The sequence below is a fragment of the Triturus cristatus genome, chromosome 1_1 (genome assembly GCF_964204655.1).
Source record: "Triturus cristatus chromosome 1_1, aTriCri1.1, whole genome shotgun sequence".
Lineage (NCBI taxonomy): Eukaryota > Metazoa > Chordata > Amphibia > Caudata > Salamandridae > Triturus > Triturus cristatus.
The window spans coordinates 470,226,365-470,370,543 of NC_140579.1; positions in this window are offsets into that span (position 1 = coordinate 470,226,365).

Sequence of the window (144,179 nt, forward strand, 5' to 3'; positions counted from 1 at the left end):
CCTCCTGTGTAAGGTGGGGAAGAAGGATGGGAACAACGGCATCGTGGGTTTCGCGCCTTCGCAGGGAAGACGGAAAGGAAGGCCGCGCCATCGCACGGAAGGCAGAAAGTAAGGCCGGGGAAGCCAACCCGACCGGAGAAGAGGACGCAAGGACGCTACGTGGCATTTCGCGCCTTTTTGTCGGAAGGGAAAGAATGCGGCGATCACCCCCGCCCCATCTGTCGTCGAGGGACGGGCAGGGTCCACCACAGATTCAGGACTCACGGGCACTTGGAGCCAATACGGCGGTGCCCGGAACAACAGGAGCAACGACTGGCGACTTCGAGCGAGCAACTGGCAAAAAATCACGGCAGGACACGAACCACGCGAGGGTCGGTGCGGGCGGCGGTGCCCCCGAAAGGCGGAAGACTGGTGCGGGCGGCGGTGCCCCCATGGCGAGCCCGGAAGCAAAATTAAGCGAAAAAGGTAAGAAGCGGGCTGCGCCAAGCTAGGGCTAGCCAAAGTAACCCCTTTTGTTTTTTTGGAACAGTAAGGAAGGTTCTAATAATGTATATTTTGCGGGTTACATGCAGTTCCGGAATGAAAGTTAAGAGCTCACTATTCTATAGTGGAACGCTAAGTTATAAATTCCAAGGAGCAAATGATGTCTCTGTTGAACGCAGTAGTCTGCGGTTCGTTTTACGTCATAGGCAGGCGGTAATCTACTGGGTACACGTTCTTGGCGGCAGGCATAGTAACCCTCTGCACTAACTTCGCCTAAGTCACACGAGTTTTCGAGACAATTGCTCGTTAAACTATAAAACCCAAGCATATGCAGTCTGTAATATACTCGGGACACGTCTTTGCAGCAGGCATAGTAAACCCCTGCACTAACTTCACCTGAGTCGAAACCTCAACTTTAGAAAGCAGTGAGCTCTCTCCATGAGGATAATTAATCAAACGAGTTTTCTTGACAATTATGTGCGGCCTGGTAATTGCCGGCGGGACGAAACGCCGCGGCAGATGCTTCAAAGAGCTGCGGAAACTTTCAAACACGGCGCCTTAGGGAAGCCATCACCCGGTGCGGTAGCACCTGTCGCACCGCTCTTCCCATCGCACACGTCCTATGAGGAATGGAGATGTGGTAGCAGTTGGGAAGAAAACAGGGCCGGCTTTTAGTGCTGGGGCGCCCTGTGCAACAATGTTGGGGGCCGCACACGCCCCAACTCCACCACGCACTCGCGTACTAGCACCCTCAACAGCGACCAAGCGACCATAACCACACGCTCGCAGGGGCATTGAATTAGTTATATAGGGCCTCCACATCAGTGTGGGGGTCCGGGCACCTGGCATCACACACGCATGACGCAGAGTCAATCAAGCGTAGGTGTAAATCCGTGTATAGGAAATGATAATAAGCCAAAGGACGGAAAGTGTAGAAGTCACAGGTCATTCAGACTGGTAGGCAGTATAGGGTACGGAGTGCTTGGTGTGGCGAAGCACGCACGCGGAGTCGAAAGGAAACAGCTTAGTTGGGAGTTTTTCCGTGAAATTAAGACTTAATGTATAGCCAAATTAACCCCTTTTGCAACATTGATGGATGTTCTAATAATGTATATTTAGCGGTGTATATGCAGTTCGGGGAGGGGATGATAGCTCACTGTAGTGGGATTTTAAGTTATAAATTGCAAGTAACATAAGGATGCCTCTTTCGGAAGTAGTAGTCTTCTGTGCGGTTTACATCATAGGCAGTCTGTACTCCGCTTGGTACACGTTCTTTGCAGCAGGCATAGTATAACCGCTGCACTAACTTCACTAAGTCAGAACCTCAACCATACAAACACCGAGCTCCCTCCAGGGAGATAATTAATCGCACGAGTTTCTGGACAGTTATGCGAGGCCGGGGAATGGCCGGCGGGAAGAAACACTGCAGCAGGTGCGGTAAAGGCTTAATAGACATTCAAAAACGGCGCAAACACGGTCCCTCTGAAATGTAAATTTCGCGGCTTAATGAGGGGTTTACAATCAAGGTGAAAGACCGAGGACGTCGCCCGGTTCTGAGGATTGCAATTGTCAGAGTGTTTGCATGGCGGCACTAAAATCACTGGGTGAAAGTGTTGCATTATCTCATTCGAGGCCAGTCACGGTTCGGAGCATGAAGCGAAGACAACGCCGCCTCCCATGTAGTACAATTTTTCGTAGGAAGGATATTTCCCCGACAGGCTGGCTGCTGATATCGAAATAAAATAATTTCCACCAGGTCAGATGGAATGATTCACACAACAACCAAGAACAGGCTGCTTCAATAGGGACAAGCACCATACATGAGTGCAGGAGAAAAGCTACCTAATGTTTGCTGAAAGACAGGAGTTGTTGTTGCAATGCAAATGTGGTAAAACCACCGCAAAATATTTCGTGAATATCCATGGGGTTATTCTGTTCCCCGAAGGGTAGCAATTCGAGCTAGTAGTGATTTGAACTAGTAGTGATGTTCAATTACCGCAAACTCGAGGTACTGGTAATGTGCTGTACAGAAAGTAAGGCAGAAGTAGGTGTCCTTGAGCTAGAGAGCCACCATGTTATTCCCAAGGCGCAGCACGGGAATAGGCGACTTGTAGAGTAGTCATCTTTAAAAGGTCTGTAGAAGGTCTGAAAAAATGGATCTGTTAAAAGACCCGAGAGGGCGTGGATTGGTCTGAGTGTGCTGTTCTTTTTGGGAGTTTGAAAGAACAGGGAGTACACCCCCTGTCATATTTGGTGCGGAGGAATCAGGGTAGGGCCGTCGAATCTCCCCGTGCACTGGCGCGCGTGAGTCACGGAGACAGCGGCAGCCCCCTCACAGTTAGAAAGATCCGCGCTTAAGGCGATAAACGCGCACATGGCGATTTCGAGGGCAGGGAATTGACTTTGAGGCCAAATATAGGTCGAACCATGAGGGGGGTCTCCTACGCCCCCTCAGCAGTACACAGGCGCACAAAGGGTGCACGGGGCGCAAGGGAAGAGTTAAAAAAAAAAAAAGCCCCGGGTTAGCACACTGGGAGGGCAATTACCCAGAGAGCAAGGCAGCGCCAGGAGTGTGATCGTAAACCAAAAGCTGTGTCTGGCTTGTGTTTATGTCGGAAGGTGCCCACGCTGCTGTGCTCCACCAGAGGCGCAATGCCAAACCAATCCGTCTACCTCCAGTAGAAAAATAGCAGGGTTCAAAGGGCGGCCGGCTTATCAAGGCCAGCCTTAAGCATCTGAGATGGGAAGCGTGACAACAAATCTCATGCCGGGTTAGCACAGCCATGACAAATGACCCAATTACCTCACAAGTCCCAGTACCTTACAAAGTACCATTGAGAAAAGACTCAACCTGTACCACCATATTAGGTTGCCCAACTAGCAGCGATAAACGCAATTACATGGAGTTCACAGGGAGATTTAGCCCTGGAGAGACCTTCCCTAGCTGGAACAAACCAGATGTATAGTGTGCAACTGCACTTTCTATACGAAACGAAAATCTGCGAGTTGCAGGTCCCTGAAGTTAAAAGATGAGTTGGTAAGACAAAACTGAGCAAAAAAAAAAAAAAAAAAAAGAAAAAGCACAGCGGTGGCACCATTAATACCGGGGCATACACGAACTGATAATTATGTGTCCCTGAGGTGTGTAGGACATCCCAATTGTGGTTGTCATATTAAATATTATAATTTTCGAAAGGAGCTAACCCGGACAGGGCAGTGCAAAACCTACCCGTGGTCAGGGCGATGGTCAAGTTAAGAACCTGGGGTATCCGCGTTTCGGCCACCCCCCCCCCAATTTCCTCAATGTCAATTACGAAAATTTAGCCCAGCATACCTGCGCCACGCAGCAAGCATAGCTAGAGGAGGCGAAGCTAGAAGGTTTTAAAAAAAAAAAAAAAAAAATCCTGAAGAGAGCTGAACACCACCAGGGACAAAGCTTACAAGGCCCAGGGGTGGATGTCAAGCAGCGCGGGTGCATAAACTGTAGTAGTCAGGGCATACCACACGGGGACAGGAAGAGACAAGTTCATGCGGTACATCGTGGGCATATTCGAGCTAGGAGGTGGCGAGTAGGTAGCGAGGTTAGGCCGAGCTAAGGGGGGAGCTCCCTCCGATCGAAAAACCGTAGAGAGCGTGGCGGAGCTGACACGAGGAACCTAGTAGAGAACGAAAGTACTAGGAGATAGATGAAAGGCTCACACAGTGTCCTTGGATGCCTCACGCCAGGGGCACTGGGGGAGCCATTGGGCGGCGTTTCGCCAGAGAAAGAACAGAGATGACACTCCTGCAGGACCCCGGGGATGCCTCACGGCAGGGGTACAGACGGAGAAGATGACAAGGACCCAGCCGCAAGAAAATAGAGTAGATGCTCAAGTAAGGTCCTTGGGATGCCAAACGGCAGAGACCCCTGGGAGAAGGGAGGGCCCCGAAAGGATACAGGACGAGCGGGACGGCACTTGCAGCCCGGGCATGCCCAGGAAGGGACACCCTCCAAATCGGTAGCAAGTTGAAGCCTAGACCCGCGAATCGAAACACAGGGATTGGGGCCCCTCCCTCCTCTCCCAGGCAATTGGGGCGGCTGGGCCCAGTATGGGAATAGAGAAAATAATGAACAATAGATAAAAATGAAACATGGTCACTGAAGGACTATAGTAAGACCATGAATGTTGAAATTGAAATATGAAGATTTCATGTTACACAAATGTTTGTTGTAAAAATAAAACTGCGACCTTTTCAGGCACCAAGAAGTGGTCAAGTGGTAATTAAGGGAAAAGCGCGCAGTGATGGCAACAACCAGGGGGGAGCGGGGAGGGAGTGCTCGCTGCCTGGACGGGGTTAGGACCCAGGCCGGGGAAGGCAAAGCCGGACCCGATAGAGGCCTAGGGTAAAACGCCGGCCGGCGGCGGGACCCCTCCACGCCACGCCCCCGCAATTAGAAAAACCCGGCTAGGCCAGGGAGGGCATGATAGGCCCACAAACAAAGGAAGCTCCCCCCCCCATCAGGGGGCGAGAGAGGTAGGCAAGGGGGAGGCTAAAAGGGGCCAACGGCCCAGGGAATTCAATTCCAAGGCTCCCCCTCGCGCAAGAAGAAGAAGAAAAAGCCACCCACCCACACCTATGGATACGGGCGTCGCAGCCGCAGGGGGGGAAGGGTGGCGGAGCTGACACGAGGAACCTAGTAGAGAACGAAAGTACTAGGAGATAGATGAAAGGCTCACACAGTGTCCTTGGATGCCTCACGCCAGGGGCACTGGGGGAGCCATTGGGCGGCGTGCCGCCAGAGAAAGAACAGAGATGACACTCCTGCAGGACCCCGGAGATGCCTCACGGCAGGGGTACAGACGGAGAAGATGACAAGGACCCAGCCGCAAGAAAATAGAGTAGATGCTCAAGTAAGGTCCTTGGGATGCCAAACGGCAGAGACCCCTGGGAGAAGGGAGGGCCCCGAAAGGATACAGGATGAGCGGGACGGCACTTGCAGCCCGGGCATGCCCAGGAAGGGACACCCTCCAAATCGGTAGCAAGTTGAAGCCTAGACCCGCGAATCGAAACACAGGGATTGGGGCCCCTCCCTCCTCTCCCAGGCAATTGGGGCTGCTGGGCCCAGTATGGGAATAGAGAAAATAATGAACAATAGATAAAAATGAAACATGGTCACTGAAGGACTATAGTAAGACCATGAATGTTGAAATTAAAATATGAAGATTTCATGTTACACAAATGTTTGTTGTAAAAATAAAACTGCGACCTTTTCAGGCACCAAGAAGTGGTCAAGTGGTAATTAAGGGAAAAGCGCGCAGGGGGTTTACAATCAAGGTGAAAGACCGAGGACGTCGCCCGGTTCTGAGGATTGCAATTGTCAGAGTGTTTGCATGGCGACACTAAAATCACTGGGTGAAAGTGTTGCATTATCTCATTCGAGGCCAGTCACGGTTCGGAGCATGAAGCGAAGACAACGCCGCCTCCCATGTAGTACAATTTTTCGTAGGAAGGATATTTCCCCGACAGGCTGGCTGCTGATATCGAAATAAAATAATTTCCACCAGGTCAGATGGAATGATTCACACAACAACCAAGAACAGGCTGCTTCAATAGTGACAAGCAGCATACATGAGTGCAGGAGAAAAGCTACCTAATGTTTGCTGAAAGACAGGAGTTGTTGTTGCAATGCAAATGTGGTAAAACCACCGCAAAATATTTCGTGAATATCCATGGGGTTATTCTGTTCCCCGAAGGGTAGCAATTCGAGCTAGTAGTGATTCGAACTAGTAGTGATGTTCAATTACCGCAAACTCGAGGTACTGGTAATGTGCTGTACAGAAAGTAAGGCAGAAGTAGGTGTCCTTGAGCTAGAGAGCCACCATGTTATTCCCAAGGCGCAGCACGGGAATAGGCGACTTGTAGAGTAGTCATCTTTAAAAGGTCTGTAGAAGGTCTGAAAAAATGGATCTGTTAAAAGACCCGAGAGGGCGTGGATTGGTCTGAGTGTGCTGTTCTTTTTGGGAGTTTGAAAGAACAGGGAGTACACCCCCTGTCGTATTTGGTGCGGAGGAATCAGGGTAGGGCCGTCGAATCTCCCCGTGCACTGGCGCGCGTGAGTCACGGAGACAGCGGCAGCCCCCTCACAGTTAGAAAGATCCGCGCTTAAGGCGATAAACGCGCACATGGCGATTTCGAGGGCAGGGAATTGACTTTGAGGCCAAATATAGGTCGAACCATGAGGGCGGGTCTCCTACGCCCCCTCAGCAGTACACAGGCGCACAAAGGGTGCACGGGGCGCAAGGGAAGAGTTAAAAAAAAAAAAAAAAAAAAAAAAAAAAGCCCCGGGTTAGCACACTGGGAGGGCAATTACCCAGAGAGCAAGGCAGCGCCAGGAGTGCGATCGTAAACCAAAAGCTGTGTCTGGCTTGTGTTTATGTCGGCACTATGCCGCAAGGTGCCCACGCTGCTGTGCTCCACCAGAGGCGCAATGCCAAACCAATCCGTCTACCTCCAGTAGAAAAATAGCAGGCTTCAAAGGGCGGCCGGCTTATCAAGGCCAGCCTTAAGCATCTGAGATGGGAAGCGTGACAACAAATCCCATGCCGGGTTAGCACAGCCATGACAAATGACCCAATTACCTCACAAGTCCCAGTACCTTACAAAGTACCATTGAGAAAAGACTCAACCTGTACCACCATATTAGGTTGCCCAACTAGCAGCGATAAACGCAATTACATGGAGTTCACAGGGAGATTTAGCCCTGGAGAGACCTTCCCTAGCTGGAACAAACCAGATGTATAGTGTGCAACTGCACTTTCTATACGAAACGAAAATCTGCGAGTTGCAGGTCCCTGAAGTTAAAAGACGAGTTGGTAAGACAAAACTGAGCAAAAAAAAAAAAAAAAAAAAAGAAAAAGCACAGCGGTGGCACCATTAATACCGGGGCATACACGAACTGATAATTATGTGTCCCTGAGGTGTGTAGGACATCCCAATTGTGGTTGTCATATTAAATATTATAATTTTCGAAAGGAGCTAACCCGGACAGGGCAGTGCAAAACCTACCCGTGGTCAGGGCGATGGTCAAGTTAAGAACCTGGGGTATCCGCGTTTCGGCCACCCCCCCCCCCCAATTTCCTCAATGTCAATTACGAAAATTTAGCCCAGCATACCTGCGCCACGCAGCAAGCATAGCTAGAGGAGGCGAAGCTAGAAGGTTTTAAAAAAAAAAAAAAAAAAATCCTGAAGAGAGCTGAACACCACCAGGGACAAAGCTTACAAGGCCCAGGGGTGGATGTCAAGCAGCGCGGGTGCATAAACTGTAGTAGTCAGGGCATACCACACGGGGACAGGAAGAGACAAGTTCATGCGGTACATCGTGGGCATATTCGAGCTAGGAGGTGGCGAGTAGGTAGCGAGGTTAGGCCGAGCTAAGGGGGGAGCTCCCTCCGATCGAAAAACCGTAGAGAGCGTGGCGGAGCTGACACGAGGAACCTAGTAGAGAACGAAAGTACTAGGAGATAGATGAAAGGCTCACACAGTGTCCTTGGATGCCTCACGCCAGGGGCACTGGGGGAGCCATTGGGCGGCGTGCCGCCAGAGAAAGAACAGAGATGACACTCCTGCAGGACCCCGGGGATGCCTCACGGCAGGGGTACAGACGGAGAAGATGACAAGGACCCAGCCGCAAGAAAATAGAGTAGATGCTCAAGTAAGGTCCTTGGGATGCCAAACGGCAGAGACCCCTGGGAGAAGGGAGGGCCCCGAAAGGATACAGGACGAGCGGGACGGCACTTGCAGCCCGGGCATGCCCAGGAAGGGACACCCTCCAAATCGGTAGCAAGTTGAAGCCTAGACCCGCGAATCGAAACACAGGGATTGGGGCCCCTCCCTCCTCTCCCAGGCAATTGGGGCGGCTGGGCCCAGTATGGGAATAGAGAAAATAATGAACAATAGATAAAAATGAAACATGGTCACTGAAGGACTATAGTACGACCATGAATGTTAAAATTGAAATATGAAGATTTCATGTTACACAAATGTTTGTTGTAAAAATAAAACTGCGACCTTTTCAGGCACCAAGAAGTGGTCAAGTGGTAATTAAGGGAAAAGCGCGCAGCGATGGCAACAACCAGGGGGGAGCGGGGAGGGAGTGCTCGCTGCCTGGACGGGGTTAGGACCCAGGCCGGGGAAGGCAAAGCCGGACCCGATAGAGGCCTAGGGTAAAACGCCGGCCGGCGGCGGGACCCCTCCACGCCACGCCCCCGCAATTAGAAAAACCCGGCTAGGCCAGGGAGGGCATGATAGGCCCACAAACAAAGGAAGCTCCCCCCCCCAATCAGGGGGCGAGAGAGGTAGGCAAGGGGGAGGCTAAAAGGGGCCAACGGCCCAGGGAATTCAATTCCAAGGCTCCCCCTCGCACAAGAAGAAGAAGAAAAAGCCACCCACCCACACCTATGGATACGGGCGTCGCAGCCGCAGGGGGGGAAGGGTGGCGGAGCTGACACGAGGAACCTAGTAGAGAACGAAAGTACTAGGAGATAGATGAAAGGCTCACACAGTGTCCTTGGATGCCTCACGCCAGGGGCACTGGGGGAGCCATTGGGCGGCGTGCCGCCAGAGAAAGAACAGAGATGACACTCCTGCAGGACCCCGGGGATGCCTCACGGCAGGGGTACAGACGGAGAAGATGACAAGGACCCAGCCGCAAGAAAATAGAGTAGATGCTCAAGTAAGGTCCTTGGGATGCCAAACGGCAGAGACCCCTGGGAGAAGGGAGGGCCCCGAAAGGATACAGGACGAGCGGGACGGCACTTGCAGCCCGGGCATGCCCAGGAAGGGACACCCTCCAAATCGGTATTAAGTTGAAGCCTAGACCCGCGAATCGAAACACAGGGATTGGGGCCCCTCCCTCCTCTCCCAGGCAATTGGGGCGGCTGGGCCCAGTATGGGAATAGAGAAAATAATGAACAATAGATAAAAATGAAACATGGTCACTGAAGGACTATAGTAAGACCATGAATGTTGAAATTGAAATATGAAGATTTCATGTTACACAAATGTTTGTTGTAAAAATAAAACTGCGACCTTTTCAGGCACCAAGAAGTGGTCAAGTGGTAATTAAGGGAAAAGCGCGCAGCGATGGCAACAACCAGGGGGGAGCGGGGAGGGAGTGCTCGCTGCCTGGACGGGGTTAAAGCTATAGGAAGTGCACTCTATGGAGCAGATCTGTGAGGGCACACTGCAACAAACAAACTCACATCAATAGAAAATACATTTTTGAGGATTCTTGTTAATTTGTCACAGAGCTCTTCGATGCTACTATTATTTATGGATCTGGGTGTAAAAACTATCTCAACAAGGGCAAGCATTAGACTCCTGCTTTACTGGCGCAGATTAAGGTGCACTCAGGAATTAACACAATATCAACTCCCTCTTGAAGAGATATGTTAGAAATGGGTGTCTCTAGTTGGCAGAGGTAGGTACCTTTGATCAAATAGTGACCCTTGCTTCTAGTCATGGTAAGGGGGAAACACACTGTAGATAACCCCTGCTCACCCCTTTGGTAGCTTGGCACGAGCAGACAGGCTTTTCCCCAAGGCAATGTGTAAAGTATTTTCACCAACACCCACAGTAACACAGTGAAACACCACAAATGAACACCACACAGGTTGTTATAAAAATATATATCTTCATCTAACTTAGGCACGACGAAAACGACAAAAATTCCAACATACACAAATAGTCTCTTCTCTTTATTGTTCTTAGTAAGGTTCTTGTGACCAAAAATAACATGTAGGGGTAGTAGTCTTTTTAGGCCAATAGTGTGTGACCAACAAACAAATTCCAATGAAATTAGCACCAGTCAGTTACCCTAAGCACATGCACACTGTGCTCTTATAATTGGGACACTCACCCCCAAGAACCTGCTAGCTCTACGATATTTGATGGTGAAAGTATGCCCCTAAATGCAGTTTCCGGCATCAAACACAATGAATTAGACTTTTGTTTTGGAACACAATGAATTAGACTTTTGTTTTGGCAAGAAATCACATTAACGCCCGGCACCGGTACCGCAACTACCAGTTGTACGAGTACGGCTGCAAATGTTACTCGGAGTGGGCGGGGACCACGCTCTGCAGAGGCAGATCACCACGATCCCCAACAGGCGCCGGTAACCAGGCTCAGGCTCTGGGCAGCCCTCTGACTCCCCATCTGCTCAAGGTAACATCACGCGCAGCTGGCGGATCATCGTGTTACCTGGAGCGCCGGTCTTGTGTTACGGTCCACGTCCAACAGGAGTCTCTCTTCTTCCAAGGCACTTCACGGGGGAACTCAAAAGCACCCGTCACACGTGGGGCACGACTTCCTTTCTCCGCAGCCGGGCGACTTGCTGGGCAGGGCGCGACGAACGCCGGCTTCCTTTGTTGCTAGGTGACGCCTCTCCATCTCTGATCACAGCGCAGCTTCCTCCGGTGATGAGCCCCTCGTTGCTAGGCAATGCCTCACAACTTCTCACTCTCGCGGCTCTTCCTCCCGACTCGGGCCGTGGCGGTGAAAGCTCACAATACTTCTAGTGCGAGTGGAGGCCCGGGCCAGCGGCGGTGAAAGGCTAAAAGCTCCTTGTTGAGGACGGCTCGGGCCGATGGCAATTGCAGCGCTAATTTGGTCACGCTGCTAATCATAAAGGTGGGGGCTAGGCTGTCTCCAGTCACATAGCCACAGCATACGCCCCATGGCCGTTTCAGGCGGCAGATAGCACATGCAGCTATCTTTTTGAGGCAGTAAAAAGCGAAGCACTGTTCAGCAAGTGCAAGTCCCACAAACTTGGGAAACATTTTGTATCCCTGTGCTTCAGCAACAGGAGGCCAGCTCTCATCAGGCCCTTGGAGATTTGTTCTTCTTTCAGGACACAGCACACAGCAAAGTCCTTCTTGCAAGCAGGGGGGGACACAGCACACAGCAAAGTCCCTTGTCCTCTCATCAGTTGAATCAGCAGACTGCAGGCCAACCCCAGAGCACACAGCAAGGGCAGTACTTCTCAGTTTCTTCAGCTGTTCTTCTTTGGCAGAGATTCCTTTCGATCACGAAGTAGTCTTGGAAACATTTATATCCCTGTGTTTCCACAACAGGAGGCCAGCTCTTCTCAGGCCCTTGGAGACTTTCTTTTCAGGACACAGCACAAAACAACGTCCTTTCTTCAAGCAGGGGGGGCACAGCACACAGCAAAGTCCTTCTCCTTCCTTTGACAGAAATATCAACTGCAGGCCAACCCCAGACACACTAGGGCAGTCCTTCTCCTTCAGCTCTTTAGCTTTTCTCCCCAGCAAAGGTTCCTCCTTGATTCCAAAGTAGTCTAAAGTTCAGGGGTTTCAGCTCTCATATTTATACCTCAAAAGTCTTTGTTCTCTAGGTGTGAGGGGTCCTGGACGCAGTCCAAACCAGTTCTGGGTGTACTCTGCCAGTGCACATCTTCTTCCTTTTTGAGTGTGGACCAGGGCAATCAGACACACCACAGGAGGTGGAGCCAGCATTGTGGAAGGCAGGCACAGCCCTATTCAGGCCTAGGTGCTACTACTCCCACCACTCCAAATGCAGATAGGTCTATTTAGCCTAGTGCTGACTCACCCAGACTCCTGGAGCCACCCCAGCCCCTGTCACTCTCAAACCAGAGAGTCAATCCACAAACAGGCAGAGGCACACAGAAAGGTTGAACAAGAAAATAGCCACTTTCTAAAAGTGCTATTTTCAAACACAGAATTTAAAAGCCATCCTTCCTAAAAGTTGTGTTATTAAATTCTGAGTTCAGGGATACCAGACTCCAATTTTCTATCTTGCTCCTATGGGAAGATATGCAGGTAAACATGTTACACAGCATTCCCCATTCTTCCCTATGGGCAAGATAGCCTTTCAATAGTGAAAAACGAAATTGGCAGTATTTCACTATCAGGACATGTTACCCACACTAGTACATGTCCTACCTTTCACATACAATGCACCCTGCCCAGGGGTGTACGTTGGGCCTACCATAGGGGTGTCCAATGTGTAAGAAAAGGGAAGGGTCAGGCCTGGCAAGTGGGTACACTGGCCAGGTCAACATGGCAGTTAACAAACTGCGCACAGGCACTACAGTGGCAGGCCTGAGACATCTTTTTAGGGCTACTCATGTGAGTGGCACAGCCAGCGCTGCAAGCCCACTAGTAGCACTTGATTTACCAACCCTGGCACACTCAGTACACTTTACTAGGGACCGACTAGTAAGACAAGTATGCTAATTAGGGCTAACCAATTCACAATACCAATTTACACAGAGAACATATGCACTTTAGCACTGATCAGCAGTGGTAAAGTACCCAGTGTCCTATAGTCAACAACCACAGGTCAGGAAAAAAAGGAGGAAGAAGCAAAAAGTTTGGGCATAGCCCTGCAAAAATGGCCATTTCCAATAAGATCATTTCTAGATAATCAACTGTTGGCCTGGAAAACTGTGGAACATAGGATGCACTGATATAGCTTCCCAAAGAGCAGATAAAAGATGCAAATTGAGTATATGTGTCTACAGTGCAAATTGCAAATTCTAGGTACAGGCCTTTAAGTGTACCTTTTCTGGATTTCAACTCTGTCCTCTTGTTTGAATATTTCTTTAATATCACCTCGCTCCTTACTGCTAAGAAACTATGGGGCATGATTGCAAGAGAATGTGGAAGTATCACGTTAAGCACAAAATGCTAACACCATGCTCCGCCTTTCCGAAAACACAGGTATGAGCAGTATTTACAAAGAGATTGCACATCCCTGCATTTTCCCTACCGCAGGCAGTAAATTGAGCTGCCTAACATTAACACAGGCACCCTTGCACTTAGTGCAAGGGTGCCTGCATTGAAGGAATAATTGTTTATGTGCAAGAAGGTGACACTTCCTGCACATAAACAGTAACAAATGGCGATTTGGAACTTCTATGTGTGCTGCATTGTGCAGCATACACAGATAAAAACGCCTTCTTCCTTTCTCTACTACACACACCCCATTTCCTCACCCCCACCGCAGACCGTCCCTTACATATTTAGGGGCTTATTTACATGAAATTGAAGCATCTATATAGATGCGTCAATTTCCCTGCGTCTGCGTGCAAAACCCTTGCGCAAGCATAGATGCGCTGCATTTACAATATGGTGCACTATGGCGCAAGGATTGACAGATGCGTCAGAAATTTAGACTCATCTGTCAATACAAAAATCCCGCATTGCTGGAGTTGCGTCGCAAGCACGACGCAACACCAGCAATGCATACTAATACACTGCATCACTTCTTATGCCTGCTTCAAGCAGTCATAGGGTTTTGGCGCAGTGGCATCCTAGAAGTGGCACAGTGAAATCTTGTAGATTTCACTGTGTCACTTCTATAAGGCTTTCCCGCATGGGAACGCCCACCCTGCATACATTGTACCGGACACAGGTATCATGTGGCGAAGGGCTTTACAAGGTGACGCATCTCCCTAGATGCGTCACGTGGTAAATGGGCTGCAAGGCGGTGCATTGTTTATGACGTCGCTGTGTCACAAAAAGTGATGCAACGGCGACACAAAAGTGTTGCAAGGGGCTTGTAAATCTGCCCCTTACTACCTGATCAGAGAATGTATTTATTTATTTTATTTTTCAGATTTGTAGCGCGCATAGCTGCCCCAGCAATGGGGGGTCCCAGCGCGATCAGAGACACGAGAGAGTAGAGGGACAGGAGGCGATTAAACAACGGCGGGGAAGAGTCAGGTCTTGATTGCCTTGCGGAAGGTGAAATGAGTCTGTATTTGTCTGATGGAGAGAGGGAGTCGATTCCACAGTACCGCTGCAAGACGGCGGAATGAACGCCCCCCGGCTTTTGCTCTCACCGTCCGGGGTACAATAGCCAGCAGCTGATTGGATGATCTAAGAGATCGCTGAGGTATATAAGGTTGAAGTAGCTTAGATAGACCCAATGGAGCCTGTCGAGAGAGAATTCTATGAGCAACACATAAGGTTTTAAATTGAATTATTTTCTCGACAGGCAACCAATGCAGCTTGGGGAGGATGTGGGCAACCGATGCGGATCTCGGAAGTGCCACTAGCAAACGCGCTGCGGCATTCTGAGCTCTCTGTAAGTGCATGATACAGGATTTGTTTGCCCCAAGATACAATCCATTGCCATAATCCAGTCTCGATAGTATAGTCGCCTGGATGATGGTCTGGCGATCTCTAGGGGGAAAAAAGCCCAGTACTGGCTTCAAACCTCGCAGTAGGCCAAAACATGACCCAGCCACAGCCTTGGCTTGCACGTCAAAAGTCAGTCCACTATCAATCCAGAAACCCAAGTTTTTAACCGCTTCTTTGGGCACAGGGCCTGGCTTAAGATTGTCAGGCCAGCAATGATCAGACCATAGGTCCCGATCTTTTCCAAATACTAATTTCCCGGTGTTAAGTTGCAGGTAATTGCAGGCCATCCAGTCTGCCACCCCGACCAGATCTTCCCTCCCGAGCCACTAGAGCGTAGCCTGCTGTTACCCCCAAGATGGCGGACGCAATTCCACAAACCCTGCTCAGAGCAGCTTCTTTCCTGCCAGCACCCCTGCGCAAGCGGAAGCAGCCCCTCGGCACCTCCGGACAGAACACGGGAAGATTACCGGTAAATTACAGTTTCCTTTTAAAATGCTTTTAGTATTTACCCAAAATACAATGCAGGTTAATAAAACGTTTGAGCTACGGCGCAATTTTAAAAATACAGCTTGAATACACAGGTCTGACAGTAATTGCACGTTTCAGGCAGACACACTACCTGACTCCCGGCTCACACCTCAGGAGTCTCTAAATGCGCGGTCGCGTCCTTGCCCCCTGAAATATCATTCCCTCCCGAGCCACTAGAGCGTAGCCTGCTGTTACCCCCAAGATGGCGGACGCAATTCCACAAACCCTGCTCAGAGCAGCTTCTTTCCTGCCAGCACCCCTGCGCAAGCGGAAGCAGCCCCTCGGCACCTCCGGACAGAACACGGGAAGATTACCAGTAAATTACAGTTTCTTTTTAAAATGCTTTCAGTATTTACCCAAAATACAATGCAGGTTAATAAAACTTTTGAGCTACGGCGCAATTTTAAAAATACAGCTTGAATACACAGGTCTGACAGTAATTGCACGTTTCAGGCAGACACACTACCTGACTCCCGGCTCACACCTCAGGAGTCTCTACATGGGAAATATATGCGGAAAACCGTACAGAATGGCGTATTGTGGGTGGTTTACATGCGGAAAGACTTGCCCCACATGCTAATTCCCCATTTCCTGCGTTTTAACTCGTAATTCCATAGCACTGAGTGGATTTCCTACACGGTAGCAGTAAACTCACATCTCGTAATTAGGGCCACACTGTTTGTCTTTAGGCTCCCAGGTGTAGTGATGTCGCAGTGACATCCCATGACGGTGCTCTTTGATTGAGGATTATCTTCTAAACACGCTTCAGAGCTGTAATTATATATCACCGGAGACCTCGACGCTTCCTGATTGACTGGTCCAATACAAGGTAAGTATGTAGATGGATAGTTCTCGCACCATCAAAATGAAAGGCGGAGTCACAGCTCCTGCTGCACAGATAAAGCTGGGTTCAAAAGGGTCTCAGATTTGTTGTCAGTGGCTCTGTGCTATAACCTGAATTTTAGTGGCAATCATTTGCACATTAGAAGAACTGTATGTTGTGTTACGGGCCCTAGGCCCACATGCTGGATGAATGACCACACTGGCCACAAGCATGTGCACCCGACCCCTTTTTTGGCAGGGTCACGTCACTCGTGACGCTTGTGATGGATGGGTGTGGGGAACAGGTGTGCCCACTACCACAAGGGAGTGGCTGACTAACCAACTGTCTGCTGAGACAGTACATGTCCAGCACAACACTACATTCCTCCTAAACTTTATTCAAAATAAAGCAAAGTCCAACTTCTGGAAACAAACTATTCACATTGGACACCACACAGCCTCTTATAACAGAGAGGTAGTCAGCAGGACAATAGTGGACAGGTGCAGCTGGTTGCACCCAAGCATCTCAGCACGTATCCATAATTTAAACAGTCGAATGGGCACAAACGATGTGTCGATGCATTCCTTGACAGCCTGTCCATCAAATCAATGTCTTCTTGCACACTGCTGGATGAACTTTTGTGCTCTGGCGAAGATGCTGCTGGTGTCTGTCAACTAAACTATGGTGCATCAGGAGCGTCGGTGGAGTCCTGCTGCAAAGTCGTCGCTTGAGGTATCTGGGCACTACAATGACCAATTGGCCATGGCTGGAATGGCGATGATGTTCAGGACGTTATCCTCTGAGGTTTGCGCTGCCTCCCGGTACCATGTTGGTGGAGCTGCTCGTCGACCATCTCTCGTGCAAGAATCCCTGGGTGCAGGAATGTTCTTGAGGCCCTTTTGTGGGGCTGCCCTGATACTGCATGGGCTGTGTAGGGCTGCTTGTCGGCTGTCTGACAGGATCCGACAACGTTGTTCGGGCAGCTGTCGGGTGTGTGACTTATTGGTTGGTGAGCTTGCCAACAGGACACAGGGGCACATGGACTGTCGGGTAGCTCTTGGACACTTGCTCTCTCATTTTGATGGAGGTGCCTCGGTCTCTTGGTTCTTCTGCAGGTGCAAGGCTCTACCCCGGTGATGAAGTCACTCCTGGATGGAGTGATGCACATGGCAGTGATGTTGTGGTTGCCATTAAACCTGGACGACAGGTGGTGTCAACTTGCTGGGAGAGAAGATGTCTGGAGGGACTTCACAACCACGTATCTTCAACTTGCTGAGGCTGTTCTTCACCTGTGCCATCTGCGGTCAGGAGTAGGGATGCCGTCCGACTTAGACTGCCAACGCTTTTGACTGGACAGTCGCACTGGGAAGCGTTGGAGGGAGACACGGTTCGCGCTAGCTGCGGTTTACATTTGGTTCTCCCATTGAGCTATCTCCACGGTGTCTTCTTCACGGTGACGGGATTGTCACTCTTCGTTGCACAGACCTCTTGCAGATCTGTCCTGTCAGCAGGACTTGCTTCTACTCCTTGTGGACCTCTCGTAGGTCCTATCCCCACCTCAGGGATTTTAGCGGTGCCTCTTTACCCGGGATGGCAGGTCACCTTCTTCACTCGAGGGCGTCATGCTGGTTCCTCGACCCTGCAGCGTCGTGGTGCCTGCCTCTGTTTAGGCATGCTTTGCGGGGTCGGTCGCTTTGTGTTATGTGACATCCAGCCACGTGTTGCATGTCTTTGGAGCACATGTTGTGGTGGCCACTTGCCATGGGAGTGTGCGACTCTCCTCCTTCCTGTCTTGGGTCACTTGCGATTCTGTCTTGAAGCAGTGTGAGGGATGACACTCTGTGTTGTCTTTGGCCCACAGCGGGGTGGCGTTGGTGGAGTGGAGATGCAGAGGCTCTCCCTGCTGCCTTCAGCATTGCTTCTTCTATATGGAGAGATCTCTCTCTCTTGGGCGCCTGCCTGTGCTGTCAGGTTTTCGAGTGCAGCTCGCTGCGCACCTCTGACCTCTTCATGGGTGCCCCCTTCTGGCACTTGGCGTGCTTGCTCTTCTTTCTTGCAGTGGTAGCCATTCACCACCAGGGTGGGTGGGGCAATTACTTTGCTTGCAGTGGCATCAGACAGCCACAGGGGGTTGCACGCTATGTGCACGTTCTTCAATTGGGGCTTGCTGTCTTCTTGTTTATTTGACGCATGTCTGGACTGGTGCAGCTTTGGGCTTCTAAAGGCTCTTGGTGTGGCGTGTTGCGCTCTTTCTCCATCCAAAGGAGAGGCAGCCAATTGTGGACATGTGGTGCACTCAGTGAAACTGCTGGAGGGATTGTTTGAGACTCTTGGTTGCAGCCTAGCTGGGCTGTGCCTGTCCTGAACTTCCTGCTTTTCAGTGACTGTCTGCCCGGATTGATGCCTATACTGCTGGGCGTGGATGATTCTTTGCCTTCCTCACTGCAGGCCACGGGCAGGATGAGGGTCTCTTCTGGTGCCTTGCTAGGGGACATCGAGCAGCTCAGCAGGAGTCCATACGCACCTGTTCCTCACAGTGGCAGCACTGTCAGTGGGAACTTGCAGGTTTCAACAGTCTCTGTTGAAATGCTGTTGCCTCCTGTTTGCTGACATTGTGGGGTATGTTGCTCCTTTTCCTCTTGAGCATTCCTTTGTGCGTGAAGTTACAGTCTCTTGACCTGCAACAGGTAGGCAACTCACTTGAGTGTGAATGGCACTCTTTTGGTCAGTCTCTACTTTCCTTTGTGATAGGACAGACTTCACAGTGCTGCTGGCCGTTTCCTTGTAAGGTGTTCCCATTAAGCTGGTGCAGTAACCACCAGTAGTCACTAGGTGGAAAATACCTATTCATAAGCCCCGGTAGCTTTCCTAACCTGCGGGCCCAGCAGCTTGTGGCACTGAGCAGGAAGGTGCTGAGTCTGGAGATGCAGGTGCAGGCTTTTCTGGGCTGGGGCAGTCCTTTTTCTCCCAGGCTGTGGCACTCATTCTTCTTTCTTCTGGACTTGCGGAGATGGCACCTCACCACCCGGGAGCGCATGGCATCTGGCAGCCGGTTGCACAGCAGGATAACGTATGCTGGGGACACTGCAGGCCATTACTTGGTGCGTGGGGCTGACTTTGTAGGGGGGTGGATTATGCCAGTCTCCTTACTTTCCCATTGTGTCGGTGGCCCACGCGGTGCAGCAAGATGCTGGAGACACAGATGCAGGGGCATACACGTTCTCCAGGACGGATGACGGCAGGCAGCACCGGCGACAGGCACCTCAGCAGGTGGGGGGGCACTTCGTGTGGCATGGCGGCATGTGTGTGTGCGGCTTACTCTGCTCATGAACAGCAGCTTAGCAGCCTCAGTACACTCAGAGCTGGTATGGGCGCCATTCTCTTGCTAATGAAATGTCACACATGACAGCTTGCCGGTCGCCTGGATGACGTATCGTCACTCACTAGGCCGCTTACAGCAGGCCAGGGAGGTGTCACACTTGAACTGCAGCTATACAACTAGGTCACAGGGGCACACCTCCGTTGTGGCAGTGACTGCCAAAAGCTTGGATGCCGCATGGGATTCTTTGCCTCATGCAGTGAGTGTCGGCAGTGCTGAGATGCCTCAAGCGTGGTACGTATTGCAACTCTTCTCCCTCTTTCTACAGCTGCTGGCAACAGATGCAGGGAATGCCTCAGACATGGGTTACTCTTCCACACACGATGAAACACCAAGCGGTCAACGGTTCACACGGGGATCAGTCCCCTCGTCGCCATTGTTCTGTTGCGAGCCCTAGGCCCACATGCTGGATGAATGACCACACGGACATATGATCTGCGGTACTAGAACTGGCCACGAGCATGTACACCTGGGCAATTTTATTGGCAGGATCACGTCACTTGTGATGCCTGTGATGAATGGGTGTGGGGTGCAGGTGTGTCCACTCCCATGAGGGAGTGGCTGACTAACCAATTGTCTGCTGAGATCAATCAATCAATCAATCAAGAAATTTGTATAGCGCGCTACTCACCCGGAGGGTCTCAAGGCGCTGGGGGGGGGGTCCGCTACTGCTCGAACAGCCAGGTCTTGAGTTGCTTCCTGAAGGAGAGGTGGTCTTGGGTGAGTCGGAGGTGGATGGGGAGGGAATTCCAGGTCTTGGCTGCCAGGTAGGAGAAGGATCTTCCTCCCATGGTGGCTCTTCGGATGCGTGGAACGGCGGCGAGGGCGTGGTTGGTCGATCGTAGTTGGCGGGTGGGAGTGTAGAAGGTCAGGCGGTTGTTGAGGTACCTGGGGCCTAGGTCATGGAGGGCTTTGTGTGCGTGGGTGAGGAGGCGAAACGTGATTCTTTTGCTGTCGGGGAGCCAGTGCAGGTCTCTCAGGTGTCCGGAGATGTGGCTGTGGCGGGGGGTGTCCAGGATGAGTCGTGCGGAGGCATTCTGGATGCGTTGGAGTCTTTTCTGCAGTTTGGCTGTGGTTCCGGTGTAGAGGGTGTTTCCGTAGTCTAGTCGGCTGGTGACAAGTGCCTGGGTGACCATCTTCCTGGTTTCGGTGGGGATCCATCTGAAGATCTTTTGGAGCAAGCGTAGGATGTTGAAGCATGAAGACGAGACGGCGTTGACTTGTCTGGTCATCGACAGGGAGGAGTCCAGGATGAAGCCCAGGTTGCGCGCGTCGTCCATTGGTTTGGGTGCGCTGCCTAGGTCCGGGGGCCACCAGGAATCGCCCCAGGCTGATGGTGTTGATCCAAGGATGAGGACTTCCGTCTTGTCTGAGTTCAGTTTCAGGTGGCTGTTCTTCATCCACTCGGCTACTTCTTTCATCCCTTCATGAAGGTTAGTTCTGGCGGTGGCGGGGTCGTTGGTGAGGGAGAGGATCAGCTGGGTGTCGTCGGCGTAGGAGATGATGTTGAGCCACTACTATGTGTCCAGCATGCCACTACACTGTATATTAGGTAATATCAGGCTCTCTTTAACTGCACTGTTGTCCTCAGAGATGACAGTGCAGCTGCACCTGTTCATCCATTTGCTTTATCATGTTTTTCTAGTAAATGTTTATAGTATGGGTTGCTGCTAAACAAAATGGTTGCTTGATTTGAACTTCAGCTCAAGCTTTAACCCCTAAAATGTCACTACATCTGGTGAACAATCAATTGCAAAAAGCACATCGCAGATATTGGGGCTGGGCGCTCAGTGATCACTTTCAGCTCTTTCTCACATGTTTTGAGATCAGTCAATCATATTTTCAGCATCATTTGAGCACCCGTACTCACTCTTTATTGATCATTTGAAACATTGCATTCCATTATCACAAATACATCAATAAAAGCCTGTTAAAAAACACAAATCTTAAAAAGAGTTACAAGCAATAAAAACAGTAAATAATCTAAAACTTGCATGAGGATTACATCACACAATTACAATAATCTAGAGTGAAGAATCGTCTAGGACTTTGTTTTTCACACTAGCTGACATTTAACACCTGATCACCCAAGCTGCATATAAGAATTTGGAAATAGCCAAAGCCACAATTGGGGAAGTGTGACTTTTACAAATTCTATTTGCTTCTTGCCTTGCTGATAGACTAAGGGCTCTACACATAGGCACAATCCACATAGACCTTGGTTTTGAAGTGAAATGAAAACAACTGCAGATCCCTGGTTAGACCTCCTCCAACTAACAGTAAAAGCTGCAACTGGAATGGACCCATATCGGAATTGGAGGAACAGTGACAAACATGTGCTGGGTGGATAAAATCCATAAATTCCTCAGGCTTGCACAGCAATTTGTGTACGAGAAATACAATTGTTAAGGTCTTAAGCGAAGGTGAGTGGTCCCTACGCCTAATGGCTCACTCATTCACACTTTTTTTTTTAACTAGGTCAACATCCCATCTCAGGATGGACTGTGGCTCACTCCAAAATGTTCCCAGGCCCAGTTTGATCCATACCATCTTGAGAGCCCCACACAATTCAATGGTGCTCCATATTCACATCCAGAACAGTGAAGGTCTCAGGGCTAGCTCATGAATACCAAGATGCAGATGGAGTGGCACCAATGGCTTTCATTTCCCTAGGTCCAAGAGACTTCTTATGAAATTGCTTTCTGCTATGCACAGGGAGCTGATGTTTAGTAGCCCCATAGTTCTGCCCCTTACAAAGCAAACCCCATAGACGCAGATGTATAGATTTTTACTGCTGGGTGTTAGAAATCGGATTTCTGGCTGGCTAGGGCGGGCGCCTAAGCCATGCAGAAACCACCACTCTAGTCAGGGTAAGGGAGTTACTCACTGAAGATAACCCCTGCTCACCCCCTTGGTAGCTTGGCAGAGCAGTCAAGCTTATCCCAGAGGCAATGTGTAAAGCGTTTGCAAAACGCAATCACACAGCAGTGACACACAAGGCAAACCACACAAAAAAACTCCACACAAGGTTATATGAAAATAGCCTTTTTCTTATCCATAAAAACATATTAGAACACAATCACATATAGTACACTGTGCCAATAGGCACTTTTCATGACTTCACAGAGACTACATAAATCACTTAGGCCAATCGGGCCACTGTCACAAACAGTGCATAAATCACAGTTAGTTAGGGCAACCAGTAACTACTGGTAAAAATGCACTTAGCATAGCACATTATGCATATATATAATTAGCAGTGCACCAGTGAAAACATTTGGGGCACGGCACACAGCATAAATATGTCTTGCCCATCATAGGCCTATGCCAATCATGAGTACAATACCTAGGGTACCAACCTTGGTCACATAACACCACAAACATCTGAGCCTCAGGGCATACACTGCACAGTATGACACCACATCACCTCAGACAGTAGGCGTAAACCTACTCATCACTGAACCTAATCAGTCATAAGCGGTATTAAGCCTTCTACATACACACCAGCAATGATCATAGCCCACAGTATGCCAAAATGCTGTTGTCCCAATGTCTTCAGAAGGCATAAGCACTACAGTCTCCTCTAGGTGATGGGGCACCTCCCTCATGCGCCTTATCCCAAAGGAATGCCCCCAAAGGCAGACAGACCTCACTCTGTCCTCCTCCACCTGAGAGAGGGTCAAAGAAAGCCCTGCAGACCCGAGGTGCAGCTACTGATCACAAAGGCACCAGGAGGCTCACCACATGGGGGACCTTTCCTGCACATGCGAATAGCAACCAGCAGCCAGGAAAAAGAGAGCCGAGTGGGAGATCCGTCGGAGGTTCCTTTCCCCACTAAGCTAACTGACCTGGGTTTACCGGCAAAGGGGCCTCGTCGACAGGATGCTTCCTTGGGCTTCCCCTTTCCTGCTTCCGCTGCCCGTGAGTCTCTGTCCAATTATGGGCGGGGCTTGGTCTGGTCGGTGCTTGGGTGGAGGTTGATTCCCTCTTCGGCTGCCAACGGTCTGCGGCCAGCCACGCCTCCTTTCACCCGTGGGGGCTTCCACTCGCTCCCTTCCAGGTCTGGTGACCTACAAGGTCAGAGCTCACCACGTGCTCCCGACCTGGCATTTGGGCAGCCCTCTTTGCCAGTACCGCAGGGGATCGGCCACGTGCTGATCCCTCTGCCATATGCAGTGCTCACTATGCGCTGACAGCCTTTACACGCACCAAAGGTGAGTGCCATCCACGCACTTCCCAGTAGAACATAAAGAGCTCTAGGAGACGAAGGGAAAAGTGTCCTTCCAACTGTGGACAGTGTGCCAAATCAGTAATCAGGTAACACGGTACTTCGCCTGCACTTCACCACAAAGCGAAGGTAGGACACGGGCAGCGGTAGGGTTCCTCTAGCAGAGGGCCAGAAACAGGGCACAGGAAGGCCAGCATGCAGGGTCACTTAGTGGAGGGCAGTCCCTCTGACCACCCAGCAGGCATTCAATGATTCCCACGGTTCCTTCTGGTACACTGCAGCCCAAGCAGTGTCTCCTCTTCTGTTCCAAGTCAGCACAGTTTCCAGACATGAGGTCACAGCCCCAGTACTTATAGTACTACAGTCTTTGTTCTCCTCCGGCACAGGCTCTGAGCCCAGTCCTAAACAGTTCTGGGGGGCACTTTGCAAGTGCACAACAACCTCCTTTGAAACTGTAAGGCTTTGCTCCAGACACACCACAGGGGGGCAGAGCCATCATTGTGGAATGCAGGCACAGCCCTGTTCGGGTGTAGGTGCTACTCCTCACACCACTCCACATGCAGACGAGGCCTATTCAGCCTAGCACTGACTCATCCAGACTCTCTGGAGCCACTGCACCTCACCGGCCCCTGTCACTCCAAAGCCAGACAATCAGTACACATCCTGGCAGAGGACAAAAGACACGTAGCACACAGAAATGCCTACTTCTAAAAGTTCCCATGAGGCACAGGGTTAAGACTGATTTGCAGATAGCTGGGTCTAACCTGAGGTGGCGAAGTGAGCTAAAGAATGATGATGGATTCAACCCAGATCTGTGACTGGGGTGAGTGTCTGAAAAGTTTCTGCGCTCCATCCATATAAATATATGGAGCAGTATATCTCCATGTCCTCCGGGATAGTCCTTCGTGTCGGTGGGTTATCGATAGAAACCATCCCGGAGGACTATCCCCGAAGGACGTGGGGTAAAAGGAGCTATTAAGCCTACCCGAGAGTACTCCAGGTGAAAGGAGGATAATCTAAGAGATATACTGCTCCATATATTTAAGGTTCCATCTCCCATTTTTAAATAAATGGACTTCATAGTGACCATAAGACACACCGAGACATATAGGGATCTGCAATGCCCATGCTCATGTGAAGTTGTGAGTTAAGGCCGCAACATATTGAGTTTGAGGGAGACCTAACAACTGATACATCTACCATTGAAGAAAGTAGTCTCTGCCCTCAATAAAAACTGCTATATAACTGAAGGTTCATTTATTGAATTTGAATGAGGAAGGAAAATTATTGTTGGTCCTGAAGAAGGTGGCCTTATCTGTTTATAACCACCGAACCGCGTCGACACAGAGACCTCTGTTAAATTTGATATGAGACAGGAGCCAAAGAAGCCAGGGAAAGTTGGTCTCTGCTAAGTACTGTCTACACAAGTTATAAATTAACACTTAAAGGCATACTTTGGTTGCCTTTTCATTTCCCTTCCATGTGTTGATTCTTCTTAGAGATTATACATTTATTGTATTAGTCATGAATTTTTTTATGTGTTTTCAATAGCCCATTTGGGTACAATGTCACTTTTTGATGTGCTTTTTATTATGAATTTTTTATACTGTGACTTATTTCTGTGATTTTCACAAATGATGTATTAAACTTTGATTATAAGTACTTCCATATATTGAGTTAAGTGGTTCCAATTGTGTGTGAAATTTGGTTGATTGGTGTGAAACTGGATGCCTGATCAAAAGAAATTTTCTTAGGAAAGTCAGAATGATTTTGTAGTACAGGTTCAAAGGAAATCTTTACAACTATACAGTTATTGTGGTGCTCTGTCCCTTTGGACTCATTGAGCCCCTCTCCTTGTTTACAAGGTAAAAGGAGAGTCACAGATGTGGCAACCACTTTATGTGCCACGTCACAGAGGCAGTAAACTGTGCACCAGGCCCTGCAGTTGCAGAAGCCTGAGATCGGTTTGAAAGGCTACTTTGGTAGGTGGCGCAAGCAGTGCTGCAAGCCCACCAGGCGCATTTAATGTACTGGCCCTGGGTATATCAAATACCACCATACAAGGGACTGATAGGTAAATTATGCAGGCCAAACAGGTGTAGACCAATCTTATCAAGTTTACCATGGACAGCACATGCACTTTAGCACTGAACAGCAGTGATAAAGTGCCCAGAGTCCTAAAATCACCAACAACATGTCATAAAAATTACAGTAGGAAGGCAAAAAGTCCTGGGATGACCCAGCAAAAAGGGCCAAGTCCAGGACTGGTTATACAGGTGACCAGGCTGCTTTTTTAGCAAACATTATTATGGCTCCATCCACTGCTTTAGAGTTAGGTTGCTCTTTAAAATCTGTGGGTCCCAAGATCTGGACTCCCCTACCCTAATCCCTAAGAAGTCTTTCCAGTACTTTGAATCACACCTTAATAAGTTCCCTCACCTTCCTCCTCTTGGTGAAAGTCAAGTATTTGATCTTGGAGATGTTGACTTCAAGAAAAAAAACCAGAGTAAAACCTGTTGAAACTGTTAACCTGGTTTTGAAGCCGCCTCCTATTTTTGAACAACAAAAGTGTGTCATCCCAAAAGAGGAGGGCAGGTATTTTAACTCCTTCAAGCTAGAGCTATCATTAACACAGTTGGATAAAAACTCAATACAGTTGTTAATGTATAAAAGGAAAAGAGGTGGGGCGAGAACACCCCCCCCCCCCCCACGCACACCATGGTCTAAATGAAAGGCCCCAGTTCTCCCTTAACATTACTTTGGAAAAGTTCCCTCTCTGGAGTAATCTCATCAAATCATGAAGGTCAGGTGGGGTTCCCATCCCCTTGAGGACGTCCCACAATTTCCCTCTTGGTACCAAATTAAGTGCAGTGCGCAAATCGATGAATGCCACATGAAGGTCACCTTTGGTGGCAAGTGCCTGGGTGACCGTCTTCCTGGTTTCGGTGGGGATCCATCTGAAGATCTTTTGGAGCAAGCGTAGGATGTTGAAGCATGAAGACGAGACGGCATTGACTTGTCTGGTCATCGACAGGGAGGAGTCCAGGATGAAGCCCAGGTTGCGCGCGTGGTCCGTTGGTTTGGGTGCGCTGCCTAGGGCCGGGGGCCACCAGGAGTCGCCCCAGGCTGATGGTGTTGATCCAAGGATGAGGACTTCCGTCTTGTCTGAGTTCAGTTTCAGGCGGCTGTTCTTCATCCACTTGGCTACTTCTTTCATCCCTTCGTGAAGGTTAGTTCTGGCGGGGTCGTTGGTGAGGGAGAGGATCAGCTGGGTGTCGTTGGCGTAGGAGATGATGTTGAGCCACTACTATGTGTCCAGCACGCCACTACACTGCATATTAGGTAATATCAGGCTCTCTTTAACTGCACTGTTGTCCTCAGAGATGACAGTGCAACTGCACCTGTTCATCCATTTGCTTTATCATGTTTTTCTAGTAAATGTTTATAGTATGGGTCGCTGCTAAACAAAATGGTTGCTTGATTTGAACTTCAGCTCAAGCTTTAACCCCTAAAATGTCACTACATCTGGTGAACAATCAATTGCAAAAAGCACATCGCAGATATTGGGGCTGGGCGCTCAGTGATCACTTTCAGCTCTTTCTCACATGTTTTGAGATCAGTCAATCATATTTTCAGCATCATTTGAGCACCCGTACTCACTCTTTATTGATCATTTGAAACATTGCATTCCATTATCATAAATACATCAATAAAAGCCTGTTAAAAAACACAAATCTTAAAAAGAGTTACAAGCAATAAAAACAGTAAATAATCTAAAACTTGCATGAGGATTACATCACACAATTACAATATTCTAGAGTGAAGAATCGTCTAGGACTTTGTTTTTCACACTAGCTGACATTTAACACCTGATCACCCAAGCTGCATATAAGAATTTGGAAATAGCCAAAGCCACAATTGCGGAAGTGTGACTTTTACAAATTCTATTTGCTTCTTGCCTTGCTGATAGACTAAGGGCTCTACACATAGGCACAATCCACATAGACCTTGGTTTTGAAGTGAAATGAAAACAACTGCAGATCCCTGGTTAGACCTCCTCCAACTAACAGTAAAAGCTGCAACTGGAATGGACCCATATCGGAATTGGAGGAACAGTGACAAACATGTGCTGGGTGGATAAAATCCATAAATTCCTCAGGCTTGCACAGCAATTTGTGTACGAGAAATACAATTGTTAAGGTCTTAAGCGAAGGTGAGTGGTCCCTACGCCTAATGGCTCACTCATTCACACTTTTTTTTTTAACTAGGTCAACATCCCATCTCAGGATGGACTGTGGCTCACTCCAAAATGTTCCCAGGCCCAGTTTGATCCATACCATCTTGAGAGCCCCACACAATTCAATGGTGCTCCATATTCACATACAGAACAGTGAAGGTCTCAGGGCTAGCTCATGAATACCAAGATGCAGATGGAGTGGCACCAATGGCTTTCATTTCCCTAGGTCCAAGAGACTTCTTATGAAATTGCTTTCTGCTATGCACAGGGAGCTGATGTTTAGTAGCCCCATAGTTCTGCCCCTTACAAAGCAAACCCCATAGACGCAGATGTATAGATTTTTACTGCTGGGTGTTAGAAATGGTATTTCTGCCTGGCTAGGGCGGGCACCTAAGCAATGCAGAAACCACCACTCTAGTCAGGGTAAGGGAGTTACTCACTGAAGATAACCCCTGCTCACCCCCTTGGTAGCTTGGCAGAGCAGTCAAGCTTATCCCAGAGGCAATGTGTAAAGCGTTTGCAAAACGCAATCACACAGCAGTGACACACAAGGCAAACCAAAAAAGAAACTCCACACAAGGTTATATGAAAATAGCCTTTTTCTTATCCATAAAAACATATTAGAACACAATCACATATAGTACACTGTGCCAATAGGCACTTTTCATGACTTCACAGAGACTACATAAATCACTTAGGCCAATCGGGCCACTGTCACAAACAGTGCATAAATCACAGTTAGTTAGGGCAACCAGTAACTACTGGTAAAAATGCACTTAGCATAGCACATTATGCATATATATAATTAGCAGTGCACCAGTGAAAACATTTGGGGCACGGCACACAGCATAAATATGTCTTGCCCATCATAGGCCTATGCCAATCATGAGTACAGTACCTAGGGTACCAACCTTGGTCACATAACACCGCAAACATCTGAGCCTCAGGGCATACACTGCACAGTATGACACCACATCACCTCAGACAGTAGGCGTAAACCTACTCATCACTGAACCTAATCAGTCATAAGCGGTATTAAGCCTTCTACATACACACCAGCAATGATCATAGCCCACAGTATGCCAAAATGCTGTTGTCCCAATGTCTTCAGAAGGCATAAGCACTACAGTCTCCTCTAGGTGATGGGGCACCTCCCTCATGCACCTTATCCCAAAGGAATGCCCCCAAAGGCAGACAGACCTCACTCTGTCCTCCTCCACCTGAGAGAGGGTCAAAGGAAGCCCTGCAGACCAGAGGTGCAGCTACTGATCACAAAGGCACCAGGAGGCTCACCACATGGGGGACCTTTCCTGCACATGCGAATCGCAACCAGCAGCCAGGAAAAAGAGAGCCGAGTGGGAGATCCGTCGGAGGTTCCTTTCCCCACTAAGCTAACTGACCTGGGTTTACCGGCAAAGGGGCCTCGTCGACAGGATGCTTCCTTGGGCTTCCCCTTTCCTGCTTCCGCTGCCCGTGAGTCTCTGTCCAATTATGGGCGGGGCTTGGTCTGGTCGGTGCTTGGGTGGAGGTTGATTCCCTCTTCGGCTGCCAACGGTCTGCGGCCAGCCACGCCTCCTTTCACCCGTGGGGGCTTCCACTCGCTCCCTTCCGGATCTGGTGACCTACAAGGTCAGAGCTCACCACGTGCTCCCGACCTGGCATTTGGGAAGCCCTCCTTGCCAGTACCGCAGGGGATCGGCCACGTGCTGATCCCTCTGCCATATGCAGCGCTCACTATGCGCTGACAGCCTTTACACGCACCAAAGGTGAGTGCCATCCACGCACTTCCCAGTAGAACATAAAGAGCTCTAGGAGACGAAGGGAAAAGTGTCCTTCCAACTGTGGACAGTGTGCCAAATCAGTAATCAGGTAACACGGTACTTCGCCTGCACTTCACCACAAAGCGAAGGTAGGACACGGGCAGCGGTAGGGTTCCTCTAGCAGAGGGCCAGAAACAGGGCACAGGAAGGCCAGCATGCAGGGTCACTTAGTGGAGGGCAGTCCCTCTGACCACCCAGCAGGCATTCAATGATTCCCACGGTTCCTTCTGGTACACTGCAGCCCAAGCAGTGTCTCCTCTTCTGTTCCAAGTCAGCACAGTTTCCAGACATGAGGTCACAGCCCCAGTACTTATAGTACTACAGTCTTTGTTCTCCCCCGGCACAGGCTCTGAGCCCAGTCCTAAACAGCTCTGGGGGGCACTTTGCAAGTGCACAACAACCTCCTTTGAAACTGTAAGGCTTTGCTCCAGACACACCACAGGGGGGCAGAGCCATCATTGTGGAATGCAGGCACAGCCCTGTTCGGGTGTAGGTGCTACTCCTCACACCACTCCACATGCAGACGAGGCCTATTCAGCCTAGCACTGACTCATCCAGACTCTCTGGAGCCACTGCACCTCACCGGCCCCTGTCACTCCAAAGCCAGACAATCAGTACACATCCTGGCAGAGGACAAAAGACACGTAGCACACAGAAATGCCTACTTCTAAAAGTTCCCATGAGGCACAGGGTTAAGACTGATTTGCAGATAGCTGGGTCTGACCTGAGGTGGCGAAGTGAGCTAAAGAATGATGATGGATTCAACCCAGATCTGTGACTGGGGTGAGTGTCTGAAAAGTTTCTGCGCTCCATCAATATAAATATATGGAGCAGTATATCTCTTAGATTATCATCCTTTCACCCGGAGTACTCTCGGGTAGGCTTAATAGCTCCTTTTACCCCATGTCCTCCGGGGATAGTCCTTCGTGTCTGTGGGTTATCGATAGAAACCGTCCCGGAGGACTATCCCCGAAGGACGTGGGGTAAAAGGAGCTATTAAGCCTACCCAGGAGTACTCCGGGTGAAAGGAGGATAATCTAAGAGATATACTGCTCCATATATTTAAGGTTCCATCTCCCATTTTTAAATAAATGGACTTCATAGTGACCATAAGACACACCGAGACATATAGGGATCTGCAATGCCCATGCTCATGTGAAGTTGTGAGTTAAGGCCGCAACATATTGAGTTTGAGGGAGACCTAACAACTGATACATCTACCATTGAAGAAAGTAGTCTCTGCCCTCAATAAAAACTGCTATATAACTGAAGGTTCATTTATTGAATTTGAATGAGGAAGGAAAATTATTGTTGGTCCTGAAGAAGGTGGCCTTATCTGTTTATAACCACCGAACCGCGTCGACACAGAGACCTCTGTTAAATTTGATATGAGACAGGAGCCAAAGAAGCCAGGGAAAGTTGGTCTCTGCTAAGTACTGTCTACACAAGTTATAAATTAACACTTAAAGGCATACTTTGGTTGCCTTTTCATTTCGCTTCCATGTGTTGATTCTTCTTAGAGATTATACATTTATTGTATTAGTCATGAATTTTTTTATGTGTTTTCAATAGCCCATTTGGGTACAATGTCACTTTTTGATGTGCTTTTTATTATGAATTTTTTATACTGTGACTTATTTCTGTGATTTTCACAATTGATGTATTAAACTTTGATTATAAGTACTTCCATATATTGAGTTAAGTGGTTCCAATTGTGTGTGAAATTTGGTTGATTGGTGTGAAACTGGATGCCTGATCAAAAGAAATTTTCTTAGGAAAGTCAGAATGATTTTGTAGTACAGGTTCAAAGGAAATCTTTACAACTATACAGTTATTGTGGTGCTCTGTCCCTTTGGACTCATTGAGCCCCTCTCCTTGTTTACAAGGTAAAAGGAGAGTCACAGATGTGGCAACTACTTTATGTGCCACGTCACAGAGGCAGTAAACTGTGCGCCAGGCCCTGCAGTTGCAGAAGCCTGAGATCGGTTTGAAAGGCTACTTTGGTAGGTGGCGCAAGCAGTGCTGCAAGCCCACCAGGCGCATTTAATGTACTGGCCCTGGGTATATCAAATACCACCATACAAGGGACTGATAGGTAAATTATGCAGGCCAAACAGGTGTAGACCAATCTTATCAAGTTTAGCATGGACAGCATATGCACTTTAGCACTGAACAGCAGTGATAAAGTGACCAGAGTCCTAAAATCACCAACAACATGTCATAAAAATTACAGGAGGAAGGCAAAAAGTCCTGGGATGACCCAGCAAAAAGGGCCAAGTCCAGGACTGGTTATACAGGTGACCAGGCTGCTTTTTAGGCAAACATTATTATGGCTCCATCTGCTGCTTTAGAGTTAGGTTGCTCTTTAAAATCTGTGGGTCCCAAGATCTGGACTCCCCTACCCTAATCCCTAAGAAGTCTTTCCAGTACTTTGAATCACACCTTAATAAGTTCCCTCACCTTCCTCCTCTTGGTGAAAGTCAAGTATTTGATCTTGGAGATGTTGACTTCAAGAAAAAAAACCAGAGTAAAACCTGTTGAAACTGTTAACCTGGTTTTGAAGCCGCCTCCTATTTTTGGACAACAAAAGTGTGTCATCCCAAAAGAGGAGGGCAGGTATTTTAACTCCTTCAAGCTAGAGCTATCATTAACACAGTTGGATAAAAACTCAATACAGTTGTTAATGTATAAAAGGAAAAGAGGTGGGGCGAGAACACCCCCCCCCACGCACACCATGGTCTAAATGAAAGGCCCCAGTTCTCCCTTAACATTACTTTGGAAAAGTTCCCTTTCTGGAGTAATCTCATCAAATCATGAAGGTCAGGTGGGGTTCCCATCCCCTTGAGGACGTCCCACAATTTCCCTCTTGGTACCAAATTAAGTGCAGTGCGCAAATCGATGAATGCCACATGGAGGTCACCTTTGGCAAGGTCAACCAGCCTCCATTTGACCAGGAGGAACGGAAGGCCTGGTCCACAGCACAAACTTTATGCCTGACTTTAGGCCTGAGATTATCTGCTTGTCCTCAACCCAATCCAGCAGGTGCTCAAGGACCATGTTTGCAGAAGATTTTTTGGAGGTTGTCAAGTAAACTTATGGGGCGGTAGTTAAAGGGCACACTAGAGTCCCCTTTTTTGAAAATTGGAACAATTTCTGCCCCTTTCCAAGATGGAGGAATTACCCCTCCTGCTGCTCTGGTGTTGGAGACCACGTTGATGTAAGGTATTCAAATCTTGGGGTCTGCTTTAAAGACATCTGCAGAGACTCTATCAAGCCCCAGGGATTTCCAGAGATGGAACGATACCACCGCCCAATCAGTTTCCTAGAGAGTGAAAATTATTGGGTCAATATTTTCACTCTTTGTGCTCAGGGGATCACCATGTACAATACATCCCTCTACTACAGGGGCATGGGAATACAAGTACCTAATATGCACATCCCAGTCATAGGGTAAAATAGATGTTTCTTCAGGATTACATCACCTCCCTTCCTGCCTGCTGACCACAGTCCAGAACTTCTGGTTGCTGGTTGCAGTTGCTTCTAACAGGTCAGCCCACATCTTGTCCCCACATGCTGCTTTGGCTGTTATAATGCAAGCCCAGTAGTCTGCCCTGTGTACCCTTATGACTATAGTGTCCCTTCCTTTTGGGGCTTGGTTAGAAATGGGGTTTCTGGTTGGCTAGGGTATACAGCTAAGCCAGGCAGAATCCACTGTTCTAGTCAGGGCAAGGGAGTTACATGCCAAAGATAACCCCTGCTCACCCCCTTTGTAGCTTGGCAGAAGAGTCAGGTTTATCCCAGAGGCAATGTGTGAAGTATTTATGCAACACCCCAAACACCAGGCACACCACAAAAAGAGACTCCACACAAGGCCATATAAAAATATCCTTTGTATTGTTCATAAAACACATTAGACTACAATCACATTTATCTTTGTGCCACTAGGCACTTGTCATGATGTCACATAGATTTATAAAATCACTTTGCCACTAGGGAATGGTCACAACAGTATAGATAGTGCAATCAAGTTATTACTCATAGTCTGCAAACGTTATAAAACCACCCTTACTGCACATAAAGGCAACTGCTGAAATAATGCCCACTATCTTGTCAATGCAAGGATTAAAGTAACATACCAAGACATTCAGGTTATGACATACTGCAGGAAATTATTAAAACACATTGTTCTCCCTAATCATAGTGAAAACCTACGGGAAAGCACTCCTGCGCTTAAATCAGGTTTGTCTGTGGTAAATTTCACAATACTTGGGTGGCAGGAACATTTTGCACACCTCCCATAGGATTTACAATAATCCTGTTGAGAAAACACTTGAGTACGTTTTAGTCCTGGCCCCTCGGGACCGGGGAGGCAATGCAACGAATGTGGCACAAAATGTATGCAAGTACGGCCCCCATGGGTCTAGGGAGGTAAGTCCAGCATCCACAGGTATGTACCTACACAGGTGGCACACACTGCCTACTCCTGGGTCATCCGTGTCAATCAACAGCACAGCAACAGCCAGCGACCCTGGGGTGCAGCTGCTCTCACAAGGGCAGTGTTGCTTGCTGGTTTCTGGGCCGGTCTCCTCCTCTGCTGGAGGGGCCTTGCTGAAAGACGATGGAGCTCAGGCTTAGCCAGTCTGTGCGGCACGCACTAACTGGAGAGGTGGGGCCAGGTGAACAACCCTCAGAGGCCTGGCCCACCACTGGTAACAAGGCAGGGACGATGAGTCTATTCTTTGGCAATCTTGGGAAATGAAAGACATGCCGGTGCGGCGGTCCCGCTCTCAGCAGAGTGATCCACGGTCTCACCAGCTCTATGGGCGGCCAATCGGCTCCTTATTTGTTGTTGTTGCTTTCTCTCCACGGTTGTTCACGGTGCAATAGTGCCTCAGGCAGTGGTCGAAGTGGGGAAACAAAAGTAGGGGAACTGTGGGCGGAGAATCAGAGGGCGGGAATAACCAGAGGATGGGGTCAGTGGGCGGAGTTAGAGGTGTGGCCAGGATTGGCAAAACATCCCAATTTTTAGTATTTATTTGGCATTTCACTGACCAGTTACAGCTTATTATGTTATGTAATACAACAAATGGATACACATGATTATTTAACTATTAATATGAGTTATTGACATTAAAATAAATTCACAAAGTGGGATATGTTTTTAACCACAGAATGTCCCAAATATGCTTAAAAGTGGAAGCACAAGCCATTTGTTTCCGAGCCATGGAGTTTCTGTCGTCAGCAATATACACAGGGACAATCAATTTTACATGTGTAAATCACTGTTTAGGAAATGTTACATAAGACAAAGGAATACAAGGTGTAGGAGTCACATGACAACCATATTAGTAGGCAGCATAGTCTAATAGTGATTGATCTGGAGAAACACAAACTCAGAATTTACAACTTAATACCATGATTGGGGTTCTCTTTAATAATTATTATTATCTATCCAAATGAACACTTTTTGCAACATTAGGATAATCAAAGGCTTAGGGAAAAAAACATAAAGCTCTAGTTTATACCTTGCAGTTTGCTTGCAGCTCTTAGATGAAAGTTAATAGCTCATTGTTCTTTGTTAGGATTTTAACTTATAAACTGCAAGTAGCAAAAGGATCTTACTGACAAAAGCAGTAACCCACTGACCTATTTTAAATATGTGCACTTTGTGATGGGCATGGTACATTTTCTTTGCAGCAGGAACATTAACCTTCTGCGCTATCTTTCCATGAGTCAAAACTTCCACTAGACAAAACTCTGATCTCGCTCTAGGAAGAAGTTTATTCACCGGAGTTATCATGACATTTTTATTATTGCCGAAAATTGCTGTAGGCCAGGAAGGAGGCAGCAAGTGCTTTTAAAACCATAATTTACAACGCCCCCCCCCCCTCAAAGTCAGCCCCGTTGCAGTCACACCGATCGCATCGCCATAGAGCCGGCTCTTCTCAGGGGTCCTGTGACCTCAGTGTCACTGTTGATCTAGGGTCTGCTACTTCGTAGGCCTGCCCGCAAGACTGGAGGTGAACTTCAGTATGGATTGTGGTGGGCAAGCCTTCAAGGTGAACCTGCTAAGGTCCACCTGCTGGTGCTAAGACACCAGGGCTTTTCCGGTTTTGCGGGGCCTTCTAAGGTCTAGCATGGGAATGTGCTCCCTCAGGAGAGTGGTCTGGAGGATTGTTCATGAAGGCTGAACCTGGTTCCCTAGTTCTAAATTTGTCAGCTCTGCCCTCAGTGCTACATCAGCTCCCTCACTGAACACCATACTGACCCACTGAGAGAAATTCACACTGCCATCAACTACAATCCAATTTGACCTGCTATAAACAACTGGATGCGACTCAATTCAAATTACGCACTAGGCAAGAGCAATATGCTGCCTAAAGGAAAAAGTAACATTATCCTGGAAAAAGCAAACACTCATAGGGAATGAAAGATTAAATAAAGCATGTGAAATGTAAGCAGGAACAACATGGTGAACTTAACGCTTTTACACTCACTATTCAGAAATCAGTGAGTGCTTCTGCCTGAAAACTACAGGGCCCAGAAAGGAAACATTTCAATGTCCACTGCTTATATGCTTACAGAATGTAAGCAGTATGGTTTAAAAAGACCACATTTGTGAACACAAAGCCGCCGTACACATTTTGTTTTCCAATCCACCCATCAACCAGGTATGGCAAACTCGGTAAAGTGACGCTAATATTTTTGGGGTTTGAATAAAACCAATCTAGCCACTTTAAGAACACTCCATCTTGCTTTATTTAGTTATTGATTTTTCATATTATGAACCCTTTTATTTCCGAGGCTGCACTTTGGAATATAAAAATGTCAAAAGGGCATTTCCAGCAAAAGTTGTTTTCTTTTTTGCATCCATTTCACAGGGGAACAAATGACCGACAGGAAGAAAGAGAGGGTGAGAACCATTTCTTCAGTCACGGTAAGTGAGGAGGAGTTAGACAGACAGAGAGGAAATAAGGGTAAGAAAGAGGATGGGGGGGCATCTGCCAGAGGCAGGGCAGAAGCGGACACCTTCCTTGTCTTGTCTGGGCAGGAAGCAAGAGACGGAGACCTTTTCTTTCCCTGCTCACCGTCCGTCCCCGAACAGCCACTAATGACAGCCTTCTCTGCAGGCCTTGGATATTTCTTATGTCCAGGGACGCATGTTGAAAATAAAAAAGTAGGGAAACGGAATCTATAGAATTAAAGAAGTAGGGGCACGCCGTACCCTGCCGTTCCCGCCCACTTCGACCACTGGCCTCAGGGCACAGTTAACCAAGGATTTTCCTGCTGCGCAGTTCACGGCAAGGATGCTGCCAAAACGGGAGTGAAGTTTGCACCCAAGAGCACTCTTCCTTACAATATGCATCAAAGGGAATTATCCACATGCTGATGGCAAAACAGGGAGGGCTTCGCTACCCAGTCCCATGGAGAACCACACGTGGGGCACAACACAGGGAACCAGCAGCAGGCCGGCACATCAGGGTACTTACAGTATAAAGTGGCTGTCCTTCTTGTACCCCCACAGGCTGCTGGTCAGCACAACAAGCAAGGTAGTCCTATAGCGGTTCCTCCTGGCAGCATAACAGCCCCTTCTGGTCAGGTGCAGTCTGTAGAGCCAGCAGTGGCTGGTTACAAGTCCCATGCGGTGTCTACTTTCATGGGGTTACAGCCCCTGTACTTATCATTCAAATGCCTATGTTCTGAGGACCCTTCACACATTCGCCAGAAGTGCACGACATCCCTATTCACAACCCAAGCCCAGGTCCCAGACACACTGCAAGGGGGCGGAGACAGCATTGTAGAAGGCAGACAGCCCTATTCAGGTGCAGGTGCAACCCCTCCCACCACTCTAAATGCAGACCAGGCCTATTCAGGTGCAGGGAAATCTCCTCCCACTACTCTAAATGCAGCCAAGGTCTATTCAGCCTAGCGCTGAGTCCCCAGGAAAGGCAGGACACACCTGAACCCCCTTGTGTCAAGTCGTTCTTTCCCCGGTTGGCACCCATGTGCCATATGGGAGCCATAATGGAATATAGGGCCTGAAGTCCCCCTAGGGATGAGGAGACTACTTCCCATCTCAGGTTTCTCCTGTTGTTTGTGGCTACAGGCTGCCTATGGGCATAGTCTGAGGGGGCTGAGCATGTAATGGTCACTGAAACTCCTAGCTTTAGTGACAAGGGATAATGGTCAGCTTCTCTTTCTATTACAACCATTTCTTCCAGTTTGGGCCTCAATCCTACATCCAATAGGATGAAATCAATTGTACTACAATAGATACCTCTTCTCAAAGTCAAGGCATTCAATTTATCCGAGGGAGTAGGACAATTATATGCCTGAATGCCATAAGTGATGATAAGATCAACAACCTGTTGGGCTGCTCTTGAGAAGACCCTTTTTTGGATGGCATTAGATCCGGTATACCCCATTTCAGGTTCTCTTCTCTAGACAGATCATTACCAAGGCCGTTCGGAACAAAGGCTAGGTTGAAATATCCTGCTACAAGCACATGGTGTCTGGTTACGTATTCCCCTAGTACTCTGTCCAATATTTGCAACGTTTTGGATTCTTGTCTAAAGGAACCGGCACTTTTGTAGATGTTGACAATCAAAAGGGGGTGAAGGTTGGTCCCTGAAAAAAATCAATCCCTGGACATCAGGAAAGTCACAGTATAAGGGTATAATAGAACAAGACAAAGTGGTTCTAACCAAGGCTATTAGACTACTAGAGGAGCTCACAGCACTAGATTTAGTTGCTGGGACATTTTAGCTTCTGCAACCACACCTATTCACCTGCTCCAGGGCCCAGGTTTCCTGGAACATTGTGGCCATTGGCAAAAGTACCCCAGTCAGGATCACCTAAAAAACTCCTCATTAACTGCAATGTTCCAGCTTAGCAGGTGGGTCTTCAGTAATGAGTAAGGCTGGTGGATTGAAGGGGCCTTAGACCCCTCCATCTGGGTGTGGTCTGGTTGGGTAGAGGGAGGTAATGGACAGTCTTGCCCCATGTTAGTCGAAGGATCTATGGTGCCAGTAGCACCCAGGCGGGCTCCATGTATAGCATCTAAGGACCCTATGCTACCTGCGCTGGGGCTATCACTTACACTTTCCAGGTCCACCGTCTCATTGCCAGAGGGACCTTCTGCCTGTGGGCAAGTCTTACTGGGCCGAAGTTTCTTAGCTGGGCTAGTCCGTCATACAATTTAGCTGTCTCTCCAAGAGCTGCCAAGCTGGCCCACCCCTTTCCTTCAAGTGGTAATAGAAGGATCCTAATAGTAGAAGTGACATATTTGACCCTTTCATGTTTTGGTGAGGGCAAAGGGTGAGTAGGTGCTAGACAGTGGATGGATCCCTAAAATGTATGATTACACATGATCGCCCATGTGGAGTTTCGGGAGGGACAATCCCAAGTGACTCTCCTAACCATTAGAATGTGCCATGCATCTCTATATGAGAGGCCTGTGTAGGTATGCAAAATTTCTTTTTCAGTTGTGCAAGGGTTTCCTCTTCTCCCTTTGCTAAGCAGAGAACATTTGACAGGATGACGACATTGGGGAAGGCAGCCGGGGGCAAATTCAAAGTATCAGAAACATGCCTCTGCACTGGGACCCTGCTTAGACATGGTGCCTCTCTGGTCTTCCACCCACCTCTCCAACAATCGCCCCTTGCACTCTTATTGGAGGGTTACTATGTTTGTCCACTGCTAGAGCAACACTTCCCCTTTGGGGATTTAGTCTTGGAGGAAGTGGGGGTCGTGGAGGGTCAGGTGTTGCTCGATTGGTAGTTAGCACCCACTTCAAACTCCTGATTTCTAACTCAATTGCACCCAACCACTGGTAGATGGGCTCCAGGCTCTCCCTTACCATCGCTACAAGCCTTTCACACAAGTCCTGAGAGCTTTCGTGGGGCATTGCCAGGGACCCACCCACTTGAGTGCCAACCGCCATCTGGCACAGGGGACACAGTCTCTTTCCTGTAGAGTTTGTGGCTGCCTTTTGCCTTTTTCCCACTTCTCCTTTGGCTACAATCGGGAGAGTACAGGGCTTACAGGGTGAGCTAGATCCTCCTCTCGGTACTATAATCGGTCCATAGGCACACTACTGGTAGAACATAACTCAGGGCCTGATTCACAGAACTAATCTGAGACAAAATCCTAAACTTACTACTTTTGGTATTCACAGAAGACATTTAGTAGGAGTAGTAGCAGATTGTTTTTTCTCACGGGGAGCTGCATCTTATCAGCTCCCCGTGTGGAAAAGCAATGCCGGCTCCCGCAGGACACGGGGAGCCGGCGTGACCGTGTGGGGATTGGGGACCCCCCCACGGTCCCCAACAGATAGGGCTGGCCCCGGGGGATGGGGTCCCCGGGGCCAGAAGTAGCCTGAGGAGGGGGGCAACGCAGCCCCCCTCCAGATAAATAAAGAAAAAAAAAATGGCCATGCCCCAGGGTATGGGGTCCCTGGGACCAATTATGGCCTCGGGAAGGGGGCCACGCGGCCCCCTTCCAATTTATTTATTTTTTAAAACAAAATTGGGGTCAGACCCTGGGGGATGGGGTCCCCAGGGCCAGTAAAATAGGAAAAGAAGGGGGGGCCACACAGCCCCCCTTCTTAAAAAAATAAATAATGAAAAAATGACCGGCATAGTGCCGGAGGCCCCGCCCCCTTCCTGGAGCACTCTGCAAACGTGCCCCCTGGCGCGTTTGCAGATGGGGAACTAATTCCCCATGAATACTGGGGGTCCCTGGGGGCCAACTAGCCCACCAGGAACCTCCAGTGTGTGCCAGGGAGCTGCGTTGCAGAGAGGTGTTCAGAGACCACAACCCTTTTTACACCTCTCTGCAACACAGCTCTGTGGTGCTTAATGGAGGTACCTGGTGGGCTAGTTGCACCCCAGGGACCCTCAGGATTCAAGGGTAGTTAATCCTCCAACTTAAAACGTGCCACGGGGCACGTTTGCACAGTAGTGAAGGGAAGGGGTGGGGCCTGAGGTGACGTGTGCAAACACGCCCTGTGGCGTGTGTTAAGTTGGGGAATTAATTCCTCTTCAATCCTGAGGTCCCCTGGGGGCCAACTAGCCCACCAGGTACTTCCAGTAAGCGCCACGGAGCTGCGTTGCAGTGTTGCAAAAAGGGACGTGGCCTCAGAACACTTGTCTGCAACGCAGCTCCCTGGCGCATACTGGAGGTACCTGGTGGGCTAGTTGGCTTCCAGGGACCCTCAGGATTGAAGAGGAATTAATTCCCCAACTTAAAACTAACCCTGGGCGTAGCTTCGCGTAGTCGTGCTACGCGAGCTACGCGAAGATGTCATTGCACTACGCGAGCTATGCGTAGCTACGCAAGCATGCGTAGTTGCTTGGCGTGCCCGTTCGCAATGCGTTTTTCTTGTTCGGGAGCGCGTTGTGCGTGTTCAGGGCGCTGTTTGCGTGCTCAGGGGATACTATCTTGCGATCTTACCCATGCGGTCACCTATGGGCACGGCCATCTTGTTTTTCAAATGTCCCGCCCACTTGCGATGCTTTATTTCCTGTTCCAGGTTGTGTATAGCTTGTTCGCGATGCGCATGGCATGTTCGGGAACGCGTTTTACTTGTTTGCGATGATTATTGCGTGTTCGCGGGGAAATATTGCGCGAACTTACCCACGCGGTCGCGATGAGCGCAGCCATCTTGTTTTTCACTCTATGCTATGGTTCTGGGCCTACTTTTCTATCCTCCCTCAATCTTTACAATCCTTAGTTTTTTACACTATTTTTCCGACTTTTTTTATTTATCATTTATCTCTCTCTGTCCCTAAGTTTATATTTTGCATTTTATTTCTAATTTTACTGTGTTTTTTGTACTTTTCTACTGTTTTATATTATATCTTTCTTTAAGCTCCTACTTCTTCCCCCTAACTTTATTTTTTCCTTCTAACTTTTCTTTTCCGCCTCCCACACACCCCAGAACCATGGCCAAGCGTAGCAGCACTACCGACTCCAAGGGCAAGGCGCCTGTGCCCAAGAGCCGCCTGCCTTGCGGCAGAATGTGCCCTGCAGGGGTGCAGGCCCGGCTGCTTTTTGGCGAGGAGGAGGTGGCCGCCCTTGTTTTTTTTATCCAGCACCACCTCCCCTTGACCTTGGCAGCAGGCGGCAGGCCAGGCTCCGGGTACCCTACCCAGGAGCGTCACCGTCGGTGGGTGAAGGTGCGCCAGGCAGTGTTTCACTGCTCAGGGGTCCAGCGCACCCATAACTAGCTAGCTGGCCCACCGGTGGTCAGACATCCTGGACCGGGAGCAGGACCTGTTGGACCTGCTAGGTGTCGAGGTCGTGGGGCTTGGTGAGTAGCTAATATATAGTAGTATAAGTATTGTGTATAATTTTTTGATGAATAACAAGATTACTGCTGCTCACATTGCGGGTAAATTACGTTTCAAAATCTTCTGTGATTGTAGGACACAGGTGCTCGGTGCTACTCCTACTTGTTTGCAACTTTGCGCTAGCTTTGGCTGATTAATGTAAGAATTTACTTTAGAGAACTGAAGTTAGGTAATGCTATTACTAGAGAGACTCTAGTCCTTCCATTGTCCTCCTGTGAAATAGTGATGGATGGATACTAGGTTTACTTAGTATTAGTTCCTAATTTTTTTACGGTCTGCATGACGCCTCCTCTGTCACTGAGTGCTGCTTACCCTAGTCCTCCGTAGAACCTTTTGTAGTTTGTTTAGTGAATGGTAGGCTTAGCAATGTCAGTCAGTTGCAGAACAACATCAGAAGCAACCAACCAACAATTTGGTGTATGCACAAATTTATGCATGTGTCCTCCATCTCATCTATGCATTATTGAAGGCTAAAAAAAATGGAAATGCAGATTTAGTGAACAATTGGCCCGTCTGGAATAGGTGGTCTAGGTCAGGTGGTACTTAGGCTTCGTTAGTATTCTGGAATCAGAATGATTATGGAACACTGGATTAGTGTTCATAAATAAGTAGACGGTCCGTGAATCCCGCAAGCCAGTAGTCGATCTGATTAGATAGGTCAATTTTATTGCAATTGTTGTTTCCTAAAATGTTTTTTGAGCGTTTTTTTAAATGATTTATTTGTTTCACAGCACTCCTTAATGTTTGTCTCTTTCTTTATTATAACTTACATGATCAGCACCACCCAGGGGCAAGAAGACGGGGTCTGAGTCGGCGGGACAACCAGAGGACTGCTCCTCTACCGAGGGCCCTGCTGCTGGCCCCGGTAAGTCCTCCAGTGGTTAAGATTAACAATTATATTTCCCTAACTTTTACTGCACCTTATTTTTTCCAAACTATTAATTATGGTTCCACTTCCTATTTCTATTTTTTACAAAAGCTTCTTTAACCTTGACTATCTGTTTCCAAATTCTGGTTATTCCTGCCTCTAAGTTCCTTCTAACTGCCTCTGCTATGACTCTCTGTACTACTACTATTAGTCTGTCTGTAGCTAAGCTTGCCCAGTTGGCCACTCTTGTTTTAACGTTTTCTTTTGAATAAAACTTAGATTGACCAATAGCTCTAGCCACTGGGTCCTGTCCTTTGGGTTGTCCTCTTCTAGTCTTCTTAATCTTGAGGCTTTGACAATTCCCACCAACAAAATGCCCAACCAGATATTTGACTAGTACTTTTAATAGGATAGTACATACTACTACTGTTGTGGGGATTCTGCACAGCCACATACAGAACAATGCACAAGAAAATAGGATGTTGGTGATGGGAGGTTGGACCTTACTCACACCTCAGTCAGAACCCACAATCCCCTGACCGACTAGCTATAGTGTCTCATTAGGTCCCGAACCCCCACACAAAGGTACCCAATGATCACACAACCCAGAACATAACACCCTTTTGCTCACTCACTCGTGTAAGTCCACCCCACCACACCAAATACCACAGAGTCTATGTGTAAGTTCAAAAGGTTTATTTTCAAATAACAAGCTCTGTACGCTGTTCTATGAAATAACTACAGCCAGCTCCAACAGCAAAAATGCATAAGATTAAAACAGTAAACATTTACAAGTGCATGATAGAAGACAAAAGATCTGTGTTAATTCTGGGAGACCCCTCTTTGTAGAACGTAGAAATACTGGTTACATGCATCATAAGCTCTGCAAATCTCTGGTTTGTAGACGGGAATCTTCCGCCTATTATGAGAAAAATGGTGTGCGTTAGATAGTATAATGCAATTATGCAAGCATTTCGCAGTCATGCCAAAAAGTGTAACATGTTATGGCTAAGCAATATGGACTAACCGAACTCCATAACAAAGTGGCTTGTTTTTCGACCTCTTCACTTGTACGCAACACTCATGTGGCCTCAAAGGTGTCTACTGCACAAAAAGCTGAGAGGTAACATGCGCAAAAGAGTAGACGTGAATCTAAAATGGTTACATGGCTCAGGCTAACTTTCCAAAGAGTAGAGTAGGACTAGATGACCCTAGGGACCATAACACTACTAGTGTCTGTCTCCTGACTCTACTCTAGTACCCGATTTGGACTAGTGATGATATATGTTGTATTAACTTTTTTTTCAATCTTCCTGGTTAAAACGGATAAAATAGGGGGAGGTGTACAGGCATCTAAAAATGTGTAATGTTTTTTCTAGGCGTACTACCAACCACCAGTGCCGGCGGGGCCAGCGGTGATGGTGATGCGGCCATTCCGGAGGGAACAGGAGAAGATGCGGCACCTGCAGGAGCTACAGGGGGGGAGCCAGCAGCAGTGGCTGGCGGTGGTAAGTTATATTCATTAATTATTGACATTACTACTAGCTGGAAGGTTGTTCACTTCACTCACTGTACTGTGAGACTCATTAAGTATTAAGTTGTAGCGAACATTATACAACGGTTGAAGAAGACACCCTTTACTTAGCATTAGCAATAGCATTAGCAGCGTGAGTTGAGTAACCAATGGCCTCTTCTATCTGACTCCAAATCAGCTGTGAAAGTTTTATGGAGAAGACTAAAAGTCAGATCAGATGACCTTGATGGATGTGTTGAATAAAGAGGGAAAGAAGGGTGGAAGGAGGAAGGACGGGCGAGATGTAATATGACTGGCAGAGAAGGATACGTTGGAAGCATGCATAGGTGGCTGATAGGAATCAGATCAGATGCATGGGTTGTTGAAGGATGGGTGGAAGGTGAAAGAAGATGCCTGTCTTGGTGGGCGACACAGTATGGGTGGATACTAGATAGCAAGAATCATCAGCGGTGTTTGGGTCAAACTCAAAGCCAAGGCAAGCAAGGAAGGAGCGGACACATGGGTGGTTGTTGGTGAAACCAACTAAGGTTTGTTGAGAGATATATAAAAAAGAATGATAGACATTTACTTTTAATGGATGGATGCCTGGATGTATTCATCATAGACAGCATAGGTGGAGACTGTCACTGGATGCAGAGTCTTACTTTAAAAAGAATGTAAAAGAAATTGCACCAGAGTAGCAAAGCGGAGGGGAATATAAGTAGTATTTTCAAAATACAGTTGACTCACAGTAGTTTGCAAGCACATCATATATCTATATAATCAAGCGCCTTCCTCCGACTCCGAAGACCACTCCCTACCTATGTTAATTTATTTTTGATTGTGTCAGCCAGCCTGCAAAGAGTGGCCTATCTGTTGGTTACACAATCAATTAAATTTGTTTTCATTGTGCGCACTGCACAGCCAAATGCGATGCAGTGCGCGCAACGAAATTTGTTTTATTTATTTATATGTTTACTTACCTGTAATTGGCCGTAATCCATGGTTTACAACCCCCCACCCTGCCACTCCTCCTCCCCACGTCACCTCCCGGCAGAACTCCCACCACCGACCGCTATTGACCTTATGTTGTGTTCTAATATATAAGCAATGATCATTGGATCAGATAAATAATCTGCCTTTTTGTAGTACCCAGGGCAGGGTGAAAGTGAAATTGAGCAATTGCCCTCATGTAACAGAGAGAGTATGGCCAGTGCTACCCGTAATAGAAAAATATGAGCTTCCCCACCTGCAGACAGTAGTAGTAAATAAAACTAACGTGAGTCTGCGTCATGACTCGTATGTTTGTCTTGGGTGCAAGCTTAGCTGACTGAGCTGGCATGCCGGCTACAACAAGGTTATGTAATTTCGCTAAACTAGAGATAAGAAGAAGACGACTGGTGTGTACTGGAGTCCATAGTGCTAGTATAATGCCTGAAACTCCCACAAATGTTAGAGGCCAAGGAAGTGGGAGGATAGATATTTACCACAAATGTTATGTACTGTGATTGCTAGTGCTACTGTGCCACTATGTGTTGAATTAATTTTGTGTTACTGTTTTGCTAAGATTATTGGTTACAATATTATTTTTCTTTCTTGATATAGATACTCCTTCCCAAGAAAGACCAACACGGAAGGAGTTGGCAGCCAGGGCTCGGCGCCGGAAACTGGAGGCCATCTGCGAAGAGTATCGGTGGCTGGTGGCTCAGGCGGAGGAGGCGGCTGCAGCTGCAGCCTCCTCCAAGGCCCCGGGCCCCAGCCAAGCCCCACATCCAGTGTTACGGCACCGCGGTCAGGCAGCCACCCGCAATCGCGCATCTATAACATCTACCACTGCTGTCCCCCACCCTGGATGCAACTGCAGGGCATTTCGCCACCAGATGCTCCTCCGGATGGCACGCTTGGAGGAGCACCTAGAGGAGCGGGTCAAGATCCTCGTTGATAAACACCTCAAAACCCGCCGAATTTAGGACCACGTTGGATTGCCCCTTTTTATTTCCTTTTGTTGGTGGGTGGGTATTGGGCGTTGGGGTTTATGGACATTGTTTGGACTTTTTGGTTTTGGACATTGGTTGGGGTTAGGGAGAGGGGTGGGTCAGGTCACAGTGTGATAGTTTATTTTTGTTAGGGTAATAAATTATATTTATAATTAAACATACGATGTTAATGTTTTGTGGGTGGGTTACTGTTTTACGAATTTATGTCACATGGTTTCCTTGCTGCTGCAGGCCCGCAGCCAGTGTTTGATTGAAAATATCTGCCGATTTTGTAACACACAAACAGATAGATGCGCTACCCCTCACTGAGTTATTTGTTCTACTAGTACTGTCAGTCTCTCCTCCTAGTCCATTATACCTCCCACCAAACTTATCTTACCTGTGACTGATGATGATTAAGTTCAGCACAGCGATGGCTGCATGGTTTCCCAAGAGAATGGAGAAGATGCCATGGTTGTGGTGGTAGTAGTAGACTGCCAAACAAACAATATTGCAACTGCTAAAGTAAAATAAAACATAATGGTGGAGGGGACAGCCTAGTACAGAAGTTACAAACTGTAGTTGTGTCGAGTGAGTCACTTAACACAATCGTAATTCGTAACCTTTACTGCTGTGTGGTAGGATGTTGATGATGAATCCAAACAATGCCGGCAATTAATTATGATGTATTAGGTGGGTCCCTTTGGAAAAAAAATTGGCTTGTACATAGACTGAGCATGGGTGGGCAAGCAGAAGAAGATCCTCGCCCTGCCTTGAAATTTAATTAGTGTTGCATTCACCACATCTACCCCAGCAAGCGTGTGATCAATTGTTGGTGTACATTTAATGTAGTCACATCACCCCGATATATAAATCACACAGCCCGGGGGAAGAGGGTTAGGGTTTGATGAATGGATGGGAAGGGGGGTTTGGGGAAAGGTTTGACAAAGAAAAACAGTACACATGGGCACAACAATAAGTAAAACACAATCTTGGAAGACGACCATGATCCATTATCCAATAAATCTATAAAGGGAGAAAAAGGAAATGCATGCATGATGATGAAGACAACTTGATGGTTAATGAGTAGTACTTACTAACTACTACTACACAATTAGACAGTACAGGGCAGCAGTATATTAATATGAAATTTGCCTTGCCTGTATGACCTCAGAGAGACCCAAATGACATGCTGTACCGGGCTTACTTTTAAAAGCTGGCAAAGAAAATAAAAAAATAGTTGTAGGGATCAATTACCAAACAAACAACAACACAACACACAGTTGTAATGATTGAAGAGAAAAAAGGAATCAAATTAATTAAAAGACAAATGATGAATGATACTAAAGTTACTGTATTATCCTGGTCCAATTGTGGAGTTGCATCTCGTCATTCATCTTGGTCCTCCCTTCCATGGACACTCCGCACATCAATCTTGGGTGCCACTGCCTGCCTGATGTGGATTGGTAAGGTAAGTGTGAGTTGTTTCTCCCAGTATAGCACAGGGTAAAGGCCGGCCTGTAAGTGTAGATGGAAAAACAAAAGGGGTATTGAAAAATAACTGAATAAAAAAAAGCATCAATTACGGTGGAGTGCAAGAAGAGAAGACAAGACTCTTGAGAGAACACTTTCAGACTGAGGTGACTTGGATACATTGTGTCTACTCTATTTACAGCATTAAGCTACAACAACAACAGGACAGGAGCCAGCACAGAACAGGCCCACGGCACCGGGCCGTGACCCAACCTCCATTTACCTTAAATTTTGACAGAGCCAGACAAAAGGCATATACAGCAATCTAGCATTTTCCAAATCAAGTGACTAAATCAATGCGCCACTGTCAGTCATACCACTACATGGACATGTAGCCTAGGTCTGCTGTGGTTTTTGTTGAATTACCTTTTATGCCAGTTCATGAAAAGCAGTTATTCCATCAATCATCTCCGATCCAACTGACTGACTGCGTGCAAAGATGGTATGGTCATCATCATGACCGTGTGATACGTGTTGTCCACCACTAACTCAGTCTGTAGTGACTCTGATTAAGTTTATATTCGATACTAAAAAATTGCAACGCATATTGGCCTGCACCTGCAGTAGTAGAAGTACAATGTGGTTATTAAACAACAAGGAAACATTGACTGTCATTTGAGTCACTTGTACTTTGTAGATTAACTAGTATAGTTCGACTTCATGCACATTCGCTCTGAGTCAGCAAGCATCCAATGCAATGCATACCATCATTCATTAATCATTACCTGTCTTTCTCTTCTCTTTGGCTGTCAGATCAGATGCCTAGCCTTCTGACAGTGATGAGTTTCGGCTCATAAACAAAACGGAAGATAGCTATAGTCAAGTTTCACTTCTTATGGAGGGACTGTTAGAGGCAACATTTATTGTACTATTCTCCATCTCCATCCAATGTCTGGCTTGCTAGAAATGTATTTAGGGTGAGTCAGGAAGATGGTGCAGGATTCTGAGGAGTGGAGTGGACAGTTAAATGCACAGACGTGCAACTCCAATAGGGAAATAAAAAGAGGAGACGGTGGTGATGGATTTGTTGTGATTTGAACCAGAAAGACAGATACACAGACAAATAAAGGAAGGAAGAAAGTAACAATTTGAAAGCCTAGTTGTCAGGGAAGAGGAGCTCGTCCTCAAACTCTGGTGGTGCGGACAGAAGTAGGTCATGTAACCCACTACTTATGTCATCGAAGTCGCTCTCCTCTTCCTGCTGTGATTCACGTATTTTGTACTCCGGTGGTATAAAGTGCTGATTCGTTTTAATCATGGTTAACCTCTCCACGCTGAGCACTGGCCATTGGCTTCTTTTCCCATACCAATACACCAATGGGCTTTGCTCCATGAAGACCTCTGTTGTGTCATCCAGAAAGGCCTGGACTATCCGCTCAATGTTCAGGGTGCTCCGATTTGCTTGGCCTCTTTTGCCTTTGCATCAGCAATGGACTTACAAAACCCTTTCCGTAGAAACCAATCAGTTGCTGTTTTTTTGATGTGGCTGATGATCCTGTTGGTGCTGTTGTTGATGTTATTGCTGGTAGTGTTGGTGACTGCTGGGAGGCAAACGCACTGCTCTCAGGCTCTGAAGTAGAACTTGACTCTGGGTGCCCTGTAGTACTTGTTCTGGCCTGGGGTGGCGGGCCTCTAATTAAGAGCTGTTCGTTTTCGAAGTCAGTGGCTTCCTCAGCTATCAAAGTTTTGCACTTGGCAACATCCACTTCTGAAAAAGGAATTACTGCATTACTGTTCAGAAATAATTTGTACCGTGGATCCAATATTATGGCAGTAATGTAATGTCGATGTGACACAATGTTATTTTGAATCCTTGTATTTTCAGATAAGCGAACGGCTAAGGTGTGCGCCAAATAATATGCATCTACTTTGTCATCCACACCTACGTACGTTTCAGACACCTCTTTCAGCTCTTGCTCTAGCATGTACAACAATGGGATAGCTTGGCCCATTGTACAGTCCTCCCTGCTGACTTCACGTGTGAAGACCTCAAAAGGAAGTAGCATCTCTGTCAGGCATTTAACGAGGCCCCATTGGGCCATCTCAACGGTCATGCCTTTCACAGTAGGATCCCATGATCTTTTAATGACATAAGCATTGAGTGGTATGTACTACTCAAACAGACGATCAAGCATGTAATAAGTTGAGTTCCAACGTGTTGGCACCTCCAGGATGAGTGCTTTGACTGGCATTTTATGCTCACGTTGAATGACCCTCAGCTGCTTCCGGGCTTTAAAAGAATGGGTGAAATGTGTGAATATCCTTCTGTAGGTGGTCAGTAAGTTTCTGACTTTGCTTTCATTTTTCAGAAAGTCTCATGTTAATGCAGTGTGCCAAACACGGGACCCTGAAATAGCCACCATCTTTCATGGCCCTAACCTCATTATTGCCATTGTCCGTGGCAACAAAACCAATGTTAATCCCTCTTGGTCGCAGCCCCTCAAAGACCTTGCTGTTAAACTCATCCAAAATGTTTGCAGCAGTATGAGATTTCTCCATAGCAAACATGTTTGCAGTGTCATTAAAAATCTCAGCAGTGTCAACACCTGCAGATATCTTTTCTTTAACACCCGAAAAAAAGATCCAGTGTGCAGTGATGCATATGTAATCAGTGGCTTGGCAACTGGTCCACATGTCTGTTGTCAGGTGGATACTCTGAACAGCACTCTGTTTAAAGGCTTTTCCAAGCAATTCCAGCACGTTGTGATGTAGTGCTGGAACAGCAACTCTGGCAAAATAGTAGCAGCTGGGAACCTTCCATTTTGGGCAGATGGTTGTCACAAATTCCAGCAAACCCACCCCTTCAACAAAAGAAAAAGGGAGAAGGTCCAGTGCTAACATTTTAGCCAGCTTCGCATTGTACAAACGTGCTATTGGGTGGTTGCGTTCGTACTGCCCCTCCGGCCTAGTAAACATGCTAAGAATGGTAGGCTGCGTGGTATTCCTTTCTGTTAGGCTCAACACCGCACTTTTTTTCATTGCAGTACTCCTTGGTGTCTCAGGCTGACTCTTACTCTTGTGCCACTGAGATGTTGCTGAGGATGTGGGCGGTACCACTGCAGTGCTGGGGACAGGGCTACTTTGTGTACCACTACCAGAGAGAACATCTCCCTCTTCTTCTTCTTCCTGGTCCACCGTGAGTGGACCTTCTACTCGTTTATCCCCACCAACAGCAATGGTTCCAGTTTTTATGCAACAAAGGTGGTCCTCCCAGTTGATTGCATGGTGTTTTTTCAGATGGGTCATTTGGCATCCGGTACCATAGTTTGTACCAAGCTTACCCTGACTAACAGGGGTATGACAAATGGAGCATATAGCAATGTTCTCCTGCTTTTCGCTAACCGTAAAGAAGTCCCACACTGGGGAGCTTAACTTTTGTCTCCTTCTCGAGGTGCCACTTCCAATGCCGGATGAACTGGAGGGTGTGCGTTGAATTTGACTCTGTGCAGTACCACTACCTACTTCTGCTGAGGTGGTGCTTGTGCTGGATGTAGGACGCTGCCGGCCCTTTGCTAATGTAAATATGGAAGCTGGAGGCCGTGTTGGTGTCACCTGTGTTGGAGGTATGCATGCTACATCCCTCGCAGCCATTTTGGATAAGGTAATAATGTTCGTCTCAATCTCCTCGGGCCGGGAGTGATGTTCGTGATGACTGGCTCATCATCATTATCCTGCTGTTCTACATCGACCTCCATAAGTCTAAGGCTTTCTGGAACCTTCCTTTTCCCTAGCCTGGTCTTGTCTCCCTCTCATGCTCAGGTTGTTGTGGCTCCCAAGTGACATCTAGATCAACAGAAGGGATGCTTGGCGAAGAACTCGATGTACTAAGCCTCGTTTTCCTGGCTGGGGGTCTGGAAGACAATGGATTTCCTGAATGAGTGGCTTCCTCTTCTTCTTCCTCTGCATGAGGATCAATTTCCTGAACTGCCCCTACTTCGGGAGGAACAACAACTACTATTGCGGGCGGTGGTTGCGGCTGTTGTTGTTGACCACTTATCTGCTGTGTTCCCTCCTGCGTTGATTGTGTGCTACTTTGAGATAGCAAAAAGATGAGGTCAGGCTCAGCATCACTGTTTTCCTCCATTAGGTTGGCTACCTCTTCCACACTCATCTGCTTGGGCCTGGGTTGGTGGGTTGGGCACACTGATGGGGAGGTGCTGCCCCCAGCTTGTCCTGCGTCATTTTTGGTGTCCCAAAAAAGGTTTTGGGGTGGCACACCAGACTTAAGTGACACTTCCTTCTTCTTCTGTTCCTTCTTCTCAATAGCAACTTTCTTGGTACTGGAGGACCTGGTACCTGCTTTCTTTGGGGGCATCTTCTTTAGATGTCAGCAACACTCAGTTGCACAAGTTGCAGAGATGGCTGGTCAGGTCACTCACACATCACGTCGTGTACAGCAGCAGGACGTCTGTTTGGCACCACAACGGGCGATGATGACACACCTCCTCCTCAGTCTTTTGTGCACCTAAAAGCAAAAAAGCAAAAAAGCCAGAAGAACATCAGTCAAACGATAGTACAATCAAACTAATATAATATATAACTTCTTAGTGTGTGGTTGGTGGTCACAATTATTACATTTTAGTAAGTCAGTGAACAACAACAGTGTAGCCATTTATGAGACTTTGACAACATGGCCCGGGCTTTCCTGGTGTACTGTACTGTGTACACTCAGGAAGAAGAAGAATAGCAAAGAACAAAAACATAAATGTAGTGGAGCCTGTTTGCCCTAAATTTGTGCATCACATGGGATGGATGCAGCATCGGGGAGCAACAACAACACATACACGAAAAAAAGGAATTTATTTAACACACCCAAAAAGTGAAATATACCCCAGAAAAAAACCCACATTTTGCAATTCAATCCAAAGCCATCCATACCATACCTGATGTTAAAATTCAACTGGCAACACAAAAACAGTTGTTTAACTTTCATGCAAAATAAACAAAATCATCATTTTCGAGAAGGTTTTATGTTGCTCGCGAGATATTGTTCGCCAGATTGCAAACTCTGCGTGTTTCGCATCGCGAACTGTACAAAAAGTCGTTATTGCGTGCGCAAACATGCATATTGAGCGCACGAAGAAGACAAAAACTGTCCGCGTTGTCGCGCTGTGCAGAGTTGACAAAACTACGCGAGCTGAACACCTAGGGTTACCTACTGGCTGAAAAGCCCTATTTATTTAACACACACCCAAAAACTGAAATTCTACCCCAAAAACTACATTTTGCAATTCAATCCGAAGCCATCCATGCCATACATGATGTTAAAATTCAACAGACAACACAAAAACAGTTGTTTAACTTTCATGCACCCATGATTATTGATGAGTAGTACCCCTGGTCCTACTTGCAGACTAGGCCACAAGCTTGGAGGCCTATGGCAAAAGCACAGTGGCTGGTCCCACAAAATGGCCCCCACCACATGGCCAGGCCACTCACAAAAACAAGAAAAGGAATACAAGACAGACAATGCAGGCTTATGGCAAAAGCACAATGCCTGGCTTCACAAAATGGCCGCCACCCACATGGTCAGGCCACCCACCACAATAACAAGAAAGTGAATACAAAGAACAGGAACAGGAAGTTGGAGTCTCTGGGGAACTTCCTTCCTCTTTTAAAAAATTGTAAAAAAAAATAAAAATGACTCCATGCTCCAAAAACTACAGCCAAATGACAACCTGAGGAGTTTTTTTTAGCAAACTGAACAAAATCATCATTTTCGAGAAGGTTTTATGTTGCTCGCGATATATTGTTCGCCAGATTGCAAATTCTGAGTGTTCGGCATCCTGAACTGTACAAAAAGTCGTTATCGCATGCGCGAACACGCATATTGAACACACGAAGATGACAAAAACTGTAAGTCCGCATTGTCGCGCTGTGCAGAGTTGGCAACACTACGCGAGATGAACTCCTAGGGTTACCTACTGGCTGAAAAGCCCTATTTAATTAACACACACCCAAAAACTTACATTCCACTACAAAAACCACATTTTGCAATTCAAGCCAATGCCATCCATGATGTTAAAATTCAAAAGACAACACAGAAACAGTTTTTATGCACCCATGAATGATGATGACTACCTCTGGGCCTACTGGCAGACTAGGCCACAAGCTTGGAACTGAAGCCTATGGAAAAAGCAAGCACACTGCCTGGATGGCTCCACAAAATGGCCGCTAGCCACCCACAACAAAAAGGAATGGAAGACAGACAATGCAAGTCTATGCCAAAAGCACACTGCCTGTCTTCACAAAATGGCCGCCAGCCACATGGCCAGGCCACAACAACAACAAGCATAGGCCAAGGGGAACAAAGAAAAGACATGCAAGCCTATATAGAAAAAGAAGCACATTACTAAATTACCACCACAAAATGGCCCCAAGCCACATGGTCACTCACAGTCACAACAGGCCATGGAAAACAATGAACTGAAGCAGGCCTATATATGACCAGACAAAGGAGGCCTGCTAAACAACACAGCTTTAATACAAAAATGCAAAAACGAAAATCAACAGGGCTACGAAAAGATTGGAAACTTACACATCAAGAACACACACACATCCAACAAAGGTATTTAACACACACACCCAAACAGTGAAATACACCACAACCACATTTAGCAATTCAATCCTATGCCATTCATGCCCTACATGATGTTTAAATTCAACAGACACCACAGAAACATGGACCCATGGGTACCTCTGGGCCTACTGGCTGAAATTTCAAAGAAAAACAACAAGGCCCCTACTGAAAGTACAGGCCAACCACAACAATAATTTTTAAAAACGATGAAAATCCCAGAAAACTTTAGGTACAAACAAGCCCCAATCAAACAAACATGTACATCAATTCTCCAACTTACTTTTAAATGAAATCTCAAATCCAAAAGTCCTCAAATAAATCCAATCCAATGATATGATGCAGCAGACAGACACAAAAAGTGATCCTTCCAGCTCCAAATCCAAATGAAAGTGAACAGCACATGGAAAAAGCACTGGGAGGAGCCTGATGGACAAGAACAGGAAGTTAGAGACTCAGGGGCACTTCCCTCTTGAAAAATAGAGTAAAAATAAAAAAAGACTACAGCCAAATCACAATCTGGGGAGTTTTTCTGAGCAAAATTATCATTTTTTAGAAGGTTTTATCATGTGCGAGAGATATTCTTTGCCAGATTGTAGTTTCTGCGTGTTCGGGAATGCGATCTTACCAACACTGCCGCCGGAAGGAAGATAGCGCGTCCGAATGACGTGTTCACGTTCGCACAGTCTCGCGGTATCATGCGGCCAGATTCCAAACCTCGTGGCGCACGCGAACGGATAGAAAATCGAGTCGGTGAATGCAGAATCACGGTAAGTCATTATCACGCCTGCGAGAACGCATATTGAGTGCACGAGGAAGAAAAACAACCACACTACGCTGTAGATTGCATAGTATTTGGCAACTTCACGCTCTACGTGAACCGCGAAGTTACTGAAACTTCGCAAACTCCACGAGCGGAGCGTAGTTCGCTGCCCAGGCTTACTTAAAACGTGCCACAGGGTGTGTTTGCAGACATGTCACCTCAGGCCCGCCCCCTTCCTTCACCATTGTGCAACCTATGATTTTTTCAGTGAATTTCTATGGTTTTTTAAATGCTAATTTCTAACAATAACGTGTCTGAAACCTATGGTTTTTTCAGTGAATTTAAAAGGTTTTTTAAATGCTAATTCCTAACTATAACGCCCCTGAAACCTATGTTTTTTTCAGTGAATATATATATATTATATATATATATATATATTCACTGAAAAAACCATAGGATTCAGGAATGTTGTAGTTAGTTGGACATTTCACTCGTACAAAACCATAGAAATTCCGGCGTTATAGTTAGTTCAGCTAACTATAACTTGCGCCCCCGTAATGCACTGCTGATGACGTCACATTTTACATCATTCATGATATGGTCAGTGACATCACTGATGACATCACTGATGACATGTCAAATGACATCACTGATGACATCATCCAGTGACTGTGTGTTTCTGTAAAGTTTAAATTTGTTTTATATATATGCCAAGCTGTATTGAGGAATGAGTGGGTATATAAGTGTCTGTATGGAGGATTTAGTAGGTACGTGACTGACTGTATAAGTGAGTGATTAAATGTGTCTTACTGAATGCATGGGTTAGTGACTACACTGTGTGAAAGTCTGTATCATTCTGTCTGTTGTTGTGTAAGCTGCTGCATGGGTTGGTGAGTAGCTGCATGAGTGTCTATATGGGTTATTGATTGCTTGCCTGAGTATTTGTATGGCTGGCTGAGTGAGTGTGTGGGTGGGTGGGAGATGTGTGACATCTGTGCATAGATGTGTGAGTGGTTGATTCACTGGGTGTATGGGTTCAAGAGTGCATGTGGAAACAGCTGTATGGGTGGGTGAGTGTGTGTAAGGGTGTGTTGGTGAGTGAATGGATGTCTCAGTGGTACATGTGCAAGTAACTACACATGTAAAAGGCAGTATATGTGAGTGATGGTGTGTATAAATAACTGTATGTGAGAGTCAGTAATTGTGAGAGTGGCAGCATGGGTGAGTGTGTATTTGTATCAGTGATCCTATAAGAGAGTAATTCTGTGTTAGTATCTATATGAATAAGTGAGGTGGTGTATGTATAACTATCTAGGTGAGTAAATGGAAGTATGATTGATTCTTTGAAGACTGACTAAGTGTGTGAGTAACTCTGGATATGTGGCAGTGTGTGAGTGTCTGTATAGGTGTATGAGTGCATATGATAGTGTTGTATTGATGAGTGACTGTATGTATGAGTGACTGTATGGGTGAATGAGTGGATGTGTGTGTAAACTTAGGAATCAGTCAGTGCGTATTTAGTAACTGGTATTGATGTGTCTATTTTTTTGAAAATGGTAGTCTGTATTTTAGAGTGGGTGTATCAAAGGTTATATTCAGGTGTGAGGAGGTGCATCAGATTTTCACATGGATGATGTCAGCAGTGATGTCATCAGTGATGTCATTTGAGGTGTCATCAGTGATGTCACTGACCATGTCATGAATGATGTAATATGTGACGTCATCAGCAGTGTATTGCGGGGGCGCGAGTTATAGTTAGCTGAACTAACTATAACGCCAGAATTTCTATGGTTTTGTACGAGTGAAATGTCCAACTAACTATAACGTTCCAGAAACCTATGGTTTTTTCAGTTAATTTCTATGGTTTTTTAAATGCTAATTTCTAACTATAACGTGCCTGAAACTTTTCAGTGAATATATATGTATATATACATATATATATATTTTAAAAAATTGTGAATAATTTTTAGTTAGGAAAACTATATTCATTCTTTTTTCTTTTTTTTATATTATACAGAAGTCGCGCATGCTTCGCGCACCCTACACGATGACTGCGCGCATTCTGGTAGCCATTTTGAAAAGTCGCGCTGGGGTCACGACTTCAGCGTAATTTGTAAAGTATGAAATATTTTTAAATTAAGTATAAATAAAAGTTTTCCTTTAAGTGTTTGTCTAAATTTATTAATAAAAGTATTTTTAAAGTATTATTTTCAATAAAATTTCGACAAAAAATTATTCGATTATTATTGGATTCGGAGGTTAGGAGGGATGGCCATTTTGCTCAATCTGTATTGCAAGATTTTTTGGTCTAGTCAGGTGGACACCCTCCTCCGGGTGAGGTACGGCTTGAGGGTTCTATTCAAAAGGTGGGGAATGAACAGGCAGAAGTATCCATCAGAAGAGCAAGTTACTTACCTTCGGTAATGCTTTTTCTGGTGGATACTGTATCTGCCTGTGGATTCCTCACTGTCCCACCCGCCTCCCCGTTCTCTACCTGTTTCTACCAAAAACATGCTTTTACTGTTTGGCATGAATGTTTTTAATATGTCTTAATCATGCTTATGTTTTAATAGTGAGAAATGCTTGAGATCGAGAATTTGAGATGTCATCGGTGATGTCATCAGTGATGTCACTGACCATATCATGAGTGATGTAATATGTGACATCATCAGCAGTGCATTGCGGGCGCGCAAGTTATAGTTAGCTCAAATAACTATAACAGGTGAATTTCTCTGGTTTTATATGAGTCAAATGTCCAACTAACTATAACGTCCCAGAAACCTATGGTTTTTTCAGTGAATTTCTAAGGTTTTTTAAATGCTAGTTCCTAACTATAATGTCTGAAAAACCTACGTTTTTTTCAGTGAATTCTGAAGGTTTTTTTAAATGCTAATTTCTAAGTATAACATCTCTGAAACCTATGGTTTTTTCAATGAATTTCAAAGGTTTTTTAAATATCGAACTACTATTGTGTATTTGTCATTAATACTATTTTTTCTAACTTTACACTACATAAAATAAACTGCAAAAGTACTATGTAACGTAATACATTTCACAAATTACAATGAGTTTTTAAATAATACAAAACAATTTAACATACAGATAACAATTTTTCTCCCTTTTTTTCCTGTCATCAGCTACTACTTAACTTCACTGTTCACAGTGATGCCAGTGTAGTTTCATCATAAACAGCAGGGGAAAAAAGAACAATCAACTACATTGTTAAAAAAAACAACCGAATTCTCTCAAATATAATACAAAATCAACACAAATAACACATCCAATAGCACTTCAAATGTTCAAAGCTTACCTTTACTTCGTAGATTTACCCAATACGCCAGATATTGTATCAAAAATTTCGCTTTGAAAGCATCCAGTATGAATTCCTTCAAGATCTTACGTAGTTTCTCTCCACAATTTTTCCAATACACCACATAATGTATCAAAACTTTTGCTTTGAAAGCATCCAGTATGAATTCCTTAGAGATCTTATGTAGTTTCTCTGCACATTTTCCCAATATGCCAGATAATGTATCAAAAATTTTACTTTGAAAGCATCCAGTATGAATTCCTTAAAGATCTATATACCTTCCCATTAAATTCATAAGGCAATCTCGGTTTCATTTCCAAGTTTGTATCATTACAGTGACTCCAACCATTATTACACTTTAAATAAACTGTATAATGTCCACTTGTAGTAGTACTTCCAGCATGGAAAACAATAGAAACTGTTGCAAAAGTTCTTCCAGAAATTGATACTTGATTAGCATCAACATTTTTAATTTTGGTCTCCACTTTTCTTCCATTTGGTTGACAGCGTTGCAGCATTATAATCAAATTTTTTCCATATCTTTGTAGGCATAATGCAGATAGCATTCTTGATTTACAACGAGAACACATCATCTCATGATCAGCTTCTTTTACTAATTTGGAAAATGGTACAGATTTGCAGTCAGGTATTGTTAAATATAAAAATCGTTCTCTGTCAACTATAGTCCTTGAAGATAATAAACACTCTTCACATTTATGTTCCCATTTGTAACTGAGTCCAAACAAACTCTCATTCTGAATTCCTTCATCTTCTAGTACTCCAAGCATAACCATCAGAAATTCTTGTGCATCTTGCTGTATATTAGCACTGAACGTTAAAGATCCAGTACATGTATCCAACAGTTGGCGAATACCAGAAGCAGAATGAATCTTACTTCTATCAGTTCTCAATTCTTGAAATAAAGTGTAGAGTGCAGAACATAAAGTTTTTCCTGACTTTCCATAATTTCACCACAAACATCTTCAAGATACAATATAACACTTAGAATGACATTACCATAGCAGTTGACACCAGAAGCATTTTCTAATTGGTATCCAGCATCATCACTTGTTTGTATTTTCTGCTTCTTTACATCTTTTCTTTTCTGTTGATTTTCTTTCTGCTTTTCAACCATAGTTAACTCTTCAACATATTTGCGTTTTGAACACACAACACGTTTCTCATAAATAGGATATTCACCTAAATGGGGAGCATAAAGCCTTCTCAAACGATTATATTAACATCAGCATTAACCTTGTTCTCATCAAAATCAATTAAATACAAACCAGACAATGTTCTAACTCGAGATAATGCAACATATACCATTCCCTCTTTAAACACAGTTTTTCCAACATTTACCAAAGCATTATCTACACTTAAACATTGTGATTTGTGAATAGTTATTGCATATGCTAAACAGAAGGGAAACTGTTTTCTACGAACATACAAGTCTTTTACAAGCAAAAAACGTGCAGCAGAACGTGCAATCTGTCTTACCTCTGCAATCTGATCAAATTTAACTTTCAAAAATTCAATTCCATTTATATTTTGATATTTCACAAAATAAACAACTTTTCCCATTGCTCCATTCACTAAACCTTCTTCTACATTCAGATTAGACTTCAAAATTACCCCACAGTTTAAACATGCATGTACATTTTTTTCTAAGCCAGCAGTTTTTGATACAGATTTTTCCAAAGAATCCAATTTAGTCTGTAGTTTTTCTGAAAGAACAATTGTTATTCCTTGATGCTCTATTTTATCAATAGCTTGAATGTGAACTATTTCTTAATTTTCCAATTTCATAAGCTCTCAATTAAATGTATAACACTCTTCCACTGTAGGCATTAAGCAAACTATAGACTTTGTTTCTTTCATTTTCTTGTACATTACTTCTGCTGGTGTGTTTTCATTTGTAAACAAGTTCTTTAGTAGACGACTTTGAAATGCTTGTTTACCATGTTTCCTTAGAACACCAATTCTTACATCTTTTAGAATATTTCCATAATCTTCATCTCTTGCTTGTCGCATATTCTGAGTGAGTTCTTTATATTCAAAATGTAACCAAAGATACACATTTCCAATACTTCCCAAAGATTTCTTAGTGTCTTCATGTAGAAGAGTTTTAAACACTGGTTCTCCTTTTACAGGGGTTAGTTGTAGCAGATCTCCAAATACAATTAAATGTTTTCCCCCAAAGAGAACGTCACAATCTGTTTTTAATACCTGTTGCATTCTTAAGTGTACAAAAGCAAGCAGTTTGAGTCCATGCTCACCTCATCAATAATTAAAAGTTTCATTTTCTTCAGCACTCTTGACACTTCATAAGAAGCGTCTCCAGACAACTTCTGATATTCTAATTTATTATCATGCTCCACTGGTAACATCAATAATCTATGCAAAGTAACTCCTTTAACATTGTGTGCAGCTAATCCAGTTGAAGCTGTTACCACACAACATAAATGTGAACCAGTAGTTTTTTTAAGATAACCGGTCAAACTTTAATTAAAAAACTTTTACCTGCCCCAGCTTGACCACTGATGTACATCAGAAGAGTTTTAAAAGATGAACACAGACATTCTGTTTTTTTCATGCAACAAACCATGTTCTATCCGTTCTCTCACTTGCACATATATTTCTTTCTGTTCAACATTTACTTCTTCTTCTAACTTTTCCAATGTTATTTCTCCTCGTCTGCTTGTTGCATTGCAATTTCGACTTCATGCATAGCAATCGCTGCTTCATTTCCTAGCATTGGATGTCCAAGAGGATCTTGACTACATGGACCACTACTTTGACTATCTTGAGAACTTTCATGAGCTATTTCAGCTCGAATAGTCTTTTCCTGTTCAACTTCATCATTTAACATTTTTAAATATGTAGGGAAAATTGGACATTGAATGCTATCTTTACAAGCATTAAAAGAATCTTCGTAGCAGTCAAACTCTCCAGGTAATTCACTTTCGCTATGCCATGGTTTAAACAGCTGCAGAAGTGCTAAATAGTAAAATTCTCGCTTGTCTGGAGTTTCACAACTAAGGGGCAGATTTACAATACCTGGCGCATTCCTGCATATCAGCAGGGATGCGCCAGTTATTGTGCGTCACGGCTCCACCACCATGGATGCGCCGCATTTACAATGTGGTGCACCATGGGACAAAAATGGACAGATGCGTGACGCATCTGCTGCCGTAAAGGTGGCGCATTGCTGGAGCTGCGTCGCAAGCACGACGCAGCTCCAGCAAGGCTCGGGGGTGCCCTAGCTTTAAAATGCTGCGTCAATCCTTACGCCTGCTTCAAGCAGGCACAGGGTTTTGACGCAGCATGGCCTTAAAAGTGGCTGAGTGAAATCTTGTAGATTTCACTCAGCCACTTTTAGGAGGCATTCCTATGCCGGAATGCCCCCCCTGCGCCGGAACGCCTGCATGTAGCACAGGGCTTTACAACATGACGCATCTCCCAGATGTGTCACGTTGTAAGTACCCCGCACCATGGCGCTGGCTTTGCGCCGCCGCTGTGTCACAAAAGTGACGCAACGGTGGCGTAAAAGAGGCGCAAGGGGCTTGTAAATCTGCCCCTAAGTTTCTTGTGGTTTATAAGATTACCCATTGCATGTTTTACTAAACAACCATGATATCCAACTATTGTACCCTTTCCTTCTTTTAAATTCTCTTTAACATTTCTTTTGAAGCTGTAATGTTTAAGTACTTCACACAGACATAGCTGTTCCAGATGTTGGTTCCTTTTCGGATAGTATGTGTCCAACATATTAGTTTTAAGAATGTCTGTACTATCTGGCTCATTTGCTGCTAATTGCTCAATTTCTTCCAATGATTTCAACACTCTATTTCGTTTGCATTCAATTTCTTCTAATGATTTCAACACTCTATTTCGTTTGCAGGCAAGACCTAAACTTACCAAATGATTCCACGTGCCTTTGAATATAAACGTGAAGAACACAAGCGGTCTGAACACTCATACGATCCAATTTCTCGGTGGGAAAGCATTTTCAAAGTAAAGCTGTACAATATTTTGCTAAGACTATTCTCTTGTGCAATTTCATCCCACATTTGTTTCATCTCTGTTTTTTCAGATTTTGTTATGCACAATGTAACATAACGTGCAACAGCAATTGAGTAATCCGCAACATACTGGATGTCCATGTTCGCATTCCACATTTTTAAAATGACTTGATTGTAGTCATTGATATACTTTGACACTTCTGTCATTTTAAGTTGTAGGTATTCTTTGGAGATTTACGCGTTATTGTGTGCCTCACAGAAGAAAAAAAAGAATGTACTCTTCCTTTACAAATGACTGGATGGGGAAAACCAAACCAACATTTGGTCTTAAATTTTCCGTTAGACTTGTATTTTCTTCTGCAATACTTTCCACAAAAGTGACTTTGGAAACGTAACTCTTGCTGTCTCTAGCTTCTATCTCCTTCTTCTCTTGGAATCTCACATGTCCCATTCTGTTCGATGAAAGACAATACTGTTTCATCAGAATAATTTTCAAATTTAGGTGCATCCTTGATCCATACTAGCATATGTATATGAGGTTCACCTCTTGCTCGATACTCCTTTCTCCAAAAGAAATCGGTTTCTCCAAGAGGTGGATTCTTTTTATTACAGGTAAAAGACATCATACCTTGAAACTTATGATTAAAATATCTGCACACATTTACAGGATCCAATGAACACAGTTCATCAGGAGTCTTTATTTCAACATTTTTTATAATAGAATTTGCTTCTCTTAAAAACTCAAGCAAATCTTCCCATGCATACTCTGCACAGCTAAGTGTGACAAACCATGTTGGTGTACCTAAGTTCCGTAACATACACTTGAGTTCTCCATGACGACGATACCAATACTCATTTGTTCCATGTTGACATGACATCAAAGTGATTAACTGTGCTTCTAAATTTTCATCTGTTTCTTGAACTTTCTCCACAAAATCTTTCGCAGAAAGAAGTGATTCATGAACTCCAGTTTTAAGTATATGATTCACTGCATACGAGAGAGAAGACAGATCACTTTCAAACAAAAAGTGAAATATGTATGGAATGCACTGTCGAAATCTAGGATCTTCAGAATATAATCTTGTTGACAGATATTCTGAAGCTGGAATCCGTACAGGTTGGTCATCATATCGTCCACCTTCTCCAGTAGGAAACAACTGTGGAAAACAACGAGCTTCCAAGCTTTTCTCCCATATGCTCATTGGAGTTCCCTATGCTTTTTTCATTTGAAATAACTCAATGCTACTTCCTATCACTTCTTTTGAATGCAAAGGACATATTGTATAATGTTCATAAATCTCTTCAGTCCTTGACTTGTCCACTTTCTCTATTTGATCACTTGAAATTTCAAAATCATCTTCTAAACGTATTACCTGTTCATCCACATTTACATTTTTGTAATAAATATTATTCTCTATAAGATATAAGGTAGCCTTTTAAACTTTATTAACATCCACAAATTCTTGCCATATTTTCCGACTCTTTGTGGGTACACCATTTACTAAAATACCTACTGCCTCATCTTCCTCTTTCGCTCCAGAAATAGTTTCAATTATTTTTTTTAAATCCAAAGGTAAGTACACCCCTCTTCCTTTCAGCCCTCTTTGCAAGTCTGTTGGTGGCAGTTTACCTGTTTTAGGCTCCATTCGAGTTATAGTTTGAAAAGGATGAACAGATTGAATTAGAACTGACTCATATGTATTCTATTTGGCCAGCTCCTGCGGAATAGCTACTAACTCCAACTTCTTGTGCACTGCTCTAGCAGGCATTTTGTTCTCTTCTAATTTGTTGTAACAAGATTTACATATACGTTAAGGACTACCTAACTCAAATCGACCTTCAACAAACAAGTACGTTCCAAATTCTTCCCACTTACCATTGTTCTCCTTTTCACTTTTCAAATACAAATCAACATTCCTACTTTGACTTTTATAATGAGTACGTCGACAACAAACATAGTTTGGTATTTCAGAGCACACTACATTAAACTTTCCAATTTCTTATTCAAACTGATCAGTGCTAATCACTTTCTCATCTCCTCCAACATCTGTAATTGTCAAACTTTCACTTTCTATGAACTGCTCTTCTGAACCAAAATATCGCATTTCAATATCATCACACTTTTTTTGAACATCTGATAAAGAACCATATAAAAGACTTCCATTCAGTTCATTTAAACTTAATGCAGGACTTTTTACATAGTAGTTTCTTTACAAAGTTCCGCATTTTTGAATGGTGTACTGCTAACATCCTCAAATGATGAAAAACACTTTTACAAACTTTTCTTGAAAGACAAGCCAGAGAATGCCCATACTTCTCAGTATATTTTCTTACATTACACGGATCTATTCCTTGTAACAACTTCTGTTTTATACTTTTCTGAGTACATTCTCGTAGCAAATTTTGCATTATATCAATGGATTCCTGTCGAATACTACAAATGCTACTACAACTCCACTTATACACAGGAGCTCGTGGACGTTTCCCTTGCACTTCTTCAGCTATTAACTCTTTTCTGCACTTTTACCAACCATTTCCTCCTTTGGAAGAGGAACGCCATCCTGAACTTCGTAGAAACGACCTCCAGTATCAACTGCAAATGATAAACTATTTTCCTGGAAGTAACTTTCCTCATTAAAAAAAGGCTCAGTACTAGAAGTATGTCTCCAATGTCCTCTAAAGACTTTACAAAAGTTGGTTCTGTTCACAAGTCTTTTTTTCTACTTTTGTCTTTCAATATTTTATCCAATACGTTCATTCTCTTTAAAATCAAAATGAACAACTTCTGTTTCAAATTGAAAGCAGTATCCACTATACTTTCAATACGCTGCTTCTCTTTGAATTGGAACATTCTTCTTTTATATTTGCAGCATGTTTTCAATAATTTCTGAGTCACTCTAGATCAAAAAAGTCTCTGACGAATTTCTTGAAATTGTTTTTGTCTCCGAGTACCAGATACTATTTCTTTATCATCTTTCCTTTTCCTCGTATTTGAAATTGAACTCTGCTTCACCTTACTTGAAAAATTCTTCTTTTTGCTTTGTGTGATGTTTTTCTCATTAAATGTTCATAATATTTTCAAAAATTGTCTTTTGCTTTTACTCAAACAGTTTCTCTACTAGTCGCATTTTTTCCTACTTCAAGATCTTTCCTTTGCGTCAAATATATATTTTTCTTCTCTTTTCTTTTTTCACTTCTTCTAGGCATTTTCAAATTTCAATCTAAACGAAAATATTTTCTGAAAAACAAAAAATAGATTCAATTATTTTTCACATTTCTTCACTATGTTAAAATAATAACATACAATTGCAAAACTTCCACTAACAACTTCCAGACCCAGTGCTACAACGTGATGGAGCACGACAGATGAGTATTTATTTAATTATTTACATACTCCTTTACAATTTATATATAACTGCACTACCTCATACTTTTCACCTCTCCGCCACACCCCTCCACCCCACACCACTTTCTCTGCAACCCACCACACACAACTTTATAAATAGTATTTTTAAAAATGTTATTCTATGTCCATTATTACCTAACAATTTTACCAACACCTTCGCAAACATAACACTGCACCCAGGGCTTTAACTGGAGGGGGTGTCTGTGGGGATGTGACCACCAGCACTTTATTATTGGGAGCCTCGAAACGGGTCTTTATAGGGCTCTATTTTCCAACCTCACAAACGAAATCCGTTTAATCCGTTTTATTTTTCTTTATTGCACTGCATTGACACTGTGAGAGCATGCACATTGCTCACTACTTAGAAGTGCAGACATCATGCCAAGTGACTCGCATTGTAGGAGAAGGGAAATCCTTTAAAGAAAGCCATTTTCTCTTCTTGCAACGCACCAGCAACATCATCGTGGGGTGATTAGCAGACAGACCATCAGGCACGCAACACCCATTGCCCCGGACTCTCTGTCACAGCTTCCCGAGTGCACACACAGAGCGGCACCCGAGTACTTCACCGGTCTTCAAAACATCATTTTTTTGTAAAGGAGACTCTGTTCTTTTTCACCCCTTTTTACAACCCCTACATGCCCACTTTGCCTATTGCTGAAAGAATTAGGCTCTCCCGAAAATTCCCTCTGTTTGAGCCTCTGCAAACGACCACAACAAGGCAACTCCAGCACGAACCTGCTCCCACCTTACACACGGTCTTGTTTTAGTGCTACGAAAACACACACTTTAACTGCCTCACTAAGTTCTCACACCCCCTCTTTAATATGAACATAAAAGCTTTCCAATTACTTTTCTATTCCTATACTGTACTTCACATGGAAATATAGAACTCAAGGTTCTCACCACCCCAAATTAGATCTCCGGTATACTTTCTCAAATATAAGAAGTACAAGTATTCAGTATCTGTCAGTCACGGCCACTTTAAAACAGTGTACCTGTAAACAACTCGACAAAATGTTATGTTTCTAAATTAACGTCTTACACTTGAAAGCTCCGTTACATTTCTTTCGCTAGATGTACCTTTGTTTAAAACACCACCAGAGAAGGGTGTTGAAGTATGCTCCACAAAGAGTAACTCAAAGCTTTGTTATTCTTTATTAAAAAATCTACCTATCAATGCTTTTCGCAAGCCTTTTCAACGCCTTAAGAGGGTAGCTGGATGAGTATAATACATCGTATTTAAGATCGGGGCAGACAATGCACGGAAATAAGAACGTATAGTTGAATAAAGGGCGAGTGGATGCATGGCCAGATGCATCAATGGATAGATACATAGATCAATGTATCAATGTATGGATGGATGGAAGGATGAATGAATGCAAAGACCAGTACTTCCGATAGACGGGTGGGCTGATAAATGCTTAGGATTGATTATGGGACAGATATATCTATGCATATATAGGCGTATTGCTGCATGAATGGCACAGTGCTTACTCTAGGAGAGTGCGCCTATAGATGCTTAAGATATGCGGACAAACAGATTTATGTACACATATAAATAGGAATATATGCATCAATTAAAAGATGGTTGAATGGCGCAGTGCTAAGGATTCATGGATACTGCGCTTTAATTGGGCCGGGTCTGGGGACCTGCACTTATTTTAAGGCAGCCAGGCTCTATTTTTGGCCCTCTCAAAGATAGTCAATTTTTTTTTTTAATATTACACTGCAGTGACTGCATGCACATCGATGTATGCATGCTTATTTTGCTCACTACTGAGAACTGTAGACATCACACTAGGTTACCCACATTGTAGAAGAAAGGGAAATCCTTTAAACAATGTTTTTTCCCGAACCTAGAGGATTTTCTAAAGAACACAATGATACTTATCTTGATTTAGACCACGCCCCAACTTGCATAGCCTTCACCCCTTTAAGAGCTTTGCCCCCCCCTTTTAGAGCACCCCCACTTTTTTCTCCCACTTAGAACCCTAACTACACCATAGTAACAAACAAACAGTGTAACATTAAAATCTACAATGGCACCAAGTTTCATAATTTTCCATCAACACTATCAGCCTTCTACCACAGTACAAGAGTGTCTATCAGCACGAAGATATCTTATCCACAGAAATGTTGTGTAATTCCTGTACCTGTCTGCTGGAACACTCATCACCAAAATGTATTAAAACATGTAATTTGCCAGAAAAACATATACCATACCATAAACCGATTCATAAATAGGCACACTGCCACTGCACCACCCTCTTCCCCATTCTTCCTTAACTTCACAAAATTAAAGAAAGAGCCACACCAAACCTAGTAAACACACTATACTAATACAAGAACTTAATTTCAACAACCGTCTACCGGAACGCTCATGAGCAAAGCGTATTAAAACATACAAATTTGCGGGTAAAACATATACCATGCCATAGGGCACTTTATAAGTGCTTCCAGTGGTACTACATCACCGTCAGTAGTTCGACATCTGCACGTTACTAAATTCTGTGTTTTAATCAGAAAAATACCCACCCCCGCCCTTCCTTAACAGTAAAAAATCAAACAGAAACCCCCACCATTCCTAGTAGCGCCACTATACCCATACATAGGCTTAATTTTAACAGGTGTGTGCCGGAACACTTATGAACAAAAAGTATTCAAACATGCAAATTCGCGTGAAAAACATAAACGATACCATAGCATGGCTAATAAATAGTCCCACTCAAACTACATTACCTTTACTAACTATACATGCCCATGTTACAAATGTCCGTCTTTTAATCAGCAACATACGCACATCCCCCACCCCCACCCATGCCCATGCTTAACCTTACGAAATCAAACAACGAGCCCCTGCACTCCCGTTACCGCCACTATAGCCATAGATAGACTTAATGTCAACAGGTGTCTGCCGGAACGCTAATCAGCAAAAGCGATTAAAACTTACAATTTTGCAACTCAAACATACACCATACCATAAGACGGTTTATAAATAGTCACAGTACCACTACACCACCTCAACACCTGCCCTTGCTTAACTTTGCGCAATTAAAGAAAGAGCCCAAGCAAACGTAGAAGCGCCACTATAGCCATACACAGCCTTAACTTCAACAGATGTCTCCTGAAAAGCTCATCAGTAAACTGTATTAAAACATGCAAATTTGCGGGTAAAACATATACCATGCCATAGGGCGCTTTATAAGTGCTCCCAGTGGTACTACATCACCTTTAGTAGCTCCACATCTCCATGTTACTATATTCTGTATTTCAAACAGCAACATAACTACCTCCCCCACACCCACCCCCGCCCTTGGTTAACAGTACGAAATCAAACGGAAACCCCCCATTCCTAGTAGCACCACTATACCCATACACAGGCTTAATTTTAACATGTGTCTACCGGAACACTTATCAGCAAAAACTATTCAAACATGCAAATTGGTGGGTAAAACATAAACCATCCCATAGCACTGTTTGTAAATGGGCCCAGTAAAACTACATTACCTTTAATAACTACACATGCCCACGTTACAAATATCCGTCTTATAATCAGCAACATACGCACCTCCCCCACCCCCACCCATCCCTTGCTTAACCTTACGAAATCAAAGAATGAGCCACAGGACTCCCGTTACCGCCACTATAGCCATACAAGACTTAATGTCAACAGGTGTCTACCGGAACGCTCATCAGAAAACCTATTAAAACCTGCAATTTTGCAACTCAAACATACACCATACTATAAGACGGTTTATAAATAGTCACAGTACCACTACACCACCTCAACACCCGCCCTTGATTAACTTTACACAATAAAAGAAAGAGCCCCAGCAAACGTAGAAGCACCACTGTAGCCAAACAGAGGCTTAATTTCAACAGATGTCTCCCAAAACACTCATCAGCAAAACGTATTAAAACATACAAATTTGCGACTAAAACATATCACATGCCACAGGGCGCTTTATAAGTGCTCCCAGTGGTACTAGATCACCTTTAGTAGCTCGACATCTGCATGTTACTATATTTTGTGTTTCAATCAGCAACATAACCACCTCCCCCACACCCACCCCCACCCTTACTTAACCGTACAAAATCAAACAGAAACCCCCACCATTCCCAATAGCGCCACTATACCCATATACAACGTTAATTTTATCAGGTGTCTGCTGGAACACTTATCAGCAAAAAGTATTCAAACATGCAAATTGGCGGGTAAAACATAAACCATCCCATAGCACAGTTTATAAATGGGCCCAGTCAGACTACACCACCTTTGCTAGCTAGACATCTATATGTTACGAAAGTCGTTTAAACACTCTGTAGAGTGTATAGCAGGGCATGGGGAGAGTATAGAAAGTTCTAATTCCCAAACTTCTGATATACAGTCCCTTTACTGTATCTATATTAAAGATATTAAATGGAATGAATACATTGACGAGTGTCTCAAAAGGGATAGTGAAGCTCACCATCAGTAAAACACAAACCACTTCAACACCTACATATATCCGCCACAGCGACACAGCCTGACAAATAGTATCACTTATAATCACATGTAGTTCTCTATTGTCAACAGTCATACAGAAAATATACCGCCCATTTACATTTTTTTTATCTCTCACACATTTATAAAACATCTCTTCTAAAGAAGCACTCCCCAACTACATCTATTCCATAAAAACAGACAATAATTACGGCACGGTATAAGTCAGAAACTGTAATTCAGCAAAGGAGTTATATAAAATAGTTAAAGAACTCAGTAAACCAGCCAGCATGTCCCAAATTCTACCCTCTTCAGCAGAAGCCTGTGAAAAAATTAGCAAATTCTTCTCGGATAAAATAAGCAAAATATACTCCATTTTCAGTCCTATTACGAAAATAGACATAATTAGAAATTCCAGACCCCACACCCAGAAGCTTCATCAGAGATGTGCAATTTCGCCCCCCTCACAGAGACCGAGGACTTAAAGGCAATGGGCAAAGTGAAGTCAGGATCCCCCCTAGACCCCTGTACCCATTTTATTTTTGCTCAGACTGCCTCAATCCTCTGCCCATATGTCACTCAGCTCTTCAATAACTCTCTTCACACTGCCACCTTCCCTGATATTTGGAAACAGGCAGTAGTAATCCCTACAGAAAAAGGCAGGAACAGATGTCCTCAACCCTGAAAACTATCACCCAATCTCCCAACATCCATACCTCTCTAAAGTTTTGGAGAGGCTAATAAACAGACAATTATCAAACTACCTAGAAAATAACGATCTATTAGACCCCTCTCAGACTGGTTTCAGGGCTACCAACAGCACGGAGGCAACGCTACTGGCAGTACTGGATAACATCAGATCGCGTACTGACCAGGGAGGAGCCGTAGCTCTGATACTTTTAGACCTGTCGGCAGCGTTCAACACGGTCTCACATAACAGAATGCTGGAAACCCTTCATGAAAAGGGAATCCACTCTAAAGCTCTGAAATGGTTCAGTTAGTTTTTTAGCAACCAAACACAAACGGTTAAACTAGGTCATTTCAAATCTAAATCTAGCGCCATCAGCTGTGGTGTCCCGCAGGGGGCATCGCTAAGCCCCACCTTATTCAACGCCTATGTTTCAACTCCAGCGAAAATCAGTAGAAAATGGGGAATTGATATTTGCTCCTTTGCAGACGACACACAGCTGATGGTGGCCATTGAGGAAAGACCTGAAGCCACCAAAATATAGTTACATAACTGCCTTTCAGAGATGGCACAATGGATGCAGGAGCATTGTTTGAAAATAAATGCAGAGAAATCAGAAATCCTGCTCTTTGGAGGGGCCAATATAATTTGGGACACCACATGGTGGCCACAAACACTTGGTGTTGCTCCAATCCCTAAGCAAAGCGCAAGAAACCTGGGCATCCTTATTGACGACACCCTATCCTTGAAGGACCATGTGCGGGCCCTTTGTGGTAAGGGCTTTGCCACCTTGAAACTGTTAATTAGAATCTTCCCCTGGATCCCGTTGGACTACAGAAGAACAGTCATGCAAGCCCTGCTTATAAGTCAACTCGACTATGGAAACGCCTTATTCGTGGGCATTACCAAGCTACTCTTCACGCGGCTACAGGTGCTTCAAAACGCCGCAGCCAAACTAGTGTGCAATAAAAGCAGACTAAGCTCAGCATCAATGTGCATGAAAAACCTGCACTGGCTACCTATGCGTCAAAGAGCAGTATTTAAACTGCTCAGTCACGCACATAAAGTACTGTATCAAAGAGGCCCCAAAATACTTCAGGGGAAAATTGAGTTCTATGTCCCCACAAGGAGCCTGCGGTCACTACATCAAGCATTGGCCAGAACAAAGCGCAGTGAGGACTGGAGGGCGCTCCTTCTCATATCTGGCAGCTAAGAAATGGAATGAACTCCCCCTAAACTTACGGCTCACATTTAATTACCTGGTGTTCCGAAAAAAACTGAAAACCCATCTGTCCCCTAAAAATTAATATCCACTTGTTTTACCCTCACCAACAGCTTAGCCCTCTTTTTCGCTACTAGCGCCTTGATATCCCCTGGGATGAATGCTGCGCTCTATAAATAAATGTATACGTTTACTACCATATATTTTAGTATATCTACCTTTTTATTATTCACAAGTCAGAAACTACAAAAACTATTCACTATACCCAAATGCAAACCAGAAACTATATTCATATTTATCTCAGCTTAGGATCACATGATTCAAACTATGCGTACAAATAAAAGGAACGTATCACTTTTCCTATCTCCTCCCCATGTAATCTCCAAACACTGTACACGGCCTCACTGTACAACAACCTACCCTGACTTACATTCAAACCTACCTCTCAGTGTCAAAAATAAGATTTCAACCTGCCCACATAACATTTCTGCATTTCTTTTTTATCGCTTTTAACTTAATAACACATACGTCTCCTACCACCACCACCCACCCCACTATTTCCACAAAAAGTATCAGTTGTAAATGTGCAACATTTTCTTTATCTCCCCAAATACATTACAAACTCAAATTAACGCTGTGCCTCATTTTCAAAACAATACAGTCCTATAAAGATGACAAACTACACTTCTTCTCCTAAACATATATAAAATACTTATATAACAACAGCTCAAATTTTATGCATGTTTCATAACCAATATCAAACACCACACTTTTCTAACACTATAGTACTTTGAAATAAAAAATACTTTCAAAATTAAAAACATCACCTCAAATAGTTAATCAATACTATAAAACACATAACACACCTTGTTCATTTCTAACTCACCTTTGTAGTTGTTATCCAGATTTCAAATGACAGACGCATACAATTCTCTCTTTCTCACATAGTACATGTAGAGCTCCGACTTCATCAAGAATGAAACCAGGAAAGGCACAATTCCTATGTCGCTCCACACCTAAATACATGTAAAGAACAAATCAGAATACTTAATTCTTTCACCGACATTCCAAAACTTACCTCCATTGGTTAATTTAGAATTTTCCTTCCGAAAAGCTACTTACTATTCTGCGCCACATACAGGTCACAAGTTCAACCTATTTTATCACCACACTTTCTGGAACCTTGTACGACACCTGCAGGTTAAAAGGTCATAATTTTTTTTTAACCTAACGATATCCTTTTGCAACATTTTATCGAACATTTAACGGCACGTGCACGTTAAAAGTTCACAATAGGGGTCAGTAGTTCATCAGCTCTATTCCCAACTCCAGCAGTACCTCACCTTATGCCCCCAGCACCATCAGACCTGTAGGAGTCAGTACTTTCCACTTTCAAAATACCACATTAATTTCATACACACAAATTTACCTTCGCACTCCCTATATAACATCCCCTAAGCACCATACACAAATTACAATGTTCGAAACAAAAGTTCCTCCAAGTAGCTATAACTACATGCTGACACTACTTGCACAGATGTGGCACAGCGGCCAGAGCACATGACTTCACAGCATATGACACAATTTTGACTCACGCTCTAATCCCCGAGTCCCGCACCACCTCACCTTAGCAGCATCACAGGCAATACCTCACTTAATTTTCGTAGCCTAGCACTTTCACACTGGTAGGTATGATTAGTTCACTTCGCACCCCCTCTATAGGACACCCTAGACACCCCACATAGGTTAAAGTGCTCCTACCCTTCTATTTCCCACTTTTTTTGCCCTTTTTTCCTCTTACTCGCTACAACGGAATAACAAAATGGCGGCCAACACTTCCTCCTTCCATGATACTCTAGACAATACCTCACATATTTTCCGTACCCAGGACTTTCACACCACTACGGGTCAGTAGTTCATCCTAGTAGGTATAAACACATGCTGAGACTACTTCCACAACTCTTCTGCAGGGGCCAGGGAACATGACTTCACAGCATAAACCACACAGTGTGGGCTCACGCTTTAATCCTCAAGTCGCGCACAAGCTCACCTTAGAAACATCAAACACTAACCAATACCTCACTTAATTTTCATAGCCTAGAACTTTCACACCGGTAGGTATGATTAGTTCACTGCGTACCCCCTCTATAGCACACCCTAAACACCCCACAAAGCTAACAGTGCTCCTACCCTCCTCTTTCCCACATTTTTCACCCTTTTTCCCCTTTAATCGCTTCAACGGAATCACAAAATGGCGGCCAACACTTCCTAGTTGCAAACGCTTGCAACGCTCGCAGCCAATCAGCAGCAAGCTCGTGCTTGTAACGCCTCAGCCAATCAGATGGCAGAATTCCCAAATATCGATATCTGTAAATTTTGATAATTCTCAAAAACTACTGAACGGATTAATGCCAAATAAACAAAAGCATGCTTTCTAGACCAAGACCCTTCTCCCTGCCAAATTTGGGGTAATTCCGTTCATCCGTTCGACCTGTACCCTTGTCTAAAGATTCCTATAGAAATTAACATTGAAAAAACATGTTTTGGGCCCCCTTTTTTTCTCGGCCCCTCCTTGACGAATCACCCCCAAACTTTCAACATAGGAGCTGATCTCAACAAAGAATTAGTTTTGAAAATTTCATGAAGATTCACCAATCAGCGCCAAAGTTATTGCGAATAGAATGTTGCCATTTTCCTGTAGTAAAAAGGTCCCAACTTTAACTACCTACTGGCGACCGCCAGTAGGTAATATATTTAGTATACTATGTATACATGTGAAAATGTGTTGGTCCACCTGTTTACCTCATTGGCACGGAAAAAATGGGTGGACCTGACGTCAGCATGCCGACGAGGTCCACTTATGGCTCCTATGACATCATACGGTGTCCCGAGCGGAGCTGTGCTATTATGAAATTGTCATCGACGTGGGAGAGCTAGGAAAGAATTTCCGCGGAATGCTGGCGCAGGGGATATTCACCTAAGTGTTCAGGCTAGTCCTTCGGGTGCAACTGTTTATGTTGCCACTTCAGAAACCGAAACCAGTGATCCGAAGGCAGAGGCCCTGCAGATGGCACACGAGGTGGGGAGCCCAGTCGTGTGCACCAGTGGGGCAGCGAAGTGACAAGCACCACTACTCACAAAAAAGGTAACGAGGGCACTGAATAACACAGGATCTTCTCTTTGTATCTGGAAGGAACAAAAAGGTTAAAATCCCCTAGTTCCAAAATGTAGAATTAGTGCTACAACGGTCTTCAAGAGGACCTGTGATGGATGCCACTTCTGCATTCCGTACAATGGAGGCGGCACATGGGTCACGAGGTACGGTCATACTGCGGTGGGACGCACACTCGTTGACCTCTCATGGCACTGCTCCACACTTCAGGGACAACGCTTTCCATTAGCTGTGTTTTCTGATGACGCGTCATGACGGCCCCGTCCAACAGCAGAACCCCTTTAGACCCAAACAGACTCTTCCACTCTCTCACCGGAAGTGAAACCAGGCCACATGGACACTTTCACAATACAACAGCCGGGAATGCACTTTTCGGTTAAAAGAAAACACATTCCTTCCTCCTAATTTATCAAATAAACAACTCACTGAAAAACAGGGGCCAGCTTCGATCGGTAAACAGCCGTTACAACAACTTTTTTACTTTGAGATACCATTACAACGCATGCATTACCATGCATGCATTGTACATCGCGAAGTCATTACTACGCATTTCTTTAGAACGAATGCTGATTTACCACGCATGCCTTTACAACAAATTTTGTTGTAAAGGTATGTATGGTAAATGGCCATGAGTTCTAAAAATATGTAGACGATCCACGTTGTTGTAAGGAAACAGAGGCTGTTCCGTTTCCTCTCAACGACGCGCACCACCCCTCAGAGACGACATGAAGCAGGAACTATGAGGAGAGAGGAACCATGAGGAGTGAGAGGTAAGGGGATTGGGCATGGGGTGGTGGTTACTTTTCTAGGGTTTAGGGTAGTGCAGTGGTGTTTGTGTAGTGTTGGGGATCGTGCTTTGGGTAGTGTTTTAGGGTGTAGGGTAGTATAGTGGTGTTTGTGTAGTGTAGGGGATCGTGCTGGTGTTTTAGGGTGCAGGGTAGTGCAGTGGTGTTCATGTAGTGTAGGGGGTCGTGCTGGGGGTAGAGTTTTAGGGTTTAGGGTAGAGCAGCGGTGATTGGGTAGTGTAGGGGGTACTGCTGGTGGGAGTGTTTTAGGGTTAAGGGTAGTGCATTGGTGTTTGGGTAGTGTAGGGGGTCGTGCTGGGGGTAGTGTTTTAGGGTTTAGGGTAATGCAGTGGTGTTTGTGTAGTATCGCGGGTCATGCTGGGGATAGTGTTTTAGGGTCTAGGGCAGTGCAGCGGTGGTTTTGTAGTATAGAGGGTCATGTTTTAGGGTTTAGGGTAGTGCAGTTGTCTTTGGGTAGTGCAGGGGGTCGTGCTGGGGGTAGTGTTTTAGGATTTATGGTAGTGCAGTGGTGTTTGGGTAGTGTAGGGCGTCGTGCTGGGGGTAGTGTTTTAGGGTTTAGGATAGTGCATTGGTGTTTGTGTAATGTAGTGGGTCGTGCTGTGGGTAGTGTTTTAGAGTTTAGGGTAGTGCAGTGGTGTTTGGGTATTGTAAGGGGTCATGCTGGCGGTAGTGTTTTAGGGTTTAGGGCAGTGCAGTGGTGCTTAACTAGTGTAGGGGTCATGCTGGGGGTAGTGTTTTAGGTTTTAGGGCAGTGCAGTGCAGTGGTGTTTAAGTAGTGTAGGGGATCATGCTAGGGGTAGTGTTTTAGAGTTTAGGGTAGAGCAGTGGTGTTTGGGTAGTGCAGGGTGTCATGCTGGGGGTAGTGTTTTATTGTTTAGGGTAGTGCAGTGGTGTTTGGGTAGTGTAGGGGGTTGTGCTGGGAATAGTGTTTTAGGGTTTAGGGTATTGCAGTGGTGTTTGGGTAGTGTAGGGGGTTGTGCTGAGGGTAGATTTAGGGTTTAGGGTAGTGCAGTGGTGTTTGGGTAGTGTAGGGGGTCGTTTGGGGGAAGAGGTTTAGGGTTTAGGGCAGAGCAGTGGTGTTTATCAAGTGTACGGGGTCATGCTGGGGGCAGTGTTATAGGGTTTAGGGTAGTGCAGTGGTGTTTATGTAGTGTAGGGGGTCGTGCTAGGGATAGTGTTTTAGAGTTTAGGGTAGAGCAGTGTTGTTTGGGTAGTGTAGGGGATCGTGTTGGGGTAGTGTCTTAGAGTTTAGGGTAGTGAAGTGGTGTTTTGGTAGTGTAGGGGTCGTGCTGTGGGTAGTGTTTTAGGGTTTAGGGTAGTGGAGTGGTGTTACGGTAGTGTAGGGGGTCGTGCTGTGGGTAGTGTTTTATTGTTTAGGGTAGTGCAGTGGTTTTTGGGTAGTGTAGGGGGTCGTGCTGGGGTAGTGTTTTAGGGTTTGGCTAGTGCAGACGTTTTTGGGTAGTGTAGGGGGATGTGCTAAGGGTAGATTTAGGGTTTAGTACAGTGGTGTTTGGGTAGTGTAGGGGTCGTACAGGGGATAGGTTTAGGGTTTAGGGTAGTGCAGTGGAGTTTGGGTAGTAAAAAGCGAGTTGTGCTGGGGGAGTGTTTTAGGGTTTAGGGTAGTGCAGTGGTGTTTGGGAAGTGTAGGGGGTCGTGCTGGGGGTACTGTTTTAGGGTTTAGGGAAGTGCAGTGGTGTTTGGGTAGTGTAGGGGGTACTGCTGGGGGTAGTGTTTTAGGGTTTAGGGTAGTGCACTGGTGTTTGGGTAGTGTAGGGGTACTGCTGGAGGTAGTGTTTAGGGTTTAGTATAGTGCAGTGGTGTTTGGGTAGTGTGAGGGGTATTGCTGGGTGTAGTGTTTTAGGTTTTAGGGTAGTGCAGTGGTGTTTGGGTAGTGTAGGGGGTCCTGCTGGGGGTAGTGTTTTAGGGTTTAGGGTAGTGCAGTTATGTTTGTGTAGTGTAGGTGGTATTGTTTTAGGGTTTAGGGTAGTGCAGTGGTGTTTGGGTAGTGTAGGAGGTACTGCTGGGGATAGTGTTTTAGGGTTTAGGGAAGTGCAGCGGTGTTTGTGTAGTGTAGAGGGTCGTCTTTTAGGGTTTAGGGTAGTGCAGTGGTCTTTGGGTAGTGTAGGGGGTCGTGCTGGGGATAGTGTTTTAGGGTTTAGGGTTTAGGGTAGTGCAGTGGTGTTTGTGTAGTGTAGGGGGTATTGTTTTAGAGTTTAGAGTAATGCAGTGGTGTTTGTGTAGTATCGCGGGTCATGCTGGGGAGAGTGTTTTAGGGTCTAGGGCAGTGCAGCGGTGGTTTTGTAGTATAGAGGGTCATGTTTTAGGGTTTAGGGTAGTGCAGTTGTCTATGGGTAGTGCAGGGGGTCGTGCTGGGGGTAGTGTTTTAGGATTTATGGTAGTGCAGTGGTGTTTGGGTAGTGTAGGGCGTCGTGCTGGGGGTAGTGTTTTAGGGTTTAGGATAGTGCATTGGTGTTTGTGTAATGTAGTGGGTCGTGCTGTGGGTAGTGTTTTAGAGTTTAGGGTAGTGCAGTGGTGTTTGGGTATTGTAAGGGGTCATGCTGGCGGTAGTGTTTTAGTGTTTAGGGCAGTGCAGTGGTGCTTAACTAGTGTAGGGGTCATGCTGGGGGTAGTGTTTTAGGTTTTAGGGCAGTGCAGTGCAGTGGTGTTTAAGTAGTGTAGGGGATCGTGCTAGGGGTAGTGTTTTAGAGTTTAGGGTAGAGCAGTGGTGTTTGGGTAGTGCAGGGTGTCATGCTGGGGGTAGTGTTTTATTGTTTAGGGTAGTGCAGTGGTGTTTGGGTAGTGTAGGGGGTTGTGCTGGGAATAGTGTTTTAGGGTTTAGGGTATTGCAGTGGTGTTTGGGTAGTGTAGGGGGTTGTGCTAAGGGTAGATTTAGGGTTTAGGGTAGTGCAGTGGTGTTTGGGTAGTGTAGGGGGTCGTTTGGGGGAAGAGGTTTAGGGTTTAGGGCAGTGCAGTGGTGTTTATCAAGTGTAGGGGGTCATGCTGGGGGCAGTGTTTTAGGGTTTAGGGTAGTGCAGTGGTGTTTATATAGTGTAGGGGGTTGTGCTAGGGATAGTGTTTTAGAGTTTAGGGTAGAGCAGTGTTGTTTGGGTAGTGTAGGGGATCGTGTTGGGGTAGTGTTTTAGGGTTTAGGTTAGTGAAGTGGTGTTTTGGTAGTGTAGGGGGTCGTGCTGTGGAGAGTGTTTTAGGGTTTAGGGTAGTGGAGTGGTGTTACGGTAGTGTAGGGGGTCGTGCTGTGGGTAGTGTTTTATTGTTTAGGGTAGTGCAGTGGTTTTTGGGTAGTGTAGGGGGTCGTGCTGGGGTAGTGTTTTAGGGTTTGGCTAGTGCAGACGTTTTTGGGTAGTGTAGGGGGATGTGCTAAGGGTAGATTTAGGGTTTAGTACAGTGGTGTTTGGGTAGTGTAGGGGGTCGTGCAGGGGATAGGTTTAGGGTTTAGGGTAGTGCAGTGGAGTTTGGGTAGTAAAAAGCGAGTTGTGCTGGGGGAGTGTTTTAGGGTTTAGGGTAGTGCAGTGGTGTTTGGGAAGTGTAGGGGGTCGTGCTGGGGGTACTGTTTCAGGGTTTAGGGAAGTGCAGTGGTGTTTGGGTAGTGTAGGGGGTACTGCTGGGGGTAGTGTTTTAGGGTTTAGGGTAGTGCACTGGTGTTTGGGTAGTGTAGGGGTACTGCTGGAGGTAGTGTTTAGGGTTTAGTATAGTGCAGTGGTGTTTGGGTAGTGTGAGGGGTACTGCTGGGTGTAGTGTTTTAGGTTTTAGGGTAGTTCAGTGGTGTTTGGGTAGTGTAGGGGGTCCTGCTGGGGGTAGTGTTTTAGGGTTTAGGGTAGTGCAGTTATGTTTGTGTAGTGTAGGTGGTATTGTTTTAGGGTTTAGGGTAGTGCAGTGGTGTTTGGGTAGTGTAGGGGGTACTGCTGGGGGTAGTGTTTTAGGGTTTAGGGAAGTGCAGCGGTGTTTGTGTAGTGTAGAGGGTCGTGTTTTAGGGTTTAGGGTAGTGCAGTGGTCTTTGGGTATTGTAGCGGGTCGTGCTGGGGGTAATGTTACCATTACAACGCATGCATTATTTACCACACATACATTGTACACTGCGAAGTCATTAATACGCATTTTTTTAGAATGCATGGTCATTAACCACGCATGCCTTTACAACAAATTTTGTTGTAAAGATATGTATGGTAAATGACCATGATTTCTGAAAAAAGTAGACGATACATGTCGCTGTAAGGAAACAGAGGATGTTTTGTTTCCTCTCAACGACGTGCACCACCCCTCAGAGACGACATGAAGCAGAAACTACAAGGAGAGAGGAACCACGAGGAGTGAAAGGTAAGGGGGATTGGGCATGGGGTGGTGGTTACTTTTCTATGGTTTAGGGTAGCGGAGTGATGTTTGGGATGTGTAGGGAGTCGTGCTGGGAGAAGTGTTTTAGTGCTAAGGGTAGTACAGTGGTGTTTGTGTAGTGTAGGGGGTCGTGAGGGGGGAGTGTTTTCAGGTTTAGGGTAGTGCAGTGGTCTTTGGGTAGTGTAGGGGGCCGTGCTGGGGTTAGTGTTTTAGGGTTTAGGGTAGTGCAGTAGTGTTTGTGTAGTGTAGAGGGTCATGCTGTGGGTAGTGTTTTAGGGTTTAGGGGAGTGCAGTGGTGTTTGTGTAGTGTAGGGGGTCATGCTGGGGATAGTGTTTTAGGGTTTAGTTTAGTGCAGCGGTGCTTGTGTAGTGTAGAGTGTCGTGTTTTATGGTTTAGAGTAGTACAGTGGTCTTTGGGTAGTGTAGGTGGTCGTGTGGGGTAGTGTTTTAGGGTTTAGGGTAGTGTAGTGGTCTTTGGGTAGTGCAGGGGGTCATGCTGGGGGGAGTGTTTTAGGGTTTATGGTAGTGCAGTGGTGTTTGGGTAGTGTAGGGGTCGTGCTGGGGGTAGTGTTTTAGGGTTTAGGGTAGTGCAGTGGTGTTTGGGTAGTGTAGGGGGTTGTGAGGGGGGAGCGCTTTTGGGTTTAGGGTAGTGCAGTGGTGTTTGTGTAGTATAGTGGGTCGTGCTGGGGATAGTGTTTTAGGGTTTAGGGTAGTGCAGTGGTGTTTGTGTAGTGTGGGGGTCATGCTGGGGGTAGTGTTTTAGGGTTTATGGTAGTGCAGCGGTGTTTGGGTAGTGTAGGGGTCGTGCTGGGGGTAGTGTTTTAGAGTTTAGGGTAGTGCAGTGGTGTTTGTGTAGTGTGGGGGTCATGCTGTGGGTAGTGTTTTAGGGTTTAGGGTAGTGCAGTGGTGTTTGTGTAGTGTAGGGGGTCATGCTGAGGATAGTGTTTTAGGATTTAGGGTAGTGCAGCAGTGCTTCTGTAGTGTAGAGGGTCGTGTTGTACGGTTTAGGGTAGTGCAGTGGTCTTTGGATAGTGTAGGTGGTCGTTTGGGGGTAGTGTTTTAGGATTTAGAGTAGTGCAGTGTTCTTTGGGTAGTGCCGGGGGTTGTGCTGGGGGAGTGTTTTAGGGTTTATGGTAGTGCAGTGGTGTTTGGGTAGTGTAGGGGTCGTGCTGGGGGTAGTGTTTTAGGGTTTAGGGTAGTGCAGTGGTGTTTGGGTAGTGTAGGGGGTTGTGAGGGGGGAGCGTTTTTGGTTTTAGGGTAGTGCAGTGGTGTTTGTGTAGTGTAGGGGGTCGTGCTGGGGGTAGTGTTTTAGGGTTTAGGGTAGTGCAGTGGTGTTTGTGTAGTGTGGGGGTCATGCTGTGGGTAGTGTTTTAGGGTTTATGGTAGTGCAGCGGTGTTTGGGTAGTGTAGGGGTCGTGCTGGGGGTAGTGTTTTAGAGTTTAGGGTAGTGCAGTGGTGTTTGTGTAGTGTGGGGGTCATGCTGTGGGTAGTGTTTTAGGGTTTAGGGTAGTGCAGTGGTGTTTGTGTAGTGTAGGGGGTCATGCTGAGGATAGTGTTTTAGGATTTAGGGTAGTGCAGCGCTGCTTCTGTAGTGTAGAGATTCGTGTTTTACGGTTTAGGGTAGTGCAGTGGTCTTTGGATAGTGTAGGTGGTCGTTTGGGGGTAGTGTTTTAGGATTTAGAGTAGTGCAGTGTTCTTTGGGTAGTGCCGGGGGTTGTGCTGGGGGAGTGTTTTAGGGTTTATGGTAGTGCAGTGGTCTTTGGGTAGTGTAGGGGGCCGTGCTGGGGTTAGTGTTTTAGGGTTTAGAGTAGTGTTTGTGTAGTGTAGAGGGTCATGCTGTGGGTAGTGTTTTAGGGTTTAGGGGAGTGCAGTGGTGTTTGTGTAGTGTAGGGGGTCATGCTGGGGATAGTGTTTTAGGGTTTAGTTTAGTGCAGCGGTGCTTGTGTAGTGTAGAGTGTCGTGTTTTATGGTTTAGAGTAGTACAGTGGTCTTTGGATAGTGTAGGTGGTCGTGTGGGGTAGTGTTTTAGGGTTTAGGGTAGTGTAGTGGTCTTTGGGTAGTGCAGGGGGTCATGCTGGGGGGAGTGTTTTAGGGTTTATGGTAGTGCAGTGGTGTTTGGGTAGTGTAGGGGTCGTGCTGGGGGTAGTGTTTTAGGGTTTAGGGTAGTGCAGTGGTGTTTGGGTAGTGTAGGGGGTTGTGAGGGGGGAGCGTTTTTGGGTTTAGGGTAGTGCAGCGGTGTTTGGGTAGTGTAGGGGTCGTGCTGGGGGTAGTGTTTTAGAGTTTAGGGTAGTGCAGTGGTGTTTGTGTAGTGTGGGGGTCATGCTGTGGGTAGTGTTTTAGGGTTTAGGGTAGTGCAGTGGTGTTTGTGTAGTGTAGGGGGTCATGCTGAGGATAGTGTTTTAGGATTTAGGGTAGTGCAGCAGTGCTTCTGTAGTGTAGAGGGTCGTGTTGTACGGTTTAGGGTAGTGCAGTGGTCTTTGGATAGTGTAGGTGGTCGTTTGGGGGTAGTGTTTTAGGATTTAGAGTAGTGCAGTGTTCTTTGGGTAGTGCCGGGGGTTGTGCTGGGGGAGTGTTTTAGGGTTTATGGTAGTGCAGTGGTGTTTGGGTAGTGTAGGGGTCGTGCTGGGGGTAGTGTTTTAGGGTTTAGGGTAGTGCAGTGGTGTTTGGGTAGTGTAGGGGGTTGTGAGGGGGAGCGTTTTTGGTTTTAGGGTAGTGCAGTGGTGTTTGTGTAGTGTAGGGGGTCGTGCTGGGGGTAGTGTTTTAGGGTTTAGGGTAGTGCAGTGGTGTTTGTGTAGTGTGGGGGTCATGCTGTGGGTAGTGTTTTAGGGTTTATGGTAGTGCAGCGGTGTTTGGGTAGTGTAGGGGTCGTGCTGGGGGTAGTGTTTTAGAGTTTAGGGTAGTGCAGTGGTGTTTGTGTAGTGTGGGGGTCATGCTGTGGGTAGTGTTTTAGGGTTTAGGGTAGTGCAGTGGTGTTTGTGTAGTGTAGGGGGTCATGCTGAGGATAGTGTTTTAGGATTTAGGGTAGTGCAGCGCTGCTTCTGTAGTGTAGAGATTCGTGTTTTACGGTTTAGGGTAGTGCAGTGGTCTTTGGATAGTGTAGGTGGTCGTTTGGGGGTAGTGTTTTAGGATTTAGAGTAGTGCAGTGTTCTTTGGGTAGTGCCGGGGGTTGTGCTGGGGGAGTGTTTTAGGGTTTATGGTAGTGCAGTGGTGTTTGGGTAGTGTAGGGGTCGTGCTGGGGGTAGTGTTTTAGGGTTTAGGGTAGTGCAGTGGTGTTTGGGTAGTGTAGGGGGTCGTGAGGGGGGAGTGTTTTCAGGTTTAGGGTATTTCAGTCGTCTTTGGGTAGTGTAGGGGGTCGTGCTGGGGGTAGTGTTTTAGGGTTTAGGGTAGTGCGGTGGTGTTTGGGTAGTGTAGGGGGTCATGCTGGGATAGTGTTTTTGGGTTTAGAGTAGTGCAGGGGTGTTTGGGTAGTGTAGGGGGTCGTGCTGGGGATAGTGTTTTAGGGTTTAGGGTAGTGCATTGGTGTTTGTGTAGTGTAGTGGGTCGTGCTGTGGGTAGTGTTTTAGGGTTTAGGGTAGTGCACTGGTGTTTGGGTAGTGTAGGAGGTCGTGCTGGGGGTAGTGTTTTAGGGTTTAGGGCAGTGCAGCAGTGTTTATGTAATGTAGGGGGTCGTGCTAGGGGTAATGTTTTAGAATTTAGGGTAGAGCACTGTTGTTTGGGTAGTGTAGGGGGTCGTGCTGGAGGTAGTGTTTTAGGTTTTAGGGTAGTGAAGTGGTGTTTTGGTAGTGTAGGGGGTCATGCTGTGGGTAGTGTTTTAGGGTTTAGGGTAGTGGAGTGGTTTTACTGTAGTGTAGGGGGTTGTGCTGTGGGTAGTGTTTTAGGGTTTAGGGTAGTGCACTGGTGTTTGGGTAGTGTAGGGGGTCGTGCTGGGGGTAGTGTTTTAGGGTTTAGGGCAGTGCAGCAGTGTTTATGTAATGTAGGGGGTCGTGCTAGGGGTAGTGTTTTAGAATTTAGGGTAGAGCACTGTTGTTTGGGTAGTGTAGGGGGTCGTGCTGGAGGTAGGGTTTTAGGTTTTAGGGTAGTGAAGTGGTGTTTTGGTAGTGCAGGGGGTCATGCTGTGGGTAGTGTTTTAGGGTTTAGGGTAGTGGAGTGGTTTTACTGTAGTGTAGGTGGTCGTGCTGTGGGTAGATTTAGGGTTTAGGTTAGTGCAGTGGTGTTCGGGTAGTAAAAAGGGAGTTGTGCTGGGGGAGTGTTTTAGGGTTTTGGGTAGTGCAGTGGTGTTTGGGAAGTGTAGGGGGTTATTCTGGGGGTACTGTTTTAGGGTTTAGGGTAGTGCAGTGGTGTTTTGGTAGTGTAGGGGGTCGTGCTGGGGGTAGTGGTTTAGGGTTTAGGGTAGTGCAGTGGTGTGTGGGTAGTGTAGGGGGTACTGCAGGGGGTAGTGTTTTAGGGTTTAAGTAGTGCAGTGGTGTTTGGGTAGTGTAGGGGGTACTGCTGGTGGTAGTGTTTTAGGGTTTAGGGTAGTGCAGTGGTGTTTGGGTAGTGTGAGGGGTACTGCTGGGGGTATTGTTTTAGGGTTTAGGGTAGTGCAGTGATGTTTGGGGAGTGTGAGGGGTCCTGCTGGGGGTAGTGTTGTAGGGTCTAGGGTAGTGCAGTGATGTTTGTGTAGTGTAGGGGGTATTATTTTAGGGCTTAGGGTAATGCAGTGGTGTTTGTGTAGTGTAGCGGGTCGTGCTGGGGTAAGTGTTTTAGGGTCTAGGGCAGTGCAGCGGTGTTTGTGTAGAATATAGAGGGTCATGTTTTAGGGTTTAGGGTAGTGCAGTGGTCTTTGGGTAGTGTATGGGGTCGTGTGGGGGTAGTGTTTTATTGTTTAGGGTAGTGCAGTGGTCTTTGGGTAGTGCAGGGGGTTGGGCTGGGGGTAGTGTTTTAGGGTTTATGGTAGTGCAGTGGTGTTTGGGTAGTGTAGGGGTTGTGCTGGGGGTAGTGTTTTAGGGTTTAGGGTAGTACATTGGTGTTTGTGTAGTGTAGTGGGTCATGCTGTGGGTAGTGTTTTAGGGTTTAGGGTAGTGCAGTGGTGTTTGGGTATTGTAGGAGGTCGTGCTGGGGGTAGTGTTTTAGGGTTTAGGGCAGTGCAGTGGTGTTTAGTGTAGGGGGTCATGCTGCGGGTAGTGGTTTAGGGTTTAGGGCAGTGCACTGGTGTTTATGTAGTGTAGGGGGTCATGCTAGGGGTAGAGTTTTAGAGTTTAGGGTAGAGCAGTGGTGTTTGGGTAGTGTATGGTGTCATGCTGGGGGTAGTGTTTTAGGGTTTAGGGTAGTGCAGTTGTGTTTTGGTAGTGTAGGGGGTTGCGCTGCGGGTAGTGTTTTAGGGTTTAGGGTAGAGGAGTGGATTTACGGTAGTGTAGGGAGTCGTGGTGTGGGTAGTGTTTTATTGTTTAGGGTAGTGCAGTGGTGTTTGGGTAGTGTAGGGGGTCATGCTGGGGGTAGTGTTTTAGGGTTTAGGGTAGTGCAGTGGTGTTTGTGTAGTGTAGGGGGTATTGTTTTAGGGTTTAGGGTAATGCAGTGGTGTTTGTGTAGTGTAGCGGGTCATGCTAGACTTAGTGTTTTAGGGTTTAGGGTAGTGCAGCGGTGTTTGTGTAGTGTAGAAGATCATGTTTTAGGGTTTAGGGTAGTGCAGTGGTCTTTGGGTAGTGTAGGGGGTCGTGTGGGGGTAGTGTTTTAGGGTTTAGGTTAGTGCCATGGTCTTTGGGTAGTGCAGGGGGTCGTGCTGTGGTAGTGTTTTAGGGTTTAGGGTAGTGAAGTGGTGTTTTGGGTAGTGTAGGGGGTCGTGCTGAGGGTAGTGCTTTAGGGTTTAGGGTAGTGCAGTGGTGTTTGGGTAGTGTAGGGGGTTGTGCTGGGGGTAGTGTTTTAGGGTTTAGGGTAGTGCAGTGGTGTTTGGGTAGTGTAGGGGGTTGTGCTGGGGGTAGTGTTTTAGGGTTTAGGGTAGTGCAGTGGTGTTTTGGGTAGTGTAGGGGGTCGTGCTGAGGGTAGTGCTTTAGGGTTTAGGGTAGTGCAGTGGTGTTTGGGTAGTGTAGGGGGTCGTGCTGGGGGTAGATTTAGGGTTTAGGGTAGTGCAGTGGTGATTGGGTAGTAAAAAGGGAGTAGTGCTGGGGGAGTGTTTTAGGGTTTAGGGTAGTGCAGTGGTGTTTGGGTAGTGTAGGGGGTTGTGCTGGGGGTACTGTTTTAGGGTTTAGAGTAGTACAGTGGTGTTTGGGTAGTGTACGGGGTCGTGCTGGGGTAGTGTTTTAGCGTTTAGGGTAGTGCAGTGGTGTTTTGGGTAGTGTAGTGAGTTGTGCTGAGGGTAGTGTTTTAGGGTTTAGGGTAGTGCAGTGGTGTTTGGGTAGTATAGGGGGTACTGCTGGGGGTAGTGTTTTAGGGTTTAGGGTAGTGCAGTGGTGTTTGGGTAGAGTCAGGGGTACTGCTGGGGGTAGTGTTTTAGGGTTTAGGGCAGTGCAGTGGTGTTGGGTAGTGTAGGGGGTCCTGCTGGGGGTAGTGCTTTAGAGTTTAGGGTAGTGCAGTGATGTTTGTGTAGTGTTGTACGGCTTATTGTTTTAGGGTTTAGGGTAGTGCAGTGGTGTTTGTGTAGTGTAGCGGGTCGTGCTGGGGGTAGTGTTTTAGGGTTGAGGGTAGTGCAGCGGTGTTTGTGTAGTCTAGAGGATCGTGTTTTAGGGTTTAGGATAGTGCAGTGGTCTTTGGGTAGTGTAGGGGGTCATGTGGGGGTAGTATGTTTGGATTTAGGGTAGTGAAGTGGCGTTTTGGTTAGTGTAGTGGGTTGTGCTGAGGGTAGTGTTTTAGGGTTTAGGGTAGTGCAGTGGTGTTTGGGTAATATAGGGGTAATGCTGGGGTAGTGTTTTAGGGTTTAGGGTAGTGCAGTGGTGTTTGGGTAGTGTCAGGGGTACTGCTGGGGGTAGTGTTTTAGGGTTTAGGGCAGTGCAGTGGTGTTGGGTAGTGTAGGGGGTCCTGCTGTGGGTAGTGCTTTAGGGTTTAGGTTAGTGCAGTGGTGTTTATTTAGTGTAGCGGGTCGTGCTGGGGGTAGTGTTTTAGGGTTGAGGGTAGTGCAGCGGTGTTTGTGTAGTCTAGAGGATCGTGTTTTAGGGTTTAGGGTAGTGCAGTGGTCTTTGGGTAGTGTAGGGGGTCATGTGGGGGTAGTATGTTTGGATTTAGGGTAGTGAAGTGGTGTTTTGGGTAGTGTAGTGGGTTGTGCTGAGGGTAGTGTTTTAGGGTTTAGGGTAGTGCAGTGGTGTTTGGGTAATATAGGGGGTACTGCTGGGGGGTAGTGTTTTAGGGTTTAGGGTAGTGCAGTGGTGTTTGGGTAGTGTCAGGGGTACTGCTGGGGGTAGTGTTTTAGGGTTTAGTGCAGTGGTGTTGGGTAGTGTAGGGGGTCCTGCTGTGGGTATTGTTTTAGGGTTTAGGGTAGTGCAGTGGTGTTTGTGTAGTGTAGCGGGTCGTGCTGGGGGTAGTGTTTTAGGGTTGAGGGTAGTGCAGCGGTGTTTGTGTAGTCTAGAGGGTCGTGTTTTAGAGTTTAGGGTAGTGCAATGGTCTTTGGGTAGTGTAGGGGGTCGTGTGGGGTAGTATTTTTGGATTTAGGGTAGTGCAGTGGTCTTTGGGTATTGTAGGGAGTCGTGCTGGGTGTAGTGTTACCATTACAATGCATGCATTACCATGCATGCATTGTACATCGCGAAGTCATTACTACGCATTTTTTTGAGAACGCATGGTCATTTACCACGCATGCCTTTACAACAAATTTTGTTGTAAAGGTATTTATGGTAAATGACCATGATTTCTAAAAAATGTAGACGATCCACGTTGTTGTAAGGAAACAGAGGCTGTTCCGTTTCCTCTCAACGTCGTGCACCACCCATCAGAGAGGACATGAAGCAGAAACTACAAGGAGAGAGGAACCACGAGGAGTGAGAGGTAAGGGGGATTGGGCATGGGGTGGTGGTTACTTTTCTAGGGTTTAGGGTAGTGGAGTGGTGTTTGGGTAGTGTAGGGGTCGTGCTGGGAGTAGTGTTTTAGGGTTTAGGGTAGTACAGTGGTGTTTGTGTAGTGTAAGGGGTCGTGCTGGGTGTAGTGTTTTAGGGTTTAGGGTAGTGCAGTGGTGTTTGTGTAGTGTAGGGGTCATGCTGGGGGTAGTGCTTTAGTGTTTAGGGTAGTGCAGTGGTGTTTGTGTAGTGTAGGGGGTTGTGCTGGGGATAGTGTTTTAGGGTTTAGGGTAGTGCAGCAGTATTTGTGTAGTCTAGAGGGTCGTGTTTTAGGGTTTAGGGTAGTGCAGTGGTCTTTGGGTAGTGTAGGGGGTCATGTGGGGGTAGTATTTTTGGATTTAGGGTAGTGCAGTGGTCTTTGGGTATTGTAGGGGGTCGTGCTGGGGGTAGTGTTACCATTACAACGCATGCATTACCATGCATGCATTGTACATCGAGAAGTCATTACTACGCATTTTTTTAGAACGCATGGTCATTTACCACGAATGCCTTTACAACAAATTTTGTTGTGAAGGTATTTATGGTAAATGACCATGATTTCTAAAGAAGCATTTGCAATGCATTAGGTCTCGCATTTACGCGAGTTTGAGCTATTGACATTGTAAATAACAATGCCTATTGGCATTGTCATTTACAATGCCAATAGCTTTAACTCGTGTAACTGCGAGACCTATTGCATTGCAAATGCTTGTTTAAAGCTGCAAGAGCAAATGCATCAGCAAGCTGGTTAAAGTGCACTCTGCTAAACTCACGAGGGAATGACTGACCGTGGTAGGGTATGTGCTTGTGTGAAAGTAATCGCGATCGCGATCACATCAAAGCGACCATGCGGCCCGCGAAAGTGAAAGCAAACGAGTGCTTTCAGGCCTCCAAATGGTGCGCGCGCCCGGCCGATGCACATGCACTGTATTTGGAGGCCTGAAGTTTAAGCATTGAATGTATTGTGGGTCTGCAGTCTAGTAATGATTTTAAATAATTTTATACAATAGCGATGGCATGAAAGAGGAAAAAGAGCATACATCAAAAGGATATCGAGTTCACAAGCAAATAAGCATAAGTTACTGAATTCACGAGTTATGGAAATGAGTTGTGAATCATTTGTCAAGTTCTGGGTTTAATAAAAGTTATATTCCACTCAAAACGTGTTCCTCAGTTGCCCATTTGCATAGCTTGAATTTATTTTTGGAATGAGAATCGAAAGCAACATGCTTTTTGTCCTGAATTGTGACACAAGAAGAAGGGTGCAGTGTAACAAAAAGTGATTGCGGGAAATTTAAAAAGTGAAGATAATTCACAGCACAACTCTTACATACTCCAATAAAACAATTCTAGTAGAACCTTCATTTTACAATGCAGAGCACAGTCAACATGATTATTTAAAGCTGCAAGAGCAAATGCATTAGCAAGCTGGTTGAAGTGCACTCTGCTAAACTCAGGAGGGAATGACTGACCGTGGTAGGGTATGTGCGTGTGTGAAAGTAATCGCGATCGCGATCACATCAAAGCGGCCGTGCGGCCCGTGAAAGTGAAAGCAAACGAGTGCTTTCAGGCATCCAAATGGTGCGCGCGCCCGGCCGACGCACATGCACTGTATTTGGAGGCCTGAAAGCACTCGTTTGCACTTCCAGATCCCCATTTACAAAAGCTCTCGCGAGAGCAGCGCTAAAGCGCTGTCTCAGGCGAGACCTAAAAATGGAGACGATCCACGTCGTTGTATGGAAACAGAGGCTGTTCCGTTTCCTCTCAACGACGTGCACCACCCCTCAGAGACAACATAAAGCAGAAACTACAAGGAGAGAGGAACCATGAGGAGTGAGAGGTAAGGGGGATTGGGCATGGAGTGGTGGTTACTTTTCTAGGGTTTAGGGTAGTGGAGTGGTGTTTGGGTAGTGTAGGGGGTCGTGCTAGGAGTAGTGTTTTAGGGTTTAGGGTAGTAGTGGTGCTTGTGTAGTGTAAGGGGTAGTGCTGGGTGTAGTGTTTTAGGGTTTAGGGTAGTGCAGTGGTGTTTGTGTAGTGGAGGGGGTCATGCTGGGGGTAGTGCTTTTGGGTTTAGGGTAGTGCAGTGGTGTTTGTGTAGTGTAGGGGGTTGTGCTGGGGATAGTGTTTTAGGGTTTAGGGTAGTGCAGCAGTGTTTGTGTAGTGTAGAGGGTTGTGTTTTAGGGTTTAGGGTAGTGCAGTGGTCTTTGGGTAATGTAGGGGGTCGTGTGGGAGTATTGTTTTTGGGTTTAAGGTAGTGCAGTGCTCTTTGGGTAGTGCAGGGGGTCATGCTGGGGAGAGTGTTTTAGGGTTTATGGTATTGCAGGGGTGTTTGGGTAGTGTAGGGGTCGTGCTGGGGGTAGTGTTTTAGGGTTAAGGGTAGTGCAGTGGTGTCAGGGTAGTGTAGGGGGAAGTGAGGGGGAGTGTTTTAGGGTTTAGGGTAGGGCAGTGGTCTTTGGGTAGAGTAGGGGGTCGCGCTGGGGTAGTGTTATAGGGTTATAGGGTAGTGCAGTGGTGTTTGGGTAGTGTAGGGGGTCGTTCTGGGGGTAGTGTTTTAGGGTAGTGCATTGGTGTTTGTGTAGTGTAGTGGGTCGTGCTGTGGGTAGTGTTTTAGGGTGTAGGGTAGTGCAGTGGTGTTTGGGTAGTGTAGGGGTCATGCTGGGGGTAGTGTTTTAGGGTTTAGGGCAGAGTAGTGGTGTTTAGCTAGTGTAGGGGGTCATGCTGGGGGCAGTGTTTTAGGGTTTAGAGCAGTGCAGTGGTGTTTATGTAGTGTAGGGGTCGTGCTAGGGGTAGTGTTTTAGAGTTTAGGGTAGGGCAGTGTTGTTTGGGTAGTGTAGGGGGTCATGCTGTGGGTAGTGTTTTAGGGTTTAGGGTAGTGTAGTGGTTTTACGGTAGTGTAGGGGGTAGGGGGTCGTGCTGTGGGTAGTGTTTTATTGTTTAGGGTAGTGCAGTGGTGTTTGGGTAGTGTAGGGGTCGTGCTGGGGGTAGTGTTGTATGGTTTAGGGTATTGAAGTGGGGTTTGTGTAGTGTAGGGGGTATTGTTTTAGGGTTTAGGGTAATGCCATGGTGTTTGTGTAGTGTAGCGGGTCGTGCTGGGGTTAGTGTTTTAGGGTTTAGGGTAGTGCAGCGGTGTTTTTGTAGTGTAGACGGTCATGTTTTAGGGTTTAGGGTAGTGCAGTGGTCTTTGGGTAGTGTAGGGGGTTGTGTGAGGGTAGTGTTTTAGGGTTTAGGGTAGTGCCGTGGTCTTTGGGTAGTGCAGGGGGTCGTGCTGGGGTAGTGTTTTAGGGTTTATGGTAGTGCAGTGGCGTTTGGGTAGTGTAGGGGGTCGTGCTGGGGTAGTGTTTTAGGGTTTAGGGTAGTGCAGTGGTGTTTTGGTAGTGTAGGTGGTCATGTGGAGGAGAGCGTTTTAGGGTTTAGGGTAGTGCATTGGTGTTTGTGTAGTGTAGTGGGTCGTGCTGGGGGTAGTGTGTTAGGGTTTAGGGTAGTGCAGTGGTGTTTGGGAAGTATAGGTGGGCATGCTGGGGTAGTGTTTTAGGATTTATGGCAGTGCAGTGGTGTTTGTGTAGTGTAGGGGGTGTGCTGGGGATAGTGTTTTAGGGTTTAGGGTAGTGCAGCAGTGTTTGTGTAGTGTAGAGGGTCGTGTTTTAGGGTTTAGGGTAGTGCAGTGGTCTTTGGGTAGTGTAGGGGGTTGTGTGAGGGTAGTGTTTTAGGGTTTAGGGTAGTGCCGTGGTCTTTGGGTAGTGCAGGGGGTCGTGCTGGGGTAGTGTTTTAGGGTTTATGGTAGTGCAGTGGCGTTTGGGTAGTGTAGGGGGTCGTGCTGGGGTAGTGTTTTAGGGTTTAGGGTAGTGCAGTGGTGTTTTGGTAGTGTAGGGGGTCATGTGGAGGAGAGCGTTTTAGGGTTTAGGGTAGTGCATTGGTGTTTGTGTAGTGTAGTGGGTCGTGCTGGGGGTAGTGTGTTAGGGTTTAGGGTAGTGCAGTGGTGTTTGGGAAGTATAGGTGGGCATGCTGGGGTAGTGTTTTAGGATTTATGGCAGTGCAGTGGTGTTTGTGTAGTGTAGGGGGTGTGCTGGGGATAGTGTTTTAGGGTTTAGGGTAGTGCAGCAGTGTTTGTGTAGTGTAGAGGGTCGTGTTTTAGGGTTTAGGGTAGTGCAGTGGTCTTTGGGTAGTGTAGGGGGTCGTGTGGGGGTATTATTTTAGGGTTTAGGGTGGTGCAGTGCTCTTTGGGTAGTGCAGGGGGTCGTTCTGGAGAGAGTGCTTTAGGGTTTATGGTAGTGCAGTGGTGTTTGGGTAGTGTAGGGGTCATGCTGGGGGTAGTGTTTTAGTGTTTAGGGTAGTGCAGTGGTGTCAGGGTAGTGTAGGGGGTAGTGAGGGGGAGTGTTTTAGGGTTTAGGGCAGTGCAGTGGTCTTTGGGTAGTGTAGGGGGTCGCGCCGGGGTAGTGTTTTAGGGTTTCGGGTAGTGCAGTGGTATTTGAGTAGTGTAGGGGGGTCATGCTGGGGTAGTGTTTTTGGGTTTAGGGTAGTGCAGTGGTGTTTGGGTAGTGTAGGGGGTCGTGCTGAGGGTAGTGTTTTAGGGTAGTGCATTGGTGTTTGTGTAGTGTAGTGGGTCATGCTGTGGGTAGTGTTTTAGTGTGTAGGGTAGTGCAGTGGTGTTTGGGTGGTGTAGGGGGTCGTGCTGGGGTAGTGTTTTAGGGTTTAGGGCAGTTCAGTGGTGTTTAGCTAGTGTAGGGGTCATTCTGGGGGCAGTGTTTTAGGGTTTAGGGCAGTGCAGTGGTGTTTATGTAGTGTAGGGAGTCGTGCTAGGGGTAGTATTTTAGGGTTTAGGGTAGTGAAGTGGTGTTTTGGAAGTGTAGGGGGTCGTGCTGTGGGTAGTGTTTTAGGGTAGTGGAGTGGTTTTACGGTAGTGTAGGGGGTCGTGCTGGGGGTAGTGTTTTATTGTTTAAGGTAGTGCAGTGGTGTTTGGGTAGTGTAGGGGTCGTGCTGGGGGTAGTGTTTTAGGGTTTAGGGTAGGGCAGTGTTGTTTGGGTAGTGTAGGGGGTCGTGCTGGGGTAGTGTTATAGGGTTTTGGGTAGTGCAGTGGTGTTTGGGTAGTGTAGGGGGTCGTGCTGGGGGTAGTGTTTTAGGGTAGTGCATTGGTGTTTGTGTAGTGTAGTGGGTCGTGCTGTGGGTAGTGTTTTAAGGTGTAGGGTAGTGCAGTGGTGTTTGGGTAGTGTAGGGGTCATGCTGGGGGTAGTGTTTTAGGGTTTAGGGCAGAGTAGTGGTGTTTAGCTAGTGTAGGGGGTCATGCTGGGGGCAGTGTTTTAGGGTTTAGAGCAGTGCAGTGGTGTTTATGTAGTGTAGGGGTCGTGCTAGGGGTAGTGTTTTAGAGTTTAGGGTAGGGCAGTGTTGTTTGGGTAGTGTAGGGGGTCGTGCTGTGGGTAGTGTTTTAGGGTTTAGGGTAGTGTAGTGGTTTTACGGTAGTGTAGGGGGTAGGGGGTCGTGCTGTGGGTAGTGTTTTATTGTTTAGGGTAGTGCAGTGGTGTTTGGGTAGTGTAGGGATCGTGCTGGGGGTAGTGTTGTATGGTTTAGGGTACTGAAGTGGGGTTTGTGTAGTGTAGGGGGTATTGTTTTAGGGTTTAGGGTAATGCCGTGGTGTTTGTGTAGTGTAGCGGGCCGTGCTGGGGTTAGTGTTTTAGGGTTTAGGGTAGTGCAGCGGTGTTTTTGTAGTGTAGACGGTCATGTTTTAGGGTTTAGGGTAGTGCAGTGGTCTTTGGGTAGTGTAGGGGGTTGTGTGAGGGTAGTGTTTTAGGGTTTAGGGTAGTGCCGTGGTCTTTGGGTAGTGCAGGGGGTCATGCTGGGGTAGTGTTTTAGGGTTTATGGTAGTGCAGTGGCGTTTGGGTAGTGTAGGGGGTTGTGCTGGGGTAGTGTTTTAGGGTTTAGGGTAGTGCAGTGGTGTTTTGGTAGTGTAGGGGGTCATGTGGAGGAGAGCGTTTTAGGGTTTAGGGTAGTGCATTGGTGTTTGTGTAGTGTAGTGGGTCGTGCTGGGGGTAGTGTTTTAGGGTTTAGGGTAGTGCAGTGGTGTTTGGGAAGTATAGGTGGGCATGCTAGGGTAGTGTTTTAGGATTTATGGCAGTGCAGTGGTGTTTGTGTAGTGTAGGGGGTGTGCTGGGGATAGTGTTTTAGGGTTTAGGGTAGTGCAGCAGTGTTTGTGTAGTGTAGAGGGTCGTGTTTTAGGGTTTAGGGTAGTGCAGTGGTCTTTGGGTAGTGTAGGGGGTCGTGTGGGGGTATTATTTTAGGGTTTAGGGTAGTGCAGTGCTCTTTGGGTAGTGCAGGGGGTCGTTCTGGAGAGAGTGCTTTAGGGTTTATGGTAGTGCAGTGGTGTTTGGGTAGTGTAGGGGTCGTGCTGGGGGTGATGTTTTAGTGTTTAGGGTAGTGCAGTGGTGTCAGGGTAGTGTAGGGGGTAGTGAGGGGGAGTGTTTTAGGGTTTAGGGCAGTGCAGTGGTCTTTGGGTAGTGTAGGGGGTCACGCCGGGGTAGTGTTTTAGGGTTTCGGGTAGTGCAGTGGTATTTGAGTAGTGTAGGGAGGTCATGCTGGGGTAGTGTTTTTGGGTTTAGGGTAGTGCAGTGGTGTTTGGGTAGTGTAGGGGGTCGTGCTGAGGGTAGTGTTTTAGGGTAGTGCATTGGTGTTTGTGTAGTGTAGTGGGTCATGCTGTGGGTAGTGTTTTAGTGTGTAGGGTAGTGCAGTGGTGTTTGGGTGGTGTAGGGGGTCGTGCTGGGGTAGTGTTTTAGGGTTTAGGGCAGTTCAGTGGTGTTTAGCTAGTGTAGGGGTCATTCTGGGGGCAGTGTTTTAGGGTTTAGGGCAGTGCAGTGGTGTTTATGTAGTGTAGGGAGTCGTGCTAGGGGTAGTATTTTAGGGTTTAGGGTAGTGAAGTGGTGTTTTGGAAGTGTAGGGGGTCGTGCTGTGGGTAGTGTTTTAGGGTAGTGGAGTGGTTTTACGGTAGTGTAGGGGGTCGTGCTGGGGGTAGTGTTTTATTGTTTAAGGTAGTGCAGTGGTGTTTGGGTAGTGTAGGGGTCGTGCTGGGGGTACTGTTTTAGGGTTTAGGGTAGGGCAGTGTTGTTTGGGTAGTGTAGGGGGTCGTGCTGAGGGTAGTGTTTTAGGGTTTAGGGTAGTGAAGTGGTGTTTTGGAAGTGTAGGGGGTCGTGCTGTGGGTAGTGTTTTAGGGTAGTGGAGTGGTTTTATGGTAGTGTAGGGGGTCGTGCTGGGGGTAGTGTTTTATTGTTTAAGGTAGTGCAGTGGTGTTTGGGTAGTGTAGGGGTCGTGCTGGGGGTAGTGTTGTAGGGTTTAGGGTAGGTGTGTGGTGTTTGTGTAGTGTAGGGGGTATTGTTTTAGGGTTTAGGGTAATGCAGTGGTGTTTGTGTAGTGTAGCGAGTCGTGCTGGGGTTAGTGTTTTAGGGTTTAGGGTAGTGCAGCGGTGTTTGTGTAGTGTAGAGGGTCATGTTTTAGGGTTTAGGATAGTGCAGTGGTCTTTGGGTAGTGTAGGGGGTCGTGTGGGGGTAGTGTTTTAGGGTTTAGGGTAGTGCCATGGTCTTTGGTTAGTGCAGGGGGTCGTGCTGGGGTAGTGTTTTGGGGTTTATGGTAGTGCAGTGGTGTTTGGGTAGTGTAGGGGGTCATGCTGGGGTAGTGTTTTAGGGTTTAGGGTAATGCAGTGGTGTTTTGGTAGTGTAGGGGGTCATGTGGGGGGGAGTGTTTTAGGGTTTAGGGTAGTGCATTGGTGTTTGTGTAGTGTAGTGGGTCGTGCTGGGGTAGTGTTTTAGGGTTTAGGGTAGTGCAGTGGTGTTTATCTAGTGTAGGGGGTCATGCTGGGGGTAGTGTTTAGGGTTTAGGGCAGTGCAGTGGTGTTCGGGCAGTGTAGGGGGTCATGCAGGGGGTGGTGTTTTAGGGTTTAGGGCAGTGTAATGGTGTTCGGGCAGTGTAGGGGGTCATGCAGGGGGGTGGTGTTTTAGTGTTTAGGGCAGAGCAGTGGTGTTCAGGCAGTGTAGGGGTCGTGCAGGGGTGGTGTTGTAGGGTTTATGGCAGTGCAGTGGTGTTCGGGCAGTGTAGGGGATCGTGCAGGGGGTGGTGTTTTTAGGGTTTAGGGCAGTGCAGTGGTATTCGGGCAGTGTAGGGGGTCATGCAGGGGGTGGGGTTTTAAGGTTCAGGACAGTGCAGTGGTGTACAGGCAGTGTAGGGGGTCATGCAGGGGGTGGTGTTTTAGGGTTCAGGGCAGTGCAGTGGTGTTTGGGTAGTGTAGGGGGTCATGTAGGGGGTGGTGTTTTAGGGTTCAGGGCAGTGCAGTGGTGCACGGGCAGTGTAGGGCGTCGTGCAGGGGGTGGTTTTTTAGGGTTCAGAGCAGTGCAGTGCAGTGGTTTTCGGGCAGTGTAGAGTGTCGTGCAGGGGGTGATGTTTTAGGGTTTAGGGCTTTGCAGTGCAGTGGTGTTCGGACAGTGTAAGGGGACATGCAGGGGGTGGTGTTTTAGGGTTTAGGGCTGTTCAGTGCAGTGGTGTTCGGGCAGTGTAGGGGGTCATGGAGGGGGTTTTGTTTTAGGGTTTAGGGCTGTGCAGTGCAGTGGTGTTCGGGCAGTGTAGGGGTCGTGCAGGGGGTCGTGTTTTAGGGTTTAGGGCTGTGCAGTGCAGTGGTGTTCGGGCAGTGCAGGGGTCATGCAGGGGGTGGTGTTTTACGGTTTAGGGCTGTGCAGTACAGTCATGTTCGGGCAGTGTAGGGGTCGTGCAGGGGTGGTGTTTTAGGGTTCAGGGCAGTTCAGTGGTGTTTACCTAGTGTAGGGGTCATTCTGGGGGCAGTGTTTTAGGGTTTAGGGCAGTGCAGTGGTGTTTATGTAGTGTAGGGAGTCGTGCTAGGGGTAGTATTTTAGGGTTTAGGGTAGTGAAGTGGTGTTTTGGAAGTGTAGGGGGTCGTGCTGTGGGTAGTGTTTTAGGGTAGTGGAGTGGTTTTACGGTAGTGTAGGGGGTCGTGCTGGGGGTAGTATTTTATTGTTTAAGGTAGTGCAGTGGTGTTTGGGTAGTGTAGGGGTCGTGCTGGGGGTACTGTTTTAGGGTTTAGGGTAGGGCAGTGTTGTTTGGGTAGTGTAGGGGGTCGTGCTGAGGGTAGTGTTTTAGGGTTTAGGGTAGTGAAGTGGTGTTTTGGAAGTGTAGGGGGTCGTGCTGTGGGTAGTGTTTTAGGGTAGTGGAGTGGTTTTACGGTAGTGTAGGGGGTCGTGCTGGGGGTAGTGTTTTATTGTTTAAGGTAGTGCAGTGGTGTTTGGGTAGTGTAGGGGTCGTGCTGGGGGTAGTGTTGTAGGGTTTAGGGTAGGTGTGTGGTGTTTGTGTAGTGTAGGGGGTATTGTTTTAGGGTTTAGGGTAATGCAGTGGTGTTTGTGTAGTGTAGCGAGTCGTGCTGGGGTTAGTGTTTTAGGGTTTAGGGTAGTGCAGCGGTGTTTGTGTAGTGTAGAGGGTCATGTTTTAGGGTTTAGGATAGTGCAGTGGTCTTTGGGTAGTGTAGGGGGTCGTGTGGGGGTAGTGTTTTAGGGTTTAGGGTAGTGCCATGGTCTTTGGTTAGTGCAGGGGGTCGTGCTGGGGTAGTGTTTTGGGGTTTATGGTAGTGCAGTGGTGTTTGGGTAGTGTAGGGGGTCATGCTGGGGTAGTGTTTTAGGGTTTAGGGTAATGCAGTGGTGTTTTGGTAGTGTAGGGGGTCATGTGGGGGGGAGTGTTTTAGGGTTTAGGGTAGTGCATTGGTGTTTGTGTAGTGTAGTGGGTCGTGCTGGGGTAGTGTTTTAGGGTTTAGGGTAGTGCAGTGGTGTTTATCTAGTGTAGGGGGTCATGCTGGGGGTAGTGTTTAGGGTTTAGGGCAGTGCAGTGGTGTTCGGGCAGTGTAGGGGGTCATGCAGGGGGTGGTGTTTTAGGGTTTAGGGCAGTGTAATGGTGTTCGGGCAGTGTAGGGGGTCATGCAGGGGGGTGGTGTTTTAGTGTTTAGGGCAGAGCAGTGGTGTTCAGGCAGTGTAGGGGTCGTGCAGGGGTGGTGTTGTAGGGTTTATGGCAGTGCAGTGGTGTTCGGGCAGTGTAGGGGATCGTGCAGGGGGTGGTGTTTTTAGGGTTTAGGGCAGTGCAGTGGTATTCGGGCAGTGTAGGGGGTCATGCAGGGGGTGGGGTTTTAAGGTTCAGGGCAGTGCAGTGGTGTTTGGGTAGTGTAGGGGGTCATGTAGGGGGTGGTGTTTTAGGGTTCAGGGCAGTGCAGTGGTGCACGGGCAGTGTAGGGCGTCGTGCAGGGGGTGGTTTTTTAGGGTTCAGAGCAGTGCAGTGCAGTGGTGTTCGGGCAGTGTAGAGTGTCGTGCAGGGGGTGATGTTTTAGGGTTTAGGGCTTTGCAGTGCAGTGGTGTTTGGACAGTGTAAGGGGACATGCAGGGGGTGGTGTTTTAGGGTTTAGGGCTGTTCAGTGCAGTGGTGTTCGGGCAGTGTAGGGGGTCATGGAGGGGGTTTTGTTTTAGGGTTTAGGGCTGTGCAGTGCAGTGGTGTTCGGGCAGTGTAGGGGTCGTGCAGGGGGTCGTGTTTTAGGGTTTAGGGCTGTGCAGTGCAGTGGTGTTCGGGCAGTGCAGGGGTCATGCAGGGGGTGGTGTTTTACGGTTTAGGGCTGTGCAGTACAGTCATGTTCGGGCAGTGTAGGGGTCATGCAGGGGTGGTGTTTTAGGGTTCAGGGCAGTGCAGTGGTGTTCGGGCAGTTTAGGTGGTCATGCTGGGGGTGGTGATTTAGGGTTTTGGGCAGTGCAGTGGTGTACGGGCAGTGTTGGGTGTCATGCAGGGGGCGGAGTTTTAGGGTTTAGGGCATTGAAGTGGTGTTCGGGCAGTGTAGGGGTTGTGCGGGGGTGGTGTTTTAGGGTTTAGGGCATTGCAGTGGTGTTCGGGCAGTGTAGGGGGTCTTGCAGGGGTGGTGTTTTAGGATTTAGGTCAGTGCACTGGTGTTCGGGCAGATTAGCAAGTCGTGCAGGGGGGTGGTGTTTTAGGGTTCATTGCAGTGTAGTGGTGTTCAGGCAGTGTAGATGGTTGTGCAGGGGGGTGTTTTAGGGTTCACGGCAGTGCAGTGGTATTCGGGCAGTGTAAGGGGTCGTGCTGGGGGTGGTGTTTTAGGTTTTAGGGCACTGTAGTGGTGTTCAGGCAGTGTAGGGGGTCGTGCTGGGGGTGGAGTTTTAGGGTTTAGGGCAGTGCAGTGGTGTATGGGTAGTGTTGGGTGTCGTGCAGGGGGTGGAGTTTTAGGGTTTAGGGCATTGAAGTGATTTTCGTACAGTGTAGGGGTTGTGCAGGGGGTGGTGTTTTAGGGTTTAGGGCAGTGCAGTGGTGTTTGGGCAGTGTAGGGGGTCTTGCAGGGGATGGTGTTTTAGGATTTAGGTCAGTGCAGTGGTGTTCAGGTAGTGTAGGGAGTTGTGCAGGGGTGGTGTTTTAGGGTTTAGGGCAGTGCAGTGGTGTTCGGGCAGTGTAGGGGGTCATGCTGGGCGTGGTGTTTTAGGGTTTAGGGCAGTGCAGTGGTGTTGGCAGTTTAGGGGTCATGTAGGTGGTGTTTTTTTAGGGTTTAGGGCAGTGCAGTGGTGTTCGTGCAGTGTAGGGGGTCATGCAGGGGTTGGTGTTTTAAGGTTTAGGGCAGTGCAGTGGTGTTCGAGCAGTGTAGGGGGTCATGCAGGGGGTGGTGTTTTAGGGTTTAGGGCAGTGCAGTGGTGTTCGGGCAGTGTAGGGGGTCATGCAGGGGTTAGTGTTTTAGGGTTTAGGGTAGTGCAGTGGTGATTGTGTAGTGAACAGCGCATGCGCTGCGTCGCTAAGCGAGACCTAAAAAGCATTGCACCAAGATGGCTGCCAACACTTCCTGGATTGATGTATTGGCAGCCAATTAGAACCAAGCTTGTGCTTCTGTAGTTAAGTCCCGCCCTCATATATAAAGATTTTTTTCCTTTAATATCTCAAAAACTACTGAACGGATTTCCAACATTTAAAACCAAGCACTACCTTTTTAGTAAATTTGGTGTAATTCCATTCAGCAGTTTGAGCTGTAGCCGTGTCTAAAGTTTCCTATGGGAAATTGATTTTCCGACCTCTATATTTTGAAATTCTCAGGAACTGCTGAACGGATTTACACCATTTAACAAAAAGGGCTCTTTCTGAACCATGGGCTACCTTTTAGCAAAATTTGGTATAATTCCATTCAGCAGTTCGGGCTGTAGCCGTGTCTAAAGTTTCCTATGGGAAATAACATGGAGAAAACACGTTTTGGGACCCCCCTTTTATCTCGGCCCCCGCTTGGCGAATGACCCAGAAATTTTTAAGGTAGGAGCTGACCATAGTGCCCCACTAGTTTTGAAAATATTGCGATGATCCGTCTAACGACGCCAAAGTTATTGGGAAAACAAAAAATGATTTTCCTATGGAAAATAGGTTCTAACTATAACTACCTACTATATATATATGTATATATCACAGCTACTCGTCTCCTCTCGTATGCAGAAAGACACAGCACTCACGGGGGAGAGTCCATAAGGTTTATCACGACTCTCTTCGCACCAGACGTGTTTCGGCAGTCGCCTTCCTCTATGGTACCATCAAGGAAGGCGCGTATATAAAAAACCCTCCCCACCATTATAGACAAGATGAATTTTGGATTCACAGCATAGTGTCATTTATCCTTTTTTAATTGAATTACTAGAAACTAGCAAATATGTCTTCACTCAATCTACCCTCTCCTCAGCCCTGAATAATGACATACAGTGAACTTTCAAAGGAATGGGAGGGGAGAAAGGAATACTTTGCAATGATTTGTCAACATTTGTGGATGAAGGGTTCTTACTGAAAAGAAAAAAAGAAACTACTGTAACATTGCCTAGATCCAGAGGAACAGAAGATTTACAATCATACAGTAAAACCCCCAGATCGGGTGCTGAAGGGAATGTTTTTTAACATGCCATTGAAGATCTAGATGGTTATTTCTCGCCTAAAGTTTGGATTGCGTTAACCATTATAATTATTTCTATTGGAAACAGGACTCTTATGAAAAGGTAGAAGATTATGTTTCTTATCAAAAGAAATTAGCACTGACCTGTAGATTTGATAATCTACATGACAAATTGATTAGGGATCAAAATGTAATGCACTGTAACAATACTACATATGGGACAGAATTTGTGTCAACATGGAGGCTGGCTAAAGGGGGTAGACGCTATAGTTAGTTAAACAGAACTGAAATCTAGGTGTGCAAAAACTGTTTTAAGTGATACCAATAAAAACGAAAAAGCTACTACAGCAAACATTATCACAAAGACACAAGAATCCATTAAGGACAGTATAGAAGACAGTAAGAAAAAACGTTCTATTGGTAAATATACAACAGGCGTAGGATTGATACTTTTATGGGCAAAAGGTGTGGAAGTTCGGACCACCTAGCTTATGACAAGAAATGCCTGGCAGGAAATCAGGCATTTTGAATTGTGGTGTGAAGGGTAATTTTGCCTGGGGTTGTCACAACAAAAAGTCAGCTAAAAGTATAGTGGAAGATTTTACCCAAGATGATGATTATTCAAACATAGAGAAAGAGGGCACTCAAATACTGAATAGAAGAAGTTTTGGATGTAAGTGGTAACCTAAATAGGAAGCCTGTGTGTAATAACGTTGCAGGAGGTATAAATGTAAGGTTGGTTGTAGACTGTGGTTCACTTTATACCATATTCAATGGAAGGATTCGGGAAGAGTCCTTCCTCACAGTATTAGATGCTGAACTAGAAAAACAAGATATTAAAGCACCGAGTTTTACCGAAGAACCCATTAAGTTACTAGAGCTTTGCAAATTGAAGTTTGAATTTAAAGATGCAATTGCAGAGTGTAAACTTTATATTATGGGGATCCATCTGTCCTGGGTTGGTGAGATCAAGGGGAGTTAGATATTGTACATGATCCAAACAGTCTGGATCCAGGGTTACTTGTGGACAACAAGTAACACAAGTAAGTGTTACCAAAGAATTCGCAACAGGATTTTTAGGTGAGATTGGGGTACTAAGTAGTTTTGAGCATATGATAGTTCTTAAAAAAGATGCACAACTTTGTGTACACAAGGGGGGAGATTACAATGTCAGGTGGCAAGCCACCTCCCGACAGTCGGAATCTCCTCGACCGTGTCGGTGCCATTCCGACCGATTCAGTCGGTTTCCATTTGGACCGTCCGATTACGATGTTCACGGTCGGAATGTAAACCGTGTGATCATTCTGAATCGGTCTAGAGCGACTCACTGAGTATTTGTGTCAGTCGGAACAACATTGTGCACCTTTATGGACAGCGTTTAAGCCCTCAGAATTACGATGTCAATTTCCAAAAGCCTTTCCGCGTCAGCCTTTCTGACAAGATGACATACTAGTCATATGGAGGAACAAAGAAGACCATGATGGGAAGCTGTATGTACTTTTGGGAATATTGTAATATATGGCTTAACAGCAAAAACAAGGATCTCTGATACATACATGCCATAAAATCACCAAAGATACCTTCGGAGAGGATTGGAAAAGACGTGTTTGGACCTGTGCAAAGTATAGAAGTTATTGTGAAATTTACCACCGTGAGTGCTGCTCATTTTTCTAAATGGCCTGAAGAGAAGATGCTAGGTAAAGCAGATGCCAATACAGTTGTGGGTTTTCGGGAAGAAAGTTTTCAAAAGGAAGGTGGTAGACCTGACACATGTTATAGTTAGCTGGACATTTCACTCGTAAAAAACCAATGAAATTCCCCCGTTATAGTTAGTTCAGCTAACTATAACTCGCGCGCCCGCAATCCACTGCTGATGACGTCACATATTACATCACTCATGACATGGTCAGTGACATCACTCATGACATCACTGATGACATCTCAAATGACATCACTCATGACATCACTGATGAAATCATCCATTGATTATGTGTTTCTTAGCAATTTTAATATGTTTAATATATATAGGGAAAGGCCTGTTGAAGAATGAGTGGGAGTACAAGTGTGTAAATGGATGATTTTCTGTGGTGCGTAAGTAACTCTATAAGTGAGTCATTAAATGTATCTTACAGCAGACTAGTGACTAAACTGTGTAAATGTCTGTATGTTTCTGTATGTTGGTGTATAAGTGGCTGCATGGTTTTGTGAATACCTATATGAGTGTCTATATGAGTTATTGATTGCTTGTCTGAGTATCTGTATGGGTTCCTGAGTGTTTGTGTGGGTAGGGTGTGTGTGAGTGGGTGATTCTATGGGTGCATGGTTTTAAGAGTGCATCTGTGATGGACTGTATGGTTGAGTGAGTGTATGTATGGGTGTGTTAGGGATTGAATGTATATCTCAGTGGTACATTTGTGACTAACTACATATGTGAAAGGCAGTATATGTGCGTGTAAGAGTATATAAGTGGGTATATGTGAGAGTGTGTGATTGTGAGAGTGACTGTATGGATGAGTGTGTGCTTGCATCAATGATTCTATAAGAGCGTAAGAATGTGATACTATTTTTATGAGTGAGTGAACTTGAGTGTGTATAACCACATAGGTGAGAAAATGGAAGTGTGATTATTTGCATGACTGAGTAGGTGTGAGAGTACCTCTATGGATGATTGGTAGTGTGTGAGTGTCTATATAGGTGTATAAATGCATATGATAGTTTTGTATGTTGTGACTGTAAGTATGAGTGACTGTACAGGTGAATGAGTGGAGGTGTATGTAGACCTAAGAGTTAATAAGTGGCTATGTAGTTATTGGTATTGCAGTATGTATGGTTTTGAGAATGGAACTCTTAACTTTTGAGTCGGTGTATCAAAGGTTATTTTAGGGTGTGAGAAGATGTGGTAATTTATCACATGGATGACGTCATCAGTGATGTCATTTGAGATGTCATGAGTGATGTCATGAGTGATGTCACTGACCATGTCATGAGTGATGTAATATGTGGCGTCATCAGCAGTGGATTGCGGGCGCGCGAGTTATAGTTAGCTGAACTAACTATAACGGGGGAATTTCATTGTTTTTTTTACGAGTGAAATGTCCAGCTAACTATAACATGTGTAAAACCTATGGTTTTTCAGTGAATTTGCAAGGTTTTTTAAATGCTAATTCCTAACTATAACGTGTGTGAAACCTATGGTTTTTTAAGTGAATTTGCAAGGTTTTTTTGAATGCTAATTTATGAATGTATTTTTATATTTTTTAAATATTTATTTTCCAATAAGCTACCTATATATATAGTTATAGATTAACTTTATCCTGTAATATGGAATGGCTCATTTTTTTTATTTTTTTTATTTGGATAGAGTTGAACAGCATAGTTAATATCTTCTATAAACTTATAAACACTTTAATAATTTATAAAAAAAAATTTTAAGGGTTTTTGTCCGTGCGCGCACGGTGCACGCAAGCGTACGTACTCCGTGTGGGCATGCGTACGTGCTCCACGTGCCCATGCGTACGTTGTGCGCGCTCCGTACGCGCATGCGCGCGTGCTCCATACGCGCATGCGTGCGTGCTCTGTGCGCGTACGCGCATGCGCGCGTGCTCCGTACGCGCATTCGTGCATGCTCCGTGCGCGCACCCTGCGCGCAGCGTACGCACACGGCAAGTCATGTGATTTAGAAACAACACTTTTCATTGGTTTATAGTAGATTCAGTTCCAGATACTTCCAACACCACACCCACTCCCCTCATTATTACTTCTGATTCCCTGGGAGAAGGAGCTGAGCAGCTTTTCCAGTACTCCAGTACTTGAGAATGGCAGAGCAGCAGTCATCTTCTGGGAGTGAGCAGGAGACCCTTGTGAGACAGAGACAGAGGAAACAGAAAGACTCTTTTATATGGCAATTTTTTACATTTCCACAGGGGCAGAAGAAGGTGAATGCTCCAAAAGTCACCTGCACTCTTTGTGATCGTGTCTTATCAAGAGGAGATCCTAAAAAGAAATACTCTTTTAGTATCTTCACTATGATCAGGCACGTTAGAGATGTACATCCTGTGGCTTATGTCTTTATGCAAAAGAACAAGCTACGGCTGACCATAAGTTGAGCACTTCAAACCACAGATATTTTGTTAAAAGTTCAGTTCCTGTGCACAGATCTTCCTGGAGCACGCCGTAGATCGACTCCACTGTAGGCCAGTTAGACGAGAAAAAGGCAAAAGAGGAAGGTGCACCAGTAAGAAGTCCAAGTCCAAACAGTATCTTTGAAATATTCCTTTAATTTTCTTGTAAAAAAGACTCGCAGCCAACGCGTTTCGTTCCACACTGGAACTTCTTCAAGGCAAAAAACAGGCTTCCGTTAAACAAACAATGTAGTAGAAGGTGCAACGTAATTGAGTCCCGCACGTATGAAGAATATAAATTCCCAGACAGTAGTCAAATGGTAAGAGTATCAATGGTAAAAGTAAAGTATCGCTTCGTCTCATGTTAGAGTTCAGGACAGGAAGAGTCACCTCGACAGCATGTGTAGCTTTATAATGCAGGTGACCAGAATAGCGGCTCCATAATACGAGCACAAAAATATCAAAGATTCCAATATTCTTGAAATCCACAACCTGTCCTCAGAGCGTACAACCGAAAGATGCAAAAAGTGTTGCATCTTTCGGTTGTACGCACCTTCCTCTTTTGCCTTTTTATCCTGTGGCTTATGCTCGAGCTGCTAGAGAAAACCCTCCAGCAGCTCAGCCGAGCACATCCACAGCAGCTCAGCCGAGCACATCATCGGCAGCTCAGCCGAGCACTTCATCTGCGGCGGCAGCTTCACCTGGTTCGGTTCCTCTGGATACACACCCTCTTGTTTAAGAGGGTGCATAAACGGTGCAATGCGTGCAATGCTCTTCTCTCTTATGCGGACACCAGCATTCCGCTAATAGAGAGCAAGATACAGCAGCACACGTGCGGCACCCTATAATTTTTGCCATGTCTTTTTTTTCCTCTGTCCCTCAATTAACACAACGGCTCTTTTTAGAGCCACCTAACATCTAAACACTTAAATTTGATTTTTAACTCTATTTTTTTTATGATTCCACCGTGCGCGCACCGTTCGCGCACCTTGCGATTTAAAAAAAAAAAATAAAATGTTTTTTTCACCCTTCATGGTCCTTCAGGGACCCCCTGACAAAAGGTATGGGGGTCAGGAACTCTGTACCCTGCCCCCTTTTCACGTTCTCCACATTTCTATTTCACTGTCACACAAAATGGCGGTCGACACTTCCTGATTTCGACCGATTCGAATGTTGACTGACATGAATCCTCCAATCAAAATTACGCTCGCGCACGGCACCGTGCGCGTACCGTGCGCTCACAGTGCGCGCACGGTGCGCGGATATAGATATTTATGTGCTTTTAACTGCAATTTTCTCAGGAACTACTGAACAGATTGACACCATATATGCAAAAGGCACATGCCTGACCTGAGGACTACCTCTTTGCCAAATTTCAAGTAATTCTGTTCAGCCGTTCGGGCTGTACCTTCGACTAAAGGTCCTATGGGAAAATGCATGGGGAAAACGCGTTTTGGGACCCCCCCTTTTTTCTCAGCCCCCGCTTGACGAATCACCCTGAAACTTTCAGGGTAGGAGCTGAGCGGAGCACTCCATTAGTTGTGAAAATTTCGCGAGGATTCATCAACCGGCACCAAAGTTATTAAAAATAGAATTTTCAGATTTCCTATGGAAACACGGTCCTAACTATAACTATCTACTGGCGACCGCCAGTAGATAATATATATATATGTATAGATTATCTCCTAAACACAGATATTGACAACAAAAAAATTCATTATAATTATAGACAGGACTATATGCATGCTGTACTACACACCAGAATAAATAGCTAAATGGGCTCACGGGAGTTTGGGAGGGGATCGGACAAAATGTCCTAAATGCGGAACATATGCAGCTAAAATACTACATATATTTGTAACTTGTTCAGAATTGAACGATTTTTGGCAGAAAATTGGCCAAGTGCTTCATCATAAATTAGGGTTAGATTCTCCTCTAACAGCTATGGAAATTATGATGGGCTATAAGGACGGTAATCAGGCATTCATGCGACTTTTTTCAATTCTGTTAGTCGCTGCCCGACTTGCAATTGCTTGGGCATGGGTCTCTCCGACACCACCATCTATTGTCAGGGAAACGTATGGTATGGAAGCAGCTTTGGCTAAAGTAAGCGGAGCTCACTCTTTGGTAAAATTGGAGGCAATATGAGGACAATAGGCTTTAGATGCATTATGATAAAATGGACAAGGGAGATACTTATTGCAGTTTTATTTGGGTTGATTTCTATAATTGAGATGCTATGCAGTGTTAAAATCATATACAATGGCTTTTTTCTTGTACTTACTTCTTCTTGCCTAACTAAATGAAAAATGTATGTTGTATGCCCTCTTGATGACAATAAAAAGATTTAAAAAAAGAAGATAATGTATACACATATATTTTATTCAGAGGCTCGTATAAACTGAAGATATATTTATTGGTTGGAATTATTGCTATACTACATGAAATAACAAATCATGCTTGATTAATTCAGGTTTCCAATGACAATTGATTGTTTAGTTGTGAATATAGGTTATAATTGATCCCACTATATTTCATTTTTCAATTTCTGTACTTTGTAGTCCAGGTTAAGTTGGGTAATATGGGCAAACCCTTTAGTTTGTCACAAATTCGCTTTTTTGTCATTAGGACCTCGTGCAATTTACCACTGTTAACAAGTGCTAAAGTCATTGTGCTCGCTCCCTAAAACATAGCAAAATAGGCTAACATCTAATTAGCACATTTAATTTACTTTTAAGTCCCTAGTAAATGGTACTGCATGTACCCATCCCTTGTATATTAAATGCTACTAAATTGTTTTTCACAACTATAAAGACCATCTCTCTCATAGAGTAACATGGGATAACCTAATTACATTTAATGACTGATAATATATGCTATTTAGACTCAGGTGAACTGTAATTTAAAATTTTCTTGAATTGCAAAGTTGGATTTTAAGTCACAATCCCGAAAATCATAATTTCAGAAAGTTGCAATTTTCTTGTCCTAACCATTTGTGCCTTCTGCCAGTATCCGGGGTCACATGACTGTGAATGGCTGTGCTGTTGGTGTTTGTGTCCTGTCAGACAGAGAGAGACACAGGGGACTGGGTGTAGGCAGGATGAGCAATCCTGCTTGGATGGTTGAGGGCAGAGCTATTTCCTGTCCCTCTTACATTTTAAAGGACTTGCTTCCAGAACACACAAAGGAGCCTGACCCTAGTCTTTTGTCATCCCAGACATCTGGGAGCCTTGATAGAGGGAGGGAAGAAATTTCCAGAATGAGATGTGGTGATAGCATAGGGAATCCCCCCACTTCAAATGCTGGCACGAGGTATATATATTAGACTTAAAGAGCCCCTCTTAAGTACACTCCGGCACCTTTGGACATTACAAGAAGAAGGACTGCCTTGTTTCCCAGAGGATTCCCATGTTGCTTAAGGACTGCCTTGTTCCCCAGAGGACTGTCTTGCTGCCTGAGGCCTACACTGATCTCTGAGAAGGAAGACTCGACCTTTCATTCCCAGACTACCTGCGTGACTTCAAGGGTCATTTGGCTGACTTCCTGTTCTGAGCTATAGAGACACAAAAATCTCTGGAGGCCCCCCAACAACTGCTCAGCAGACCTGCTGTACTGGACTTGCCTGGACCTGCAACTTGAACTTCATGAGCCCTGCTGGCCTCTGCTAGAGTGAATCCCTGATCCCCAAGCAGTGCCTCCCCAGGTTGTGATCCCTTGTCTGGCATCACGAAAAAGGAAATTACTGAAGTGTTGGGTTCCTCTTAACCGCGAATGGGCCTGTTCACACCGATACTCTGCTGCCCATGATGGCAGCCAACACAAAGTTCTGTTGAACATGACTCTTAGCACTACAACAACCACCAGAAATAAATAGCAATGCAAGATCTGCACTTGGCGCTACAGCAATGACAGCCCACGGTGATCAGCAACAAGAAGCTCTAGTAATGACAGTTTGTGATGCCCAACCGGATCTTCACTCTACAGCAATAACCATCCACGATGCTAGGCCTGCTATTCACTCTAAAGTGACAGCCATCTGTGACGCTCACCTTACTCCTTGTGGCATCCTTGTGGCATCCTTCTACATGATCTGAACTCTTCGAGCTGGACTTTGAGAAGGTAAAAGTTTCAGCAGGACTAACCTGGCCCACTTTCCCAGCAAAACGTGTGTCTACCTCCAGTCTAGCATGACCGGATGACTGTGAGTGGTGCTTTGTGCTTTTATGTGCTATTTTCACATAAAACTTTGGAATGTCAAGGGAGCCATTGCAGTTGGACATCTTGGTTGGTGGTTGTGTTGTGTGCGTTCAGGGGCTTGTGGTCTGGGATGCTCCTCCATGGACGATAATGGAAGTGGATTTGGCACTGGACAATCTTCAACCAAATAAAGCACCTGGGCTAGATAGGATTCCTGGGGACCTTTATAGAGATGAAAGGACAGTTTGGGCACCCTACTTCCTAATTCTCTTCAATGCTATTCTGCTGGGCTTACCGATTCCACCTACCTGGTTGGGTGCGGAAATTATCCCAATTTTTAAAAAGGGATCCCCCCTCAACCCGGGTAATTATAAGCCTATAAGCCTCATAGATGTGAGCCAGAAAATTTATTCGAGACTTCTTCTGCAACGGTTGCAGAATTGGATCGAGTAGAATAACATCTTAGCCCCACTTCAAGCGGGATTTAGGTCCAAAATATCAACTATGGACCAACTATTTAGGCTCCAGATCCTCTACTGGAAACACGTTGTATTAGAGGGGGGCAGTCTATATCTGACCTTTGTGGATTTGAAATCTGCATTTGACATGGTGGACCGCAATCAGCTTTGGAATTTATTGCTAGCTATGGGGGTTCCACCTTATCTATGCTACCAGTTGAAGATTCTCCACGAAGGGACATATGCCAGAGTTCGCTATGGGAAACATGGTCACCTGACCGGCCCTTTTCCAGTAGAGAAGGGTGTGCGCCAGGGCTGTGTCCTTGCCCCAACTCTATTTTCACTTTTTCTCAACGGGCTCATTGATGAACTTTTGGAAACTGTAGACATTGATGCCCCAAAATTGGCCTCTCGAAGATACCCTGCACTTATGTTTGCAGACGACACCTTGCTGTTGTCAAAATCGCCGATGGGCATGCAGCGGGTGTTGAACCAGTTTACCAACTTCTGCAACAAAAGAAATCTGGTGGTCAACATAGATAAAACAAAATATATGGCCTTTAACGTAAAACCTTCCAACTATCCACACCCCATGATGGAAGGTATCCCTTTGGATCGGGTTTCTACTTTTGAGTACCTAGATCTGACCTTGAATGATAAAATGGGATGGTCCCCTCAAAAGTTAAAAGCAAACCTAAAACTCAACCAGGCCATAGGGGCCATCCTTAAAGTTCAGAAAAAATGTAGCCTAAAAATCATAAGTGCCCCCCTCGAAATTTACACTGTGCAATCCAGGTCCTCGACACTCTATGGGGCTGAATTATGGGGCCATACTCCTACAAATGATATGGTCAGTACCGAAAACAATTTTATTAGGAAACTCTTAACTCTCCCAAATAATACGCCGCTCATGCCGTTGAGGTTGGATCTAAACATTCGCCCTATTTCAGAGGCTGCTGCTTCAAGGCCTTTGATGTATTGGAGGAGGATTTGGAGCAGAACCGAGTTGGCATGCTATAGAGACGAACTGAAAGTAATCCTGGGTATACTAGGAGCCGATAAGATTCCCTGGCTCCAGTATGTTAGGCAGATACTTAATCAGATTGGTCTTGCACACCTCTGGGACAATCCAGAGGATTCAATCTCAGGCATTACCAAGAAATATCTTGCCACAACACTCAAAGATTATTTTTTAATGAAAGCTTACAGCTCGGCTAAACCATCAAGTTTGACTGATGTTTTCCTTGATGTCAAGCAATATTATGCCTTTGTACCTGAACTTGATATTATCCAGCCAACCTTAGCAAAGAAGCTATATGTACAGTTCAGATACGGAACCCTCCCCTTATATTCATTTACAGATCGATGGGCGGTTGGATTACATCATGCATGCCCTGGTTGTTCAATTGAACAGGAATCCATGATTCATGTTGTGCTTTTTTGTCCGGCTTATGCTGGTATCCGGAAAAAATGGATTATACAGTTATGCTTAAATTTGGGCGTTAGGAGCTACCTTGATTTTTTTAGGATTCTGAGAAGCGACACAATCCCACTTATTGTGGTTTCAGTCTCCAAGTTTTTGTTTTCAATGTGGTTAATTCGCAGGAAATTAACTAGCAATATTATCCACTGATATCTTGGTATCAAGCGTGGCTAGCATACTGCCAAACCACATTGTTATTTCATTATTATTCACTGATATTAGTACCTTTAAATTGATTGGAATATGTATTTATCATGAAAATTGTGACATTAAGACTGTACTTTTATGATTTTAAACAACAGCAATAAAGTTTTTTGAATGAATTAATGATTCATGCCTCTGCTGCCTCATCTGATGTAGGCACTTCAGTTGTATCTAGGAGTGGTGATACATCTGGTGGCAGTACTGTATTACCCAAAGGTCCTCAGTCGCAAATAATTATACAGTCAGTGATATACATACAACTGGAAATTATAAGGGAAGATTGGCTAGTAGAACAGTTAGACCAAAACATCTTGAAGATTTTGATAATAAGGTTTTGTAAATACTTGAATTACACTTACAGTGATTGTGTATTGATATACAACTTATTGTGTTAGATCTTACTGTATTTTATCATTGATTTTATTCATACAGTATTACATTGTTATATTTATATTTAGTGGTATTCTTCTTGTTCATTATTGTTAAGGGGGAAGAAGAGTAAGGCATAGTGTCCTCATGAAATAAAAAGAATACATACAGTACATTCTAGGCTCTGACTCTGTAATGGAATGTCAAGGGAGCCATTGCAGTTGGACATCTTGGTTGGTGGTTGTGTTGTGTGCGTTCAGGGGCTTGTGGTTTGGAATAAAGATTTGGAAACACTCCTACTGCCTTCTGTTTTGAAAATAACAATTTGCTGCAGCAAGGCTAATCTTGAGGGGGCAATGAACTGAAACATGAAGAGAAGGGAGACACCCTCCTAAAGCACAGCTTAACTCAAAATACTATCTATACACAGATGATCCAGGCCAAACAATTATGAGGACTCCCCAGGTGAACCAAGCTATTTCAGTACCGAGAAGAATGTCAGTATTTTACCCTTTACTTGTCAAAATCAGAACCTGGTTCTGGTTCATGCCTTAACAGGATGCTGAACCCGCACCCATCAACTGATGGTAAGCTCCATCGTAGGGCTGTTCCTTACCTGTGCCACAGCTCTTCATACAATGGACTCCACCTCAAGGTGCGAGGCGCGAGCACTTGAAGTTAAAGGTTATGGATGATATCAAATGAAGGGCCATTGAAAATCAGAGACTTGTGGCTTGATCTCATAATAATCTTTTTCCATGGTACTGTCGTACCACACTACTAATATCGAATTAGGAAAAAATTATTTATCTATAAGTTGTACCCATCTTGAAATGGAAACTGGTAACTATACTGCTGTATCCTCACTAGTTGTGAAGAGAGGTAAAATGAACAAAGGAGAAATTACCGCAAATTGCCATTTGCTTGTTATGCATATTATTGACTTCTAAACGTCTTCATCTGCAATAACGTACTCAACAGTATAACTGTACTTCCTTTACAAAGAACTGCACGCAAGATGCGTAACCACATTTCTGCTTCAAACTCAAAAGACAAAACCAAAGGCCGCTCATTAACCTATAGAGGCCAACTTGAAGTTGAAAACAGAACAATAATATTAATTATTGTTAAGTACCTCAGGCCTGTTTTCTACCTTGAGTAGACTTAACACTGATGTAGAACTCGCAGCACATTTTGTCAAAAGTTAGAAAAATATAGTCGGCACCGACAGACCTGCTAGTTGCATACTTTAATATGTATATTGTCTTGTAAAACCTGACCTTTAAAATCCTCATGACAGCTCTCCCTTGCCTAATTCAATAATTGATGGAGTGAATTTTATAACACAAGAATTGTTGGCCTAGTAAACTCATAGCACATGGAAATATCAAAAACAGCATATGAGACTACTTGATGAGGAGAACAGAATCAGGTCAGCAGTAGACGGAACAGAGTTTTTGGCCCAGTTACAAATCTGCATTCTAGGATTTAACATGTCAACTGATGTTGCGAACTTAAATTGAAGACGTGAAATGCACCTTTTCCGCATCATTGTAAGTCTTGAACAAAGAGACCAATTCAGATGAATGCCGGGGTATCTACCCAAATATTTGCTTACCCCATGATCCGAAAATGTGTATGCACAAATTTAAATCAGAGATCCCACCATGCTTATTCAGAATGTATTTACATAGGCATCACCACACTCACCAAATAAATAAATTATCTCAAAAGATGCCTCTTACTTTTAAGAAAGCAATACATTATAGTTTCAAAAAAAATGATGATTAAAAAAACATTTACTGATCTCAAGCATGAACTAAGGAAGCAGGTTCTGTAATCTGAATTACAAGAACAGTCCTGAGATTGCCTTTAAAGTCAAGAGGAAACTGTTCGTAAACGTGAACGAGAAGGCAGCCATAAATGCAAAATCTTCTTCTTCAACATCATCAGCATAAGTGATAAGATTAATTTAAAGATCATCACAGATTGCCAACCAGAAGAAGACAGATCAGAAACGTTGTGGTAGAAACAGATTAGACCTAGAAAAGCTCATTCTAAACAAGAGCTAACCGTGTCACATGGAGCGCTGCCTCAGTGGTATCGATTTACCCCATAGTTATCATAATTTCTTCTGCTGCTCAGAAAGTCTACCAGGAAAAGTGAAAGATGTTGTCTTGGAATGTTTCTGCTCTATTTTTTCTTATTTCAATACATAAACATAAAAAAATAAATAAAGAAATACAAGAACTTCTCATGAGAGCAGTAATGAATCTTATTGAACAGCGGTTACATGCTAACAGGAAGGAATGCGCCTGAGACGTAGATGACTGAAACATCGGTGACAACGTAAAATGGAAACAGTGAGCAACGTAAAGAAGAAAACATGGGTGACAATAAAATTCAATATTTCTCACACGTAATATAGTGTAGCGTAACTAAAAAAAACTATAAACTAACCATGTTGTTGGGCATAACCCAGTTATGGACGAAAACCCTCACTCACCCGAGGGTGACATGCTTCATCATTGGGTTCCTCCAACACACGGGGACCGCAAGGTACCCCGTGTGGGCTACGACTTGACCCAAGAGGGAAGGAGCAGGAGTGCAAAGCACGTGTTGGTTCTACCAACTCGATATGGTAAGGAGGGACAGAGTGCAAAGTGATAAAACAAAAAGTGAAAAGAGTGATTAAAAACTATCTACTCAGGGGCAACAATTTTATTCTTCCTGCCTAAGTGATAGTAATTAAAATGCAAGTGAGTATAGGGTTAAAAATACCCTACCTATTGATCAACAGGTTTCTGCCCAAATGACGTTACTGTTCGAGGCATTCATCCGGATCAAGAGACAGTCACTCTGCTATATCAGTGCATAAATAATAATGAAATACTTAGGCCTCAATTTCTTGACCATCAAGCGCACAGTCGATAAACATGATAGGTCAGAGGGCTCTAAAACATATTGTGTATGTGTCAACTCAACCATCTGCAGAGTCTCACACCATGTCAGATATGCTTATGGATCCATGGCGCTGATTCCGAGACTCTGTGGGGAGCTCCCCCTTGCGGTCCCCGTGTGTTGGAGAAACCCAATGATGAAGCATGTCACCCTCGGGTGAGTGAGGGTTTTCGTCCATAACTGTTATGCCCAACAACATGGTTAGTTTATAGTTTTTTTTAGTTACGCTACCCTATATTACGTGTGAGAAATATTAATTCTGGAAGATATATAGGATATAAGTTTCTATTAGGTAGCTTAGTTCTTCCCTGGACCCTCCCTTGTGTGAGTTATATAATAAAATTCAATAAGCAACCACTCAGGTTGGTACAGTGATAAATTGCATCAGTCACCCATAATGATTTAGTAGTCCTTAAAGATGGAGAGAACGGAAAAGAGAAGAAGATAAAGAGAGAGTAAAAGGAAAGCTGTATCAGATAAAGGAGAAGTGAATTACCAGGAAGAGCGGGCAGTGTAGGGCTAATAAGCTGAAGCACTGTGCAAACCTGTGTGGTTTCTATGTTTTGAGGAAGATTCCGTGCAGATTCCAAATCATATCTATGAGGCCACACAAAGCCGCTATTAGTGGCCTTGAATGACCTCATAGGTAATGGAGTAAGGCAAGGCAGCGCAAATTGCTGCATTGCCTTACTCTGCGCTCGGGAGTTGTTTCATGGGCATTGCTGTGGGTTTTCCCATGCAACACCCATGGATTTTGATGCTGTCCCAGATTTTTTTTTTTAAAGGAGCATTTAAACCTTGAGAAGCGCCAAATCCTTACGCCTCCCAAGGTGAGGTGTAACTAGAAGAAATTTCTTTATTTCTCCTCACTACTTCCTCGTTCTATAATTGAAAGAGGAAAACGCCTCTTAGGATTGTTTCTGTGCAGGAAGGTGCCCCTTCGCTGCGATGGTTAGCAAAAGATTAAGAAGGGCATGTTCAGCATGGTTGACAGAGGTGGATCGTATACATGCAGACGCCCTAAGTATCCCAGTGGGATGGTCCAAAGCAATAGGTTGTTTAAAAATGATACAACGGCACTAATTATTATTAATTTGCAGCCAAAAAAATACATAAGTTTAATCTTTTTTACAATTCCTTCTCAAAATCTTGAACTGTTTGAGCCATTTCGATGGGATTGAAGATAAAAAAATATTATTGGTACAAGTTCAATAGTTTCTAGATTGTTGAGGCAGTGAGACCAGCAACTGACCACTTCAAGAGAAGAGAACCTATTTCAGGGTCACCAAAAGGGCCCAATTTGGATTTCTTAGCTTTAATTTTCAAAAAGGTGTAGAAGTCCAGATTGAATACCTTTTTGGTCTATGAATGACAAAGGAGAGGAAGAGAAATATAAGTTCCTAATTAATGAGATCCCTTTTGTGGCAAAGTGTGCCTATTGGCATCTGACAATGCTCCAGCGCTGAATACCAAAATCCCCTTTCCACGTCACAGACCACCGATCTCTTCAACCAACATTAATTCACTCATTCACTGGTGGGGCCCATAACACCAATCATTCATTCTACTTTAGATCAATGGTCCTCGAGAGAGTGGAATTCCTTTCTCTATTCCATGCGCTGGAAATGGGAGGAAAATGCACAAATCCCCTGATGAGTAACAAGTTCACCTATTCCTCTTTACCTCACCAGGGTCTCAATACTTTTTAACCTAGCAATTCCTCCCATGGATAGGCCATGGATCAGCTGAGTTGCTGGGAAAAGCGACACTTAATTCTTCTGAACAATATACATCAATACCCTTCAAATAATAACCCGACACAGTTCTTAAATGAATTGAAATGTTTATCTAAATAAAGCATAAGAAAATCATAAAGCATTCAATATTTTGTTTCGCATATTTACCTAATCTGGCTAAATGGCGTCCTCTATGTCAAATTCAAATCTTTCGTCTCTATGCCCATAAATCGATCAATCAGTTTGTAAATTATTTGGGCATCTGATCAGTCCATCAGAGTCTCTGGCAAGCAACTGTCCAGCAGTGTCACCGTCCTCTCCGTCAGCATAACGTCAGGAAAACAAGCTAAAGCACGACGAGCTATTGACCCTCTCTAGTCTACTTCTTTTATAGTAAAATCAACAACAAAATGTTACAATACATATTTTAAAACAAATTTGATTGGTTGAACCAGGATCATTCTTCCTGATTCTCATGCGCTCGATGTTTCATTAGATGTAATTCTCAATTTACTAATAATTTGCAACAGTTACTAGTCCATTCAGGGCATTTTGGTTCCCATACGGGTTTGTGTCCATGGTGTCATCAATTATAACAGTTCTTATTTTAAGGAAGTCCATTGTCTGAGGATTGGCACTCTTCTCGGTGCGACCTTCACGAGTACAGTCTGCCTGGGGTCAGGACGAGGTTATTGTTGCTCATCTTTTAGCGCAGGCGCACTTCACTCAGTGACTTCTGTATCTCGTCTGTCCGTCAAAATAGGGATGGCAGCCATTTTGTGGCCACTCCAGAAAGGTCAACTTAAGCAAAGAAACACAAAAAGTAATTAATACATGGAAGTGACTATTAAAATGTTATTCCCTCACTAAACCCTCTATGTGTGTGTATTTATCTAGCAAAAGCAACACGCATTGCGGTTTATACTCACATTTTAAAGCACGATTCACAAATCACACCAAAAAAGCAACATATAACATGCAAATTCTAAATATCTGACATTAGTATGCATACGAAATTAGTTTACATATCAATCAAGCCATGCAAATGCGATTCCCTCGTGTATTTTCTAATTAGTAATGTTGATTATTCAAACACAGCAAACCATTAATATTATTAATATTAATCAGTTATTCGTTTTCATTCAAAATGATAAAATGGAGGAGATATACGAATCTAGGGAAAACCTCACTCCAGCAATCCCCCCTTTGGTGAATTTATCACCACTAAACACCCAAATTTAGTACCCTTTTACGGAAATTTGAAATGACTTCTTACTCATAGTTCATAGTTCAGTTTCTCCATATTCATCACTTTTTGCTTTTTTATACATACTTTCTTTCCACTCATCTAAGGCTATCTCCTCAAAATCCTTTCTGGATCTTTTCCTTTTCTCTTAATTTTATCTCTTTTTATTTTATTATTTGTTTTCTTATTTCTACAACACATACACCCTAATCTTATCACTAATAATGCAACTATCACACATGTTAATGGAAACAGAATTTTACCTATAAAAGTACTACCTATTTTAGCTAAGAAATTTTTAATAGCAGCTACTTTCTTTCCCATTCTTGTCCATACATCTTCAACCTCCAGTGGTACAAGTTCATCATGCAATTCAGTAATATTTTTAATGTAAACCTTTAGATCTTTACTTTCGTCTGGAATGTAAGAGCAACAATGTTGAACTTTCAGCATTCCACAGACTCCACCCTCTTTTGCCAATAGAATGTCAAGGGCAAGTCGATTTTGCATTACCATAGCACGCATGGCAACTATTTCAGTATTAACCAATAAGAATCCATTAGCAGTGCTTGTTGACAAGCGATCCACTACTGTAGACAATCTTCTAATTTTATTTGCATTCAGAGTTATTCCCACTGCTGGTATCAATGCACAAAAGATGTCACCCACAATTTCTGCCCAAGATTCTCTCTTTCTACGCACTAAATGACTATTTAAACTATTTACACCCTTTTCTCTGTCCATGTGAAAGATTTTTGGAAATACCAGGCCTACATAACATGTGCCATACCAATGGTCTGGCAAATGATAATATGGCCTGTTCCCACAGATAAAATATATTCGAGGAAATACTGGATCTCTTCCACCTTTGAATCCCCATCCACCTATGATTCGGTATGTATCATGGCACTCACTATTACCTACAAAAAGGTTATCATATGCAGTTTTATTCCTTCTTATACAAAATTTTCCTTTCTGAGGCCTATCCAAAGCTATTGTTGGTGTTGACTCTCCTTTTGTCAGGGGTTTCTCCATTTCTATGTCCCAAGCCGTTTTCTCAACCTTTTCTTCATTTGCCTTTTTGTGTATGTTATGCCTTCTTTCCTCAACCATATTCAAAAATGTATTTTCTTCTTTCTGCAAACTGCATGTCAAATTATACTTAAACACAATGTTCGTTCACTAGTCTCTAGGAAAAATTCACCTAAAACTTTAGCAGGTCTTACCTTATTTAGCTTATTATTAGCAGGCACTAATGCAAAAATGTTATCTACATCTGAAAAATAATACTCTAATTTCCCTAACTCATAAAATAAGCTAGCTATTACACTCCATGTTATTCCATAAGTAGCTGGAAGGTGATGATAAGTCACTCCCTCTGCCACAGAAGCAAGTAACTGCATGCAGACGTAGCAGTCCCTTACGTCCATAGTCTTTACATATTCATACAATAATTTTGAAAATACATTATTAGAGAAATCGTTAATAGACCTATCTTTATGCAAATGAATGTTTGTTTCTACAGTCGGTACTACCTTTGAAATTTTACCTGTTAGTTTTGTTTTGACCATGTCCTTCTATTGTATCTATTGTGACTTTAAATGATATTACAGGAGCTAGGATGCTCCATAAAAGCATTAATAATCCTGTACAACAGCAACATGTTTTACACCATCTTTTCATGAATGTACATCTACTTTTACTACCATCTATGTTAGCCATTTTTACTAAAATAGACCGTGTCTTTTGACTAAGCCTCTTCTACTTTGTGACCAGTTTCTAACCCAAAGCTTCTAAGCTTCTACTTGGTTCCACTAGTTTTCTACTTCTTCTCTTTTATTATCGTTTTCCACATCAACAGCTTCTTTGTTTATTCAGTTTGGCATCTCATCGTCCTTTGCCTCCTTCTCCCAATCAGGATACAGAATTTCCTGAATCTCCGCTTCTTCTTCTCCAATGTCGGACAAGAGAACTCTCAGGATTTCTGATTCTTCTTCTTCTTTAACCACTTTCAGTAAAGCCTCCTCTGGATTTCCTTGACTGTCTGCCTCTTGGGATTCTTCAGGCAGGGCCACATACGTTCCTTCCGGGGACTTATACTTCTGGTTAGGTTTTCTTGTTCTTCCGGACCCTTTGGTTACAACTGTTTCTTCCTCTTTTGATTTTTCCTGACTTGTGACTTCATTCACCTGTTCAGCTCTTGGTGATTTCACTCGAGACAATCGATATCTTAGTCTCTTTATTTTGTTTGGCCAAACCTCTGGTTTTACAGTTCTTTTCAATTTACTTTCTTTGACATTCTTTTCATTCTTTTCTTCTTTCCAAGCTCTCTTTCTCAGAACTCGACCTTCAGGTATTTCGTTCTCACTCTCTTCTGATTCTGTCCCAACTTGCTCTTCCTTTTCACCAGTCTCTTTATCCACCACTTGTTCTAGTTTCCCTACTTCTTTCCCTCCTCGCATCTCCGACACGCAATCTTCCTGCTGACTACTTGTCCCTTCACCTAGCTGGATGTTGCAGTTCCCTACAGCTCCTCGGGGGTCTTCCGCAATCTGTCCCTCTCTCTCTGTATCTGTCCCTTCTTCATTCAAATCTATTATTTCAGGTGGAATTTCTCTCAATTTTTCATCTGGGATTTGTTTTCTTTGACTTTCTTTTACTACTTCTTCTTTGTCTTTTCCTTCCTTCTTTTTAGGTTCTTTTCTAGGACCTTTCTTTCTTTGCTCGTCTTCAGAATCTGAGCTGTCAGAAATCTGCAGTCTTCTTCTCAGAGAGACACTTCTGGGAACTAGAATCTGTTTTTGTTCGTTTTCCCCCCTTTCAGGATTTTCTCGTTGTTTTGGTTCTTCGTTGTCTGATTCAGTACTTGACTCTGATTCATCATAGTACTCTTTCTCCTTGCAATCCACTGGATTTGGTATTCTCAGGGTATGGCTGGCATGGATCCAATTTTTCAGTCCAGCACACTTCACAGCTGTTGTCGTGGTCAGAATGACTTGTCTTGGTTTTCCACACCTGGGAACCAAACAGTTTGTTCTTCTGTGGACCTTTATCCTCACCCAATCTCCTGGGTTTAGATCATGGGCTGGCTTCTTTTCAAGGGTGGTGGCATCCGCTTCAACCTGATGAAACACAGAATGAACTGCGTCAGCCAGGCCTTTACAGTACTCCAACACCATGTCATCAGAATTCGTCATCAGTTTGTTAACTGGTATGTAAGCATGCCTCATTGCACGTCCCATGATTATTTCATGAGGACTTAACCCTGTAGTTCTATCTGGGGTTGCACGTATGGTCATCAAAACTAGAGGCAAGACATCAGGCCATTTCATTCCTGTGGCTAAACACATTTTCCCAATTCTGTTTTTGATTGTACCATTCATTTGCTCAACCACACCAGAAGCTTCTGGTCGGTAGGCACAGTGCAGTTTCTGTTGTGCATTCAATGCTTCACTGACCAATTTTACAATCTCATTATAGAAATGCCCTCCTCTGTCTGATTCAAGGGTCACTGGGAACCCGAACCTAGGGATGAATTCTCTCAGAAGCAGCTTTGCTACTGTCAATCCATCATTTCTCCTTGTCGGGTATGCTTCTACCCACCTGGAGAATAGGCAGACTATGACCAGAACATACCTCAATCTGTTACATGTTGGCATCTCAATGAAATCTATCTGCATTCTGGTAAAAGGCCCTCCTTCTCGGCCTATAGTTCCTAGGCTCACCACTGTCTTTCTTCCAGGATTGTATTGCTGACAAATTAGACATCTCTGACATAGACTCTCTGATATAATTCTGAATTTTGGGTTGTACCAGGTCTGTTTAAACGACCTGATCATAGCATCTCTCCCTATGTGTCCCTGGCCATGATACATCCGTGCCATGGTAGACAACATGCTATCAGGCATGACTGGTCTTCCATCTCGATAGACCCAGACATGATCCTTTTCCCTTGGTGCACATTCTGCTTTTTCCCACTGCCTTGTTTCCTCATGTCCTGCTTCCTCCTGCAATTGTCTCACTTCTTCCCATGTCCCTACAACGTTAGTAAACATTAAGGAATAGGAAGTCATTTCTTTCTCCTTTGCCCGATTGACTGAATACTGATTTCTGGCACAGTACTGTGCCATGTCATTGGCATATATGTTGCCGACAGTAACGTAATCCTCCCCTTGGTTATGGGCAGCACATTTCACCACAGCCAATTGTTTAGGCAGCTGTATCGCCTCAATCAACTTTCCAACCACTTCAGCATTCTTTATAGGAGTTCCACTTGAGGTTAGGAAACCTCTTTGTAGCCACAACTGGCCAAAATCGTGGATAACTCCGAAGCCATACTGGCTGTCAGTTATCACAGTCACTCTCACACCTTTCCCAATTTTGCATGCTCGAGTCAGAGCCACTAATTCTGCTACTTGAGCAGATTTTACTCCTTTTAGATAGGATGCTTCCATCACTGCTGCAACCGTGCACACTGCATATGCTGCACTCGACACCCCTTCTTCTGTTCTCAAACATGACCCATCAACAAACATTACATAATCATTTTCTGCCAAAGGTACATCTTTTATGTCTGGTCGCGGTTTCGTACAATACTCAAGCACATCCAAACAATCATGATCTGCTTCATCTCTCACTTCCACATTCTCAGCATCTGGTAACAACGTTGCTGGATTCACATTCACACATCTCGCAAGGCTCACATTTGTTGCACTTAATATGACTTTCTCATACTTAGTCAGCCGACTATGTGTCATATACTGAGTACGACTCCTTGTTAAAAGAATCGCCACATCATGAGGTCCAAACACTTTCAAAGGATATCCCATCACGATTCCTTCACTCTGCTCCAAACTTCGACATGTTGAAGCTACTGCTTTCAGACAACCAGGTAAGCCTACGGCTACTGGATCAAGCATCGATGAATAATATGCAATTGGTCTCCTCAATCTTCCATGCTTCTGGATTAACACAGAAAGTGCACATTCATTTCTTTCACTGGAATATAACTCAAATTCTTTTTCATAATCAGGCATACCCAATGCTGGGGCTTCACACAATCCATCTTTCAATCGTTTGAATGCTGCTAATTCTTCCTTATTCAATTCAAGGGGATCTTTTACATCACTCCTTGTTAGCCGTACCAGAGGTTTTGCAATCAGTGAAAAGTTGCTGATCCACTGGCGGCAGTACCCTACCATTCCCAGAAACATTCTCACTTCTCTTTGAGTCATGGGGGCTTTCATTCCTTTTATGATTCTGATTCTGTCTATTGTTATTTTCCTCAATCCTTTTTCAATGTTATGTCCCAAATACTGTACTTCCTTCTTACAATACTGCAGTTTGGCTGGGGACACTTTTAGTCCTCCATCTGCCAGGTGATTTAGTAAGGCTATAGTGTCTACTTCACAAGCTTCACGAGTTTTCGACGCCACAAGGAGGTCGTCGATATACTGTACTAATACTGAACTCTCGGGCATTTGCAGACTTTCCAATGACTTTTTCAACAAGTGATTAAATATTGAGGGGCTTTCTGTATACCCCTGTGGGATTCTGCACCATGCCAAAATACGGTCTCCAAACCGAAATGCAAAAATTTGCTAACTGTCGTGATGCAATGGGATGGAAAAGAACGCATGGCATAAATCAATTACTGTATACCATTCTGCATCATGGGGAATCTGATACAAAATCACTGATGGATTTGGTAAAATGGGACAACATGGTACAACGATTTTGTTTACCTTTCTCAGGTCTTGCACTATTCTGAATTTCCCATTTGGCTTTTTCAGGCCCATTATGGGTGAGTTACATGGACTGCTCATTATCTCTCTCAGAATTCCTTGCTTGATCATTTTCTCAATTATTGGAGTTACTCCTTCAATTATTTCAGGTGTCAAACTATACTGAGGAATGTTCGGATAACTTACTCCTTCTTTTACAGTAATTTTTACTGGGTCTACGTTTCTCATTAGCCCTACATCTTCTCCGGTGAAATCCCAAACCTCTGCTTTTACAGGCAGTTTCAATTCTTTGGGCAGTTCATCTGGATTAAATACTGCATATGTTCCAATATTCTCACATTCTCTGTTAGCTATGGTCATTTTATACAATACATCCTCATCTGGTGTTTCAAAAGCTATTCCATCTGGAGTACAAAATATAGTGCAATTCATCTTGCACAACAGGTCCCTACCTAGCAAGTTCACAGGACTAGTGTAACACACCACAAATCGGTGCATTTCAGAAAATTTCCCTATACTAACTTTTACAGGTTCTGTAAGGTATGTTTTTAACAGTTGGTTAGATACATCAACTACTTGGATCGTTTCATCCGAAAGAGGAAGATTCTTAACATCAGCTGATCTAACAGTAGATCGAGTAGCGCCAGTGTCCACTAGGAAAGTAATGTTATCATCATTAATCTTCCCATCTACAAATGGTCCTGTCTGGTCTACTTCTAGAGTTGCGCCAAGTACGCACTCTTCTTCCTCCCTTCGGCACCGTCAATAACCCATTTCTGAATCACTCTCATCATTTTGCAGCCAATACTGCGAAACAGTGCGAGCGTGTGATGGTTTATTTACCTGTTCTTCATTGTAGAATCCCGATTCCTTACTATACTTCTGTGAGTTTCTGTTCTGTGGAAAAGGTGGTTTTGGCACCTGATTCTGGGAGGTAACCACCTGCTGCTGTTGCTGCAGTTGACCACCCACCTCTTTCTGCACCTGTGGATTCAACGATCGATTTTCATTATTAGTATTTGGAGGGTTCTTACACTCGGATTTCCAATGCCCTAACTCACCACAATTGTGACATGGGAATTTCTTTTTAGCTTCTTCTATATTACTTTTCCCTTTCCCTGAACCAAATCTTGGTCTTACTCCTGAATTGTTTGCTTATTCTACCAACTGAGCTTCCTGTCGTTCGGCTACCTTTACCTGTGCCCACATTGCCTTTTCTTTCAGTTTTCGCTGTTTTGCCTCAATCTCATCGCTGAAATATTTTGCATGTCTCAAAACTTCATCTATTTTCTTATTTTGCCAATCAACTGTATGCTGCTTTATCATATCACCAATTTCTGGGCGTAAACCATATACAAATCTGTATACGAAATGACTCAAATCCTTATCACTCAGGTTCTCATCTCCACTGAACTGTTTAAAAGCCTGAATTAGCCTATCATAATATGCATGTACTGACTCCTTGCTTTCCTGTTGGGTTCTGTCAATTTTTACCCAATCGGTCTCTTTACGGGGTACCTTATTTTTCAGAAATGCCATAACCTGCTCATATTTCTTCATTACTTCTGGGTCGGGAGCTCCCGTCTTAGGGTCCCTAGGATACTCCTGAGTGGGCCAATTTATCATCAGCTTGCATAATGTCCACAAATCTGCTGGTACTATTATATCGAATAGACTATTCAAATCTATCCATAATACCTTTGCCTATTTTACAAATCTGTCTACCTGCCGGTACCACTCAACGGGCTTTTCGCGTAGTCGAGAGAAATCATTTGTGAAAGACAAAATGTCCTGTCTTGTCCATGGAACATGTACATACCCTCCTCCTGGAATCTCTCTCATGGGGTATTCTGTCGTTACCTTTTCTTTCTCTCTAACGGGAAATGCTGAAACTGTCTTTTCTGTAATATTATCGCGTCTTCTACACCACTTGCTTCTCCATCTGTCCACATCTCCCCATTTTTTCAACAAACCGATTATGTCTTTAGTTTGACTTATCCTTCCTGTAGTATTCATGTTCTCTATATCCTTCTCAGTGAAACCAACTCGATAAGATTTTTGCAGTGCTTTTACTTTGTCAAAATCTATTCCCATTTCGTTTGCAATTTCCTCTAATCTTTCATGCAAGTTTTTGGCTCTCCACGTTGCACTCTTGCAGAGAAACAACAATTCCTCATCCTGGTAGTTTTTTAAATTTTGCAGTAGGGATAGTTCCTACTATTAATTCTTCTAATACCATTCGTAATTTGGCCACATCTATTGACTGAGATTCTTGATCCTTTTTCTGTAGCTCTCTGAGCCATTCGCTTAATTCTTCTACAGAAGGCCCTACTGGGTTGTCTACATTATTTTGTTCTGGGGCCTTTTGTGGTTCTAATAATGTTTCCACTGTCATTCTGCTCTTTTCAGCATAAATTTGATTTATAAATGGGTTATTTGAAACGCTCGGTTCAAACATATTTATTGTCGGTCTCCACGGATTCTCAATTTGACTCCGTTCAGCATTTTCAATTAGATTTTGGCTTCTGTACGGCACTGTCAAACAATGTTCAGTATCTTTTTGTTTCTCAAATATGGGCATTACTGGACCTATAGTTACTGGAACTGCTACGGCTTCTAGATTTTTGGTCAATTCTCTTATTTTCTCGGTTAATTCTAGGGTAGTTTTGGCTAGTTCTACTGAATTCTCACCATTTACCCTACTTTCTGTCTGTTTTTCTATCTCTCTTGCAGAATTACTTTTCCTTAATTCTGGTGACATAGTCTCTGTTTTAATTATTCGTAATGTTTCTCTCATTGGGGCACTTGGTGACAATGCTTCTGGTTCTGGTCGATACGGTGGTGGGTTTTTGTAAAACACCTCATCAAGAACATCATCCTCTGATTCATTCACTTCATACCCACTCAAATCCACATTACGCCTTTTCTCGGTGCATTTTCTCCCTTCATTCTCTCCTACCATTCTCACAGGATACATACCCTCAGTCATACTTGCATTCCGCCACCTTTTCATCCGGTCATCATGTGTCTCATGTCCGTATGATCTACTGAACATGTATCGGTAACCCCTACCACTGCTCTGCTTTTCTCGTTCATGCATTTCGTCTTCCCATTCCGTCAATGCCTCAAACTGCGTCGGTCTAGGTCTTGGTTCTAAGTCCATCATTTTGTCTCTGAGATTTCTCAAAACAGCCAAATTAAAGGAACCATGTTCTGGAAACGCCAGGACTCCATCGTCCTTGGTGTATTTTACCCAATTATCTAACCAAATACAAGTATGATACCCATATTTCGCAATCATTGTAGATGCGGGTGTCTCAACTACTTTATCTTTCTTGAACCACCTTTTAATTTTCCCTAACCACGATTTCTTCTTTTCTGGTGGTTGGTAATACATTTTCTCGATTTCCGTGTACCGTTTAGTCTTCTTACAATGGTACCGCTATTTTGTCCACTCACAGCGCGACTCTTAAAAACGCACCAATCAGAAGCGTCTACGTCACTATCACAATCCTCCAATCTCAGCGCGACTCACACTAACGCATCAATCCGGAGCGTTTACGTCACTCTGTATTCCTCCACTCTTAGCGCGGCTTTACACTAACGCATCAATCCGGAGCGTTTTACGCCTCCAATCTACTGTCCAATCCCAGCGCGGTCGTTCTGACGTCAGCAGCCGTTGCAGCAGCTCTGCTCTGCTCTCGTCTACCCCTCCTTTACAAGACCGCTCCGTGAACTCTTATGGCAACTTTTACGATTCGATTAGTAACAACACTAAAACATCTCCATTGTCTGATTCGCTAACCAAAGAACAGCAAAAGACCTTTCTCACGAGAATTCCGTCTTTCCCGAGAACAGCGCTTACCTCTGTCCTACTACGGAAACTTTACTTTCGTTGATAAAGTAGCACATCCCTCTACTTCACCCTTCTGTCAAACATCAACTAACCGCTTCTCTAGAATTAAATAACACTAGAGTTTTGCCATTAATTAGAATGCCTTTTTCATACACACACTGTCATACAGGGAAAATGTAGATCATTCACGCAGTCTTCTGTCTTTCACGAGAGCAGCGCTTACCTCTACCCTACTACAGAATATACCATTTGTTAACAAAGTAGCGCTTCCCTCTACTTTGTCCTTCTAACAAGCTCAGAGAACACCTGCTACCTTTTCAGTGATAAGCGTTATCGGTATGCCAATTGGTTTCCTGGTACTTAAAGACCAAAATTTCACTGGTAACCTTCGCTATTATACACACTTCTCTCACACCGAGAATATTTCTAATGGCAACACATGACGATGCCGCCGAATCGAACCCAGACAATGTGCCGTGCAACTTCACTTGTCACACGTTTCCCCTGTGTACCTACAGGGCTACAACAATTCCGTCTTTCCCGAGAGCAGCACCTGCCTCTGCTCTACTACGGAACTGTTACAAACTTCCGACTTCCTACATCCCAAAAGCCGTGCAAACAACATATAACTCGACGCAACTCAACATAGAGTGTTAGTACATAAACCAATACCAATCAATAATCAATAAGCTATTTACAAACAATCGTCACTAAACCCAAAACAATAGCTAACCATCATTCTGCTACCAGAAAAAACTGCTCCAGCTCTGAATACCAAAATCCCCTTTCCACGTCACAGACCACAGATCTCTTCAACCAACATTCATTCACTCATTCACTGGTGGGGCCCATAACACCATCAATCTTTCTTCTTTAGATCAATGGTCCTCGAGAGAGGGGAATTCCTTTCTCTATTCCATGCGCTGGAAATAGGAGGAAAATGCACAAATCCCCTGATGAGTAAAAAGTTCACCTATTCCTCCCTACCTCACCAGGGTCTCAATACTTTTTAACCTAGCAATTCCTCCCATGGATAGGCCATGGATCAGCTGAGTTGCTGGGAAAAGCGACACTTAATTCTTCTAAACAATAAACATCAATACACTTCAAATAATAACCCGACACAGTTCTTAAATGAATTGAAATGTTTATCTAAATAAAGCATAAGAAAATCATAAAGCATTCAATATTTTGATTCGCATATTTACCTAATCTGGCTAAATGGCGTCCTCTATGTCAAATTCAAATCTTTTGTCTCTATGCCCATAAATGGATCAATCAGTTCGTAAATTATTTGGGCATCTGATCAGTCCATCAGAGTGTCACCGTCCTCTCCGTCAGCATAACGTCAGGAAAATAAGCTAAAGCACGACGAGCTACTGACCCTCTCTAGTCTACTTCTTTTATAGTAAAATGAACAACAAAATGTTACAATACATATTTTAAAACAAATTTGATTGGTTGAACCAGGATCATTCTTCCTGATTCTCATGCGCTCGATGTTTCATTAGATGTAATTCTCAATTTACTAATAATTTGCAACAGTTACTAGTCCATTCAGGGCATTTTGGTTCCCATACAGGTTTGTGTCCATGGTGTCATCAATTATAACAGTTCTTAGTTTAAGGAAGTCCATTGTCTGAGGATTGGCACTCCTCCCGGTGCGACCTTCACGAGTACAGTCTGCCTGGGGTCAGGACGAGGTTATTGTTGCTCATCTTTTAGCGCAGGCGCACTTCACTTAGTGACTTCTGTCTCTCGTCTGTCCATCAAAATAGGGATGGCAGCCATTTTTTGGCCACTCCAGAAAGGTCAACTTAAGCAAAGAAACACAAAAAGTAATTAATACATGGAAGTGACTATGAAAATGTTATTCCCTCACTAAACCCTCTATGTGTGTGTATATATCTAGCAAAAGCAACACGCATTGCGGTTTATACTCACATTTTAAAGCACGATTCACAAATCACACCACAAAAGCAACATATACCATGCAAATTCTAAATATCTGACATTAGTATGCATACGAAATTAGTTTACATATCAATCAAGCAATGCAAATGCGATTCCCTCGTGTATTTTCTAATTAGTAATGTTGATTATTCAAACACAGCAAACCATTAATATTATTAATATTAATCAATTATTCGTTTTAATTCAAAATGATAAAATGGAGGAGGTATACAAATCTTAGGGAAAACCTCACTCCAGAAACAACTTTATTCTTGTCTTCTTGTCTTCTTGCAGCTCCAAAGAGATAAAATATTGGTGTCTGATACATTCTAACAGCCGAAGCACAGTTTTAAACAAATCCTACATCAGAAGGAGGCACTCAGACAAAATATGTAATGAGTCCCTTGCATAGGAAAAACTTAAGGTTAAGTGCAGTATGAATTTTATCAAAGAAAAAAAAGTGTGCCACATTACGATGATGTTCGGACGAGCGCCCGACTGCCATTGCAGAGGGAGTGGAACCAACCGACAAGGAGAAATCGGTTCCACCTGCCAGATTAGGATGCGACCGCCCTGTAGGCAGTCGGAAAGATCCCGTTTTCTAATGCAGCTGGAGCTTCAGCCCAGAAAAGGGCTGAGGCACAAGCCGCAATAGAAAAAGGGATGTTTTTAAACATCCATGCACCGTGTTGCAGGCACCATTTGGTGCATGGATGTTTCGGGAGGCACCATATGTGCCACCCCAGGCCACATAGCGGAGGCCGAGGGTGGATCACCATGAACAGGCAGTTGAAAAGGGATATCCTAATCCCTATGGCGGTGCCTGCACAAGCCTCCATTGTAGGGATTAGGAACCCGACTGCCATCCCGAAGGTGGCAGTCGTACCCCCCACCTCTGTTGTCCGACAGGCTGCATTGTAATGCAGCAGTCAGACTGATGCCTTAGTTGGGTGGACGGACATCGACAGCCTGTTGGTGGCGGTCCACCTGCCATCATAATGAGGGCCATACTCAAAGGGCCCGATTCACAGTACTAATCTGAGACAAAATCCTAAATTTACTACTTTTGGTATTCACAGAAGGCATTTAGTAGTAGTAAAGTTAGGATTTTGTCTTAAGTCTGTCTTAAGTCTGTCTTAAGTCAAACTTTAGTCAAACTTAAGACAAAATCCTAAATTTACTCCTACTAAATGTCTTCAGTGAATATCAAAAGTAGTACATTTAGGATTTTGTCTCAAATTAGTTCTGTGAATCAGGCCCAATGTCTTTCAGCAAATTAATTTCTGTCTCTTTTTTCCTTTTTTTTCTCTCTACAATTTTAGTTTTTGTTTTATCCTATTCTACAGTTATGCATATTGGTATAGCTGTTATTGACTAAACATTACATTTTTTACTAACCAACTTACTTGCACAAAATACTTTTCATACTGACCCTACCACATATTACCACTGTTTAAAGAAGAAATAAAATAGGGTTTAATTCATGCCTTCCCATTGGTAGCCAACTCATTTTGATCTTTCAAAAAATCACAATGTTTGTGAATTTTAAGAATAATGGCTTTTTTTCATTGTCAGGATTGTTTTCGATCGGTTAGTAGCTCAATAACTCAGTGATTGGTTAGATATGAATAATAGTTCTCAAACCTTGGTTGTGAACCATAGATTACACTATGGGGCATATTCTCAAGGAGCTATCGCCAAGTTAACTGCAATTTAGTGCAGCCAAAGTCGCGATAAATCCATCGCCCCATTCACAAGCCGGGGCAAACTGCCTATACCACCAGTTTCCCTGCGATAGCATCCTCAAAACACATCGCCACGGATGAGATGCAGAGTAGGCATTCCTGAGCAAAAAGCCGTGACAATACCACTCCACAACATTCTTAATGACCAGCCACATCTGCGATAAGATCACAAAACATGCGATAAGGCGCGATAGCAGCAGGAAAATAACACCTGCTCCGACCTGGTACAAAGTCGGACGATAACCGGCAACAGAAAAGGGAGCCCAGAGCACAGCCACACCTGAAGACCAACAGACGCCATGGAGCCACTGATCATGCAGCTCGGAGACCCAACAGGTACACAACACTCCCCGCCACCACACTTATGACAGCCACCCCCCCCCCCCGGACCCACCTCCCCCGGACCACCAGAGAGGCAGCACGGAAAAAGAACTCGGACCCCCAGTAAACGCACCAGCCTCACAGACCCAACACCTGACAATGACAATGCACACTGCAAGGTCAAAAGGACAAGCATCCACGCATCCTGACCATCATCGCCCAACATGTTGACGGCACCAATATAACGGACAACCAACATCCCACCTCAGACAAAGCTGCTGGCTGTGCTGCACCTGTTGGCCACTGGTGCCTCCCAACCAACACCCACCAGAGTCTGAGGAGTCTCACAGCCTGCCACATCCGAGTCCCTCACACCTGCCTGGGATGCCATAATCAGCCTGGCACCCCAGTACCCATACGTCCACCACAATGCGCTGGAACCGCTGGAGGCCAAGCAAGGACCATACGCCATATCTGGATGCGAGCACGTGCTGTGTGCAATCGACAGCACACATGTCCCACTTGTGCCCCCTGCCGACACAGCACACAAGTACCCCCACAGGAAGCACACGCCTCTCATCAATGTGCAGGCAACATCTCAACACTGTTGAATTGCCACCAATGTCGTCGCCAACTACCCAGGCAGTGTGCATGAGACCTACAACTTCCAACAGTCCCACATCAACCAGCACTTCCAGGATGGCACCAATGGAAATGCACAGCCCGTTGGCAACTACCAAATGAACACCCCACACACCTCAACTCCACAACCATGCAACTCACAACTCTGGCAATGCACATGTCACAAATTCACATGCAACATGCCAAACAACATGCCCACCCACCAGACACGACAGCACAACTTATCATGGTAACCTGAACTAACCGTGAACATAAGCCATCAACATCATGGCACCACAGCAACACAATAGCGGAATGTGGGGAGAGGTGGGAACCAGGCATGTGTGAAGGAGGCAAGAGACCCATGTATAGGAAAGTACACAATGTCAAGTGTGGCGGAGATGTCTGGAATGACTGCAGTATGCAGAACACACCCATATCCATGGCGACATACACTGCTGGTGTATGGAGTGTAGGGGACAGTGAACACAACCACGTCACCCCAGACAGTGGGGGAGTTCCCCCCATAAACATGTGCGGAGCGGGCTGGGCTGGCATATGCCAGGTCAGCGTAGGGGTGTGAATAAAAAGCACGTAGCCCTGGGCGTGGTTCTCTTCCGGAATGCCCAACGTCTCTGCCAGGGCGACGCCTCTCACCCTGCCATGAGGCCGACACCGTCGTCATGAGCGGAGTTGCCTGCGATCCTGTGCGCCTGCTGTACTCCGGCCGCTGGACCCCGAACCTGTCGGGCCTGCCCCTGCGCAGCCAGGCCACACTGCCCACCTGCAGACACCGGCGTGTGTCAAAGAGGGCCCACCAAGTGCCGGCGCAAGCTCCAAGCCCGAGGCCTGCGACCATGACAGCCTCCTCAGACCATCACAGCTCTGCGACACAGGCCCGCTTTACTCCTGTCTTGTTGACGTACTCTACTACTGCCTCCGGCCTACACTACGGTCAAGTAGGTCACAAATTTGGAACTGAGTCTTGATTATGCAATGGCCGAGTTCACACGTCATGGCTGAGTCATATCTGTGTTCTCCCTTCTATGTTGGGCCACCAACTCTGTGCATAGCAGCTGTATGTGGTCATTTGCTGACTACTGCCTTCGGCCTACACTGATTTTGAGTAGGTCACACACTTGGAACTGAGTCTTGATTCATGTATGCCAGAGTTCATATCATTGCATGCAGGGAGCAGTGTAAGAGGAAGATGCGTTTTAGTCCGGAGAAGACAAGGAGCATCATTACTGAGGTGATCGAACACTGGCGGCAACTGCTCTGGTGTCACTGACTCTGTGCATCGTGTGCCAACAACACGTGGCTGTGTGCCCCTGCTGACCGCTGCCTCGGGCATACACTGCAGGCCAGTAAGTCACACATATGGAACTGTGTCTTGATTACATGATGTCCGAGGCCTTACATACATAGCAGCCTAAATTCACTGTACACCCTTCAGTCAGGTGGCAGCAACTCTTCATGTCATCCCAACGACACGTGGCTGTGGGCCCATCCTGACCGCTGCATCTGGCCTACACTGCGATCCAGCATGCCTCACTCCAATACAATCCAGTCCATAGCAGGAAGGACACTGCATCGTCCCTGACTGAACACCCGCTCAGCTCTGGTGCCACTAAGTCTGTTCCCCAACATCCATGGACACTTTCTGGTTGAACTTTGGTGGCGACTGAGCCTATGGACTGGGGGTTGTCTTGGTAATACAGACTCTCTAGTAAAAATGAGGCAGTAGCACTCCACTCCTCCATTTGCTGCTTCCGGCTGGTTTCTGGCCTCTGCATCATGCCCTGGAGGACACCCTCCACTGTTCCCCGCAAGCCTCTGCCACATCTACCTTGGAAATCGACGAGGACCCGCTCAGCACTTCATGTGCCCCTATCTCTGTGCACCACAAGTCACCATCCCTTGCGGGTGTGCCTGTGCTGGCCACAGTGCATTCAGGGCCACTAACTCTGTGCAGCTCAAGTCAGGGACCCTGTCTGCTGAGATATTGGATGGCCTCTGGGACGGTGGTCTTGGGTCCTCAATGCCATGTGTCTGTGGCCCTGCGCTTTCTGCAGCCCCCGGCCTCAGCAGCGGTCCACCAGGGCTCACACATCAATTTGAGTCATGACCGGCCCGGAGGTCTCATCATCGCAGGAGGCACAGGCCACCACCGCCAGGACCAGCTCCAGATGACAACAGCCAGAGTGGTATGTGTCTTACTGCCAGACTGTCAGAGTTAGTCTGACCTGTCGTGGATAGCATCATCTACCTGATGCCCTGGTCAGCACTCAAGGTGCCACTGACTCAGAGCACCACGTCTCATGTACCATTTCTGATTGGGTCATGTACTGTGTGAAGCTCAGGCAGTGTGGGAGACTGGGGACGATGTTGAGGAAGATGATGCAGGTGTAACACACCCCACTGCAGCTGCATCAGGTATTTCCCGAAGGGACACAATCCATGACAATTTCTTCATGTGAGCGAGCTCAGCTCTGATGCCCCAACATCGGTGCACTGCAACTCACAGACACATCTGCTTGCATGTTGTTTGACCTCTGTACTTGCTCCGGCTACCAACATGATGCTCCGCAGTAGTCTCTGTAATGCTGGCGTTTACTTCGTTTCCATGGTGTTCACTGTTTGAGTTGTTGCCAGCACCAGCAACTCCGTGCTGGCTGGCTTACACTCACCCCACACACATCCAGCACAGGCGTCACTGTAAATGTGTCCCTGCCAATAAAGGAGCCCGGCGCTCATGCCTGTGGCCAGTTCCACACACTATCTCAGTGTGTCCGTATGGTCATGATGTATGCATGAGGGTCCCTGGGCCTACAACATTACATTGTGCTGTCTACATCATGCACAACCATGTTACCTTTGGCAGTGGGTAAGACCTTGGACATTCAGCTTTGTCGTCACCAGCTCAATGTGTGGGAGGAGTGGACTGGGCCGTCGTATGGAGGTCCAGCGTGGGGGTGTGTTTGATGATTCCTGGGCTCTGGGCATGGTTCTTTGCAGGAAGTATGCATGTGTCTCTGTCGAGGTGTGAGTCTCCTTTGTGGGCTGTGGGTGGTCCCTGGTGGGACTTGAACACCCATGTGTGTGCTCTCATTTGGGTACCATGTGCTCTGACCCCACCCGCACCTGTTCGGCCACCTCCTTTTGGCATTCTGACACCTGGTGCTGGAATGCGATGTGTGCCGAGGTGGGGTGTTGGTAGACAGACGTGGTGGCAGGTGCTTCCTTCTGTGTGGTCTGTGCAGGCGTTGGTGACTCCTCTATGTGGCTTGGCTGCACTGCTCCTGGGGGTGGGTCGCCTAAGATGTCCATGGGCTGTTGTAGGGCGTCGGTGTCGAAGGTGTGGTGGTCCTCTCCAGCATCACTGATGAGTAGTCTGGTCTGCTCTGCTGGAGGTGTTGTTTGCCCCTCTGCAATGCGAAGGGGAGATGCATGTTGACATTGTGTTGACAAGTGTTTTGGCGCATTGTTCTGCTTAACATGCAGATTGTATGACGATGTACATTGTGACTATTTGAGAGGTGCTGTATATTTGATGCGGGACAGTGGACATTTGGAGTCCATGACGTAGGTGTGGATGTACACATGTGTTTCCATCTCGCAGTTTCCTGCTGTGTTACATGTGATTGGTCTGGTCCTGCGCATTTGCGGACCCAGTTGTGTCCTCTGTTCTGCAGTGTCGGTGTTGCACTTTGTACCACATTGTCGTGGTATGTGCTGTATGTTGTGCCACGGGGATCAGGGACATGTTCCAGGGTCATTGTGGTTGTGCAGTATGCTGCACATTTGTGTGCATGTGTGCCATTGTGCCCATCTCCCCGTCCCCACAGTCCCTGGTCATTGCTCACCCGGTGGATGTTGTGTCAGTTCCTATCGAGCTGTGTCCGGACTGCCAACTCCTTGCGCCGTCTCCACCCTGATGACTGTGGCAATCATTTCCTCCGGCTCCTCCTGTGGCGCAGGACTCCCAACTCCTGTCTCCTTTGGCAGCAGGTTTGTACTTGGTTTGTCTTTTTACATTGTGCCAGTGCCTCTTGTCCTCCTCCATAGGCCTCCTGGACACTCCGACTACATTCATGTTTGTCATGTTGACGTTCAGTGGATGGTGGTGTTCTGTCACCTCCGTGACGCTGATCTTGTTTTCCTGCAGACTGCACCCCGTCTTCCTCTTACTCTTCTCCTTCTCCTTGCCCTTACCCGACCCCGAGGTTCCTTGGTGGTGTTCTGTGGGGTTTGCGTTGGCCTTTGCACTCAGTCCGTGAGCATCCATGGCGCTACGCAGTTTCTAATTTTTTATCCTCTTTTTTTAGTTGTTTTTATGGCGCATTTTCCGGCATGACGCCTAGGTATTGCATGCCTGTCGCTGGTTATCGCTGATTTCTATATCGCGGTTGGCCTCATCGCCACTTTTTTTGCGTTGGTGTTTCCCATTTTTGCGGCGTCGCGTTGACTTTATCACGACATTTGACGAGTTGTCGCTGGACTATCGCATGGTGCTTCCGGCTTGTGAATGCCACGTGAACATGGTGTTGTTTTCCCGCGATAGACTGCAATATGCAAAGTTGCGCTATGCTAGAGTATAACACCCTTAGCTGAAATTTAAAATATTAAGCAAAGATGATACAAATTCTGGCTTTTCATATATATTGTCACGGTTTGCTATGACAGAGATGCCTCCTGTATAGATAAAAAAAACACCAACATTGGTCTTAAAGAAAACCATGTGCTGGCACTCACTTTGTTTAGTCTCTACCTATGAAACCTCCCTATTTCCTGATAATGGTGCTTTATTTTCCAATCAGACTAGAGACCTCTTCTTACTGGTGGAGGCTGATGAGTGGGCCTTTTTGGAGTAAACACTGATAGGACTTCAAAGATTTATAAACAGGTTGGAATTCATAGCTGATTATGCTTAGTCAAAAATATTGTAAACGGGCAGAAATAAAGCAGTGACTCATTGGTTCATAAGTTGAGTATCAGTATTGTTTAGCCAAATCCTAAACAAAGTTTTGATTACTACAAATCATTTAATAACTTTGAGCCCGTCGTTCAACAAGGTACCCAATCAAAATGCCACTTGTGCAATGTGGATGAGGAATAACTTTGTCGCATTGTTTGACTTTGTCCTTGACTGCTTGACATCTATAGACAGTACCAGAGATCGGACTTGAATCTCAGCGGTATACTTACAGTATCAGAAGCATCACAGTTTTACGATGTTAAAGAGTCTCACAAGATCTGGTGATGCAATGTTTGGAAATAGATTTCAAACACTTAGATTGGAATTTTCTCATATGTTGTATTGGGAAATAGTTAGTGGATATCCAGTTTTTCCTTTCCTTTCTATTTTTGTGGGTGAGTGCATCTCTTTACTTCCATTTCATTTTCATTTTAGTCTGTGACATTTTTTTAAATACTAAATTGTATATTGATCATAGCATTGTATTTAACAAATGTTTTGGTATAATGTTTACATAGTGATTTATGTACAAAAATAAATACAACTAAACAGCAACACTTGCAATTACATTATTCATGATAAATGTACATCTCCCAATAAAGTCCATGGATCCTAAATGAATCGAATGATGCATCTGTCATTAACTCCATTTCCTATGAGCACAAGACTTCTATGTCTGATATTAGGAAGCTGGATTGGTTGCTAACTGAACAGATGGAAGATTCTAGCAATATCCTGGTAAAATAATGGCAGAAGCTTTTAACTCAGCAGTTTACAGAGTGGTTGCTTTCACCTTGAGCAGGGAACCACAATAAATTAAATACTTTCCAAACAATCACTTTAATACCCTGGAACACATTCAGTCAGTTTAGGACATGGCCCTTCTGCAGGGTCACCCCTCCACTTTTTGTTGAACTCTTTTGGTCTTAAGACTCTTCACACTTCACTACTGCTAACCAGTCCTAACGTGCTCGTTATCTCTTGTCTGAAACATGGTAAATTGGCTTATACCCCTTTGGCATACCTAATTTACTTCTATGTCCCTTGTAGAGTCATATACAATATATCCAGGACCTGTAAACTAAATGCCTCCAGTGGGCCTGAGGTACGTATCGTGCCACCAACTTAATTAGCACCTTAAAATGACCCAGGTCTGATATGCATCCTGAATGCAGTTTTAAACTGCCCTGTCGTCTTGCCACTAAACCCCTCTTGCCAGGCCTTAAACCTCCTCTTTTATTACAGATAAGTCACCCCTAAGGTAGGCCTTGGATAACTCAAAGGGCAGAGTGCTGTCTGATTAAAAGCTTGGACATGCACATTTAAGTTTTGCATGTCCTGGTAGTAGTTTTTCACTACTTTGAGGTCTTCCCCTACAATAGTATAACATTGTGGATTTCTTATTACATTTAATAAGCTGTAATTTCCCATTAGGAGCAGGTAACTATTTCATGTTTGGTGTCTTTGGAATTGAAATGAAAAACCATATCTAATGGTAAGGTCAGGTGTTGGATTAAAATTTTGAAAATGCCACTTTTAGAAAGTTCATAACATGATGGGTAGTGATCCAGTTGAGGTAATAAAGGGTAGGGCTCAAACTGATGTATTGAAAATGTGTGTACCCCCTACACCATAAATTATCATGTATCTTGTCTCTGACTGCGTCATTAATCTGTGTCCGTTTTAGCCAATGATGGCTTCTTATTCATTCATAACTTTTTGTCCACTCAGCTCAATCATATATATATATATATATATATATATATATATATATATATATATATATATATATTCACTTAAAAAACCATAGGTTTCACACATGTTATAGTTAGCTGGGCATTTCACTCGTGAAAAACCAATGAAATTCCCCCGTTATAGTTAGGTCAGATAACTATAACTCGCGCGACCGCCACTCTATCACAAGGATGATGTCATCGGTGATGTCATGAGTAATGCCACTGACCATGTCATGAGTGATGTAATATGTGACGTCATGAGCACTGGATTGCGGGCGCGTGAGTTATAGTTATCTGACCTAACTATAACGGGGGAATTTCATTGGTTTTTCACGAGTGAAATGCCCGGCTAACTATAACATGTGTGAAACCTATGGTTTTTTAAGTGAATTTGCAAGGTTTTTTAAATGCTAATTCCTAACTATAAGGTGTGTGAAACCTATGGTTTTTTCAGTGAATTTGTACGTTTTTTTAAATGCTAATTTATGTATTTATTTATTTATTTACTTTTTTAAAGTTTTTTCACTGTGCGCGTACCGTGCGCGCACCGTGCGCGCGCTGTGGGCGCACGGTGTGCTTCGCGCACCGCGCGCCCACGTTGCGTAGTTCGCGGAATTTTTCCGTTTCTACCGTGCGCGTACGCTACGCGCACTCCGCGATTTTTCGTAAAAAAATTCAAATGCATTTTTGCCCTTGGGGGTCCTTTGGGGACCCCCTCACCAAGGCTAGGGGGTCAGGAACTGTCCAGCCTGCCCCCTTTTTACGTTATCCACCTTTGTTTTTCAGCCCCTCAGACTGCGAGAGACAAAATGGCGGCCGACACTTCCTGGTTTCGACCGATTCGAATGTTTACTAAGATCTAACAACCAATCAGAATTGCACTCGCGCACGGCAGCGTGCGCGTACGGTAAGCTTACGGTACGCGCTCGGAGCGTGCCTATAGATATATATATTGATTTAAATGCTATTTTCTCAGGAAATACTGAACAGACTTACACCAGACCTGCAAAAGGCACATCCCTGACCTGAGGACTACCTCTCTGCCAAATTTCAAGTAATTCTGTTCAGCCGTTCGGGCTGCAGCTTGGACTAAAGGTCCTATGGAAAAATGCATGGGGAAAACGCGTTTTGGGACCCCCCCTTTTTCTCAGCCCCCACTTGACAAATCCCCCCGAGACTTTCAGGGAAGGAGCGGAGCGGAGCGCCCCACCTATTTTGAAAATTTCGCGAGGATTCGTCAATCGGCGCCAAAGTTATTCAAAATAGAATGTTGCGGATTTCCTATGGAAACACGGTCCTAACTATAACTATCTACTGGCGACCGCCAGTAGATAATATATATATATATATATATATATATATATATATATTTATATATATATATATATATATCCTTGCAAAACGGAGTTCCAACTGTGCTCTCAGGTCAAGGAAAAAGACACCACACCGTCCAAGTTGCTTCAAGGGGGTTTATTGCTTCATAAACCCAACGTTGGGTTTATGAAGCAATAAACCCCCTTGAAGCAACTTGGACGGTGTGGTGTCTTTTTCCTTGACCTGAGAGCACAGTTGGAACTCCGTTTTGCAAGGATATAATTACCGGGTTACTCCACCGGCGCTGTGCCACCCCTCGGAGGGCTACGCTTTCCAACAGGAGTGCATCTTTATTGGATATATATATATATATATATTCACTGAAAAAACCATGGGTTTCACACACGTTATAGTTAGGAATTAGCATTTAAAAAACCTTAGAAATTCAATGAAAAAACCAAAGGTTTCACACATGTTATAGTTAGCTGGACATTTCACTCGTAAAAAACCAATGAAATTCCCCCGTTATAGTTAGTTCAGCTAACTATAACTCGCGCGCCCGCAATGCACTACTGATGACGTCACATATTACATCACTCATGACATGGTCAGTGACATCACTCATGACATCACTGATGACATCTCAAATGACATCACTGATGACATCATCCAGTGAATGTGTGTTTTTCTGAAAATTAAATATGTTTTATATATGTATATCTCAAGGTCGATGGAAGAATAAATGAGTATATAAGTGTCTAAATTGATGATTTGTTTCTGAAAAATTGATTGTATAACTGACTGATTAAGTGTATCTTTTTTAATACATGGCTTAGTGAGTAATGTTTAAATGTGTAAATACCTGTATCAGTCTCTCACTTTGTATATAAGTGGCTGCATGGGTTGGTGAGTAGCTACATGAGTGTCTATATAGGTTAATAGTTGGTTTTTTGAGTATCAGTATGAGTGTCTGAGTGTCTGCATGGTGCGGTGGGGGTATTACGTAGTGCATAGATGCATGAATGAGTGACTCACTGTTTGTATGTGTTGAAGACAGCATGTGTGCAGGACTGTATGGGTGGATGAGTGTGTGCATGGGTGTGTTAGTGAGTGAATGACTGTCTCAATAGTGTCTTCATAAGTAACTACATATGTTTTAAACTAGTATATGTGACTATTGGTGTATATAAGTGAGTATATGTGAGAGTGAGAGATTGGTAGACTTCCTGTATGAATAAGTATGTGTTTCTATAAGTGATTGTTTAAAAGACTAAGTATGTGTAAGTTTCTGTAAAAGTAAGTGTGGTGGTGTGTGTATAACTGTATATGCAAGTAAATGGATGTTTGATTCTTTATTAGCATGAGTGACTATGTGTGAGTAACTCTATGGATGAGTGGCATTGTGTAACAGGATGTATAGGTATATGAGTACATATGATGTGTGAGTACATGTATGAGTGACTGTATAGGATTGTTGGTGGATGAGTGGATGTGTATGTGGATCTTAGAATTACTGAATAGGTTGTTGTAACTGTTATTGGTATGTCCATTTTTTTGAAAACTTTTGTCTCTATTTTTGAATGTTTGTATCAAAGGTTATATTAGGGTGAGAGGAGGTCTACCACTCTGTCACAAGGATAATGTCATCAGTGATGTCATTTGAGATGTCATCAGTGATGTCATGAGTGATGTCACTGACCATGTCATGAGTGATGTAATATGTGACGTCATCAGTAGTGCATTGCGGGCGCGCGAGTTATAGTTAGCTGAACTAACTATAACGGGGGAATTTCATTGGTTTTTTACGAGTGAAATGTCCAGCTAACTATAACATGTGTGAAACCTTTGGTTTTTTCATTGAATTTCTAAGGTTTTTTAAATGCTAATTCCTAACTATAACGTGTGTGAAACCCATGGTTTTTTCAGTGAATTTCAAAGGTTTTTTAAATGCTAATTCCTAACTATAACGTTTTTGAAACCTTTGGTTTTTTCAGTGAATTTGTACGGTTTTTTATATGCTAATTTTTGTATTATTTAATTAATGATATTTATTTTTGTATTATTTAATTAATGATATTTATTTTTTAATAAAAATAAAATTCCTATATATTCATTTATATATTATCTGTATCTTTTTTTTTTTTATTTTTAAAAAAATTTCAATTAGGATAAAAAAAATTTTTATTATTAATTTTTGTAATTATTTTTTGTCCACTTTTTTTTTTTTGATATAAATTCTTGGGGTGCGCGCTCTGAGCGCGCTCCTAGTACTATTTCGTAAGTTTTTTATGAATTCCGTCGTACGTTATTTACGTACACAAATATACGTCATAGTGCGCGCTGGGAGCGCGCACCCAGTACGTATGTGTGCGTACGTACGTACGCATGCGTACATGCGTCCTACGCGCTCTACGCGGTTTACTTCCGCATACGCTAAAATTACGCGCAATAACGGTCGCGTATACGCGTGTTCAACGTATGCGCGCTAGGTACGCGCATATGACGTATGCACATGCGCTCTTACACGTTCGCGAATACGTAATCACGAGGTGCGCGCTCGGAGCTTGCGCAGTGCGCGCACCTCGGGTTTATGCATAATAAAACAATATTTCTTATTGGTTATCATTACTTTCAGTTTCTAATTGTTTCAACACCACACCCAATCCCCTCATGGCAAGTCATGTGATCAAGAATCATCACTTTTGATTGGTTTGAAGTACTTTCAGTTCCAGATTCTTCCCAAACCACACCTACTCCCCTCATTATTAGTTCTGATTCCTTTGGAGAAGGAGCTATTCTGTTGTTGAGAGACAATGGCTGAGCAGCAACCAACTTCAGACAGTGACCAGGACACTCTTGAGAGGCAGAGGAACAGGAAGCAGAAACACAGCTTTATATGGCAGTTTTTCACTTTTCCAGAAGGTCTGAAAAAGGTAAATGCACCGAAAGTTACATGTGTACTTTGTAATAAAGTCTTATCTCGTGGGAATCCTAACAAGAAATATTCTTTTAGCATTCACACTATGTTGAGACATGTTAACAAAATGCATCCAGTAACTTTTCGTCGAGCTTCTGGAGAAAACCCTCCACCTGCTCAGCCGACGACATCAGCAGCAGCTCAGCCGAGCACATCTTCGGCAGCTCAGGGGAGCACTTCAGCTGCGATGGTGCCTTCACCTGTTTCTACACCTCTTGTTGGTCCACCTTGTTTGGCGAGGTTGTCTACACGGTGCACTGATTGCGGTTCTCTTATTTCTGTGGGGGAGACCAGTCTTGATCTCCTTCTGAGAAAATTTGATGCGCATCCGTGCACTAGGCCATAGATGTTTTTTCTTTTTTTGTGTTTTTCTCTTCCTGTTTCCCTCCATTAACTCAAGGGCTCTTTTAAGAGCCACTTATAAACTAAACCCCCCAAATTTTTTTGGGAGATATTTTTTTTGAGATATTTTTTTTGAGGTGCGCGCACCCTGCGCGCACCCAAGGTTTTTAAAAATTAT